At 42.0% G+C, this 111,638-nt stretch overlaps 2 protein-coding genes across 3 annotated transcripts; one reads left to right on the top strand and one right to left on the bottom strand.

Moving 5' to 3' along the window:
• Positions 1-15,134: 15,134 nt before the first annotated feature.
• Positions 15,135-22,604, bottom strand: LOC111971091 (dual specificity protein phosphatase 19). The gene is made up of 4 exons (XM_023997889.2): positions 22,246-22,604; positions 15,909-15,955; positions 15,672-15,824; positions 15,135-15,432 (listed from the first exon to the last, which is right to left on the bottom strand). The coding sequence occupies exons 1-4, from the start codon at positions 22,460-22,462 to the stop codon at positions 15,250-15,252; spliced, it is 600 nt and encodes a 199-aa protein (XP_023853657.1). The 5' UTR covers positions 22,463-22,604; the 3' UTR covers positions 15,135-15,249.
• A 71-nt stretch (positions 22,605-22,675) lies between these two features.
• On the top strand, positions 22,676-84,657 carry LOC111971089 (nck-associated protein 1). 2 transcript variants are annotated; one of them, XM_023997886.2, is made up of 32 exons: positions 22,676-22,996; positions 40,339-40,449; positions 43,216-43,308; positions 43,745-43,801; positions 43,899-44,041; positions 44,132-44,222; positions 44,444-44,581; positions 44,893-44,941; positions 45,421-45,577; positions 45,773-45,799; positions 47,687-47,743; positions 47,852-47,948; positions 48,273-48,379; positions 57,605-57,737; positions 57,863-57,944; positions 58,077-58,135; positions 69,446-69,591; positions 73,504-73,636; positions 74,277-74,396; positions 74,718-74,857; positions 74,974-75,105; positions 76,908-77,126; positions 79,001-79,131; positions 79,427-79,524; positions 79,724-79,817; positions 80,073-80,155; positions 80,515-80,595; positions 80,916-81,009; positions 81,296-81,412; positions 82,730-82,839; positions 83,472-83,561; positions 84,020-84,657. In XM_023997886.2, the coding sequence occupies exons 1-32, from the start codon at positions 22,889-22,891 to the stop codon at positions 84,134-84,136; spliced, it is 3,414 nt and encodes a 1,137-aa protein (XP_023853654.1). In that variant the 5' UTR covers positions 22,676-22,888; the 3' UTR covers positions 84,137-84,657. The 2 variants fall into 2 exon arrangements, with proteins under 2 accessions (XP_023853654.1, XP_023853656.1); XM_023997888.2 differs by lacking the exon at positions 45,773-45,799.
• The last annotated feature ends 26,981 nt before the right edge of the window (positions 84,658-111,638 follow it).

Genomic DNA, 111,638 nt, shown 5'->3' on the forward strand with positions numbered 1-111,638 from the left:
CCTCGGCCCGGGGTATACTGCACCAGCCCTACGCACGGTGTCCCCGGTTCGCCAGCACAGCCCAGTGCGGCCTGTTCCAACTCCCCGCACTTGCCAAGCTACAGGGGGGATCCAGCCAGGACGAGTTGTGCTAGCTCTGCGCTCGAGACCGCCAGTGCGCCTCCACGGTCCAGTGCATCCGGTGCCTCGGCCAAGGACAAGGCCTCCTGCATGTCTCCCCAGCCTGGTGAGTTCTGTGCCTGTGCTAAGCCCTAACCCTCCTGCATGTCTCCCCAGCCTGGTGAGTCCTGTGCCTTTACAAATTCTTTGAATAATGTGACTAATACAGGTATACACTGCGTGCACAATTATTAGGCAAGTGAGTATTCTGATCGTATCATTATTTCTATGCACATTTTCCAACTCCAAACCATATAATCTTGAATGCTTATTGGATTGTTTTCAGGTGATATGTATTTGTGTAATGAGGGAGGGTGTGGCGAAAGTGAAGAACACCTTATATCAAGGTGTGCATAATTATTAGGATTACCTCAGGTAAAATGGGCCAAAAAAGACATTTAACTGACACTGAAAACTAAAAAAAATGTAAAATGCCTATCAGACGGATGCAACACTCTTGAAATAGCTGAACTATTGAGGCGTGTCCACCGGACAATCAAACGTTTTGTTCCGAATAGTCAACTGGGGACGCAAAAAACGCACGGAGAAGAAAAGGCACAAATTAACTGCAAAAAACTTGAGAAGCATTAAACATCAAGCTACAAGGAACCTAGTATAATCCAGTGCCACCATATTCCTGATCGCAACCTACCTACCTATCATTAAGGATGAGGTAGTTGGACCGTTTCGGGTTGAAGATGGACTGAAACTTAACTCCCAAACCTACTGCCAGTTTCTGGAGATACTTTCTTCAAACAGTGGTACAGGAAGAAGTCCTCAGCATTCAAGAAGGCCATGATCTTTATGCAGGACAATGCTCCATCACATGCATCCAAGTACTCCACTRCTTGGCTACCCACCAAGGGGCTCAAAGATGCCCGAATAATGACCTGGCCCCCTTCCTCACCTGACTTAAATCCTATTGACAACTTGTGGGCCCTTCTCAAACATTAACTTTAGTGAGGGAAGACAATACACCTCTTTGAACAGCATTTGGGAGGCTGTGGTTGCTGCTTCAGCGAAAGTTGATCGTGAACAGATCAATAAACTGACCGACTCCATGGATGGAAGGCTCATGGCAGTAATTGAAAAAAGGGTGGCTATATTGGTCACTGAATAGTTTTGAGAGGCCAAAAAGTATTTTAATTGTCATTTTGTGTTACTTATTTGTTACAATTACTATTAGAATACACAAGTTAGTTGCAAGAAATTATTTTTGTAATTTAGTTGCCTAATAATTCTGCACACATATATATTCCCCTGAGAAATACAAAACTCACTTTTCCTTTGTTAAACATTCAGGTTTGAGGTTCAATAATATTTTGGATTGACTGAGAGCATTGTGTTTGTTCAACAATACAATTTATCCTGAGGAATACAATTTTCCTAATACTAGTAGTTTATACTGACATTTCTGACCACTTCCAATTTTCCACTTCTCTTCAGAAAGGAACAGGTGGGAATGATTAATAGCATTAAATGTAGAATATTTAACGAAAGTAATTGTGAGCACTTTAAGATGTTGATTGATTATATTTCATGAGAACATTTTTATAATCAGGCCGATGTAGAGTCTGCTTAACAGACTTTTTTCACATCTTTCAATTCTGTATTTCACCTCTGCTTTCCCTTACTCAAACCACGTAAGAGAGCAGCATAAGGGTCCTGGAAACCTTGGTTTACAACCGGTCTCAAAAAAATCCTCAGTCAATTAAACAAGTTGTATAAAAAGTTTCTCACAAATCCCTCTCCCCGGAATTCTGCAAATTACTAAAAGTATAAGAACAAATTTTCTCACCTACTTAAGATATCCCCCAAAAAATTCAAAGAATCCTTAAATAATATGAAGCGATCTTTGAACTTTGAAAATTAATCTACAACTATTCCAATTCAATTTATTGTTGGAAATATGACCTATAGTGATCCTGATGTTATTTCATTTGAATTTAATAACTTTTTTGTGAATGTGGGTTATTCTCTGTCAAAGAAAATTGAGGAAACTAATGGAAATCCTTTGGATTACATTAAGGGATGTTTGCCTTCTCTGCTTCAGTTTGATCCTCCTGATGTAATGGAGTTGATGGAGGTAATTGGTAACTTAAAGATATCAGCAGCAGGTCATGATGAGATTGTTGACTGTGGTGAAATCAGTGTCTTCCTCAATTACTGAGCCTCTAATGTATATCTTCACCAAATCTACGCAAACTGGTATTGTTCCTAAAGATTAGAAAATTGCCAAAAACTATCCCCCTTTAGAAATCTGAGGATCCAAGATTTTTTTGAAATTATTGCCCAATATCTGTACTACCATGTTTTTCAAAAATCCTCGAAAAATTGGTCTGTAAGAGAATGTTGAAACATTTAAATMAACACTGTGAGCACCAATATGGTTTTGTAAAAACTACTCCACTGATATGTCTCTTTTGTGACTTGTGGATAAAATCTTTACAGCCCACTTAATCACCCTCCCGGATCAGGGATCATCCTCATCAGAAAAGCTGACTAGCATAGCCCAGCCTAGCGCCACAGGGATATTCATATAATATAATTTCATGAAATCACAAGTCCAATACAGCAAATGAAAGATAAACATCTTGTGAATCCAGCCAACATTTCCGATTTTTAAAATGTTTTACAGCGAAAACACAATATATATTTATGTTAGCTCACCACAACAGCCAAACACACAACGCCATTTTTTCACCGCAAACATAGCTTTCACAAAACCCACAAATAGAGATAAAATTAATCACTAACCTTTGAACAACTTCATCAGATGACAGTCTTATAACATCATGTTATACAATACATTTATGTTTTGTTCGAAAATGTGCATATTTATAGGTATAAATCGTAGTTTTACATTGCAGCCAGTGTCACAAATAGCACCAAAACAGCCAGAATAATTACAGAGAGCAACGTGAAATAAATAAATACTCATCATAAAACATTATGAAAAATACATGTTGTACAGCAAATGAAAGATAACATCTGTGAATCCAGCCAATATTTCGATTTTTAAGTGTTTTACGCGAAAACACAACATATATTTATGTTAGCCCACCACAATATTCAAAAACACACCACCATTTTTCCACCGCAAAGGTAGCTTTCACAAAACCCACAAATAGAAATAAAATTAATCACTAACCTTTGAACAACTTCATCAGATGACAGTCTTATAACATCATGTTATACAATACATTTATGTTTGTTTCGAAAATGTGCATATTTTAGCTACAAATCCTGGTTTTACATTGTGAATACGGCGCCATAATGCACAAATTGTCCGGAGAAATTTTGGACAGTCACGTAATCTAACCAAAAAACTCATCATAAACTTTGCTAAAAAATACATGTTGTACAGCAATGAAAGATAACTGGTTCTTAATGCAACGCGCGTGTTAGATTTAAAGAATACAAAGAACAGCATGCAATATCTGAGACAGCGCCCAGCCATTCTCGCCATGTTGGAGCCAACATATCCACAAAAATACGAAATACATCATAAATATTCTCTTACCTTTGATGATCTTCCATCAGAATGTAGTGCAAGGAGTCCTAGTTCCACAATAAATCGTTGTTTTTGTTTTAGAATGTCCATTTCTTCTGTCGAATTAGCAACTTTGGCTAGCATTGTGGAGAGCACATGTCCATCAACTCTTGGCGCATGGAACGAAAAATTCCAAAAGTCACAATAAACGTTGAATAAACTGGTCAAACTCAGTTGAAAATCCATCTTTATGATGTTTTTCTCATATGTATCCAATAAGGTCCAAGACGGAGCATTTCGTCGTGTCTACCTAAGGCATTGCAGAAAATAATATGGTGCTCTCCCGTGCGCAGGAAAATACTGCCAATATGTGGACCTGTCACTCCAAAAGCTCTCATTCGGTCTCAGATCAAGCTAGACACCCCATTCAACATTCTACTGCCTGTTGACATCTAGTGGAAGGCGTATGAAGTGCATACAGATCCATAAATAAAAGGCAATTGAATAGGCAAGGCCTTACACAGAGACCCAAATCATTTCTGCCAAATGAGTTCTGTTTTACTCACAGATATAATTCAAACAGTTTTAGAAACTTCAGAGTGTTTTCTATCCAATAGTAATAATAATATGCATATCGTATGATCTAAAACAGAGTACGAGGCCGTTTAATTTGATCACGATTTTTTCCCAAAGTGAAAACAGCGCCCCCTATTAAGAAGAAGTTAACAACAATGAATACGCTCTTGGCATCTTTTTAGATTTATCCAAAGCATTTGACGCGGTTGATCATTAAATATTAMTTTCTAAATAGTTATGATAGAGAACAATTTGTTCATGCAAACGGCTGTGTATCTACCAGGACCAAGATATCCTGTAGTGTGCCACGGTTCGATAATTGGACCTTTGTTATTCCTAATCTATATCCATGACCTTGATGCTGTGTCTTCTACTGTACTTCCCATTCCCTTTGCTGATGATACCAATATGAGTTTATCATTCAATTTTTATTCACTATTTAATGAAGCCAACTCAGGTATGGCCACATTTTCTAAATGGTTCCAGATAAACAAATAATCTTTAAATGTAAAAAAAAATCTACTTTCATTGTATATATAAAAAATAAAATAAAAGTATAATAAATAAAAGAGCCAGAATCTCAATTGGTGGGAATGAAATGGAACAAGTCACATCCACTAGATTCCTCTGAGATCTAATTGATGAAAAGTTATCCTGGAAAGATCATATTCAATTTGTCTGTCGCAAAGTGATGAAACATGTTGGTATCATCAGAAAGATGAGTGGTTTGGTTAATCAGGCTTGCTTCCTAACTCTATACTATAGCTTAATTTACCCATATCTCATTTACACTAATATTGTCTGGGCCAGTACATATGCCTCTTACCTACATAAATTCCTCATCATACAAAATGCGTTTGTAAGTCTAGCCACTTCCTCAAAATTACCTGGCTCCATCTTCATCTTTGTTTCAGAAACTCAATATCTTGTCTATTTACGATATTAATGTACGCCAATTATGCACTTTCATTCTCAGATACTCATACCTCCCAGACACTTTACCTAAACCCTTCAATGGATTCTTCCAGGTTAATTCTGAAATCTATCGATATAACACAAGACACTGAGATTAAACCTTCACTCTCTCCACTGCCACACCTCAGATAGTCAATTCTCTATCAGATACAAAGTTACCATATTCTGGAATTGTTATCTTCACATTGCCAAAATCTCATCATCCCTCAATAACTTCAAGCGAAGACTGGGGGTCAGCATGATGAACCAAACTACCCAATAATCCCCTCCATGTAGCGTAACTCTCTCTCACACACACACACACACACACACACACACACACACACACACACACATAATCAAACATGTTTTTTTGTCTGGTATACTGAGTATATCTTGTACAATTATAATTAATATGCTTTCTTTAACTGATTGAACAAACTTTGTTTTGTTGTACTTATATTTGTGGTGTGGTTTTCATATACTGTAAGCTCTTTTGGGCTTCCAACCTCACCTGCACACCATTTTTACCCGTTTTTTATCTGTACTGTTTTGTCTTTCACTTCTAATCTTTGAGAATAAATAAAACCTAAAAACCTAAATGAAACCTAAATCCTAGCCTACCCATCAACTGAAGATGGAATTCCGTATCCATTCACTGATTGTTATAATATACTGCAAAATTCACCTGAGATCCATAGACTGGTCTTCATTGGCTTTCTGACTCTGCAGGGACACCTGTCACCATCTGATCTTGCTAACACATGATGAGCAGTGTTGTGTACTGACTGTGCACCATGATAGTGAAGCCTGTAGAGCTGATTATACCGTGGCAGTGTGGAAATTAGGGAATTAACTAGGGAAACTGACAGATCAATACATTGCTATACTGACTCTAATAAAATCTCACATCTATTGAAAAACATCAGAATCGTTTGGCCGCTGGTTTCATCATTTGATACAGGTCTAGTGTGATTGAGGCAAAAATAATAACTGAAGTTAGTGAGCTAGCCAGCTAACGTTAGCCAAGTATTGGCTAGCTCTTATGGTACATCAACTGGTGAAAACTAGCTAGATAACTAGTTAATTTACTAATCTTGAAACGGGACAAAAAGGCTAGACAACATTTCCATTCACACAACAGCTGCTAGATGCTGCTACCTGACAGATAGCTAGAGGCTAGAGCTGAACTGGCTATGTTAGATAAGGTACTAGCTAGCTAGTTCATTCTCTTCAGACAGAAAGAACTTCAGTCGAGAGAGGATCAAACATTAGCTAACATTACATGTCAGTTACACTACTAGCTCAGCACTGTGAATAAATAAAAACATACTGATAAGCCAAACAACAAATCAAAATCAAATTTTATTGGCCACATACAGCAGATGTAGCAGATGTTATTGTGAGTGTAGTGAAATGTGTGTGCTTCTAGTTCCGACAGTGCAGTAATATCTAAAAAGTAATCTAACAATTCCACAACAACTACCTAATGCACACAAATCTACGTAAAGGGATGGAAGAAGAATATATACATATAAATATATGGATGAGCAATGACCGAGCGGCATAGGCAAGATGCAATAGATGGCATAAAATACAGTATATACATATGGGATGAGCAATGCAAGATATGTAAATATTATTAAAGTGGCATTATTAAAGTAACCAATTTTTAAAGTGGCCAATGATTTCAAGTCTGTATGTAGGCAGCAGCCTCTCTGTGTTGGTGATGGCTGTTTAAAAGTTTAAAAGAAGCTATTTTTCAGTCTCTCGGTCCCAGCTTTGAAGTACCTGTACTGACCTCGGCTTCTGTATGGTAGCGGGTGAAAAGGCAGTGGCTTGGGTGGTTGCTATCCTTGATGATATTTTTTGCCTTCCTGTGACATCAGGTGCTGTAGGTGTCCTGGAGGGCAGGTAGTTTGCCCCCGGTGATGCGTTGTGCAGACCGCACCACCCCCTGGAGTGCCCTGTGGTTGTGGACGGTGCAGGTGTATACCAGGCGGTGATACAGCCCGACCGAATGCTCTCAATTGTGCATCKGTAAAAGCTTCTTCACCTGTGTTGGTGGGTGGACTATTTCAGTTTGTCCGTGATGGGTACCCAGAGGAATTTAAAACTTTCCACCTCCTCCACTGTTGTCCCGTCGATGTGGATGGGGGGTGCTCTCTCTGCTGTTACCTTGCCAGCTACATCAGTCAAATAAAGAGCAGACAGTTTCTGCTCTGCTTGCTTTTACAGCTCAGAGAAAAAGTGCAACACACAGAGACAGCAGCTGCAGACAGCAGCACCGTGCTGGTCCTATTATAATAGCTTTTCCTTCATACAGCCTGTCTGCAAGTTGTGTGGTGTCTGCACAGTCCTAAATCCAGCCGTCTGAAACCGCCAAACAGCCTACCCAACCGCTCTGTGGCGTCCGCATGGTCCTAAAGCACACCGAAGCAGCTATTTGTATCACAGTGCAATGATAAAACTGGGGGAGACAAAAATGCCATTTTAGAATGTGGGGGGTCATGTCCACCCGTCCCCAGTGAAAGTTGCACCCATGAGTTGCGCCAAATATACACTGAAGTTGCTTTCCAAGACATTGAATGTTCCTGATTGAACTAGTTACAGTTTTTACTCAAATCAGCTTGAAAATCTATGGCAAGACTTGAAAATGGCTGTCTAGCAGTGATCAACAACCAACTTGACAGAGTACTGCATGAAACTATCCTCTTATGCAATTCTACATGACTGGAGACAAGCAGAATCTTTTTTAACACCACAACAGAGCATGGTGACGATATGAGCACACGCTGCAGCACAATAAATATTTTGATTTCTATAAAGGCTATTGTTAAAAAATAATATAGTCTAAGTTTGGAACAGTGCTAAAGTTGTCTATCAACTGTAAAAATATAGTGCAAGAGAACCAGTTAGAACTGAAGTATCTTATCATCAATGAATTCTAGAAAAGGCCATCCATTGTTTAACACAGCAGCCACAGGTAGACCTATATGCACCTTCAAATGTATTCTATTTTATTCCATGATATTGTTCTTACAAAATATATTTGTGTTGAGTGTGATTAGGACATAGGAATATAAGAGCATCTGCTAGGCTAAATTAACAAATTAGGCATGCATAGCTCACTGCATGTTCTTCAAACTCATGTTTCTAAAAGTGAATTCAAAGGCACAGTATAGCCTAATAAGAMWTTTTTTTWWAAATGTATTATGCACTCCTTTTCCTGTGCTCCAGAATCATCTCCTTTGTCTTGATCACGTTGAGGGAGAGGTTTTTGTCCTGGAACCACACGGCCAGGTCTCTGACCCCCCTATAGGCTGTCTCGTTGTTGTCGATGATCAGGCCTACCACTGTTGCATCATCGGCAAACTTAATGATGGTGTTGGAGTCGTGCCTGGCTGTGCAGTCATGAGTGAACAGGGAGTGCAGGAGGGGACAGAGCACACAACCCTGAGGGGCCCCTGTGATGAGGATCTGTGTGGTGGATGTGCTGTTACCTACCCTTACCACCTGGGGGGCGGCCCGTCAGGAAGTCCAGGATCCAGTTGCAGAGGGAAGTGTTTAGTCCCAGGGTCCTTAGCTTAGTGATGAGCTGTGTGTAGGTCGATTCGGTGTAGGTCGATTCGATTTTAGTCCTGTGTATCTTGTGTATGCATGCATACTGTATTTGTGTGATCGGGAGAGTCTGTGCATATGTGTGCTCTCCGTCATTGTCTATTTATAGACACTTTAATTAGATTGCAGGTCAATCTGTATCGTGAATGCATGCAAGATCACAGGGTTTCTCTTCTTGTTATGGCGAGATGAGGCATAGGCCCAAGCTAGGTGAAATCCGCTCATGGATAGACCACAACATGAATCCTCCCAACTAAACTCTCACAAGAGTCCAGGGTCGTAAACATTAAGCACCAAGAAAACGGACTGGAACAGGGAGGGACTACTCACTTTTGTTTTCCGTTGCAAAGTATTTTAAAACGTTTTCTGCTGTGTGCTCTAATAAACACAACCCAGGATATAGCATCCAATAACTTTAACTTGTGACAGGCTACAGTGTAACACCATTATCTGCAAGCCAGTTAGGAAGTATACTTAAGGTTAAATGTCACGGGGCGCCCGCACCAAAAAAAATTGGAATGGTGACATTTGCGCGATCGGTTTTCTATCGCTCATTTGCACGTCACGTCAATGATATCATGTCACGTCAATGATATCATGTCATCGTGTGGGACTGTGGGTCAATTAACCTTATCGGAGTGGGCGCCCTGATTCTAGTTTGTGTGCTAGGCAGGCTACTGCCTGGGAAGGTCCCCCACTCAGAAGTATGAGGTAGGGGTAGGTTGACCTCAAGTCTCCCAACTGGAAGCCCGAGGTAGGGGGAGCGGGGGAATCTATCAAATAGTGCACCTCTAACTTTGTACAGTAGTAATGTAATTAGTAAATCAGTCACACTACGAAATGCTACCAAATAAACCACAATTCATTCATAATACTGTGAATATATATMGTTTCACAGACATATTGTTGCATTTTTTTCTGATTTGTGCAAAATATAATATAAAATAAAACCAGTCTGTACACCACCAAGATGAATTGGTTTAGTCTTGACTCTTGGTTGACAGTGTTGGGGGATGGGTAATGTATTGATGCTCGAGTGCCATATCAACATTTGTCTTTGTTACAACTTTTTGATATTTTTGAGTCTTATTTTTGGATTTATATAGCTGTAAATATTATTATTTGTGTTCCAAATGTCTGAATAAAAATTTGTGCAGAATGGAGCTTTTTATGGGAGTGGGGTTCGCCCAGGGAGCCATACAACCTAGAACTGTTAAACAGCCATCACTACTACATTAGAGGCTGCTGTATATTGGCATAGACTATAAATCACTGTGCACTTTAAGGAATGGAACACTAGTCACTTTAATAATGTTTACAAATCTGGCATTTCTCATCTCATATGTACGTATATACTGTATTGTACGTTCTTAGTCACTTAATGTTTACATATCTTGCATTACTCATCTCATATGTGTATATACTGTTTTCTACACTATTCTACTGTATCTTAGTCTCTTCCGCTCTGACATCGATCGTCCATATGTACATAGTCTTAATTCCTTCCTACTTAGATTTGTGTGTATTGGGTATATGTTGTGTAATTTGTTAGATATCACTGCACTGTCGGAGCTAGAAGCACAAGCATTTCGCTAAACCCGCAATAACATCTGCATGTGACCAATCAAATTTGATTCGATTTGAGGAGGTCAGGACCCTATTTCTTTAAAAGAATTAAGTGGATTGTACAACAAAGGGATTTATTTTTAAATGTAAAGACAAGATCTTCAGAAAGGGAGACATATGTAATTTAAATTTGATTAAAGTAAGGTGTTTTAGACATTTTGTAAATAATGTATCTAGGTAAGCAAAATATATAAAGTAAGTGGGAATATTATGTTACATTGTATTTGACGTGGAACATTTTGTCTGAAACCATGATACTGTACCTCCTTACAAAGGTGCAATATGCAGAAATCGCGTCGCCATTTCCTGGTTGCTGAAATTCTAATATAGTTTGCCTAATGTCAGTTTGTGACATAACAAGCAATGTATAATGTAGAGTATCATTGTACCATCTAAAATGYTGTGAAATATATTTTCTATAACAAAAAATATTGTWTTTTCAGCTGGTGTACAAAACCGAAAGTAAAAGAAGCAAAAACAAAACTTAAGAACGGGAAGCATAGAAATAGCACACAAAGAACAGATCTACCACTTCTTAGACTTGCTTTCAAAGAGTGACAGATCTAACTCACATTTCTATGTGAATTTGGTAGGGTTTCCCATAGTTACAGTGAGGGAAAAAAGTATTTGATCCCCTGCTGATTTTGTACGTTTTCCCACTGACAAAGAAATGATCCGTCTATAATTTTAATGGTAGGTTTATTTGAACAGTGAGAGACAGAACAAAAAAATCCAGAAAAATGCATGTCAAAAATTGTATAAMATTTATTTGCATTTTAATGAGGGAAATAAGTATTTGACCCCTCTGCAAAACATGACTTAGTACTTGGTGGCAAAACCCTTGTTGGCAATCACAGAGGTCAGACGTTTCTTGTAGTTGGCCACCAGGTTTGCACACATCTCAGGAGGAATTTTGTCCCACTCCCCTTTGCAGATCTTCTCCAAGTCATTAAGGTTTCGAGGCTGACGTTTGGCAACTCGAACCTTCAGCTCCCTCCACAGATTTTCTATGGGATTAAGGTCTGGAGACTGGCAAGGCCTCTCCAGGACCTTAATGTGCTTCTTCTTGAGCCACTCCTTTGTTGCCTTGGCTGTGTGTTTTGGGTCATTGTCATGCTGGAATACCCATCCACGACCCATTTTCAATTCCCTGGCTGAGGGAAGGAAGTTCTCACCCAAGATTTGACGGTACATGGCCSCGTCCATCGTCCMTTTGATGCTGTGAAGTTGTCCTGTCCCCTTAGCAGAAAAACACCCCCAAAGCATTACGTTTCCACCTCCAAGGTGAGATCTTGCATGGAGCCTCAGGCCTAGGGATATTGACAGTTATTTTGTTCTTCTTCCATTTGCGAATAATCGCACCAACTGTTGTCACCTTCTCACCAAGCTGCTTGGCGATGGTCTTGTAGCCCATTCCAGCCTTGTGTAGGTCTACAATCTTGTCCCTGACATCMTTGGAGAGCTCTTTGGTCTTGGCCATGGTGGAGAGTTTGGAATCTGATTGATTGATTGCTTCTGTGGACAGGTGTCTTTTATACAGGTAACAAGCTGAGATTAGGAGCACTCACTTTAAGAGTGTGCTCAGCTCGTTACCTGTATAAAAGACACCTGGGAGCCAGAAATCTTTCTGATTGAGAGGGGGTCAAATACTTATTTCCCTCATTAAAATGCAAATCAATTTATAACATTTTTGACATGCGTTTTTCGGGATTTTTTGTTGTTGTTATGCTGTCTCTCACTGTTCAAATAAACCTACCATTAAAATTATAGACTGATAATTTCTTTGTCAGTGGGCAAACGTACAAAATCAGCAGGGAATCAAATACTTTTTTCCCTCACTGTACATATTGCATCTTTAAAGAAAATGCCTAGTCCCATTTCAGGAAAAAAAACATCCTAGACTATTATTTAAATCCTAAATCAAAGGTAGCATAACTCAGAATTTCATGAATTAAATTTCACAGGCACCATGTAATAATTTCTCATCCCTCCAGAAATAGCTATAATGGGATGGGTCAATTATTCTTCATGCACTCAGGACGTGTCAACTCCCATGCTAAGAGATATCTAGATTGCATGTCTTTTGTTTGACCAAAACACGACAGCGAGGGTCCAACGCAGTGGATAGAGACCACAGCGAGTTTCCCTGTATTTGGACGGGAAAAAGCTGTCAGAGCTGTAACGCATTGCATGTTTCTGTTTGAGTCTGTTAGGTGAAAATGTGTCTACACTGAGTGTACAAAACATCCAGAACACCTTCCTAATATTGAGTAGGCTGTTTGAGAGGTTTGAATCCTAATCAACCCATCCAATTTGAGTACATCTGTTGTAGAAGTACAGTAGCTCAATGAAGCTACAGTACTCTAGCAGTAGTCAAGCTGCATTGTCAGTGCATAGGTGAAATTTGCTTTTCAGCTTCAGACAAAAGCTAATATTTAACTTTCAACATATTCCTCTTTTCACGGGAGGTGAGTTCTTTTCACGGAAGGTCTGATGACAGCACAAATCCTGCCAAGAAACATTACTGTGCATTTGAAATAGGCGTAACTATTTTTGAAATAGGCGTAAAACAACATGAGTGTCAATGGCAGCCTAAAGTGGTTGGTTTTCAAAATGGTACAGCTCTTTAACAGTTTAAGCTACAGACACAAGACCAACTGTAAAGAGATCTTACAACTACATAACTATTTTATGAACTACAGTGAACACAAATAAACCCAACATATAAAGTGTTGGTCCCATGTTTCATGAGCTGAAATAAAAGATCGCAGACAWTTTCCATAAGCACACATTTTGTGCATCAATGTGTTTACATCACTGTTAGTGAGCATTTCTCCCCTGCCAAGATAATYCATCCACCTGACAGGTGTGGCATATCAAGTGGCTGATTAAACAGCACGATCATTACACATGTGCACCTTGTGCTGGAGACAATAAAAGGTCACTCTAAAAATGCAGTTTTGTCCCACAACACAATGCCACAGATGCGTTTCAGGAATTGGCATGCTGACTGCAGGAATGTCCAGCGGAGCTGTTGCCGGAGAATTTAATGTTAATTTCACTATCATAAGCTGCTTCCAACGTCATTTCAGAGAATTTGGCAGTACTGTACATCCAACCGACCTCACAACCGCAGACCATGTGTATGGCGTCGTGTGGGCGAGCGGTTTGCAGATGTCAACGTTGTGAACAGAGTGCCCCATGGTGACGGTGGGGTTATGGTATGGTCAGGCATAAACTACGGACAACGAACACAATTAMATTTTATCGATGGCAATTTGAATGCACAAAAATACAGTGACAAGATCCTGAGGCCCATTGTGAGGCCCATTTTTTTAAGGTATCTTTGACCAACAGATCTGTATTCCCAGTCATTTGAAATACATAGATTAGGGCCTAATGAATTTCAATTGAGTGATTTCCTCATTAACTGTTACGCAGTGACATTTTTTAAATTGTTGCGTATTATACAGGGCACGTTTGACAAAGTGACCTATGTCTCAATATGTCTTGTTAAAATAAAGGTTAAATAAAAAAATAAGAACTCAGGGAAAAGCTGYAGCTGTATTGACAATTTCGATGCAAGGCAGCACTCAGATACAGTTAACTATGAAAGGTTGCTTTCTTCATAGGGGGACTCCCAAGTGACGCTGCGGTCGAAGGCACTGCATCTCAGTATCACAACCGGCCGTGATAGGGAGTCCCATAGGGCAGCACACAATTTGCCCAGCGTCGTCCTGGTTTGGCCGGGGTAGGTTGTCATTGTAAATAAGAATTTGTTCTTARCTGACTTGCCTAGTTAAATAAAAAAATTACAATAAAATTCATGGTCTCATTGAAAAAAAGTAATACTCCTGTATACTGACAGTTGACAGCATATAGAATGCAACCAATATTCTATATTAGAAGAGAATACATTTCTCAACATTTGTATTTGAATCAAGCCAGTAAACGTAAATTGTCATCATCAATGCCAATACTTCCCATTCATTTTGATGTCAGACATAGCTGACAGTCAGTCTGACAAGGTGTCTATTGTCCCTGTATAAAATCTTATGCTAGTGATGAATCCAATTTCCCCTCCGGAGATCAATAAAGTTTAGGAAGTGTATATTTGACCAGCAGCAGCAGCAGCAGCAGCAGCAGCAGCAGCAGCAGCAGCAGCAGCAGCAGCAGCAGCAGCAGCAGCAGCAGCAGCAGCAGCAAAAAAAAAAGATTAGCCATAGTGGTTCGAAATTAATTAAAGTTTGGTTTAGGAACGAGAATAAGGTTAAGGTAAGGGTTAGGAAAAGGCATTAAAGTTCACATTGGTTTAGCGTACCTTCGCCATAAATTTTCTGCTGGTCGAATATAATTCAAAATATCAGGGCAAAAACTAAAACCACAGGAAGTGCTGAGGGGAAATTTGCATACATTATATCGAAGGAGAATGCTTATCAATACACTGAATAAAAGTTTCAATGTTGTCCATCAGAGTGGTATACTTACAAAGCAGGATCAATGAGTTAGCCAGCTAACTTTGATAAACAATTCTAAACTTACATTTTTTGGGGTTGTTGAGTCAACTAGACCATTCCTATTTCAAGCTTATCTTTCAAAAAAAAAATATTTATGAAAGAATATTTAGGTAAGTTAGCTGGCTAACTTGATCCTGCTTTGTAGTATACCCCTCTGTTCCACTGGCTTCATAACAAACATATTTGCCTATGGTTTGTAATAATTTGTATTTTATTATTAGAGTGTTGCATGTTCAGGATGTTCGGCCTACATAAGACACTGCATTTATATTTCTTGTTTTGCATTTACATTGTGTTAGTTGCCTATGGTTTGTAATTCTTCAGTTGTTCATGAAATCCTTGATTGGGACGGATAGAGGGTCTTGCTTCCTTCACAACGGCAAATGCTTCATCAAACCCCAAACCTTCTCTGTACATGAGGTACCCAATTAATACTGAGGCAGCACGAGAGACTCCGGCATTGCAATGGACCAGGACAACCCCACTCTGGAGAAAAATGGGGAAAGAAATCTAAATGAACGACTTGAGAAATGTGGCAATAAGGTGTTACACAGTTATACAAAATGTTATACAGTGCATAGGTTACTATTCATAGCAAATACCCTACCCACTCCTTATTTACTTGTTTTTATTGTTACGGCAAATCTCAATTATTGTCTTACCCGGTCAGTTAACACAAAGATTCATTAATTTATACATGCACACAATAACCATTTYTATATTACCTCAGTTTTGGCTTGATCTATGAACTGTGAACATTCTTGGAGATATGAGGTGATGTCTGTTTCCGGAATATCCAGAATGGTCACTGTTTTATAACTGAATAGATCTGGGAAGTTATTTTTAACACCATAGGCGACATTCAATATATGTGAAACCTGGAAGGAAGAAGTGTTGCGTTAGGGAAATGTATATTTTTTATTGTTTAATTGAAATGCACACCACAATAGGCAAGTTTTTACCTTAAATTTCTTCAAAGTTTCTATATCTTGGGCTGCGTCTTGGGATGCTGAAAAAAAATAAAAGTCTATCATGCCTACACACTGTTGTAACAAGGCAGGCTACTATGTGTTAACTAGACAGTACAGAAAATAATAATTTAGACTGAAGTGAATGGTTCAGTGAATCACGCTTGTGTAATGAGTAACCTTGACTGAGACCTGAAGAATTGCGTTATCGACCTGAGCTTAAGCCTAAGCTTTAGCTCAGTGGGCTAATACAACCTACAGTCTTGTGGCACACAGGAGAACCCAGTCACATTCACAGCAGTTCTAAAAGTTGTCCCAAGACCCCCTTAAAACACTTCCGGATATTCTGAGGACCCCCTACATCGGAGATCCCATTTTTAAGAGTAAACAGTCTGCTCAATATTAATTTATTGTCGACACTCAATCTGGAATTGAAAACATTGTAATATTTGAAAGTATTTAAAAACACTTATCTTCCATAATGTGAGATATTTTGGACTTAGTGCAGTTATTTTCTATTTGCTAGGTCTCTTTGATTTTCCTAGGACCCCTGTTTGAGAACCACTGATATACACTAGGGTCTAGAATAAACACAATAGACACTAGGCAGGTTTCCATTGACCCAGGTTTATGTGCATATTTTCTAAAGGGCTCTCTTGATCAAAATGTCTGCTCCCATCGCTGTGAATGTCTAGAGCTCTAACTTGGCTTCCTGAACTTTTATTTCAGAAAATGTTTGTTTAAAATGTATTAATTATTTTAAATTATTGGATATAAATCAATCTCTGAGTGAATGATAATGAATCGCTTCTTGTTGGGATGCGTTTGCTGAGTAAGGATGCATATGTGGGAAACCCATTTGAGATGTCCACGGGTGAAGTATGCGCTGGGAAAAGGGGAGTCTGTCAGAGTGACCATGAGCCTCAAAAGAATCCGGACAACAGAAGTTTTGTGTTTTGAACTTCGGAGTAGAGCACCCATCAAAAGAGTCATCTCAGGGGTGACGACAGATATTAAGGTTGAACACATGGACAAAAGATGTGCTTTTCTTTCAAAAACAAGGACATTTCTAAGTGACCCCAAACTTTTGAATGGTAGTGTATATCAGATCCCTACACAGGCTCAAGGGGAACTTGGGAGGGCGGGTCTTCCGGTGCCAGTACCCCTTGCAACTCTTCAGATGTAAAATCCTTGAGTCCCAAAAACTTTTCTGCCGCATTCACAATAATGTCCAGTTCCTTAGATTTCTTTAAGACTTGTGCCGTACAGTTTATAACTGTGGCAATGAACTCCACAAAATCCCCTTTAACACACAATGTATCTTTTGACTGGCAGCAAACATTTACTACAGCCTGTGGTGTGTCCACTAACATATGTTCACTAGCATCACTTGTTTTCTCAATTATTTTAAATCGCCTCCGCATAGGAGATTCGATTGACCGCTCAAACCTTTTCCACCTCAATCTCCTTTACCCTTACAGGGAACTTCAGGAAATCGGGATCATGATCCCCACCACAAGTGCAACAACATCGTCCTTCTACACACCGTTCTTCAATATACTCTGTCCGTTTGCACACCCTTGCAACATGGCCAAATCCTTAAAAATTATTACACTGCAATGGTTTGAGGACGAAAGCTCTTACAGCATATCTTACATAACCAAGCTTCATATGCGTGGGTATTTGCTCTTTATCAAAAAACAGGACCGACAGATTTTTTTTCCCCCCATTCCCCCAGCGGGTCAGACGCCGGGCATCAACCACACCAGGACTTTTCTTCATTAAAATAACATCAAATTGATCAGAAATACAGCGTAGACATTGTTAATGTTGTAAATGACTATTGAAGCTGGAAATGGCWGATTTTTTATGTAATATCTACATAGGTGTACAGAGGCCCATTATCAGCAACCATGTGTTCCAATGGCACGTTGTGTTAGCTAATCCAAGTTTATCATTTTAAAAGGCTAATTGATCATTAGAAAACACTTTTGCAATTATGGTAACACAGCTGAAAACTGTTGTTCTGATTAAAGAAGCAATAAAACTGGTCTTCTTTAGACTAGTTGAGTATCTGGAGCATCAGCATTTGTGGGTTTGATTACAGGCTCAAAACGCCAGAAAAAAATTACTTTCTTCTGAAACTCATCAGTTTTGCGGGTACGATTTAATGAAGCTGCTAGTTGAGCACTTGTGAGGCGTCTGCTTTTCAAACTAGACACTATGTACTTGTGCTCTGCACATCTGTGGCCTGCTGGAGGTCATTTTGCAGGGCTCTGGCAGTGCTCCTCCTTGCACAAAGGCGGAGGTAGCGGTCCTGCTGCTGGGTTGTTGCCCTCCTACGGCCTCCTCCACGTCTCCTGATGTACTGGCCTGTCTCCTGGTAGCGCCTCCATGCTCTGGACACTACGCTGACAGACACAGCAAACCTTCTTGCCACAGCTCGCATTGATGTGCCATCCTGGATGAGCTGCACTACCTGAGCCACTTGTGTGGGTTGTAGACTCCGTCTCATGCTACCACTAGAGTGARAGCACCGCCAGCATTCAAAAGTGACCAAAACATCAGCCAGGAAGCATAGGAACTGAGAAGTGGTCTGTGGTCACCACCTGCAGAACCACTCCTTTATTGGGGGTGTCTTGCTAATTGCCTATAATTTCCACCTTTTGTCTATTCCATTTGCACAACAGCATGTGAAATTTATTGTCAATCAGTGTTGCTTCCTAAGTGGACAGTTTAATTTCATAGAAGTGTGATTGACTTGGAGTTACATTGTGTTGTTTAAGTGTTCCCTTTATTTTTTTGAGCAGTGTATATATACAGTTGAAGTCGGAAGTTTACATACACTTAGGTTGGAGTCATTAAAACTAGTTTTTCAACTACTCCACACATTTCTTGTTAACAAACTATAGTTTTGGCAAGTYGGTTAGGACATCTACTTTGTGCATGACACAAGTAATTTTTCCAACAATTTCACATATAATTCACTGTATCACAATTCTAGTGGGTCAGAAGTTTACAAACACTAAGTTGACTGTGCCATTAAACAGCTTGGAAAATTCCAGAAAATGATGTCATGGCTTTAGAAGCTTCTGATAGGCTAATTTGAGTCAATAGGAGGTGTACCTGTGGATGTATTTCAAGGCCTACCTTCAAACTCAGTGCCTCTTTGCTTGACATCATGGGAAAACAAAAAGAAATCAGCCAAGACCTCAGAAAAAACATTGTAGACATCCACAAGTCTGGTTCATCCTTGGGAGCAATTTCCAAACGCCTGAAGGTACGACGTTCATCTGTACAAACAATAGTACGCAAGTATAAACACCATGGGACCACGCAGCCGTCATACCGCTCAGGAAGGAGACGCATTCTGTCTCCTAGAGATGAACGTACTTTGGTGCGAAAAGTGCAAATCAATCCCAGAACAACATCAAAGATCCTTGTGAAGATGCTGGAGGAAACAGGTACAAAATAATCTATATCCACAGTAAAATCAGTCCTATATTGACATAACCTGAAAGGCCGCTCAGCAAAGAAGAAGCCACTGCTCCAAAACCGCCATAAAAAAGCCAGAGTACGGTTTGCAACTGCACATGGGGACAAAGATCGTACTTTCTGTAGAAATGTCCTCTGGTCTGATGAAACAAAAATAGAACTGTTTGGCCATAATGACAATCCTTATGTTTGGAGGAAAACGGGGAAGCCTTGCAAGACAAAGAACACCATCCCAACCGTGAAGCACGGGTGTGGCAGCATCATGTTGTGGGGGTGCTTTATGCAGGAGGGACTGGTGCACTTCACAAAATAGATGGCATCATGAGGCAGGAGAATTATGCGGATATATCGAAGCAACATCTCAAGACATCAGTCAGGAAGTTAAAGCTTGGTCGCAAATGGGTCTTCCAAATGGACAATGACCCCAAGCATACTTCCAAAGTTGTGGCAAAATGGCTTGAAGACAACAAAGTCAAGGTATTGGAGTGGCCATCACAAAGCCCAAACCTCAATCCTATAGAAATTGGTGGGCAGAACTGAAAAAGCATGTTCGAGCAAGGATGCCTACAAACCTGACTCAGTTACACCAGCTCTGTCAGGAGGAATGGGCCAAAATTCACCCAACTTATTGTGGGAAGCTTGTGAAAGGGTACCCCAAACATTTGACCCAAGTTAAACAAGTTAAAGGCAATGCTACCAAATACTAATTGAGTGTATGTAAACTTCTGACCCAGTGGGAATGTGATGACAGAAACAAAAGCTTTAGTAAATCATTCTCTCTACTATTATTCTTACATTTCACATTCTTAAAATAAAGCCATGATCCTAACTGACCTAAGACAGGGAATTCTTACTAGGATTAAATGTCAGGAATTGTGAAAAATGTATTTGGCTAAGGTGTATGTAAACTTCCGACTTCAACTGTAGTATCCTAGCAAAACTAGTGCATGATTGTGTGAATAGGGCAGTTTGCCTGACTCAGTAAATTGGATTATGGCCTACACTTCGCAGACAGGAAAGTGAATAGAATATAAGCATCACATGGCTGACACTGGGCTCTGACACAGTCCTGTCGCTATGGTTCAGAAAGACAGAGACTGGCTGGGCCAACAGCTCACTTTGCCTCATTTACACTATAGCCCTACAGCCAAACCAAGCCAAGCTGAACTGTAGGCCTGTATTGGGCTTGCCTGGTTACAAATCCACCATAGTTGCTAGAACTGTGATGGAAATGACAATATGAAATTAAAATAGAGCCAACATAGTATAGTTTGTGTAGGGATGGACGTGTAGGGATGGACACGTCCGGATAAACGTTAGTATTCGATTACTTGAGTGACTGAAAAATTATTATTTGATATCTTACTATGGTTTTGATTTTACAGATACAATACATAACATTTCCTGCGATTCAATAGAGCAATATTCATATTGTTGTAGGCACTACTCTGCCATGGCTCTTTGGCCAAAGCTTATGGGGAAATTAATGTTTTTTATCGATAAACGCCAAAAATAAGGTCTGTAGTTTAACACAGGTTTAGGAGATCTTATACGTTTTGTGCTAGGAGATACAGTATGTAACCACTCTCAAATTCATAGACATAGCTTTGAATATTCATTATATCAAAATTATAGTTTTAACCATGTTGAGGCTATAGGCCTACAGTGTTTCTTTACAATTACATTGTTTACAAATTGTTTCACAAATAGTGAAAAAGCTTATATTTTGGGTTCTGATAGGGTTTAAATGTTTAAATGTATTTGGCTAAGGTGTATGTAAACTTCAACTGTGTATATATATATATATATATATATATATATGTATATATATTTTTTTTTTACAGAAGTGGTTTGATTTAGTTACATTTTTGTTCATTTTTTGGGGGTGTTGTTTCCATGTTTGGAAATCTTGTTTCCGTCCCGCATATTAGGTTGCAGTGCATAAAAAATGTGCGATCGCCAATATATCAAAGACGAATACATAGGGCTCAGCCAGGAGTTGATGGACAGTCGGAAGAGCAAATGAAATGGTAGGAGGGCCATCCCAACTTCAAGTGGTTTCCAATTTTATGTCCTACATCACACAGGCTCAGAAAATATACTCTGTCTGTGGGAACCAAGGCTATTGCTCAATGCAAGCCATTTCGATCTATGGTGTACACAGATCAATTTATAAGTGGAAATGGCGGTTGGAACCGGGACCAGCACCCCGCAGGTCCCCTAAACAGAGAACTTTACATTTAATAGGATTATTCTAAATGACTACTGCTTTTTAAAGAAATGTTTTCAACTATAAAAATGTTTCTTTACACCCACAAGACACTTTCAAGACTTGCTTTTCTGGTTGGCTGGCATGTTTCACCATCCAATTATTTAAGATCTAAAGTAGTGCAAATTTCACCATGGCACGGACCATGGCGATACATTGGCACATGATGATTATTTGAATATGGCAAATATTAGTAAATTATTGTATTCTATCCCACCCACTACACTGTTATTCAACACTTGGGGTGGGTTGCACCAACTCTTAAACTGGGTTAAAAATCAACAATTCATCTTGTTGCACCAAACTGTAAACCTAGAATAAATTAAATCCTTCCTCTAATCTAAATTTAGTTTCACTATAAACATGGTTTAAATTAATCTATGTTGGTGCGACCCACTTTGTGTGTGACGTCATTACGTCCTGACGTTGTCTACACGAGACAGTTAAAAGGAAACGCTCGATAGAAAATAATTTTCGCATCTATTTTATATGTAAACTTTCTAAATGTCGACAACAACAAAATGTCACTGGACAATTTAATGTAAACAACTAATGATGATGCCTTACAGAGCAGTAGAAATGGCTTGATAATGCCAACATGAAGATCCAAACTGGTATCTTGAACAAATCCACAGCCTGACATCCCTGGTTCCTCAATTTCGTGCACGTTGGAGTCGTCCATTGTTTCTATATGCCGTCGCCCGAGCACAGTTGTCACAACAGTGCTTTGCTTTTTCAGTTTTGTTTTCGAAAATCCTTGAATTTCCTGTGCAAGTGAATGCATTGCATCTGTCAAATGGGTCTTTGCAAGCACAAATACTGAGAACCGCTAATCTCGCTAGCAGTATATTGTAATCCAATGAAGTGCTCGCGTTTTTATTGCAAACTAACGTCTTTCCGAACGCTAGCTATCGGGCTACCACCTGTCACAGTCATACAAATGGGAAATATGAACGGGATTGTGTCACGTGAACAGAGTCGTGTTGCAGGGAGCAGCCTCGTTCTGAGCGGGGGCAACACCTAGGTAGCGAGAAAGAAAAACAGGGAGACGGGTGGATTGTGGGTTTGTTAGCCTTGATGTTTTCCTGAAATGGACGAATTGTAACACTATAACACGATTTTTATTATAGCAAGTATTTATTCTATACCAACACTATACTGCGAAGATACAGGACACATTTTGGTTTGAGGAACACCTTGAACAAGTAAAATGTCACGGGGGGTAATGCAGCCGAGCCAGCAGAAGCTGGCAGAGAAATTTACCATCCTTAACGACAGGGGAATCGGGATGCTCACCCGGGTCTATAACATCAAAAAGGTAACTAAGATATGTCTGTTACATTCTTCTTAAGTTCATAAATGTATATATAAATGCATCCATTCTTAGGTAAGTAAATAGAAACCTGTGTTTGGTTCTAATAATACAACGTTACATGACTGGTGCAAAGCATCGGGAATGTTCAGGAATCAGTGCAAGGCCTTAATGCTAGCTAGCCTGCTTCTAATGGTAGACAGACTGCTAGCTAATCGTCCTCATCTTGTAGTAGGTCGTTAGGCAGAAAGCTCGGGTGGGTGCATAGCCAGAAACGACATTCTGTACGGTCTACTATCTAACTATCATTATAGATATTAGGTCTGATTTCAAGAATCCGTACGTCTGTTAACACACAACGTTAGCTAGCTAACTATGATCAGCCCCAAACCCTTCAATTGATAGTTTGCTGTTGAGTGTGATGATAAGTGAACGTGTTGATGACAGCAATTTAGGTAGCATGCTAGTAGTGATGGGGGCGGGGGGTATTTTAGTCGATATCATTTTGACTATCGCAATATGTTTAGAGCACTTATTTCCATGATTGATCAAAACGAGTAATCATGGCTCGCTCTTGTCCATCTGCAGCAGAGACATGGTGAGCAATATGTTTGGAACATCGAATCACAATGAAATCACAGTATCAAATCACAATACTGGGTGTGCAGCAAAGTAAAATACTGCAATGATAGACTACGGTATAAAACCCTCCATTTGGAGACTATCGCAATATGAGAGCTACTGGGTGTGCATGATTTTGATCCAATCTTTTTCAAGGTCTTGTTGAGCAGCTGACTTGTTTTTTAATATGTTGTGTTAGCGCAGGGCTTGAGCAAAAGCCTGTACACCCAGTAGCTCTCCTGGATTGTTGGCCAGCATGCACCATTACAATTACAACCAAATACTCTGTCTTTATTAAATATTTCCCTCATTCAATGATCCAGGTACCAAATGGCTAAGGTGGGCAACTTCTAAGCAAAGTAGCTAACTAAGACATGTTTGGGATGGTGTTGTGCCGAAAATCACCCCCCCTGACAAGAGTTCTTCCCCCCTTCGCGTTCTTCATTGCTGGGACTTGCTTGCTAGTTGAGATTTCTGCTCTTCACTCCGTTGTCAGTTTAGCCTACATTTCTCAAATCTTAGTAGCAGAAAGCATTTTTGTCTGCAGTTTTTGGTTTGGCTATTTGTTTCAATATGGCGCCCTGGGCAAACCTCCTCTCCCTTCCCCTCTCCTCCCCCTCTCCCTTCCCCTCTCCCCTCCCCCTTTCCTCCCCCTCTCCCTTCCCCTCTCCTCCCCCCTCCTTCCCTCTCCCCTCTCCTCCCCCTCTCCCTTCCCCTCTCCTCCCCCTCTCCTTCCCCTCTCCCCTCCCCTCTCCTTCCCCCTCTCCCTTCCCTCTCCTCCCCCCTCCCTTCCCCTCTCCTTCCCCTCTCCCCTTCCCCTCTCCTCCCCCTTCCCCTCTCCTCCCCCTTCCCCTCTCCTCCCCCTTCCCCTCTCCTCCCCTTCCCCTCTCCTCTCCTCCCCCTCCCTCCTCCTCTCCCTTCCCCTCTCCTCTCCCTTCCCTCTCCTCTCCCTTCCCCTCTCCTCTCCCTCTTCCCTTCCCCTCTCCCTCCCCTCTCCCTTCCCTCTCCCTTCCCCTCTCCCTTCCCCTCTCCTCTCCTCCCCTCTCCTCTCCTCTCATTCTCCCCTCCTATATCCGCTACTGATTTGTATTAGTCTATGAATAAATCTCTGCCAAAATTCGTAATGTCTCCCATGTCTTATTCGATTAGTATTTTTGAAAGTGTAAGGATAATAATTCAGCCGGAGTTGTTCTGAAATGTTTATTGCTTGCCAACATTTTACTCCCTCTGTGTAATAAAACGCATACATTCATTATTAATTTCGGTTGCCTATCCTGACGTGATGTTTGTTCTATAGAAAGTATTTGACTCTGATGTGTTCCACTAAGTATTTGACTCTAGTCACAAAATGAAGGAAATTAGAAGGGGGGAGAATTCAGGCAGGGGGGAGATTTTCGGCACAACACCGGGACGATACCAGTATGACAATATTTTTGAACGTTGTCAGAAGTACATTGTATAGAGGAGAATCTCAGTTTTTCCAAGAGTGTCAGAATTATTTGTTAACATCCAATTTTGAATGCTTGGAAGGCGGTTTTACAACCAGAGTATGCAGCATTGGTTTCATCAACTGTGCATCGTATCAACTTTGTCGGCCTTTTGCGGTTATAAACTTGTCCTGGTGGAAAGTGGTTTTATAAAATATTTTTATTGGGGGAGGGGTGGGGCATCACACATGACAATTATATTAATGCATGCTAATAGTTAACTAGCGAGATAACCGGCCAAACTACACTATGTTTTGAATTGAATCTAGCTAGTCTGTTGTATTATTTTACCTGCTGCTGCAATGTCTCTCTCTCTCCTCTGGCAATGGCCCACTGGCACACACCTTGACTTTTCCAGGATTTTCATTGCTCACCAAAAATKTGCTAYAACTGGGCAAATAACTCAATAACTAGCAATGAATATTGCACATGTGGCTAGGCACGTTTTGACATAAAAAAAMCCCCGCATCTCTTGACTGCAGGATTGAAAGCCCTACAATAATTTTACTCTGATGCGCTCTGCAAAGATTAGGAGGACAGTGCGCAACACAGCACATCCGGAGAACATTTTGATCCGGTTCTGATCGGAGTAGCCTAATTGTTTGACATAGATTTTAACGTTATTTTTAAGCAATTCTTTTCCCTTGTCCATGTGGACAATCTATAATCTGCTTTTTTTTTTTACTTGCCAAGCGGACAAGCGTTTAATGTCAAGCTCGATGATTCTTGAGGATATAACAAAAAAATCCCTCATGAGTTTAGTTCAACTCAACTGTTGTACTCTATCAGAACCCAAAATATAAGCTTGTTTTACTCCACTATTTGTAAACAATGTAATTGTAAAGAAACACTGTAGGCCTATAGCCTCAACATGGTTAAAACTATCATTTTGATATCATGAATGGTCAAAGCTATGTCTATGAATTTGAGAGTGGTTACATACTGTATCTCATAGCACAAAAGGAATAAGATCTCTTAAACCTGTGTTAAACTACAGACCTTATTTTTGGCGTTTATCCATAAAAAACATGAATTTCACTGTAAGCTTTGGCCAAAGAGCCATGGCGGAGTAGTGCCTACAAAAATATGCTATTACTATTGCTCTATTGAATGGCAGGAAATGTTATGTATTGTATCTGTAAAATCAAAACCAAAGTAAGATATCAAATAATAATTTGGCAGTCACTCAAGTAATCGAATACTAACGTTTATCCGGATATCCGAATGGACGTGTCCATCCCTACGCGTCCATCCCTACGCAAACTATACTATGTTGGCTCTATTTTCTTTTCATATTGTCATTTCCATCACAGTTCTAGCAACTATGGTGGATTTGTAACCAGGCAAGCCCAATACAGGCCTACAGTTCAGCTTGGCTTGGTTTGGCTGTAGGGCTTTAGTGTAAATGAGGCAAAGTGAGCTGTTGGCCCAGCCAGTCTCTGTCTTTCTGAACCATAGCGACAGGACTGTGTCAGAGCCCAGTGTCAGCCATGTGATGCTTATATTCTATTCACTTTCCTGTCTGCGAAGTGTAGGCCATAATCCAATTTACTGAGTCAGGCAAACTGCCCTATTCACACAATCATGCACTAGTTTCGCTAGGATACTACAGTTGAAGTCGGAAGTTTACATACACCTTAGCCAAATATATTTTTCACAATTCCTGACATTTAATCCTAGTAAGAATTCCCTGTCTTAGGTCAGTTAGGATCATTACTTTATTTTAAGAATGTGAAATGTAAGAATAATAGAGAGAATGATTTACTAAAGCTTTTATTTCTGTCATCACATTCCCAGGGGTCAGAAGATTACATACACTCAATTAGTATTTGGTAGTATTGCCTTTAAATTGTTTAATTTGGGTCAAATGTTTGGGGTACCCTTCCACAAGCTTCCCACGATATGTTGGGTGAATTTTGTGACTGAGTCAGGTTTGTACTTTCTCGCACATGCTTTTTTAGTTATGCCCACACATTTTCTATGGGATTGAGGTCAGGGCTTTGTGATGGCCACTCTAATACCCTGCCTTTGTTGTCCTTAAGCCATTTTGCCACAACTTTGGAAGTATGCTTGGGGTCATTGTCCATTTGGAGACCCATTTGCGACCAAGCTTTAACTTCCTGACTGATGTCTTAAGATGTTGCTTCGATTTATCCACATAATTTCCCCATCATATATCCACATCATGAAGCCATCTGTTTTTTTTGAAGTGCACCAGTTCCTCCTGCAGCAAAGCACCCCCACAACATGACGTTGCCATCCCCGTGATTCACGGTTGGGATGGTGCTCTTCGGCTTGCAAGCCTCCCCCTTTTTCCTCCAAACATAACRATGGTCATTATGGCCAAACAGTTCTATTTTTGTTTCATCAGACCAGAGGACATTTCTCCAAAAAGTACGATCTTTGTCCCCATGTGCAGTTGCAAACCGTAGTCTGGCTTTTTTATGGCGGTTTTGGAGCAGTGGCTTCTTCCTTGCTGTCGATATAGGACTCGTTTTACTGTGGATATAGATTATTTTGTACCTGTTTCCTCCAGCATCTTCACAAGGTCCTTTGCTGTTGTTCTGGGATTGATTTGCACTTTTCACACCAAAGTACGTTCATCTCTAGGAGACAGAACGCGTCTCCTTCCAGGGCGTAATGACGGCTGCGTGGTCCCATGGTGTTTATACTTGCGTACTATTGTTTGTACAAATCAATGTGGTACCTTCAGGCGTTTTTCTGAGGTCTTGGCTGATTTCTTTTGATTTTCCCATGATGTCCAGCAAAGAGGCACTGAGTTTGAAGGTAGGCCTTGAAATACATCCACAGTTACACTTCCAATTGACTCAAATGATGTCAATTAGCCTATCAGAGGCTTCTAAAGCCATGACATAATTTTTCTGGAATTATCCAAGTTGTTTAAAGGCACAGTCAAATTAGTGTATGTAAACTTCTGGCCCACTGACATTTTGATATATTGAATTATAAGTGAAATAATCTGTCTGTAAACGATTGTTGGAAAAATTGCTTGTGTCATGCACAAAGTAGATGTCCTAACCGACTTGCCAAAACTATAGTTTGTTAACAAGAAATTTGTGGAGTGGTTGAAACACTTAGGTTGGAGTCATTACAACTAGTTTATTAAAACTTCCGACTTCAACTGTAGATGTGTGTGTGGTCACAATAATTATTTTATAAAGGCTGTCAATGCTAACTGCAATATTGGTGTACTGTTTCTTTTCTCAAGACTTGAGTGTCATTAGCAGTAAAGTCTAGGCAACAAATAACATTGGATTGCTTTCTTTACATTTTTCAGCTGTGAGTTAGGTTCACATTAACCACTTTATTTTACAGAGATTGAACATGTAGATCATATTCTTTGTGTTTTAATTAGTTAAAACCTGAATTTCCCCCAAGCAGGGAAAAAGTGTCGCCTTTTTTGGCTCTCATGAGTTTGCATCCCTGATTTATGCATCTCTTGCATGCTGTTCTTTCTGCTTATCCACCCTTACAACCCTCTAATCCTCTGTGTCCTCAGGAAGCCTATAGGCTAGACGGAGAGAAGCTTACAGAGCATCCCACTTCTGGAGGCCAAGGTTCTTATAGTAGGGACAATGTAGACTACACCATAATTAAAACTTCTTAGGGATCAAATCCCTTTAGTGGGATCGATTTGACAACATCCGGTGAAATTGCGGAGCACCAAATTCAAATTAAATGACTATAAATATTTAACATTCATGAAATCACAAGTGTAATACATCAAAATAAAGCTTAACTTCTTGTTAATCCAGCCGCTATGTCAGATTTTAGAAATGCTTTATGGCGAAAGCAAACCATTCGATTATCTGAGGAGAGCACCCTGCATACAAACACATGAAAATCATATTTCAACCAGGCAGGTGCGTGACAAAAGGCAGAAATAGCGATTTAATATATGCCCTACCTTTGAAGATCTTCTTCTGTTGGCACTCCAAAATGTCCCAGGAACATCACAAGTGATCCTTTTGTACGATAATGTCCTTCTTTATGCCCCAAAAATGTCCATTTATTTGGCGCGTTTGATTCAGAAATACACCGGTTTCAACTCGCCCAACATGCCTACAAAGTATCTAAGTTACCCGTAAAATTGGTCCAAACATTTCAAACAACGTTCTTAATCCATTCTTAGGTACCCTAAAACGTAAATAATCGATCAAATTTAAGACGGATATACTGTGTTCAATACCGGATAAAAACAACGTGAAGCGCGTCCCATGTCATGCGCACCAAAAGACTTGAGTCCATCTGAGTGACACATGGAAAGAACAGGACTACTTCTTCATTTCTCAAAAGAAAAACATCAACCAATTTCTAAATACTGTTGACATCTAGTGGAAGCCATAGGAACTGCAACCAGATTTCTATTAAAAAGGGCTTCCCATAGAAAACTAATGGAAAACACATTGACCTCAAAACAATTTTTCCCTGGATGGATTGTGCTCGGGGGGGCCAAATCAGTTCTGTTATACTCACAGACATTATTCAAACGGTTTTAGAAACTACAGAGTATTTTCTATCCAAATCTACTAATAATATGCATATCCTAGCTTCAGGGCCTGAGTAGCAGGCAGTTTACTTTGGGCACGTGAAAATGGTGCCCCCTATCCCTAAGACGTTTTAATAGCATCAGTATTGAATGAATGAAAGTTGGGGACACTCACATAGGCCTAGATAAGAAGGTCCCCCTACGTGGCATAACAAAGGCCTATGTCCTTGGCCTGTAACGAACATATTAGAATGTAGTATTATCTCCAAAACCAGTTATTTTCAATTAGATATGCATGTTAGTCACTTAAGAGCCTGTGTTGATGTATACCTTTCTCTCTTTCTGTTACAATGCTTCTCCTCCAGCAAGGACAAGTTTGGAAGGTTTGCACAGCTTTTCGCGTTCCACTAAATCTCAACCTTCCTTTCCTATCGCCTTCTACCTAGTCTCATGTTTCATGACCCCTCTCTATGTTAACCACAGTGCCTTAGCACATAGTGTTGTACAGCTGCTATAAGAGGTCTGTGTTGCCAAATCGGAACGCTTTTGTTTCCCGTCTCATTGAGCTATTGCCAGAAAAATGGTCTTTAAAAGCAGAATTATAATAGAAAGGCTTTTGATTGACAGCTACTGTGTGTTACTGTGTGTTTTGAGAAACATGGTGTTTCGTGTTGTACTTTTCTCTCCCATTCTTAAATCCTTGCCCTTCAGTAGTAATCGCAATACTCGTCAGTGGCCAACAACTTGACTTTGAGCCAATCTGAGAGCACGAACCCCCACCTGGGGGAGTCAACAACAAAAAATGACAAATAAGGGCATTTTCTTCGTACATCCACGGATGAGCCAGTCACACTTCATATGCAATGTAGGCTATGGGATGGTAGCTAGCTAAGTGTAGAGTTGCAATGCACACAACTAGAGGTCGACCGATTATGATTTTTCAACGCCGATACAAATTATTGGAGGGCCAAAAAAAGCCGATACCGATTAATCATCCGGGAAAAATATATATATATATAAAATAAATAATACAAAATAAAAAAATGTATTTGTAATAATGACAATTACAACAATACTGAATGAACACTTATTTAAACTTAATATAATACATCAATAAAATCAATTTAGCCTCAAATAAATAGTGAAACATGTTCAATTTGGTTTAAATAATGCAAAAACAAAGTGTTGGAGAAGTAAATGTGCAATATGTGCCATGTCAAAAAGCTAACGTTTAAGTTCCTTGCTCAGAACATGAGAACATATGAAAGCTGGTGGTTCMTTTTTAACATGAGTCTTCAATATTCCCAGGTAGGAAGTTTTAGGTTGTAGTTGTTATAGGACTATTTCTCTCTATACGATTTGTATTTCATATACCTTTGACTATTGGATGTTGTTATAGGCACTTTAGTATTGCCAGTGTAACCGTATAGCTTCCGTCCCTCTCCAGCAGCCACCCTCGAAGCAGCGTTACCCATGCAGAGCAAGGGGAACAACCACTCCAAGTCTCAGAGCGAGTGACGTTTGAAACGCTATTAGCGCGCACCCCGCTAACTAGCTAGCCATTTCACATCGGTTACACCAGCCTAATCTCGGGAGTTGATAGCCTTGAAGCACAGTGAAGAGCTGCTGGCAAAAAGCACGAAAGTGCTGTTTGAATGAATGCTTACGAGCCTGCTGGTGCCTACCACCGCTCAGTCAGACTACTCTATCAAATCATAGACTTAATTATAACATAACACACAAATACGAGCCTTAGGTCATTAATATGGTCGAATCCGGAAACTATCATCTCGAAAACAAGACGTTTATTCTTTCAGTGAAATACGGAACCGTTCTGTATTTTATCTAATGGGTGGCATCCCTAAGTCTAAATATTCCTGTTACATTGCACAACCTTCAATGTTATGTCATAATTAGGCGGCCCAAACTGTTGCATATACMCTGACTCTGCGTGCAATGAACGCAAGAGAAGTGACACAATTTCACCTGGTTAATATTGCCTGCTAACCTGGATTTCTTTTAGCTAAATGCATGTTTAAAAATATATACTTCTGTGTATGGATTTTAAGAAATGCATTGATGTTTATGGTTAGGTACAGTCGTTCAACGATTGTGCTTTTTTCGCAAATGTGCTTTTGTTAAATCATCCCCCTGTTTGAAGTTGGCTGTCTTTGTTAGGAAGAAATAGTCTTCACAGTTCGCAACGAGTCATGTTAGCAGGCAATATTAACTATATATGCAGGTTTAAAAATATATACTTGTGTATTGATTTTAAGAAAGGCATTGATGTTTATGGTTAGGTACACATTTGAGCAACGACAGTCCTTTTTCGCGAATACGCACCGCATCGATTATATGCAACGCAGGACACGCTAGATAATTACACATTGTTGATGATCTTACTAGTTTAACTAGTGATTATGATTGATTGATTGTTTTTTTATAAGATAAGTTTAATGCTAGGTAGCAACTTACCTTGGCTTCTTACTGCATTCGCGTAACAGGCAGTCTCCTCGTGGAGTGCAATGTAATCAGGTTGTTAGAGCGTTGGACTAGTTAACCGTAAGGTTGCAAGATTGAATCCCCGAGCAGACAAGGTTAAAATCTGTCATTCTGCCCCTGAACATGGCAGTTAACCCACCGTTCCTAGGCCGTCATTGAAAATAAGAATGTGTTCTTAACTGACTTGCTTAGTTAAATAAAGGATAAATAAAGATGTACAAAATAATAATAATCTGTGTCCAAAAATACCGATTTCCGATTGTTATGAAAACTTGAAATCGGCCATTCCAATTAATCGGTCGACCTCTACACACACAACACTAAATACTTCCTCCAAGTTAGCTAACCACTGTAGCTAGTATTGGCACTATAATTCATCACAATGGTTGTTAGCTGCCAAGTTAGTGCAGTGTCCTTGGCTGGCTGGCTAGGTTGTGCTAGCTAGTTAATATGCTAACGTTAGCTAGCTAGCTAGCTAAACRTTTGGCTATGGTCTGACACTGGCAGTATGGGATTATGGAGAGTGAATTAAATTGTTTCTTTGCCATCTTGCTAGGTAATTATCTAGTTGATACTAACCAGATGGCCACAGTAAGGGCTTTCTACAAAATAGCAACATTAGCGCAGATCACTTGGGATCTAGACTGTAAGCAATACGAACGGATATGCATTGTCAAACAACGCTACTGCCACCTTCTGGCTTGGAGTATTTTAACAAGGCTGAGTTCCAAAGTCTGAGGTGTGAACACAAACGAGATTGACTGCCGACACTGTTCAGAGGTTGGCAGGCAAGCATTTGACAATCTTACCGGTGTGTTTGAGCTGTTTCTGCATCATGTTTTGTTTCTTTGTCATAATAGTTGTGAATATCGCAAAACTGGTATCGTGACAACCCTACTGTAGGCAACTCCAGGACAGCATTAGAATGCTTGACACTCCACAGAGCCACATTAACCAGTTCAACCAATTAATCCAATCACTGTTTTAAGTACACAGAGAGCTTAATTGTCTAATTGAAAGCTTTTGAATACTTTTTAAAGTTGTTGTTGGCAGTTAATTGTTGACCAATGATGACTGGCTTTATAGTGGATGAAGATACGTCACCTACAGAGGCTATTGTGTATCATTCTGTGTATTTTCATGTTGACGTGGCAAATTGTATGCAACACCATGCAAAAAACTGTGCATTGTTTTCATGCTGTACTGTTAGGTTATTCAGGCTTGATAAGGCAAGACTTGGTGAAAGTCTGACATTAATACAGTAAGGTTGTGTAAGTTACAATTAGGGTCATGTTCTTTAGGCATCAAACGGAAGAAAACAGACTAAAACAAGGAGGGACATCCTGGGTGTAAATTTTCGCTTTCTGTGGGCAAAACACTCAAAATATTTTACATTTTCTCTTGCGTGCCCTAATGAGCTTGACCCTGATGCTTTGACTGCCCACTGTTTTCATATACAAGCCTACTTCCTCCAATGATTGTGGTATAGTATTCCAGTTAGAGTCCACACACACCATAAGGTTTAGTAACTATCATTATTAACTTATGTGATGGCAACACATGCATGCACAGCATCCTGTTCACCATATGACACGTGTACCCCAAATGCATGCCTCTTTACCACCATGTTAAAGGGGAATTTGACCTAAAATCCCAAATGTCCCAAGTGATTCCATACATTGAAACTAGTTAGGTGGAGTTTTCCTTCTTCCCCCTCTCTCTCCCTGCAGTCTAGAACTGGAAAGCTGCTAAAACAGGTCACGTGATGTGTCTTTGTGCACTGCTAGCTCTGCTGTCAGTCAGAGACACATTTTGTTTTTTTGAACGCATATGGCTGAATTAGCAAAAAATATATAAGTACTCTCAAAGACTAACAATGTGTCATGTTATAGCCTGAATTTTAAAATGGATTAAATTGCACACACACAAAATGTAATTGGCCTACACACAATATCCCATAATGTCACAGTGGAATTCTGTTTTTTGAAACGTTTACAAATTATTTAAAAATGAAATGCTGAAATGTCCAAGTTTCCAACCCCTTTAAGGCAAGCCTAAATAAGTTCAGGAGTAAACATTTGCATAACAAGTTTCATGGACTCATGGCAATAATAGTGTTTAACTAACCTTATCTATATACCCCACATGCAATTATCTGTAAGGGTCCTCAGTTGAGAAGTAAATTTCAAACATAGATTCAACTACAAAGAGGTTTTCCAATACCGCACAAAAAAGGCACTTATTGGTAGATGGGTAAAATACAAAGCAGACATTGAATATCCCATTGAGCATGGTAAAGTTATGAATTACACTCTGAATGGTGTATCAATACACCCAGTACCTATGAAGATACAGGCGTCCTTCCTAACTCAGTTGCCGCAGAGGAAGGAATTCACTTTTTGTCCTGAATATAAAGTGTGTTGTATTGGATTTGCCCCAAACATATTACTGAGTACTACTCTCCATATTTTCTAGCATAGTGGTGGCTGCGTCATGTTATCGGTATGCTTGTAATCTTTAAGGACTGGGGAGTTTTTCAGGATAAAAAGTAAACGGAATGGAGCTAAACACAGGCAGAATCGTAGAGGAAAACCTGATACACCTTTCAGCAGGACAATAACCCTACAACACAAGGTCAAATCTACGCTGGAGTTCCTTACCAAGAAGACCGTAACAGTGGCAGAGTTATAGTTTTGACGTACATCTACTTGAAGATCTATGGAAAGACCTGAAAATGGTTATCTAGAAATGATCAACAACCAATTTGACACAGCTTGAAGAATATTGAAAAGATAATTGGCAAATGTTACACAATGCAGGTGTGGAAAGCTCTTTGAGACTTACACAGAAAGACTTACAGCTCTAATCACTGCCAAAAGTACTCCTACAAAGTATTGACTTGGGTGTAAATTAGATATTTCATGTGAGTACTCAACAGTCAAATGCCCATTCCTAGTCTCATACAGCATAGCTTTGAAGTGGGTCCTCTGCAGTGAGTCACTGGGTCCAGGAGTCCGGATTCCTCTCCCATCCTGCATTTTAAATACCGTCCGAGCCAAATAGCCACTGCCTTAGGGGGTCTACCCTGGTTTTCAGGAAGTGAAAGACTCCCAGGTATGTGCTGCTCTGTCACGAGAATTTTTATCCCAATTGTTAAACTCAACTATCACTCAAGCTTTAAATAATTCCCAGAGGTTGTAATGCCCTGGTTAATAAAGAATTATTCAAAGACCCAGTCTGCAATAGATCAATACTTTATTCAGAGAGTACTCTCCCGTCAAAAATGAGAACACAGTAATTTTATAACTCCCATACCCACACACACACAAACACACACCAGTAGAAACTCCACCTCCCTTTAGGTGGGCTGTATTTTTCCACAATACGAACACATCATTTCTCATCTTCTGTAAGCCTAGCCATTTCTAACAGCTACTCCCCTACCTAGATTGGGGAGGCCTCTTTCCTTTTATTGGTTTCAGAGTTATCACAAGTCGACAGTTCAGTTGGCCTTGAATGTCTCAACTATACATTTCTCACATTGCTACATAGTAACAAAGTGGTTTTTGTCTTAACTTGTCTTAAATACACATTATTGGATTATAGTCTTATAATTCTAATACATTTCACACAGTGATACAGTTTCAGAGTGGAACACTTTAGCCATTATCTTAAAACATACAAATTATTATAGCATGCTCCCAGCCTGTGATTTGTTTGTCAGGTTAGGTACTGTGACTGCAAAAATAAAGAATATCCATGCAAATGGACCACAAAAACTGGAATACAAAACATTCAAACATTGTTTTAGTTACATATACAAATATTTTAAAAACTAGTATACAACATGTTAGCAACCTATTGTATGTGCATCATGAAAGTAGGTGAATGCACCAATTTGTAAGTCGCTCTGGATAAGAGCGTCTGCTAAATGACTTAAATGTAAATGTAAATGAAAGTCTTTGTGTCTACTTCATTCTGGAGTGATATCTTCTAACCGGGTTCTTTCTCAGGTCTCTCCTCTAGTAATGTTGGCTGGAAGATTAAAGTAGGCTTGGGCAGGTGGGATGAAGGATTCTTGTAAACCACCATTGGGTGTTGTTACCATTCCAGCACCTGGTCAACCAGTTTCTCCCTGAACTGCAAAAAAATGTTTTGTTCATTTTTTAACGTTTTTTTTGGGGCCACCCACTGGTTGGACTGTTTTGGGATGAAGTGTTTCTCACCTACACAATTAATGCAGAGTGCAGCTAGACATGTTTACATGGTACACACACAGACTTATTCTTAATGATAATTGTTGTGTTTCACAAAATACCGGTAGCTTATGTTGTAACAGGAAATATGGTACTTCATATTATTCTAGACATAATGTATTCAAAATGTGATGTACATGCGTGATATATTTTATAAGACCTACTTTTCTTTATATACGTATTTTTATCAAGTTATTCAAGTAGCTTGTTCCCTGTCCACATTTTCCTTATTATATTCCAAATTAGTATTGAGAAAGGATTAACTTCCAAACATAAATCAATTGATGCCATGTTTACTAACCTATAAAACCTTTTTGTTATGGCCATTGTGCTACATATTGTTAGGATAATCATGCCCCCTATTGACAGGGGGAGGGAGTTGCAGATAAACAAGAGACCAGGAAATAATCTACACTAGGTGGTTCCTGCGGCCAGGTATTCCACACAAGGCTCTACAGTTGCCTAAAATGTTGTCATGCAAATAAGTCATGGCTAGCCAACACATTGGAAAAAGGTGTGAACATATCCAGTAGACAACATCAACTCACATGGGTGCCAGAGGTACTTGCTGTTGCTTAGTCGTTTGAAGACCGATCTATTGACGCCAGAACCTGTGAGTGAGATGGGGAAATTGACCTCCGTTATTTGTGGCACAATGGGACTTCATGATACATTTGCAATATTGGCTGTAGGAATGTTTACAATGTATTTAATGTTTTTATCGCTACTAGCCATCTCCTGCATCTGTCTATCTTTCAATGGAAAATAGTGAAACTTTGCCTTCTTCCCTAGATGTCTTATATAGTGCATACCATGTGGYGTCAAGCCGCATGGTATGCACTATATAAGACATCTAGGGAAAGGACATAAACAGTGCATTCGGAAATTATTCAGACCCCTTGAGGTTTTCCACATTTTGTTACGTTACAGCCTTATTCAAAAATGTATGAAATKATTTTCCTTTATCTATCTACTAACAAAACCTCAATGACGAAGCAAAAATTATATAAAAACATTTTTCTAAATGTTTTAAAAATGGAAATATCACATTTACATAAGTATTCTGACCCTTTACCCAGTACTTTTGTTGAAGAACCTTTGGCAGCGATTACATCCTCAAGTCTTCTTTGGGTATGAGGCTACAAGCTTGGCACACCTGTGTTTGGGGAGTTTCTCCCATTCTTCTCTGCAGATCCTATCAAGCTCTGTCAGGTTGGATGGGGAGCGTTGCTGCAAAGCTATTTTCAGGTCTCTCCAGGGATGTTCGATCTGGTTCAAGTCCAGGCTCTGGCTGGGGCACTCAAGGACATTCCGACACTTGTTCTGAAGCCACTCCTGCGTTGTCTTGGCTGTATGCTTAGGGTCAATGACTTGTTGGAAGGTGAAACCTTTGCCCTAGTCTGAAGTCCTGAGCGCTCTAATTTTCATCAAGGATCTCTCTGTACTTTTCTCTGTTCATCTTTCCCTTGATCCTGACTAGTCTCCCAGTCCCTGCCGCTGAAAAACACCCCCACAGCATGATGCTGCCACCACCATGCGTCACCGTAGGGATGGTGCCAGATTTCCTCCAGACGTGACGCTTGGCATTCAGGCCAAAGAGTTCAATCTTGGTTTCATCAGACCAGAGGATCTTGTTTCTCATGGTCTGAGAGTCCTTTAGGGGCCAATTGGCCAACTCCAAGCATGCTGTCATGCGCCTTTTACTGAGGAGTGGCTTACGTCTGGCCATTCTACCATAAAGAACTGATTCGTGGAGTGCTGCAGAAAAGGTCCTCCTTGAAGGTTCTCCCATCTCCACAGAGGAACTCTCGAGCTCTATCGAGTGACCATCGTGTTCTTCGTCACCTCCTCCCTGACCAAGGCCCTTCTTCCCCCGATTGCTGAGTGTGGCCAGGCAGCCAGCTCTAGGAAGAGTCTTGGTGACTCCAATAAAGTTGTAGAAACATCTCAAGGATGATCAATGGAAACAGGATGCACCTGAGCTCAATTTCAAGTCTCATAGCAAAAGGTCTGAATATTTATGTAAATGAGGCATTTCTGTTTTCTATTTAACACATTTGCAAAAAAATGTAAACCTGTTTTTGCTTTGTCATAATGGGGAATTGTGTGTAGATTGTTGAAGAACAACATTAATTTAATCCATTTTAGAATAAGGCTGTAACGTTTTTAAAAGAAAGTGGGAAAGGGGAAGGGGTCTGAATACTTTCTGAATGCACTGTGCGTCAGAGTTTGCCCCACGAGCGCACATGTGCAGTTGTTAACCATCTCCGCTGTTGCGGTCGGCCACATAAAACATCTGTGATTATTTTATATAAATATTTAAAGTGGAAAAGTATACATTTCCTGACTCAAAACTGATACTACTTTTGATCAAACGTGTAGATATTTGTATGACATGACCACATTCAACAACTCAGACAAACTGAACAAGTTCCACAGACATGTGACTAACAGAAATGGAATAATGTGTCCCTGAACAAAGGGGGGGTCAAAAGTAACAGTCAGTATCCGGTGTGGCCACCAGCTGCATTAAGTACTGCAGTGCATGTCTTCCCTGTAACGAACAGCGTTGAGATTGCCTGAAATGACAACAAGCTCAGTCTGACCATGACGGACCCTCCACCTCCAAATCGATCCCGCTCCAGAGTACAGGCCTCGGTGTAACGCTCAGTCCTTCGACGATAAACGCGAATCCGACCACCACCCCTGGTGAGACAAAACCGTGACTCATCAGTGAAGAGCACTTTTTGCCAGTCCTGTCTGGTCCAGCGACGGTGGGTTTGTGCCCGTAGGCGATGTTGTTGGCGGTGATGTCTGGTGAGAACCTGCCTTACAACAGGCCTACAAGCCCTCAGTCCAGCCTCTCTCAGCCTTTTGCGGACAGTCTGAGCACTGATGGAGAGATTGTGCGTTCCTGGTGTAACTTGGGCAGTTGTTGTTGCATCCTGTCCCGCAGGTGTGATATTTGGATGTACCGATCCCATGCAGGTGTTACACGTGGTCTGCCACTGTGAGGACGATCAGCTGTCCGTCCTGTCTCCCTGTCGCGCTTTCTTAGGCGTTTCACAGTACGGACATTGTAATGTTTTGCCCTGGCCACATCTGCAGTCCTCATGCCTCCTTGCAGCATGCCTAAGGCACGTTCACGCAGATGAGCAGGGACCCTGGGCATCTTTCTTATGGTAGTTTTCAGAGTCAGTAGAAAGGCCTCTTTGGTGTCCTAATTTTTCATAACTGTGACCTTAATTGCCTACCGTCTTTAAGCTGTTTGTGTCTTATCGACCGTTCCACAGGTGCATTAATTGTTTATGGTTCATTGAACAAGCATGCGAAACAGTGTTTAAACCCTTTACAATGAAGATCTGTGAAGTTATTTGGGGTTTTACGAATTTTTGTTTATGAATGTGGTAACCTATTTAGTCGTATGCCTTCAATTAAACAAAGAATGTCTACAATATGTCTTTGAATGACAACGGAGCAGAGCTAGTACTTTCCAAATAAATGTTTTTGCAGCTTTCCTGTTCTAGACTGCAGTGAGAGAGGGGGTGAAGTCTTAACTCCACCTAACTAGTTTCAATATATGGAATCACTTGGGAAATGTTTTATTTTAGGTATACTTCCCCTTTAAGAACAATCCCCTTTGTAGAGAACTGCCCAATGAAAACCTGATCATAATTTAGGACAAAAAACTGCATTTAACCTATTGATTCCAGATGGCATTTTTAAATTACAAGACCTAAACAGGAGACCTTGTGTAGAATGTTTTGTTCTCTTCCTCTCTCTCTCTGCTCACTCCATTTTTCAGCAAAAATGAAACTATTTTCACTCTGCCTGTTCATCCTATCAATCATGAACTTTATTAACAACCTTCTTAGTTGACTAACAATGCTGCTCAATGAGAATCAGCCAGTATTCAAAGATGACTGCTGTAGCATTTTTAGCTGTTTCTGTTCTCCTCCCTTTCCACTTTAGGCATGCGGGGACCCCAAAGCAAAGCCGTCATACCTGGTAGACAAAAACTTGGAGTCKGTGGTTAAGTTTATCGTACGAAAATTCCCTGCAATAGAGACACGAAACAATAATGTAAGTTCTGTTTTAAGTTTATTCAAATGACCTTATGTAGTAGGATATTGTATTAATGTTATTGATTTTGTCTGTGAGCGTTCAGAGGCAGTAACTGCCATATAGTCAGTTGGTAGAGCATGGCGCTTGTAACGTCAGGGCTGTGGGTTCGATTCCCACGGATGAACAGTATGAAAATGTATCCCCTCACTACTGTAAGTCGATCTGGATACGATAGTCTGCTTAATGATTAAATTGTAAAAAAATGTAATATGCTGAGTGTACAAAACATTAAGAACACCTTCTTGATACACTCAGGAAACTGTTGACTGTGAAACCTAGTAGCGTTGCAGTTCTTGAGACAAACTGGTGTGCGTGGCACCTACTACCATACCCCGTTCACCCTCTGAATGGCACACATTACACAATCCATGTCTCAATTGTCGCACGGCTTAAAAATCTTTTTTTAACCTGTCTCCTCACCTGGGCTCCCGAGTGGCGCAGCGGTCTAAGGCACTGCATCTCAGTGCTTGAGGTGTCACTAGATCTCAGTGCTTGAGGCGTCACTACAGACACCCTGGGTGTATCACAAGCGGCCGGGATTGGGAGTCCATAGGGCGGCGCACAATTGGCCCAGTGTCGTCCGGGTTTGGCCGGTGGGGGCCGTCATTGTAATTAAGAATTTGTTCTTAACTGACTTGCCTAGTGAAATAAAGGTGAAATAAATTTAAAAAATACATCTACACTGATTTGAAGTGGATTTAAGTGACATCAATAAGGGATCATATCTTTCACCTGGATTACCCTGGTCAGTCTGTCATGGAAAGAGCATGTGTTCATAATGTTTTGTACGCTCAGTGTATATAAAATTACTTTAGCCATGGTGTCGCCGGAAATTGTCTGTCAATATTTAAAAATGGTAACTTCTAAATGTATGATCACAGTCATACCGTATGTACATTATGTGTACTGTACATTTGTGTTGTCATATATATGCTACTTTTTACTATTTGCCTTTGCTGTGTTTGTGTGAAATGTGTAGCTTACTGCCTATTGGAATGACTTTGAGCTATTTGCTATTTGTAGTGCCATTTTGCTTTGCTTAGCTTTGCTTATTCTGCCTTTTTGTAGTGAAACAGTTTTAGTTCTCATCTAGCCTATTGCTTCTTATCCTGATAGACTATACAAAGGAATCTAAGTTTCATTTTACCCACCACATCTAGGTTAAGGCGGAAATCAGTTTAATTCTGCTTCAGCTCTTGGATTCCTTCGTATAGCCTAGTAATGCATCTTGACAACTAGGTTATCTGGTCATTAAACCATTCTATTTGAATACTCATTATTCTTAACAATTAGACTATACATTTATCGTACAAGCTAGGCCTATATGGCTGGGTTTACACAGTTAGCCCAATTCTGATATTTTTTGCAAAAGATCTGATCTGATTGGTCAAAAGTGGAGAAAAAAATATTAGAGTTGAGCTACCTGTGTAAACACCACATATCAGTGGGGAAACATGCAAACACAACTTGTTCTTGCTAATTTGTCTTAAAAATATGTGAAAGCTAAGCCCCTTTACCCTCATGCTATTCAACTCTGAGGCAACGTTATGTCAGAACTAGTTGGCCCAGCTAAAAAAAATCTAATATTGAATTGTATGGTTGAGATGTTGATTGGAGCATTATTCATGTGAAAATGTAACAACTAAGACTGTATTTCCATTTTCGCAGGAGAGAAGTTTTTTGAATTAATAAGAGACAATATTTGTATTGTATTGGTCTTCCATGAAATGGAATATAGGGCATGGGAAATCTAACTGCCTGAAATGACTTACTAACGTCAGAACACATGTCCTTATCGGTGCATTAACATTTTACTGACATACAAGACAGTCCTATAATATATGTAAGAGAATACAATTAATAATTGTATATAGCTAATGCTAGAGCTGATTTAGATAAACATAGCTAGACCAATATTTAGTCTCAATTTGGCAATAAAGCATAGCTCATGGTAATATTAGAGTCATACATACCACAACTACAAACCATACTGGATAACGTCCTCCTGAGTGGCGCAGTGGTCTAAGGCTGTGCCACTAGAGATTCTGGGTTCGAGTCCAGGCTCTGTCGCAGCTGGCCGTGACCGGGAGACCCATGGGGCGGCGCACACTAGCAACTCCTGTGGCGGGCCGGGCGCAGTGGGCGCTGACACGGTCGCCAGGTGTACGGTGTTTCCTCCGACACATTGGTGCGGCTGGCTTCCGGGTTAAGTGGGCATTGTGTCAAGAAGCAGTGTGGCTTGGTTGGGTTGTGTTTCGGAGGACGCACGGCTCTCAACCTTCGCCTCTCCCGAGTCCGTACGGGAGTTGCAGCGATGAGACAAGACTGTAATTACCAATTTGGATACCATGAAATTGGCTAATAATAAGTAAAAAAGGGTAATAATAAATACTGGATAGTCACTCAGTACCTAAGGGTTCCCTACAGTGCATTTTTGTCATGAAGTCATTAGCTAATAACATCTGGAGACTGGTGTATTTAAACGATCTAAACTTTAACACTGACAAATGGTTTACTCAAGAAGTTATAGGTTATTGGCCAAATTCAAAAGTTAGATATGAAATATAGAAAATAATAGTGCCGTAAAATGTCAACCATCAAACCAGGAGAATGACATGGTGTGTGACTGCTGGTGAAAGAAGTGAACCTTACAGATAAGTTTGACATGACTACTTTGACATGCTCCTTGAGAGACCTAACAAATTGTTTATTCTACATTTACAGCAACAGCTTGCACAGCTTCAAAAAGAAAAGTCTGAAATACTAAAGAATCTATCTCTATATTACTTCACATTTGTGGATGTCATGGAATTCAAGGTAAGGAAATACTTTTTTTTTAACTCAATGTTAAACTACTTTAATAGGTATATTCATGTAATAATAAGCATAATCTAATATGCTTTTTATATATATATTTATTTATTTTACCTTTATTTGACTAGGCAAGTCAGTTCTTATTTTCAATTTTCAAGTTCTTATTTTCAATGACGGCCTAGGAATAGTGGGTTAAGGGCCAGAACGACAGATTTTTACCTTGTCAGCTCGGGGATTCGATCTTGCAACCTTTCGGTTACAAGTCCAACGCTCATAGATGTGTATATAGCTGTGTTAATTAGGATAGATCAATGTCTGTGTAGCCATTTCTTCATTACTCTGAATAGTGGTAGGAAAATGCTGCACCTGTACAATCATATACGATTTAGCTATGTTGTACCTATACAATCCAGACATGAGTGTTTTATATTACTTTTAGGACAATGTTTCTGAATTGCTGAACACTATTGACGCTTGCCAGGTTTTCTTTGATGTTGTAAGTATACAAAAATGTTTTTTCAAATCTCCTCAGATTATACCGTTTCTATGATCCTAATCAAAGCTATCTGAAGTTTTTCTTTCTGTCTTTATAGACGGTTAACTTTGACCTCACCAAGAACTACCTTGACTTAGTTGTCACCTACACTACACTAATGATGCTACTGTCCCGTATTGAAGAGCGGAAAGCAATCATTGGACTCTACAACTATGCCCATGAAATGACCCACGGGGCCAGGTACAGSTAGAGCTATGAGCAGGATTATCCTCTGTGAAATGTATTATGTGATGTCTTTTGACTTTTTTTCCCCCTCTCCTCCGCAACCAGTGACAGGGAATACCCAAGGCTGGGCCAAATGATCGTGGACTATGAGAATCCTCTGAAAAAGATGATGGAAGAGTTTGTCCCTCATGGGAAGGTGAGACACTAGACATCTGTGAATATATTCCTCAATAACACTAATATACAAATGAAAAATAGATAGCACTGTTTTTACATACACGGCACAGATGGCACCATGTAAGAAATGTCCACAATTTGGACTAGCAATTAACTAGCAAGTGAATACCTATAGAAATGATTATGCACCCAGAAATACCTCCAATTTATCTCCTTCTCTTTCTGTTCCAATGGCGATAGTCTTTGTCAGACGCACTCATCTCGCTGCAGATGGTCTACCCCAGGAGGAACCTGTCTGCAGACCAGTGGAGGAACGCCCAGCTTCTGAGCCTGATTAGCGCCCCCAGTACCATGCTCAACCCAGCCCAGTCAGACACAGTCAGTGCCTACTGCCCAGTCACTTTCCTAAGCCCCTACTACTACTAAACTGCTACTAAACCCACTTTCACACCAATCAGTTAACACCTCTCACCCATCCAACACCTTATCTGGTTGACATGCCATGTGTTCTCCCATTTATTCTACTCATTCTGTAAATGTACTAGCCAGCTCTGCCGTTTGGACAATTGTGTTCATAGATGTTTTGGACAAGCTGTTTTTATAGTCCACATTATTAACAGGCCAATAATATATTTTCAGTTAACTTCATCTGTGAATACATCCTGACAAATCTCTGGTCTCTGTTCTAGATGCCCTGTGAATACCTCTCCTTAGACTGTATGGAGAAATGGATTGTGTGTAAGTTTACTGCTCAAGTTATTGTGTTAAGTTTTTTTCTCCAAATTGGTCAGGGAGGATTCATTTTGAGTCTGCCCTGAGATTGGCTGGTTGGGGGTTCGATCCCTGGTCAAGTCATACCGAACCATGGGACTTCATGCCTCTGCTTGGCACTCCTCAATAAGGAGATTGAATTGGGGGTAAGGCCCTGCGACAGATTAGTGTACTGTCCAGGGGGTTTACTTGTACATCAATCTGCCTCGCGCTACATTAACAGGAGTTAGGCTCTTGCCCCTAAGGCTTTACTTGTCCAAGGATTGCTTACTTAAAACTAGATCCCGGCTCCCAAATCCTGTCTTATAACAGTCACAAGAAATATTAAAATGCTTCAGGTGGGTCTGTGAAAAAAGTATAATAAGTATAATAATAAATGTTACTATATTTGCAATTGTAGAGCAGCATTCAGCAGTTTTTACAGTACTAACCCGTTTCTCCACTAGTCGGGTTCGTCCTGTGCCACGCGGTGCTGAATACTGACCCAGCAGCGCTGAGCCTGTGGAAGCTGGCCCTCCAGAGCAGCACCTGCCTCTGTCTCTTCAGGGATGAGGTCTTTCACATTCACAAGTCCTGTGAGGACCTGTTTGTCAACATCCGTGGGTAAGCCGCTCGCCAACACACCACCCTCAAACCACTCAGAATACACCGCTCTGTGTCTTTCTTATGAGGAGCTGCAGGAGTATTCATGAAGCATGTCTTGTAATTGTTTTGTTTTACATGACTGATACAAGTAGTAAATACATTTGAAACCCTTAAATTATTTTGTTTTGTTTTTTGTTCATGCTGAATTTGAAGTATCATTCCAAAGTCATCTGTACCAAGGTTATTATACATTTTCACTTTTCATTTAAGTTTAATTTTAGTTTACAGTTCTGTTTGTTAGTTTTGATAAAAAAAATTATACTAAGTTTTTTTGTAGTTTTAGGTTAAGTTTTAGTTAAATGACGTTCAGCTCATAAAGGCTTCATAAAGCCTTCATAAGCACGACATGTTTCAAAGGATCTATAATCACATATCATGCTTTATAAAGGGTTCATAAATGTGGCATAACTGACATAATCACCATTGTCAAATATGACATAACCCACAATGTAGAATATGATAAACATTTGCTTTATAAAGGGTGACAGGTTGGGTCGGTTAGAATACGCTCTAAAGTCGAATCAAATTCAAATTTAATTGGTCACATACACATATTTAGCAGATGTTATTGTGGGTGTAGCGAAATGCTCGTGAAGTCATATTACACACCAGCAAATCAATTACATTGAACATTACACAGTAGTGTAGCTTGTCCCCGAGCTGGTGGACGAACGGCAAGAACCGTTCGTCCACCAGATAGTTAGATAGTTCAAAAATAATTTTKAATAATACGGAGTGTTGCTGGACTTTTACTCCACCCATTCCATTGGCGGCCACAATGCGAATCACTATATGGAATACATAATCACCACGTGCTGAAAACCTTCTAACCAAACCACACTGCAGAGCATACACACTGAATTTAAGGGCAACTACACTCAAATAAAATGTTCTAAGATTTTTCACAGACCTCAAAAGCATTGTTGTGAATACATAAAATGAAATGTGTTTATATTTAAAAAGTGTTGCCAAACTGGGGAAAAGCCTGAAGAAATGGGAAATCCGAAACCTGGAAAAACCAAACTGAGAAAATGTACTTTGGGGAAAAAACACAAGTAAACAGACTTTCAAAGGCCTCACCAAAGTGTTTTGCTGTGTATGTGCTGTCATCCTGCAGCATGGCTTTTTGGGGAAAGTTGAGGTCAGGTCCAATATTGACTATGCACCCAAGAGGGAAAGAAGTTGGGCCATCCAAGAAATGTTTAAGAGTAATAATAAAATATATAACATTTAGCAGGCGCTTTTATCCAAAGCGACTTAGCCATGCGTGAATACATTTTTACTTATGGGGGGTCCCGGGAATCGAACCCACTGTTCTGGCGTTGCAATGCTCTACCAAGATACATGACTTGCTTATAAATGCTTTGTGAAGCCTCAATTTAATGATTCATAAGGCCTTTATTAAGCAGTATTTTTGCCACCCTTTATAAAGCACAGGTTTGTCATATTTGACAGTGGGTTACGTCACACTGTTATGCCACATTTATGAACCCTTTATAAAGCATGTAGTGTTTATGAAGCCGTTATCAGCTGCATTTAAATTGGGACCAGAATGGTCAACTAAAACGTAACATTAAAATGTGACRAAAGATGACGTTGATAGAACATTGATTCAACATGTTTTTTCCTGGTGGGTTGATCCTTGATTTTGAAATCTGCTCAACCAGTACTGGCAATGAATCTGCCAGATATGTCATCAAACTAGCACAAACGACAGGACTGTTGAATTCTAAGTCAAGTGTCAACTCACTGCTGTGTAAATCCAAACTTGCTCTTCTGAAAGCTCAGTGTGGAAAGACTGCTAGCTGCAACTTTGAACTCAGGCATTAGTTTCAAGGGCAGAGTGTATTTTCGATCATAGCGGAGTAACTAGTCCATGTAAGAACCAAGTACCTTTGCAAAGAGAGAGAGACGTAATAAATGAATTCAGACACATTTTGTTGTTGTACTGTAATTGGAGCCTTGAACGTGTGTGAGACATTTTTACAAAATGAAAGTACCTTAGTAAATGTGTACAGAAGTCTCCCTTCACCTTCCATCATTTTAACAACGTCCGTTGTTTTCCAGCTACAATAAACGTCTAAATGACATCAAAGAATGCAAAGAACAAGCACTATCGCAAGCGTAAGTATATCGTCCTCATTGTCCCCAGTAGTTTTTTTTTTATACTGCCTTGCAATAGAATGTTCATCATGCTAAATAAATAAAACATACATTTTGCATTCATTGCAGTGGATCCATGCATAGAGAAAGGCGCAAGTATCTTAGGTCTGCCCTGAAAGAGTTGGCCACAGTTCTGTCTGACCAGCCTGGACTGCTGGGCCCAAAGGTAAAAATATCCCCTTTTTAATCTGTCGATGGATATGTTGAATAAGTGTGTAATTTGCTTCTGTCACTAACAAGTCATCTTCAATAAATATAACACGTTATCTATGTTATGTGTGATAGTCTGAAGACGAAATTCAGCAAAACTTGGAGGACAGTGGAAGTTGATAAAGGCTTATTTTGATCAACTTCCACTGTCCTCCCAAGAGTTGCTGAATTTCCTCTTCACTTCAGTTTGCTCCTCAATTCATGTGTTTTGCATCTGTGTTCCCTTCCCTTTTGTGTGATAGGATGTCTGAGTCTAAAGGCCAGGTTGTTTTTCCCACAGGCTCTGTTTGTGTTCATGGCTCTCTCTTTCGCACGAGACGAGATCATCTGGCTCCTCCGCCATGCAGACAACATACAGAAGAAAAGCACAGATGACTTCATTGACAAGTAAGCTGTATTCTTAACGGTACAAACCATCTGTGGGGGATAATTGCAGATGTTTAGCTTCAAATGAATAGTGGTTTGCTTATATGAAATCCTCACCTGGGATGTATTCACTAGGAACAGCCAAAATGTGGTTAGACTAAGGTAGCGGTGGGCGATAAATCGTGCTTTGGCTATTCATTTGCAAAAGTTTTTGAGTGTAATAGGAAATGCCTGTATCACGGGTAGCACATTTTTATGTTTTTGTTATAACATCAGCATTTGTGGCATCTCACACATCTGGATCGAGTCTGTCAGCCCATAATCAACCAAAGCACACCTCAACTGTGTCACAGCACATGCACCGTGTTTCAAAAAGTGATCTACCAATCACAAACAATCCTGACCTGCCTTACCTACATGTTGTAACCGCACCCATCGAATGAAGCATCAACAGCAGCAGTGCTAAGAGGTTGGTTCCATCATCACAGACAGCAGGAAAGTTGACTAAATTGACTTGATATACTAATTTACTCAAACTATGGAAGATCCCTTGTTACTTTTGTTGGAATCGGCTAAACTTTGAGATATTACATAAATGATAGAGAAGAAGCCTTGAATAGACAGTCTGTAGAAAGCCAGAAGGCTTTGGGATGTGTTTGATGGAGGAGAGCGATGTGTTGATATAGGGAAGACGGATGGATATCTGTGGATTAGGTGGAGGGGTTGAGGTCAGGAGGTGAGGGGTGAGGTCAGTTCCCCTTAACCTCTCTAGGGTACGTGAGACGTTAGCGTCCCACGTCTTCAACAGCCAGTGAAAGTGCAGGGCGCCAAATTCAAAACAACAGAAATCCCATAATTAAAATTCCTCAAACATACATGTATTTTACACCATTTTAAAGATACACTTTAAATCCAGCCACAGTATTCGATTTCAAGAAAGCTTTACGACGAAAGCAAACCAAACGATTATGTTAGGTGAGTGCCTATTCACAGAATAACACCAGCCAAAGAGAGGATTCACAAAAAGCAGAAATATAGATATTTCTGTATAAAATTAATATAAAATTAATCACTAACCTTTGATGATCTTCATCAGATGACACTCATAGGACTTCATGTTACACAATACATGTATGTTTTGTTTGGTAAAGTTCATATTTATATCCAAACATCTGAGTTTACATTGGAGCCTTACGTTCAGAAGTCACAAAACATCCTTTGATTTTGCAGAGAGCCACATCAATTTACAGGAATACTCATAATAAACATTGCTAAAAGATACAACAGTTATGCATGGAATTTTAGATGCACTTCTCCTTAACTTCTTTGGGCTGCAAGCCCGATGTCGGTACACTTATGACAACAGCCCGTACAAGTGCAGGGTGCAAAATTCAAAAGATATTTTTTTGAAATATTTAACTTTCACACATTAACAAGTCCAATACAGCAAATGAAAGATAAACATCTTGTGAATCCAGCCAACATGTCCGATTTAAAAAAATGTTTTACAGCGAAAACACCACGTATATTTATGTTAGCTCACCACCAAATACAAAAAAGCACAGGCAGCTTGCACAAATCCGACCAAATAGAGATAGAATTAGTCACTAACCAAGAAACAACTTCATCAGATGACAGTCTTATAACATGTTATACAATAAATCTATGTTTAGTTCGAAAAATGTGCATATTTCAGGTATAAAATCAGTTTTACATTGCAGCTACCATCACAGCTACCATCAGAAATAGCACCGAAGCAGCCAGAGTAATTATAGAGACCAACGTGAAATACCTAAATACTCATCATAAAACATTTCTGAAAAATACATGGTGTACAGCAAATGAAAGACAAACATCTTGTGAATCCAGCCAATATTTCAGATTTCTTTAAGTGTTTTACAGCGAAAACACAATATAGCATTATATTAGCTTACTACAAAAGCCTACCACACAACCCCATTCATTCAACGCAACGTTAGCGATGGCGAATAAACCAGCAAAATATATTAATTTTTTCACTAACCTTCATAAACTTCATCAGATGACAGTCCTATAACATCATATTACACAATACATATATGGTTTGTTCGAAAATGTGCATATTTAGAGCTGAAATCCGTGGTTATACATTGTGAAAACTTAGCATCTTTTTCCCAGAATGTCCGGATATATTTCTGAATCACCTATTCTGACCAAATAACTATTCATAAACTTTACTAAAAAATACATGTTGTATAGGAAATGATAGATACACTAGTTCTTCATGCAATCGCCGTGTTAGAATTCTAAAAATAACTTCAGTACGACATGCAGCTTACGTTATAGCGAGAGAGCGCCCAAAATCTGGGCGCAAACTAATAGTAAACATGTTCGACAGATATATGAAATAACATCATAAATGGGTCCTACTTTTGATGATCTTCCATCAGAATGTTGTACAAGGGGTCCTTTGTCCAGAACAATCGTTGTTTGGTTTTTGAATGGCCTTTTTCCCGCTCGAATTAGCAAGCAAAACTAGCCAAGTGGCGCTAAGCTCTCCTTCGTGAACAAACGCAGAGAACGGAACACGCCAAAACTCCCGAAAAAAAATTCAATAATCTGATTAAACTATATTGAAAAAACATACTTTACGATGATATTATCACATTTATCAAATAAAATCAAAGCCGGAGATATTAGATGTCTATAGCGAATGCTTTTCAGAAGCCAATACTGATGACCTTTATGCGTCTTCCTGAACAAAGGAATTCGGGGTCATGTCATTCCAAGCTCTCTCTTTTGACCATAGAAATACCTAGAAACCGCATTTCACCTCTCACAGCCTACTGACATCTAGTGGAAGGCGTATGAAGTGCATGTATAGTCATAAATTTCAAGCAAATTGATAGGGAGGCCCTGGAACAGAGCCTCGATTTCAGATTTTTCACTTTCTGACAGGAAGTTTGCTGCAAAATGAGTTCTGTTTTACTCACAGATRTAATTCAAACGGTTTTAGAAACTTGAGAGTGTTTTCTATCCAATAGTAATAATAATATGCATATTGTACGAGCAAGAATTGAGTACGAGGCCGTTTGAAATGGGCACCTTTTATCCAAGCTACTCAATACTGCCCCTGCAGCCATAAGAAGTTAATGCAACCGCTGTGTCAGATTTCAAAAAAGCTTTACGGAAAAAGCAAACCATGCAATAATCTGAGTCGGTGCTCAGAGCCCAATCAAGACACAAATATAGCCGCCATATTATGCAGTCAACAGAAGTCAGAACTAACAATATAAACATTCACTTACCTTTGATGATCTTCATCAGAATGCACTCCCAGGAATCCCAGTTCCACAATAAATGTTTGTTTTGTTCGATAATGTCCATTTATGTCCAAATTCCTCCTTGTTGTTCTAGAGTTCAGTACACTTTCCAAACTGACGACGCGCGAGCAGGTCCTGCGTAAAGTACGGACAAAAAGTTATATTGCAGTCCGTAAAAACATGACAAACGAAGTGTTGAATCAATCTTTAGGATGTTTTTAACATAATTCTTCGATAATGTTCCATGCTCTCACGTGAACGCGCATGGTCAGAGCTTGGTAGACCTCACTCATTCCTCTCTCCTTCGGCCCCACTAAACAGTAGAGGCATCAGTCAAGGTTCTAACGACTGTTGACATCTAGTGGAAACCTTAGGAAGTGCAACATTACCAATATCACACTATCTTCAATAGGAGCTGAGTTGAAAATCGACCAATCTCAGATTTCTCACTTCCTGGTTGGATTTTTCTCAGATTTTTGCCTGCCTGATGAGTTCTGTTATACTCAGACATCATTCAAACAGTTTTAGAAACTTCAGAGTTTCTGAAGATAAAGTTTTGTTAGTATGCTATAACTGTTCTATAACTGTATGTTTTCATTATTATTAGCTTGCTAGCCAGTGAGATCGCTAATCTGCTCGTTTTGATGGGCCTTGTTCCAATACTCTAGTCTAAAATATCATCGTGATGACGTTTGGTTTGGGCCTTGTTTCAGTAGATATAAAAGTAGTGTTATGGTATTACATCAGTGCCACCTAGTGGTGGGCCATTCATAATATAACGATCTCATCTGTCAGTGGCTGGATAAGAAAGAGAAGTTATCACCTTATTGCCTTCATCAATTTAACCTTGCCAGATCAGTCATTACTGCAAAAAGGCAGATTAAACAATTTTTTTATAAAATAATTGAATTTAACAAGTGGTTCTTATGGTTGTGGAAGGCTTATAATTATCCTAGGTATCATTTTACATGCCCTGAGCTCATTCGATTATTGCTGACTGTTTGCTGTATATTGATGTTTCATTGTACAGAAAAGCTTATTTAGAGAAATGTTTTAAATATCGATATACACTACGTGATAAAGAGTATGTGGACACCACCTCGTCGAACATCACATTCCAAAGTCATGGGCATTAATATGGAGTTGGTCCCCCTTAGCTGCTACAACACCCTCCACTCATCTGGGAAGTCTTTCCACTAAATGTTGGAACATTGCCGCAATTTCCAATTTCATCGATGGGGTTGAGGTCAGGGCTCTGTGCAGGCCAATCAAGTTCTTCCACACCGACCTCGACAAACCAATTCTTTATAGTCCTCTCTTTGTGCACAGGGGCGTTGTCATGCTGAAACAGGAAAGGACCTTCCCCAAACTGTTGTCACAAAGTTGAAAGCAAAGAATCGTCTAGAATGTCATTCTATACTATACAGCTAAGATGCATTGGGGCGGTTAGCGCTCTCCTGGCATCCGCCAAACCCAGATTCATCCATTGGACTGCTAGATGGTGAAGTGTATTTCATCACTCCAGGGAATGCGTTTCCACTGCCAAGAGTGTGCAAAGCTGTCATCAAGGAAAAGGGTGGCTACTTTGAAGAATCTCAAATATAAAATATATTTAGATTTGTTAAACACTTTTTTGGTTACTACATGATTCCATATGTGTTATTTCATAGTTTTTTTCTCACTATTATTCTACAGTGTAGAAAATACAGAAAAACCCTTGAATGAGAAGGTGTGCCCAAACTTGTGACTGGTACTGTATACTGTGTATAAGTAAAACATGTATTTTTACTTTTAGGCAATATCGCCAACCCCTAGACAAGGGGTACTCACACTATTTGAGAAGGTTCGGTCACGCACATTTCCTAGGTGGCATAGGTCAGGATGTATATTGTTATTTATCGGCGTAGTAACAAACCCCCACCTCGCAACACATGTACCCCAAACTCTTCTCACCCTTCTTTTTGGACAGAGAAAATGTTGCAATTCTACACATTTTGCAATGTCTTATGTGTCTTCATAATGATACCTGAGTGACTCATAACTACTTTTTTGAGTTTGGATCCCGCTACGCGGTTGGCATCAGTTGCTGGGACCGCTGCTATCTGTCCAGTGATCCTACCGACCGGATCTGAGGAGCTGTTTGGCCTAGCTGCTAACTAGCTGCCTATCAAGCTAGCATGGTTTTCTTGCTAAATGTGTTGCAGGCTGCTTGAACACAGCCTGCAACGCATTTAGCCATTGTGGCTGGGACTGCAGATTGTCCCTGGCTTGTGGCTGTCTAGACCCTGCTGTTTGTTGTTATTGTCTTCAATATTCTCTGCGACCTGCCCTGTGTCAAACTACGAAGAGTAACAGTTTAACCTACATTCTTACCATGACAAAGACCAAAGCCAGCTGGAGTACCGTTAAATAAACAAATAGAGCTCTACAAGCAGTTGATACAACAAGAAGAAAATGGCTTCAAGTGTTTTGTCCAAATACTGGTGGAGTCAACTAATAAAATAATTGACGATCTGACGAGAGATCCATGACCTGAAGAACAGTTTGCAGTTCTCCACGGGTCAGCAAGATGACCGCAATCTTTAAGTCATTGAAAGAGGACATCAGTTATGGATGTGAATGACGGAGAAATCAGATTATCTGAAGGGACAATCAAGGTGGAACAACATGGTTGTGGACGGAATTGCAGAATCTCCACATGAGACCTGGACGGAGTCTAAGGATAAAGTGGGGGAAATGATCTCAGAGAAACTGAAGATGGACCACAGGAAGACTGAGGTGGAGCGCGCCCACAGGACTGGAAAACCCACCACCGGCTCAGGTGACAGACCCAGGCCAATAGTAGTCAAGTTCCTGAGGTTCAAGGACAAGGTAGCTGTTCTGGAAAGAACCAAGAACTTGAGGGGAATGTATATCTTCCTCAACGAGGCCTATCCTGAAGCTGTGCGCCAGAAGAGAAAATAACTTATCCCAGCCATGAAAGCTGCCAGAGCTCGTGGGGATATTGCTTGCATCCGCCATGACAGGCTCATTGTCCACCCTTCCTCTCAAAAGCCTGGAAGGGATGCGAGAGCCAAGCTTATTGGTTCGTAGTTTCAACCCCACAGCGCACACACTTACACACCAACTGATTAATGGATAACTTGCTAACATCAGATAACATTAATATATTACTCATTTCCAAGACTCACTTGGATACTTAATTTGATAATACCGCAGTAGCAATACAAGGATATAACATCTATAGAAGAGACAGGTGCTTATGGGGCAGGTGTTGCTGTATATATTCAGAGCCATATCCCTGCAATGCATAGAAGAAGATCTTATGTCAAGTGTTATTGAAGTATTGTGGTTGCAGGTTCACCTGGCACATCTAAAACCTTTTCTCTTTGGGTGTTGCTATAGACCAATTGCTAACAGTCAGTATCTAAATAATATGTGTGAAATGCTTGTTATTGTATCTGATGTAAACAGTCTACTCTCTTGGGGACCTGAATATTGAAAATCACCAGATGACTGGAAATGATCACTATACTATACACACACATACACATGGATTTTTTATTGTAGATATGTGGTTGTGGAGCATGGTCCTGAGGGCACACACTTAGTGTGTTGTGAATTGTGTATTGTTTTAAAAAATGTATAACTGCCTCAATTTTGACGGGCCCCAGGAATAGCTAATCCATAATAAACACAAAAACTGCAAGTTAGAATTTTGTAAAGTTAGTTTGGTGGATTCGTTTTTGATCAATAATGACAAACCGCCTGACATTGACAACTTAAATGGAAAACTACTCAGGATTGTAATTGACTCTAGCCACTCCTATATGTCATATCTTTATTCTGAGCCTAGAGGAACGTCTTTGTCTTCAGGCCTGGAGGAAAGCCTAATTCTTCCGCTACCCAAGAGTGGTAAAGCGGCCTTTTACTGGTTTTAACAGCAGACCTATCAGCTTGCTGCCATCTCTTAGCAAATTGTTGGAAAAAATTGTGTTTGACCAAAGATAATGCTACTTCTCTGTAAACAAATTAACATCAGTCTTTCAGCATGCACTCAACATGTATTGCACTGACACAAATGACTGATGATTGGTTGAAAGAAATTGATAATCAGAAGATTGTGGAAGCTGTCCTGTTAGATTTCAGTGCAGCCTTTGATATTATTGATCATATCCTGTTGAGAACTTATGTGTTATGGCTTTTCAACCTCAGCTCTGAATCCACGATATGGCAATCTATCTAATACAACTCAGAGGGTTTTCTTTAATGGAAGCTTCTCTAATGTCAAACATGTAAAGTGTGGTGTACCCCAGGGCAGCTCTCAAGTCCCTCTACTCTTTTCTAGTTTTACCAATGACTTGCCACTGGCATTAAACAAAGCATGTTTGTCCATGTATGCTGATGATTCAACCATATACGCATCAGCAACCACAGCTAATGAAGTCCCTGAATCACTTAACAAAGAGTTGCAGTCTGTTTTGGAATGGGCGGCCAGTGATAAACTGATCCTAAACATTTCTAAAACAAAGAGGATTGTATTTGATACAAATCATTCCCTAAGTTCTAGACTTCAGCTGAATCTGGTAATGAATGGTGTGACTGTTGAACAAGTTGAGACTAAATTACGTGTTACCTTAGATTGTAAACTGTCATGGTCTTAACATATAGATTCAGTGGTTGTAAAGATGGGGAGAGGTCTGTTAGTGAAGAGATGCTCTACTTTTTTGACACCACACTCCACAAAGCAAGTCTTGCAGGCTCTAGTTTGATCTGATCTTGATTATTGCGATCCCGAGTGGCACAGGGGTCTAAGGCACTGCATCGCAGTGCTAGAAGCATCACTACAGACCCGGTTCAATCCCGGGCTGTATCACAACCGGCCGTGATCGGGAGTCCCATAGGGCAACGCACAATTGGCCCAGGTCATCATTGTAAATAAGAATTTGTTCTTAACTGACTTGACTAGTTAAATAAAAAATAAAAACACATTTGGTCAAGTGCTGCAAAGAAAGACATAGTTAAGCTGCAGCTGGCCCAGAACAGAGCGACACGTCTTTTGCGACTCATTTGTAATCAGAGGGCTAATATTAATACTATGCATGACAGTCTCTCTTGGCTAAGAGTTGAGGAAAGACTGACTGCGTCACTTCTTGTTTTTATAGTAAACATTGTGTTGGAACTTCCAAATTGTTTGCATAGTCAACTTGCACACAGCACTGACACACACACTTATCCCACCAGACATGCCACCAGGGGTCTTTTCACAGTCCCCAGGTCCAGAACAATTCTAAATCAACACTTCACGGCACAACGCCTCTCCCACATGTGACCTACTTGTTGTGTGTATGTACTGACATGTATGTGTGACTGATCGACGCATACACACACATTTAAAAACATTAACATGTAGTGTGTAAATAAAAAATGATTTTGTCTAATGTATTTTTCGTTATATGTCGGACCCCAGTAAGACTAGCTGTCACCATTGGCGTCGGCTAATGGCGATCCTAATAAATAAAAAGCAAATTGGGGCACCTTGGGGTCGAGGGTCCTGGGCACGTAATCTGGCCATAATAACTACAAGATTTAGATGGCTGGTTAGCCTTACTTACCTACCTAACTAACATGGGCTAGTAGGTGATCAACTGAACATTTCTGACCGGTTATAAATAGCTCTCCAAGGTCTGTCAGTGACTAACGTAACGAGGAAAACTGCTCATGCAATACCACATTTTGAAATTGCACCTTGTGCCTTCTACAATTACAACTCTCAACAGCAGTAAGATAAAAGCTGACTGATTTCCTGAAGTTGAAATACTGTTGAGTATGGCTTGGCTGCCTTAGACTAACCTGAACTCGTTCCATAAGAAACACTTGTTTTGCTACAGTGTTCACCAATCAATACACCCCTGACTTCTCCTTTTCTCTTGTTGCTTCTCAGGCATGTTGCAGAGCTCATCTTCTACATGGAGGAGCTCCGGGCACACATCAGGAAGTACGGTCCCGTAATGCAACGGTACTATGTGCAGTACTTGTCCGGCTTTGACGCTGTGATTCTCAACGAGCTTGTGCAGGTGGGCCCCCCCCCCCCCCCCCATACACACATTAACATGTGCACGCTGACACACGCATACATGTTTTTTGCGTTCAACAACATTTTGCAACAACAAGACAGTGACACGTAGATCTCCCCTTCCAGAACCTCTCCGTCTGCCCTGAGGACGAGTCCATCATCATGTCCTCCTTTGTGAACACCATGACCTCCCTCAGCGTGAAGCAAGGTATTCAGCCCTGACACTTACGATACTCGCCTGCCTGCCACTACCTCCTTCCCAAGTGTTGCTTTATGTATAGACGCTGTGGTGGGTGCGGATGTTGACATCAGGATATGAGTGTCTCTGCTTGTGTTGCAGTGGAGGACGGAGACGTGTTTGATTTCCGGGGCATGAGGCTTGACTGGTTCCGTCTACAGGTAAGCCACTGCCAGCCCAGGACTGGTTATGGTAGCCATATCAAAAACAGTCCTCATATTACAAAGCTCAATAACTCTATGCTACCCTAGTTATACCCTTATGGGCCAGTTTTTTTGACCCAGATTGGAATCTCCTTTGGAAGTGCTTTTTAGACTAGTATTAGGTTTAATAGCTGTCCCTATGAATATTATATTTAATCTAAATAAATAATAGTCTATTTGTAAACAATCTGCTACATGCCGTATTCGATAGGGGGGTACAGCTAGCGATTTGGCCGCTATTTAGCGAGTGAAATGTTTTGAGAGCAACATAAATTGAACAAAACAGTTACGTTTTGGCATTGTGTCCTGGTTTACTATATGCTAGTTTGCAGCATTTACAGCACATAAACGGTGGTGTTTACCCCCTTAATTCTTTACAGTATAAGACTGGGGTAGGGGGGATTGCTGAACTGACATGGAATTGTTATAAGCTGGTCATACTATGGATCATTTAGCTATTTGGTTTAGAACTTTAGGACCCCTTTGGTACCGTATATTCTTTTATACCTAGTCACAAGTTTGGACACCTACTCATTCAAGGGTTTTTCATTATTTGTACTATTTTCTACATTGTAGAATAATAGTGAAGACATCAAAACTATGAAATAACACACATGGAATCAGGTAGTAAACTAAAAATATTTTATATTTGAGATTCTTCAAAGTAGCCACCCTTTGCCATAATGACAGCGTTGCACACTCTTGGCATTCTCTCAACCAGCTTCATGAGGTAGTCACCTGGAATGCATTTCAATTACCAGGTGTGCCTTGTTAAAAGTTCATTTGTGGAATTTATTTCCTTAATGCGTTTGAGCCAATCAGTTTTGTTGTGACAAGGTAGGGGCGGTATACAGAAGATGTCCCTATTTTGTAAAATACCAAATAGCACAAATAAGCAAAGAGAAATGACAGTCCATCATTACTTTAAAACCTCTACGGGATCGGTGTGTCCCCACCCACGGGACGGTTGAGCTAATGTGATGGGATGCTAATTATCCATCATTTATGACATTCCTGGGAGTGTGTAAACTTACATTTTTTATTACCATATCATTTTTGGATGTTCTCTATATTTATGTACTTGAAAATGTATCAATTGACCAATTCGGCACATTTGGGCAGTCTTGATACAACATTTTGAACAGTAATGCAATGGTTCATTAGATCAGTCTAACGCGTTGCACATACACTGCTGCCATCTAGTGGGCAAAATATAAATAATCTTTCTCTTGTATTTCAAAGATGACGGAACAAAACAAAGAATTTGAAATCGCATGTTTTTTTCTTTGTATTATCTTCTACTAGATCTAATGTGTTATTCTCCTACATTAATTTCACATTTCTGCAAACTTCAAAGTGTTTCCTTTCAAATGGTATCAAGAATATGCATATCCTTGCTTCAGGTTCAAACCATCATTGGCTATGATGTAACTGGCTCTTATGAGGAAGGCGACAGGAAAGGAAGACCCAGAGTTACCTCTGCTGCAGATGTTAAGTTCATTAGAGTTACCAGCCTCAAAAATTGCAGCCCAAATACATTGGTGCCGGAAGAAATGGCAGCAGTTTTACAGGCGCCCAACCAATTGTGCTATTATGTGTTGTTGATTTCCGCGTTATTTGTAACTTATATTGTACATCATGTTTCTGCAACTGTATCTTACGGCACAAAAATGCTTCTGGATATCAGTACAGCGATCATTCACCTCGGATTAGACAAAGAATTTTTCTCCAACAAGCAAGACGCACAGGACATTCTCCAAACACCCGACAGGGCCAACATCCCCATTATTTGCAAGAGGAAGAAATGCAAGCACAGAGGACACAGAGCGGGATGCCTTGTGAGAACCCGCAGAAAGGCGAGTGGGAAAGCTGCCGTTAATGTCAATATTACTCGCCAACGTGCAATCATTGGACAATACATTAGACGAGGTACGATCACGAATATCCTACCAACGTGACATCAAAAACTGGAATATCCTATGTTTCACAGAATCGTGGCTGAATGACCACATGGATATTCAGCTAGCGGGATATACGCTGCACCGGCAAGATAGAAGAGCACACTCCGGTAAGACAAGGGGGGGTGGTCTGTGCATATTTATAAACAGCTGATTTGGCATGAGATCCTCAAAAGGTTCTACTGCTGCAACATCGAGAGCATCCTGACCGGTTGCATCACTGCCTGGTACGGCAATTGCTCGGCCTCCGAACGCAAGGCACTACAGAGGGTAGTGCGTACGGCCCAGCACATCACTGGGGCTAAGCTGCCTGCCGTCCAGGACCTCTACACCAGGCGGTGTCAGAGGAAGGCCCTAAATATTGTCAAAGACCCCAGCCATAGACTGTTCTTTCTACTACTGCATGGCAAGCGGTACCGGAGTGCCAAGTCTAGGACAAAAAGGCTTCTCAACAGTTTTTACCCCCAAGCCATAAGACTCCTAAACAGGTAATCAAATGGCTACTCTGACTATTTAAATTGTGTTCCCCCCAACCCCTCTTACGCAGCTCCTACTCTCTGTTTATCATATATGCATAGTCACTTTAACTATACATTCATGTACATACTACCTCAATTGGCCCGACCAACCAGTGCTCCCGCACATTGGCTAACCGGGCTATTTGCATTGTGTCCCGCCACCCGCCAACCCCTCTTTACAATACTGCTACTCTCTGTTCATCATATATGCATAGTCACTTTAACCATATCTACATGTACATACTACCTCAATTAGCCTGACTAACCAGTATCTGTATGTAGCCTCACTACTTTTATAGCCTCGCTACTGTATATAGCCTTGCTACTGTTTTTCACTGTCTTTCTACTGTTGTTTTTATTTCTTTACTTACCTATTGTTCACCTAAACTKTTTTGCACTATTGGTTAGAGCCTGTAAGTAAGCATTTCACTGTAAGGTCTACACCTGTTGTATTCGGCGCACGTGACAAACTTTGATTTGATTTGAAATAAATGCTTCACAGATTTCAGACGCATCTCAACTGTTGAGTGGAGACTGCGTGATTTAGGCCTGCATAGTCGAATTGCTGCAAAGAAACCACTACTTAAGGACACCAATAAGAAGAAGAGACTTGTTTGGGCAAAAAATGGACAGACTGGTGGAAATCTGTCCGTGTCTTTGTGAGAAGCAGCGTAGGTGAACTGATGATCTCATGTGTGGTTCCCACCGTGAAGCATGGAGGAGGTGTGGGGGTGCCTTGCTGGTGACACTGTCTGTGATTTTAATTAAAATTCAAGGGACATTTAAACAGCATGGCTACCACAGCATTCTGCAGCAATACGCCATCCCATCTAGTTTGCGCTTAGTGGGATTATTGTTTGTTTTTCAACAGGAAAACACAGAGGAAAACACACCTCCAGGCCCAACACACCTCCAGGCTGTGTAAGGGCTATTTGACCGAGAAGGAGAGTGATGGAGTGCTGTATCAGATGACCTGGCCTGGGATGAGTTGGACTGCAGAGTGAAGGAAAAGCAGCCAACAAGTGCTCCGCATATATTGGAACTCCTTCAAGACTGTTGGAAAAGCATGCCTCATGAAGCTGGTTGAGAGAATGCCAAGAGTGTGCAAAGCTGTAATCAAGGCAAAGGGTGGCTACTTTGAAAAATCTCATATGAAATGTATTTTGATTTGTTTAACACTTTGGTTACTACATGATTCCATATGTGTTATTTCATAGTTTTGATGTCTTCACTATTATTCTACAATTTAGAAAATAGTCAAAATTATGAAAAACCCTAGAATGAGTAGGTGTTAACAAACTTTTGACTGGTACTGTATATAAAAAAAATATTTGATAAAATGTTGATTTTGACCTTTTCTACTAAATCCCAAAGAAATGCATTGAATAACACATTCATAAATGGCATAAAGGGCAGTTAAAAAAACAAGAAACATGGTTTTGAAGTGTCTGTTCTAAATTTAGGAGCTATAAAAATCTCAGGAAATGTACTGTTAATTTGGAAAGTATTCAGTCCCCTTGACATTTTCCACATTTTGTTACGTTAGAGCCTTATTCTAAAATGTATTACATTAACTGTCTCTCTTTAATCTACAGACAATACCCCATAATGACAAAGCGAAAACGAGACTCGAAATTGAGCTGAGGTGCATTTCCATTGATCATCCTTCAGATTTTTCTACAACTTGATTGGAGTCCACCTTTGGTAAATTCAGTCTATGGACGTGATTTGGAAAGGCACACACCTGTCTATATAAGGTCACACAGTTGACAGTGCATGTGAGAGCAGAAACCAAGCCATGATGTCGAAGGAATTGTCCGTAGAGCGCCGAGACAGGATTGTGTTGAGGCACAGAGCTGGTGAAGGGTACCGACAAATTTCTACAGCATTGAAGGTCCCCAAGAACACAGTGGCCTCCATTCTTAAATGGAATAAATGTGTAACCACCAGGACAACCCAGCCAAGCTAAGCAATTGGTGGAGAAGGGCCTTGGTCAGGGAGGTGACCATGAACCTGATGGTCACTCTGACAGAGCTCCAGAGTTACTCTGTGGAGATGGTTGTCCTTCTGGAAGGTTCTCCCATCTCTGCAGCACTCCACCAATCAGACCTTTTATGGTAGTGTGGCCAGATGGAAGCCACTCCTCAGTAAAAGGCAAATGAAAGCCTACTTGGAGTTTGCCAAAAGGCCCCTAAAGGACTCTGACCATGAGAAACAAGATTCTCTAGTCTGATGAAACCAAGATTGAACTCTTTGGCCTGAATGCAAAGCGTCACGTCTGAAAGATAAACAGAGCAAAATACAGAGATCCTTTTTGAAAACCTACTCCAGAGCACTCACGACCTGATTATTGTGTGTAGATTGATGAGGGTGAAAAATTATTTAATCCGTTTTATAATAAGGCTGTAACGTAACAAAATATGGAAAAGGTGTAGGGGTCTGAATACTTTCTGAATGCACTATTTGCAGTATATATATATTTTTTTTTACACACATTTAACCCCTTTTTTTTATAGGCACAAAACTACCTTCATCCTTCCATTAGAGTCCTGTGACACTCTGGGGGTCGAAGAGCAAAATGGAGAACACCATTGTGTTCATGAGATTCTCCCCTTTCCATAGATTGGTCATAATGTACTGAGCAAAAATATTAACGGCACATGCAATTTCAAAGATTTTACTGAGTTTCATTAGGCCCTCACATGACTGGGCAAGAGTGCAGCCATGGGTGGGCCTTGGAGGGCATAGACCCACCCACTTGGCAGCCAGGCCCACCCACTTGGCAGCCAGGCCCACCCACTGCGGAGCCAGGCCCAGCCAATCAGAATGAGTTTTTCCCCCCCACAATAGGGCTTTATTACAGACAGAAATACTCCACCCACCCTGGGTCCTGGGCTGGCATGGTTACACATGGTCTGTGGTTGTGAGATCGGTTGGACGTACTGCTAAATTCTCTAAAACAAWGTTTATGGCAGCTTATGAATATTAAATTGTCTGGCAACGGCTCTACTGGACATTCCTGCAGTCAGCATGCCAATTGCACGCCCCCTCAGAACTTGAGACATCTGTGGCATTGTGTTGTGTGACACAACTGCACATTTTAAACTGGGCTTTTATTGTCCCCAGCACAAGGTGCACCCGGGTAATGAGCATGCTGTTTAATCAGCTTCTTCATATGCCACACCTGTCAGGTAGATAGATTATCTTGTCTAAGGATAAATGCTTACTAACATGGATGTAAACAAATTCGTGCACAACATTTGGGAGAAATAAGCTCTGTTGTGCGAATGGAAAATTTCTGGGATTTTTTTTCTCCAGCTTATTAAACATGGGACCAAGAAGCGGAAGTGTGACACTGGCAGATGCTGTGAATTGAGACTCATCCAATGCAAGAAACTGATATCCCTMTTTTTTTCGTTAATAAAAAATAAAAGATTTAACCTTTATTTAACCTGTCTGGCTCCGGGGTCCCGCCCACGTATATTTATGTTAGCCCCCCACCAAATACAAAAAAGGACAGACATTTTTCACAGCACAGGTAGCATGCACAAAACCAACATAACTAACCAAGATCCAACTTCATCAGATGACAGTCCTATAACATGTTACACAATAAATCTATGTTTTGTTTGAAAAATGTGCATATTTGAGGTATAAATCAGTTTTACATTGCAGCTACCGTCAAAAATAGCACCGAAGCAGCCAGAGTAATTATAGAGACCAACGTGAAATACCTAAATACTCGTCATAAAACATTTCTGAAAAATCGATGGTGTACAGCAAATTAAAGACTAACATCTTGTGAATCCAGCCAATATTTCCGATTTTTTAAAAGTGTTTTACAGCGAAAACACAATATAGCATTATATTAGCTTACTATAATAGCCTACCACACTACCGCATTCATTCATCAAGGCACGTTAGCGATAGCAATAGGCACGTTAGCGATAGCGAATAAACCAGCAAAAGATATTAATTTTCACTAACCTTCATAAACCTTCATCAGATGACAGTCCTATAACATCAGGTTATACATACACTTATGTTTTGTTCGAAAATTTGCATATTTAGAGCTGAAATCAGTGGTTATACATTGTGCTAACGTAGCATCTTTTTCCCAGAATGTGCGGATATTTTTCTAAAACTCACCTATTCTGACCAAATAACTATTCATAAACATGACTAAGAAATACATGTTGTATAGGAAATTATAGATACACTAGTTCTTAATGCAATCGCCGTGTTAGAATTCTAAAAATAACTTCATTACGACATCCAGCTTATGTTATAGCGAGAGCTATACTTCCGGCGCCGAAAAGAGATGGCCGCCTCGCCTCGCGTTCCTTGGAAAATATGCAGTATTTTGTTTTTTTACGTGTTATTTCTTACATCGGTACCCCAGGTAATCTTAGGTTTCATTACATACAGTCGGGAGGAACTACTGAATATACGATTAACGTCAACTCATCATCGTTCCTACCAGGAATATGACTTTCCCGAAACGGATCCAGTGTTTTGCCTTCCACCCAATACAATGGATCTGATCCCAGCCGCGACCCTGTGCGACGCCGAAAAAGGGGAAAACGAGGCGGTCTCGTGGTCAGGCTTCGGAGACGGCACATCGCGCTCCACTCCCTAGCATACTACTCGCCAATGTCCAGTCTCTTGACAATAAGGTTGATGAAATCCGAGCACGGGTAGCATTCCAGAGAGACATCAGGGATTGCAACGTGCTCTGCTTCACGGAAACATGGCTAACTCAAGGGACGCTAACGGAGTCGGTGCAGCCAGCTGGTTTCTTCATGCATCGCGCCGACAGAAACAAACATCTTTCGGTAAGAAGAGGCGGGGGGGGTATGCCTTATGATTAACGAGAAGTGGTGTGATCATCATAACAACACACAGGAACTCAAGTCATACTGTTCACCTGATCTAGAACTCCTCACAATCAAATGTCGACCGCATTATCTACCAAGGGAATTCTCTTCTATCATAATCACAGCCGTATATATTCCCCCCAAGCAGACACATCGATGGCCCTGAACGAACTTTATCTGACTCTTTGTAAACTGGAAACCACACACCCTGAGGCTGCATTCATCGTAGCTGGGGATTTTAACAAGGCTAATCTAAAAACAAAACTCCCTAAATTCTATCAGCATATCGATTGTGCTACCAGGGCTGGAAAAACACTAGACCATTGTTATACTAATTTCCGCGACGCTTATAAGGCCCTCCCCCGCCCCCCTTTCGGAAAAGCTGACCACGACTGCATTTTGTTGATTCCAGCCTACAAACAGAAACTCAAACAACAAGCTCCCGCGCTCAGGTCTGTTCAACGCTGGTCCGACCAATCTGAATCCACGCTTCAAGACTGCTTCGATCACGCGGATTGGAATATGTTCCGCATCGCGTCCAACAACAATATTGACGAATATGCTGATTCGGTGAGCGAGTTCATTAGGAAGTGATTGACGATGTCGTACCCACAGCAACGATAAAAACATTCCCAAACCAGAAACCGTGGATTGACGGCAGCATTCGCGTGAAATGAAAGCGCGAACCACTGCTTTTAACCAGGGCAAGGTGACCGGAAGCATGACCGAATACAAACAGTGTAGCTATTCTCTCCGCAAGGCAATCAACAAGGCTAAGTCTCAGTACAGAGACAAAATCGAGTCGCAATTCAACAGCTCAGACACAAGAGGTATTGGGCAGGGTCTACAGTCAATCACGGATTACAAAAAAAAACCAGCCCCGTCGCGGACCAGGATGTCTTGCTCCCAGACAGGCTAAACAACTTTTTTGCCGCTTTGAGGACAATACAGTGCCACTGACACGGCCCCCTACCAAAACCTGCGGGCTCTCCTTCACTGCAGCCGAGGTGAGTAAAACATTTAAACGTGTTAACCCTCGCAAGGCTGCAGGCCCAGACGGCATTCCCAGCCGCGTCCTCAGAGCATGCGCAGACCAGCTGGCTGGTGTGTTTACGGACATATTCAATCAATCCTTATCCCAGTCTGCTGTTCCCACATGCTTCAAGAGGGCCACCATTGTTCCTGTTCCCAAGAAAGCTAAGGTAACTGAGCTAAACGACTACCGCCCCGTAGCACTCACTTCCGTCATCATGAAGTGCTTTGAGAGACTAGTCAAGGACCATATCACCTCCACCCTACCGGACACCCTAGACCCACTCCAATTTGCTTACCGACCCAATAGGTCCACAGACGACGCAATCGCAACCACACTGCACACTGCCCTAACCCATCTGGACAAGAGGAATACCCATGTGAGAATGCTGTTCATCGATTACAGCTCAGCATTTAACACCATAGTACCCTCCAAACTCGTCATCAAGCTCGAGACCCTGGGTCTCGACCCCGCCCTGTGCAACGGGTCCTGGACTTCCTGACGGGCCGCCCCCAGGTGTGAGGGTAGGTAACAACATCTCCACCCCGCTGATCCTCAACACTGGGCCCCACAAGGGTGCGTTCTGAGCCCTCTCCTGTACTCCCTGTTCACCCACGACTGCTGGCCATGCACGCCTCCAACTCAATCATCAAGTTTGCGGATGACACTACAGTGGTAGGCTTGATTACCAACAACGACGAGACGGCCTACAGGGAGGAGGTGAGGGCCCTCGGAGTGTGGTGTCAGGAAAATAACCTCACACTCAACGTCAACAAAACAAAGGAGATGATTGTGGACTTCAGGAAAACAGCAGAGGGAGCACCCCTATCCACATCGACGGGTCAGTAGTGGAGAAGGTGGAAAGTTTAAGTTCCTCGGTACACATCACAGACAAACTGAATTGGTCCACCCACACAGACAGCGTTGTGAAGAAGCGCAGCAGCGCCTCTTCAACCTCAGGAGGCTGAAGAAATTCGGCTTGTCACCAAAAGCACTCACAAACTTCTACAGATGCACAATCGAGAGCATCCTGTCGGGCTGTATCACCGCCTGGTACGGCAACTGCTCCGCCCACAACCGTAAGCGCTCCAGAGGTAGTGAGGTCTGCAGAACGCATCACCAGGGGCAAACTACCTGCCCTCCAGGACACCTACACCACCCGATGTCACAGGAGGCCATAAAGATCATCAAGGACAACAACCACCCAAGCCACTGCCTGTTCACCCCGCTATCATCCAGAAGGCGAGGTCAGTACAGGTGCATCAAAGCAGGGACCGAGAGACTGAAAAACAGCTTCTATCTCAAGGCCATCAGACTGTTAAACAGCCACCACTAACATTTAGCGGCCGCTGCCAACATACTGACTCAACTCAGCCACTTTAAAAATGGGAATTGATGGAAATTATGTAAAATGTACACACTAGCCACCATTTAACAATGCCACTTAATACAATGTTTACATACCCCACATTACCCATCTCATATGTATATACTTGTACTCTATATCATCTACTGCATCTTGCCATCTTTATGTAATACATGTACCACTAGCCACTTAAACTATGCCACTTTATGTTACATACCTACAGTACTCACTCATATGTATATACCGTACTCTATACCATCTACTGCATCTGCCATGCGTTCTGTACCACCACTCATTCATATATCTTTATGTACATATTCTTTATCCCTTTACACTTGTGTGTGTGTGTAAGGTAGTAGTTGTGGAATTGTTAGGTTAGATTACTGTTGGTTATTACTGCATTGTCGGAACTAGAAGCACAAGCATTTCGCTACACTCGCATTAACATCTGCTAACCATGTGTATGTGACTAATAAAATTTGATTTGATTTGAGCGTGCCCCAAATCTGGGCGCTACCTAATAGTACACATGTTCGACAGATATATGAAATAGGATCATAAAATGGGTCCTACGTTTGACGATCTTCCATCAGAATGTTGTACAAGGGGTCCTTTGTCGTGAACAATCGTTGTTTGGTTTTAGAACGTCCTCTTCTCCAGTCAATTAGCACAGAAAGCTAGCAAAGTAGCGCAAAGCTCTCCTTCCTGAATAAAGGCACACAACGCAACACGCCTAACGTCCCGAAAAAATTTCAATAATCTAATAAAACTATATTGAAAAAACATACTTTACGATGATATTGTCACATTTATCAAATAAAATCAAAGCCGGAGATATTAGTGGTCTATAATGACAGCTTTCCAGAAGGCAATCCCMGGCTCCTTMTCRCGCTTTCCAGAAAACAGGAAATGGGTGACACGTCATGCCAAGAGCTTTTATTCCACCTCAGACCAAGATAAACACTCCATTTCTTCTCTCACTGCCTATTGACATCTAGTGGAAGGTGTATGACGTGCATGTATACTTATACGTATCAAGCCCATTTATAGGCAGGCCCTAGAACAGAGCATCGTTTTCAGATTTTCCACTTCCTGATCAGGAAGTTTGCTGCATAATGAGTTCTGTTTTACTCACAGATATAATTCAAACGGTTTTAGAAACTAGAGAGTTTTCTATCCAATAGTAATAATAATATGAATATTGTACGAGCAAGAATTGAGTACGAGGCCGTTTAACTAGGCAAGTCAGTTAAGAACAAATTCTTATTTGGCCTACCCCAGCCAAACCCGGACGAAGCTGAGCCAATTGTGCGCCACCCTATGGGACTCCCAATCACAGCCGGATGTGATATGTAACTTAGATTGACGTGTCAATCGACTCTAGGGGGTTAAACACCAGTTGTAAGAGAGACTTGTAATATGATACTAGCTGAAATGGAGAATGGTTTTGATTTGAAATTCAAGGTGTTTTGATTGATGTGATGAAACGGTTGTCTGTCTCTCTCGCTCTCTCCAGGCCTACACTAGTGTGTCAAAAGCCTCTCTGGGCATCGCTGACCACCGTGAACTGGGCAAGATGATGAACACCATCACATTCCACACCAAGATGGTGGACTCCCTGGTGGAGATGTTGGCGGAAACCTCAGACATCTCCATCTTCTGGTAATACATAACCCAACAGACAGAAAATATATACATATTTCATTTTGTTCATACAGGGTAGGTCAGCATTGATACCAGGGTATCATATACAAGGGAGCTGTGTAAGCATGTACATACACAATACAATGTAATACAATACAATGACAATATCTGTACAAAAAGATTAATCAAAACAAACAAGTCTCACATATCACCGTCCTTAAATTTGATCTAATCTGTCCAATGCAGACCAGCAATGGCCTCAAGGCTATTCCATGAGCTGGGGGTATAAAAACAAAGTATTTTTCACCCTCTCAGTGGAGACCCCGTGGGACCTCCAGAACCAGCCAGTCCAAGAGCGGGTCTGAAAATTAGCTGGATCTCCAATTATTGCGTGATGTGGGGGAGTCTCTGAAAAAAAAACGCTTCATATTAAAAAGGATACAATACTGGACCCTTCTGGTAGTCAGAGACTCCCAGCCAACAAAACTATACAAAATGCAGTGATGTGTACTGAAATTGTCCCCAGTAATAAAACGCAGTGCTGAATTTAAAGATTTTAAAACCGAGACTGCAGCGTGAATGTAGATTATATCACCATAATCAAGTACTGGGAGAAGATGCTTGAACAACCTTCTTCCTACTTTTAAAATTGAGGCAGGATGTATTTCATTAAGATTTTTTTTATTTTTATAGATCTGCTTTTCAATGTGTGTTTAAAAAAAWAATAATAGCTCGTCGTCAGTCCAGGTACTTATAATGGGGAACTTGCTCAATTTGGGTTCCCTTCAATGTGCAAATACGCAGGTCCTCGGGGTCAATATTACGAGACCCAGAGAACAACATAAACCTGGTTTTATTAGGATTAAGCACTAGTTTAAGATCAGTAAGCAATTTTTATTGAGTCAATAATGTTGAAAGTCATGAATGGCCTGCTGTACTATCTGCTTATAGAGATGATTGTTACAGGTTTTAAGATAAATAATATTTGTCTATATAAATAGTGAAAAGAACGGAGGCCAAAATTGACCCCTGCGGCACTCCTTTCTTAATATTGAGGAAACTACATTTGATAAGCACACATTTTGTCCTGTTATAGATGTAAGATTGTATAAAACTGTACCATTGGGTATATGCCTCAAGCGAGGACATGGAATATAATAAGCGTTAGTGAGGGTTCTTGCTCGAGTAAGCCTAACAGCTCTTAGTACTGAGCAAATGTTGGTGATAGCAGTCTGGATCCTTTTTCATTAGGGTGAAATAGATCTACAATGGTTTCTTAGCCAAACATGTAGAGACCACTTACGGCTGAATTTCTCGCAGTTCCAACGCGCAGAAGGAATAGGACCAGAGATTATGGGTTGTTTACCCGAATCCTGTATGGTCTCAATAAGCTGTTTTGAAAATGGATTTGAGCTTTTCTGCTTTCACTCACTTGACATGAATTTTGATGGTTGGGAACAGTTCTTGTAAATCCATCATGCGCACCCCCAGGTAATAAAGAGTACTTGCATCTGGGACGGCCTCATGAAAAAACATGGAGGTTTCAGCAATGATGCTAGATCCGGGGTCTCCAACCCTGTTCCTGGAGAGCTTACCCTCCTGTAGGTTTTTGCTCCAACCCCAGAGTGAAAACCTATAGGACGGTAACACTCCAAGGAACAGGTTTGCAGAGCCCTGTGCTTCATGTAGGACGATTCCTTCCAGCTGGAGCAGGTGAATCTCCTGCTGCTCCCCCATTTAAAAAATCGCTGGAGTTTGGGGCCGAGGGTGGGGGGCCTTGGACTCACATTGGGTGTTCTCAAAGCCCTCAGCAGACTGGGAGACGTGGACCACTCATTACTTACACTGGGGACACCATTAGCATACGCATAGCCTCCAGCCAATGACGGGTCAGCATTCTAACAGTCTAATAAATACATGTCATATATGCAATCGGAAGAGTAATAATTTGGTTGTGTTTATGAAGGTGTTAAGGTAACATTAGAATATAATAGCATTTATTAGTTTGTTACTGTAGGCTATAAGTAAAAACAAAATGAAAACCATAAAACAGAAATCATTATAATTTTGTTTTGGCAGGTCTATTATTAAAGTCTGTTACTAGTCTTTGCCTAGTAGCCTGAGCAATGCTGCTGCACGAGTACTCATCAAATTAAATGTTATTTGTCACATGTGCCGAATACAACAGGCGTTGGTAGACCTTACAGTGAAATGCTTACCTACAAGCCCTTAAAACCTCTTAAGGATCTGACCCTTTTTTTCAATCTTCGCCTAAAATGACATATCCAACTCTAACTGCCTGTAGCTCAGGACCTGAAGAAAGGATATGCATATTCTTGATATCATTTGAAAGGAAAAACTTTGAAGTTTGTGGAAATGTGAAATTAATATAACACATTAGATCTGGTAAAAGATTATTAAGAAAAAAAATTCAGTTTAAATAGAAAAATATTCCACCTTTGAAATGCAAGAGGCCATTATTAACAAATGATATGGTAATACAAAATATAAGTTTACACACTTTCAGGAATGTCATACATGATGGATAATTAGCTTCCCTACAGAAAAGACACTAACCTTCACACATCTAGATGGGGGGTGCAGCAAACACAGCAGGGATTCCAACTGTAGAACCCAGTTCCTACATTTGAATATAAAAATTGATTTTATCAAACAAAACTGTTACATTTTATCTCTGGGACCCTCAGGATGACAAATCAGAGCAAGATTACTGAATGTAAGTACATTATTTACCTTCAGAGGTCACCAAACCAGTGACCGTGAAAAGTTTTTTGTTGTTGTGCACTCTCCTCAAACAGCATGGTATTTTTTTGCTGTAATACCTACTGTAAATTGGACAGTGCAGTTAGATTAATAAGAATGTAAGCTTTCTCCCATATAAGACATGTCTATGCCCTGGGAAATGTCCTTGTTACTTACAACGTCATGCTAATCACATTAGCGCATGTTAGCTCATCCGTCCCGTGGATGACCGATCCCGTATAACCAACAATGCAGTTTTTAATAAGAATTATTAAAGAACAAATAATTAAAGAGCAGTGGTAAGAGTAGCAGTAAAATAACAACAGCGAGCAGCAACATTATGTATAAAATAAGTTACAAACAATGCGAAAAAACAAACAAAATAGCATGGTTGGTTAAGGGCCCATAAAACGGCAGCCATCCCCTCTGGTGCGATTATCATGTGCTGAACACACGGCACAGCACTGTTATTCTTTTAAAAAGTGATATTTGGAGAGCTATTTGACAAAGCTAAGCATCTTAGAAACTGCAGAATATGCTCAATCTAATATATCAAATGTTCTACCTGCATGTGACTGAAGGAGGACTTGATAAAGTGGTGCTCCTGTGCCTGCCTCGTTCAATTAATTCCAAGCTGCGCCCATCTCTTCATGTACAATTTACAACTGATAGTATTGTCAGTCATCAGATTATTGTCAATTTAATCTTGTCTTTAGGCTAACTTATGTGTGAAATTAGTTTCGGTATTGTTTAGGTGTAGTTCGCTTCCTCTCACTTGTCACCTCGGATAGTCAACGATATGTTTTGCATTATTCTAAAGGCCTACTGCAACACGTAGCATGTTTTAATTTACCTTACAATAAATGCAATTAGTAATAGAGTTATAGTAAGTAATACAGTCCAGTAAGGGCTTATTTTTTACCAAAAAAACAATGAATGACATCAAGGCGCTCGGTCAAATAATTTGCCATAAACATGAGCGCTAACGATAAAAAATGGGCATAACACAAATGTAAAAAATAATTGCATAAATAAATATTTGTGAAAATATATGTTAATGACAAGATATGAAAACAAGATTAATTCATTTATTGTTTTGGATATGATTGCTCTAGATGGATGTTGAGTTTGTCTTTCTTGGTGTCCTCGTCTCATTGGTGGTGATAGCTTCTACAGCCGAGCATTTGAGAAGATGTTTCAGCAGTGTTTGGAACTGCCCTCACAGTCGCGCCACTCTATCTCATTCCCCCTGCTGTGCACACACTTCATGAGCTGCACCCACGAGCTCTGTCCCGAAGAGGTAAGGCCCCACAACCAATGGTTGAAAGAAACCCTTATGAAGCGTAACATCACATCCATATCTACAATTTGTTTTGTAAGGTTAGGTGTGCAAAATTCAGGAAACATATTTAAAGTTCCTTGGTTTTCCAGAAGTCCTGGTTGCAGGATTCCCGTTTGGAGTGTTCCCTCCCTGCATTTTCCCTTCTGACTCTGGGAATCCTCCAACTGGGATTTTTTTTTWAACCGGGGAACTTTGGGAAAGTTTCTGGRTTTTTGCAACCCAACTTGAGATTCTCATAAAACACTAAGGGCAGCATTTTTCATTGTGCAAAGTGCAAAACTTACTATAACATGTCATTATAATCATCTCAGTGTGATATAATTTGAAACTTTTCTTCAACAATTTGCAATGTGCATAACAAAGTGATTGTATTGATCAGTTTACTACTCAAGTAAAAAAAAGAAGAGAAAAAAAGAGGCCTGCTTATAAAGCACATTGTTCAAGAAACGTTTCAAGTTAAATCACTGCGAGATTGAGGTTTATTGTCAGTTTTGCACTTTGAATAATTATTTTGCACTACGGAAGTGTTGCCCTAAGATTCCCATCTCACACTGTTCCTGAGTGGTTAACTACCTGCCCCTTCCCTGCGTTCTCCCAGCGGCATCACATTGGCGACCGCAGTCTGTCGCTCTGCAACATGTTCCTGGACGAGATGGCCAAGCAGGCGCGCAACCTCATCACCGACATCTGCACAGAGCAGTGCATGCTCAGTGACCAGGTGAGGGGTCATCGGCATGGAGAACCATGTCCTTGTGGAACAGGGTATATAAGGATGCGTTTGTCACTTTAGCCGTATCTTTTTTCCATAGTGACTTCAGTACAGTGAATGCATATATTTTTAGTATGTGATCCAGAGTAGGAGTGCTGATTCTAGGATCAGTTTTGCCTTTTATAATGAATGGACAGGGGCCATATTGATGTAAGGCCTTATTGACGATATATGACAGTTTCATGGAGTCCTATGTTAACTTCTTATCAAAGTATAGATACAATTATTGCACGTGGATTTTCATTCAGATTAGATTTGATCTCTTTGCAGCTGCTCCCTAAACACTGTGCGAAAACCATCAGTCAGGCAGTGAACAAGAAGTCCAAAAAGCTGACTGGGAAGAAAGGCGAGCCGGAGCGAGAGAAGCCGGGTGTTGAGAGCATGAGGAAGAACAGGCTCCTGGTCACCAAGTGAGTTGTTCCTTGCGTGTGTGTGCGCTGTGTGTGCGTGTGTGTGTGTGTGTGTGTGTGTGATGGTGTATGTTAGTAGTTGCTGATGTTCATTTCTATCTTGTTGTGTCTTCCAGCCTGGACAAGCTGCACACGGCGCTGTCAGAGCTGTGCTTCTCCATTAACTACGTGCCCAACATTGTGGTGTGGGAACACACCTTTACCCCCCGCGAATACCTCACCTCCCACCTGGAGATCCGCTTCACCAAGTGAGTCCGCCCACCTACACATAGAATGGCTCCCAAATGGTGCGCTTTTCCCTATTTAGTGCTCTACTTTTGACCAGGGCCCTAAGTGCCCGATATAGGGTATAGGCTTTCATTTGGGACACAGTATATTTCAACAGCAGTGTTTCCTATCCCTCTGGTCTTCAAGTATTTATGCTGTGTTAGGATATCATACGATACAATAAATACTATGGATATGATACGATATATACAGTTGAAGTCGGAAGTTTACATACACTTAGGTTGGCGTCGTTAAAACTCGTTTTTCAACCACTCCACAAATTTCTTGTTAACAAACTATAGTTTTGGCAATTCGTTAGGACATTTACTTTATGCATGACACAAGTCATTTTTCCAACAATTGTTTACAGACAGATTATTTCACTTATAATTCACAATCACAATTCCAGTGGGTCAGAAGTTTACATACACTAAGTTGACTGTGCCTTTGAATAGCTTGGAACATTCCAGAAAAGTATGTCATGGCTTTAGAAGCTTCTGTTAGGCTAATTGACATCATTTGAGTCAATTGGAGGTGTACCTGTGGATGTATTTCAAGGCCTACCTTCAAACTCAGTGCCTCTTTGCTTGACATCATGGGAAAATCAAAAGAAATCAGCCAAGACCTCAGAAAATAAATTGTAGACTCCACAAGTCTGGTTCATCCTTGGGAGCAATTTCCAAATGCCTGAAGGTACCACATTCATCTGTACAAACAATAATACGCAAGTATAAACACCATGGGGCCTCCCGGGTGGCGCAGTGGTCTACGGCACTGCATCGCAGTGTGCCACCAGAGATTCTGGGTTCGAGCCCAGGCTCTGTCGCAGCCGGCCACGACCGGGAGGTCCATGGGGCGACGCACAATTGGCCCAGCGTCATCCGGGTTAGGGAGGGTTTGGCCGGCAGGGATATCATTTTCTCATCGCACACTAGCAACTCCTGTGCCAGGCCGGGTGAAGTGCACGCTGACCAGGTCGCCAGGTGTATGGTGTTTCCTCCGACACATTGGTGCGGCTGGCTTCCGGGTTGGATGTGCGTTGTGTCAAGAAGCATTGGGTTGTGTTTTGGAGGACGCATGGCTCTCGACCTTCGCCTCTCCCGAGTCCGTACGGGAGTTGTAGCGATGAGACAAGACTAACTACTACCAATTGGCTACCACGAAATTGGGGAGGGGGAAAAAATTAAAAGAAAAAAATGTAACATTTAAAAAAAAACTTAAAGTATAAACACCGTGGGACCACGCAGCCGTCATACCGCTCAGGAAGGAGACGCGTTCTGTCTCCTAGAGATGAACGTGCTTTGGTGCGAAAAGTGCAAATCAATTACAGAACAACAGCACAGGACCTTGTGAAGATGCTGGAGGAAACGGGTACAATAGTATCTATATCCACAGTAAAATGAGTCCTATATCAACATAACCTGAAAGGCCTCTCAGCAAAGAAGAAGCCACTGATCCATAAAAAAACTGACTATGGGTTGCAACTGCGCATGGGGACAAGATCGTACTTTTGGGAGAAATGTCCTCTGGTCTGATGAAACAAAAATAGAACTGTTTGGGCATTATGACCATCGTTATGTTTGGAGTAAAAAGAGGGAGGCTTGCAAGCCAAAGAACACCATCCCAACCGTGAAGCACAGGGGTGGCAGAATCGTGTATTTGGCTGAGGTGTATGTAAACTTCTGACTTCAACTGTATGATACATTATTGGATTGAAACAATGTGATCGAAAGATACAATCTATAGATCGATCCAAGACTCATGATGCTCCCTCTTCTCTCAGGTCCATTGTGGGGATGACCATGTACAACCAGGCCACGCAAGAGATCGCCAAGCCCTCCGAGCTGCTCACCAGCGTGCGTTCCTACATGACAGTGCTGCAGTCCATCGAGAACTATGTGCAGATTGACATCACGCGGGTGTTCAACAATGTGCTGCTGCAGCAGACCCAGCACCTGGACAGCCATGGGGAGCCCACCATCACCAGCCTCTACACCAACTGGTGAGTCCCACCCAACCAACACACCAGTCCTCAGTTCACATACGTTGGCTTGCGAAAGTATTCACCCCCTTGGCATTTTTCCTATTTTGTTGCCTTACAACCTGGAATGCAAATGTATTGGGGGGGGGGGGGGGGTTGTTGTATAATTTGATTTACACAACATGCCTACCACTTTGAAGATGCAAAATATTTTTTATTGTGAAACAAACAAGAACTTGAGCATGCATAACTATTCATCCCCCCGAAGGTGATACTTTGCAGATCCACCGTTTGCAGCAATTACAGCTGCAATTCTCTTGGGGTATGTCTCTATAAGCTTGGCACATCTAGCCACTGTGATATTTGTCCATTCTTCAAGGCAAAACTGCTCCATCTCCTTCAAGTTAGATGGGTTCGGCTGGTGTACAGCAAAGTCATAACGCAGATTTTCAATTGGATTGAGGTCTGGGCTTTGACTAGGCCATTCCAAGACATTTAAATGTTTTCCGTTAAACCACTCGAGTGTTGCTTCAGTAGTATGCTTAGGGTCATTGTCCTGCTGGAAGCTGAACCTCTATCCCAGTCTCAAATCTCTGGAAGACTGAAGCAGGTTTCCCTCAAGAATTTCCCTGTATTTAGCACCCTTTAGCACCATTCAATTCTGACCAGTTTCCCAGTCCCTGCTGATGAAAAACATCCTCACAGCATGATGCTGCCACCATCATGCTTCACTGTGGAGATGGGGTTTTTGGGGTGATGAGAGGTGTTAGGTTTGCGCTAGACATAGCGTTTTCCTTGATGGGCAAAAAGCTACATTTTAGCCTCATCTGACCAGAGTACCTTCTTCCATATGTTTGGGGAGTCTCCCACATGCCTTTTGGCAAACACTAAATGTGTTTTCTTATTTTTTTCTTAAAGCAATGTATTTTTCCATAAAGCCCAGCTCTGTGGAGTGTATGGAGTGTATCTCCGCTGTGGATCTTTGCAGCTCCTTAAAGGTTATCTTTGGGGTCTTTGTTGCCTCTATGATTAATGCCCTCCTTGCCTGGTCCGTGACTGTTTGTGGACGGCACTCTTTTGGCAGGGTTGCTGTGGTGCCAATCTTGCCAGTTTTTAATAATGGATTTAATGGTGCTCTGTGGGATGTTAATAATGGATTTAATGGTGCTCTGTGGGATGTTCAAAGTTTCAGATATTTTTTTATAACCCAGCCCTGAATTGTACTTCTCCATAACTTTGTCCCTGACCTATTTGGAGAGCTCCTTGGTCTTCGTGATGCCGCTTGCTTGGTGGTGCCTCTTGCTCAGTGGTGTTGCAGATTCTGGGGCCTTTCAGAACAGATATATATGTACTGCGATCATGTGACCGATCATGTGACACTTAGATTGCACACAGGTGGACTTTATTTAACTAATTATGTGACTTCTGAAGGTAATTGTTTGCACCAGATCTTATTTAAGGGCTTCAAAGCAAAGGGGTGAATACATTTGCACGCACCCCTTTTCCGTTTAGAATTTTTGGGGATTTTTTGAAACATGTAATGTTTTTTGGCTTCACCAATTTTGACTATTTTGTGTATGTCCATTACATGAAATCCAAATAAAATCAATTTAAATTACAGGTTGTAATGCAACAAAATAGGAAAAACACCAAGAGGGATTAATACTTTCGCAAGGCACTGTATTATGTCACCTAGGTGATTCCTCACAAAACCAGGACAAAAAAATGTCCATTTGGGCTGTATGTATTAAGCGTCTCAGAGTAGCAGTGCTTATTTAGGATCACAATGAATAAGGTAACATGGACTGGGGGACCTGATCCTAGATCAGCACTCTTGATAGATATCCATTCTATCGTGTCACCCAGTGAGATTGAGTCTGCTTGTGTGTCCATAGGTATCTGGAGACCTTGCTCCGGCAGGTAAGCAACGGCCACATTGCCTACTTCCCGGCCATGAAGGCCTTTGTCAACCTGCCTACGGAGAACGAGCTCACCTTTAATGCTGAGGAGTACTCAGATATATCCGGTGAGACCATCAGAATAATTTATTTGACATAATAGAGGCTTGCAGTACTTTGAGTAGGAATTTGTAGCCTGTCCTGAATAGGATAATGTGACGAGATGGGTATAGTGTATGCTGAGGCTGCTGTATAGTGAATATAGTTTTGTGAATATTCCGCCACTCTGGGACAAGTAATTTTTTGGGGAAAGCATTGCCTTTATCGGGTTAAATATGTGTACATTTTAATCATGGCCACCTACATACTTAAATCCCAAAAGCAATCCCAAAAACATCCCCCTGCTCTCTGTCTTTCCCACAGAGATGAGGTCACTGTCAGAGCTGCTGGGACCCTATGGCATGAAGTTCCTCAGCGAGAGCCTCATGTGGCACATATCCTCCCAGGTGGCAGAACTCAAGGTGTGGTCACTGACTGAACCAGAGGCGTTTGTTTTTATTTTCCTTCAGAGCTTTTTGTACTGATGTGGATGCCCCTGGGCTCTCTATCTCTGTTGAATCTCATTAATAGTACCTCTCTCTTTCCTTTATTTTGTTCTTTCTGTTTTTTTTGTCTGGCACCGTCTTTCTCGCTCTTCCCCCTTCCTTCTCACTTCCATAGAAACTGGTGGTGGACAACATGGAGGTTCTGAACCAGATGAGGACCAGCTTTGATAAGCCAGAGCAGATGGCTGCCCTCTTTAAGAAGCTCTCATGTACGTCTCTCTCTTGCCTTGCCCATGTCTTACTCTTGTAGCCCCAAAACAGCCCCAACACACTGTGTTTGTCAGTGTGCTTGTTGCCATATTAAACACATCCTGTATATGGTAATGACTCAAGATGTGCTCGCTAAATGGTTTTCCATCAGATCAGCACTGAGCATTGAACTCTCTTTAGTTATATGTTTTTCATTTTGAAACACTTTTACAGGAGGTTAAAGCCTTGTTTGTGTCCTTGTCYGTGTTCTGTAGCTGTTGACAGCGTCCTGAAGAGGATGACCATCATTGGAGTCATCTTGTCATTCCGATCACTGGCCCAGGAAGCACTCCGCGACGTAAGTCCAGTCACAACACTTATCCTGGCCAATACTGTATCACTGTCACTAACTAGGCTTCTGTATCATCACTGAAGTCCTCTGCTGTATATCTGGGTACAAATAAGATCAAGTCAAAATTGCCAGTAATGTAGCTTGGGTGGTATAGCAGTTAGTGCCACCGCCTACAGCACTTCTATACCAGTGTCGACATGGGTTTGAAAACACACTCTCGTCCTATTATTCCCGACTTTCTCTGTCCAATAAAATGTATACAAATATATAAGATGTGAAAGAAAGATGCCAGTAACTAGATTTAACATGACAACATGCCGGCACTCAAATGTGACCCATTTTTCTGTCCCCTCACCCGTCGTCAGGTGCTGTCCTTCCACATTCCTTTCCTGGTGAGCTCCGTCGAGGATTTCAAGGACCACATTCCCAGAGAGACTGACATGAAGGTAGGAGGCAACGTGTGTATATAGAACCTTTCTCAGTGGGTTACAATGGAGACAACAGTCTAGATCAGTCTTTCCCAAACCTCTCTTGAGTACCCCCTATACAGTTTGACTTATTAGATGTTTTCCAGTATGAGCACACCTGATTCAATTGGTTAACCAATCACCAAGTCCTGCATTAGTTGAATCAGGTGTGCTAGTTCTGGAATACATAAAATAGGTGGAACTGGTGTCCCCTGTGCTGGAGGATAGATTTTGGAAACTTTTAAAGATGATGATCTGTTGTTTTTCTGGCTGAGTCTATGATTTCCTCTTCCTGTCAGGTGGCCATGAATGTGTATGAGCTGTCGTCTGCAGCAGGCCTGCCCTGTGAGATAGACCCAGCCTTAGTGGTGGCCCTTTCTTCACAGAAATCAGGTGAGCGCCACAACTAGGCCCCTGCAAAAGGGCTGACAGTGTTTGCCAATRGAGATCAACACATTTGAGGAAGATGTTCATTTCATGTGTATGTTCACAGTGTGCAGGTTTCTTATGTGTATCTTCAATTCATTACAAAAGGAAAGCCTGGCCGTACTGAATACTGCTATCTGGAAAAACATAAACATGATTATGGTGTAGTTGGCAGAGCTTTGACATTGTTTTCTAAGAGCTACTGTTTGATTGTCGTCCAGTTATTAACTGTACATAATACCACTGTTTCCAGAAAACATAAGCCCAGAGGAGGAGTATAAGATCGCCTGTCTGCTCATGGTCTTCGTTGCCGTTTCCATGCCAACTCTGGCCAGCAACGTCATGTCTCAATATAGCCCTGCAATCGAAGGTATTTTAATAATTTCTATTTGTCAATGGCTGTTTGGGTAATAGTGGCCATATCTGATTAACCATAGAACCCACCAGGCGCAGATATAGATCTGTCTGAGTACTTTTTAGAACACACGTCTGGGTATTCGGACAGGCCCTATAGGACAGGCCGTATATCCTTAATAGTATGTAGGGATGCACGATTTATCGGTGAACATATCAGAATTGGCCGATATTAGCTAAACATGCCAACAACGGTATCGGCCCGATGTSTAGTTTAACACCGATGTTAAAAACTGATGTCAAAACTGCCGTGCATACCTATATAACGTAGGTACATGACGTAATGACGCCACATAAAATTCTGCCCTACACATGCAACACAGCATTCCTAACCTAGGCCAAAATGTCTGCTGTGTGGATCGAGCAGTCAACAAGTCGAGCAGTCATTTGAAAGAGTAAGAACATTTCAGCGAGAGAACTCAAAGGCAAAATCCATTAAAGGCAATTGCACAGCCCAGTGGGACTCCCAATCACAGCCGGATGTGATACAGCCTGGATTCGAACCAGGGACTAGTGACACCTCTTGCACTGAGATGCAGTGCCTTAGACCGCTGTGTGTGTGTGTGTGTGTGTGTGTACTATTTAACTGTACTAGAATGCTTAAAAGGCCACTAAAAATGTAAATATCGGTATCAGATTTTTTGGCAAAGAAAATATTGGATATCGGTATCGTGCAAAAATGTCATACCGGTGCATCACTAGTAGTATGGTTAGTACACAGTGGCCATGTCCGAATACCCTTTCTAAAAAGTAAGTACTCTGATCGGGTATGCGAAAATATAATACTTTTTAGTAGGTCTATGTGAAATATGGAACATTTGGTATGCTTTATATGCCAGTATGGTATGCTCATTTCAGCTTTTCAATTTTTTTCTATTGGACAAGAGAAATGTCTTTTCAGACCCACGTGTGTTCGAAAACAGCTGATCATAAGATAAGGAGACATGCACTTCCAAAATAAATGAATGGCGGGGGGGAACAGGCGCGATGGCACATTATGTGATTCTTTCTCAGTATGAATGAGCCTAGTATATTGATATGTGTTGCTTACTGCATATTTTTTATTGAAACGGTATGTTCCATAGTTGTACGTATTATGATTAGTACACTGTATGTCGTTTTAGTAAGTAGTAACCAATAACTATTTGGCTAATACTTTCTTTTGATTTTGTATATAACTATAGAGTGATTGAGGTAGCCAAGGTAAACAGTCGAGCAATTGTTGTTGGACTGTGATAACTGAGAAGTAAATGTTTTCTTCAATCATTCTAAGGACACTGCAACAATATTCACTGTCTGGCGAAAGCTGTCAACCAGATAGCTGCTGCCTTGTTCACCATTCACAAGGGAAGCATTGAAGATCGTCTCAAAGAATTTCTGGCTGTAAGTGCAACATGTCGCTCTTATGCCTATCGACCATATGCAATGAATTGTCAACATTGATATATTATATGCATATTTTCCTTTCCCTCCCTGTGATTTATCACATTGGATTGGTGCATCCATTTTTGTACTTTTACATTCATTATATTTAGCCATTGATTCTTGGATATAACTTTATAAATAAATACCTCTTGAGTTTAGTTCAACTTTCTTACCCCATCTAAACCCAAAATGTGAGCTTGTTTTACTTCATTGTTTGTAAGCAAAGTAATTGTAAACAAACACTGTATAGCTTCAGAACATAGTTAAAACTATAATGTTGACCTCATGGAGGGCCAGTTCATGTATCATGGCTCTGTCTATGAATTTGAGAGTGACTACATTTCTCTAGCCCCATCCGTCAGCTGTTGGTCAAAAAAGAGGCAAGGTGACCGCTTTGTTGTTTGAATCCCAGATTCACTTTAACATTACAAATGGATTTGTCAGAACTTTTTTTTCTTCCCACTACTGAGCAGTTTCTGAAATGCATTATCTTTGAAAACTTCAAACGTATTTTTGAAATTGATGAGCAACTTTAAAATCAATCAGTGTTGCTGCAGACCTTTAATCCTCTGCTGTTTTGGTATTTACAGCTGGCGTCTTCCAGCTTGCTGAAGATCGGCCAGGAGACTGACAAAATGACGACACGAAACAGGGAGTCTGTGTACCTGCTGCTGGACATGGTGAGTATTTGTGCTGATTCAATATATTTGGGATGGCACAATACGGTATGGCACATCACCCAAGGAGATTTCCAAATACTGCAACTATTGATTTATTTAGCTACTTTTATTATGTGATGTTCGTGGGAAGTAGACAATTATTTTGAACAGCAAATTGCATAAATAATGTCCCATCCCATCTATGAATGTCACCCATTATCATTATGCATATGTATGATAAATAAAAGTTCACACCCACACATTTTCTCTGAGAATCTTTTTTATGCATACTGTATTTGTTTTATTCATATTTTCTTTTTGAGATAGAAAGTCATAAATGAGTGGGGAAGACGGATAGAGAAATACACAAGGTGCAGGTGTGCGTTAAACCCATGCTGTACGGGGCAATGTTTAGTCTGGAGTCGGAAGTGCTAMAACTAGGTTTCGGCACAAAATACATGTATTTGGTTTGGTTTCAGATTGTCCAAGAGTCTCCATTCCTCACCATGGACCTCCTGGAGTCATGCTTCCCCTACGTGTTACTGAGAAACGCGTACCACGCCGTCTACAAGCAGAGCATCAGCTCCTCTGCATAAGTCTCCTCTTCAGAACATAAGTCCCTCACATGGGACATCAAGTGGACCACAGGAGCCTTGCTAACATAAACTGCCATGTGCTCATTTCACTTGGTCTTAAAACTACACTATGAAATTGTGGGATACATTTTTTTCTCCTCGTGAAATTGCATTAATGACCTGTCGTTTCCTAAAAGAGTCATACAGTAGTAACCTATGAGTTTTGCTTGATAAAAAAAAATATAGATGATTTACACTACTAAATTCAATTTTTTTATGAGAAGCTTCAGTTTTTCAACATGATAAAAAGGAGTAATGGAAAAATAACAATCTCTGATGTTTGGGGGCTGAATTTTAAATATCTTTATTATTAATAATGCAAACATGTTGCCTGTTTATTGACCGGAGCTTTAATGATGAACAGTGATTTTATTTAGGTGGTTGTTCTAGATTTTTATGGGTTATTCTGTGTTTTTTTACAGTTTGGTTTTTATATTTGCCAAATTATTGACACATGCGTCTAATTTGGTTTGATACTCAACATTGTTGCCGGTAGCTATATAATAAGACGAACAGATGGTGTTTGTACAAAGCATAGTATAATTTTTTTACTAACTCATGATGCCTCAGTGTCATTAACTCACCATTGTACCTGCCCTTATGGTATGATTAAAATTATTGCATATTTATGGAATGTTTATAAATTGTTCTACCTTAACCACTTTATGTTATACATTTTTGAAAATTACACTAACTTCCATAACATAAATAAACAATAGGTTATATCATACTGCTCTGTTAGTCCAAATATAGCAGCATTCAGTTGACGGACCATTGTACCAGAGTGAGTTCCATCCCAACTGTGACAAACTCTCAACCTTTTGTGCACATCGCTCACCACTCAAAGTCAACTGTGCAAACTGACTCCATGAGCAACAGTTGTCTTTCATTTAGTTTTACTAACTTCAAGTTGTCGGGGAGGAGGCTCATCGATGGCCACTCGGATGCTTATCTACCCAGCTAGTTTCACGTCTGACAGACCAGAGGGATATACCACAAAGCAGGATCAACGAGTTAGCCAGCTAAAATTGATAAACAACCTGAAATAACTATTGATTTTCTGGTTCATAGGTGTTTTTGGTTGATGAGTCAGTTAGACCATGTTATGCTTATCTTCTTAAAATATTACATAGCTATTTCAGAATATTCTTGTTAGCTGGCTAGCTGGCTAAGTCATTGATCTTAATTTCTAGGACACCCCTCAGACATGTACTAAGAAAGGGAACATCTGATTCATACCCCCAGCTTCAGAAAATGTGCAGTCAGAGCAGTGCCACCAACCAAGTCAGTCTGAACACCATTGAAAGAGAAACAAGGCCAAATGGTCTTTTGAGTCTTTTGACTTCGGAGGGGGGGAATAGTTTTTCCTTCATTATCTGTGAATATTTGTATGTCTTTTTGGATGGATCCCCATTAGCTACTGCCACTCTTCCTGGGGTCCAGGAAAATGAAGGCAGTTATACATTTTTTTAAATATTACAATACATTTACAACAGATTTCACAACATCTTAAGTGTGTGCTCTCTGGCCCCTACTCTGTGTACGTGTGTGTATAATGCATATGTTATCGTGTGTATGCATGTGTCTGTGCCTCTGTTTGTGTTGCTTCACAGTCCCCGCTCTCCCATAAGGTGTATTTGTATCTGTTTTTTAAGTCTAATTTTACTACTTGCATCAGTTACTTGATGTGKAATAGCATTCCATGTAGTCATGGCTCTATGTAGTACTGTACGCCTCCCATAGTCTGTTCTGGTCTTGGGGACTGTGAAGAGACGTCTTGTGGGGTATGCATGGGTGTCCGAGCTGTCTGCCAGTAGTTCAAACAGACAGCTCGGTGCATTCAACATGTCAATACTTCTCACAAATACAAGTAGTGATGAAGTCAATCTCTCCTCCACTTTGAGCCAAGAGAGATTGACATGCATATTATTAATGTTAGCTCTGTGTACTTGCGAGGGCAAGCCGTGCTGCCCTGTTCTGAGCTAATTGCAATTTTCCTTTGTGGCACCTGACCACACGACTGAACACTAGTCCAGGTGCGACAAAACTAGGGCCTGTAGGACCTGCCTTGTTTATAGTGCTGTTAAGAATACGAAGCAACACTTTATTATGGACAGACTTCTCCCCACCTTAGCTACTGTTGTATGAATATGTTATGACCATGACAGTTTGCAGTCCAAGGTTACTCCAAGCAGTTCAGTCTCCTCAACTTGCTCAGTTACGACATTATTCATTGCAAAATTTTGTTGAGGTTTAGTGAATTATTTGTCCCAAATACAATGCGTTTCGTTTTTTTTATATTTAGGACTCTTATTCCTTGCGACCCATTCTGAAACTAACTGCAGCTCTTTAAGTGTTGCAGTCATTTCAGTCCCTGTAGTAGCTAATGTGTATAGTGTTGAGTCATCCGCATACATAGATACACCGACTTTACTCAAAGTCACTGGCATGTCGTTAGTGAAAAAAATWAAAAGCAAGGGTCGTTAGTAATGATTGAAAGAAGTAAGGGGCCTAGACAGCTGCCCTGGGGAATTCCTGATTTGACCTGGATTTTGTTGAACACCCACAATATAGCAGGGGGTGTAGATCCATAACACAAGTTTTTCCAGCAATAAACTATGATCGATAATGTCAACCACACTGAATAACAACACAGCCCCCACAATCTTTTTAATTGTCAATTTCTCTGTCATTTGTGTAAGTTTGTTGAATGCCCTTCCTTATAAGTGTGCTGAAAGTCTGTTGTGAATTTGTTTACTTTAAAATAGCATTGTGTCTGGTCAAATGTTTTTCCAAAGGTTTGTAACAGGCTGATTGGTTGGCTATTTGAGCCAGTAAAGGGGCTTTACTATCCTTAGGTAGGGGAATAACTTTTGCTTCCCTCCAGGCCTGAGGGCACACACTTTCTAGTATGCTTAAATTAAAGATATGGCAAATAAACTCAGCAACAACAAAAAACGTCCTCTCACTGTCAACTGCGTTTATTTTCAGCAAACTTATGTGTAAATATTTGTATGACATAAGATTCAACAACTGAGACACAAACTGAACAAGTTCCACAGACATGTGACTAACATAAATTGAATAATGTGTCCCTCAACAAAGGGGGGGGGGGGTCAAAATCAAAAGTAACAGTCAGTATCTGGTGTGGCCACCAGCTGCATTTAGTACTGCAGTGCATCTCCTCCTTATGGACTGCACCAGATTTGCCAGTTCTTGCTGTGATATGTTAACCCACTCTTCCACCAAGGCACCTGCAAATTTCCAGACATTTCTGGGGGGGATGGCCCTAGCCCTCACCCTCCGATCCAACAGGTCCCAGACGTGCTCAATGGGATTGAGATCCAGTCTCTTCGCTGGCCATGGCAACACTGACATTCCTGTCTTGCAGGAAATCACGCACAGAACGAGCAGTATGGCTGGTGGCATTGTCATGCTGGAGGGTCATGTCAGGATGAGCCTGCAGGAAGGGTACCACATGAGGGTGGAGGATGTCTTCCCTGTAACGCACAGCATTGAGATCGCCTGCAATGACAACAAGCACAGTCCGATGATGCTGTGACATACCGCCCCAGACCACGACGGACCCTCCAAATCGATGCCGCTCCAGAGTACAGGCCTCGGCGTAACGCTCATTCCTTCGACGATAAACGTGAATCCGACCATCACTCCTGGTGAGACAAAACTGTGACTCGTCAGTGAAGAGCACTTTTTGCCAGTCCTGTCTAGTCCAGCGACGGTGGGTTTGTGCCTATAGGTGACGTTGTTGCCGGTGATGTCGGTGGCCTAAGTTTTCATAACTGACATTAATTGCCTAAGCTGTTTGTGTCTTATCGACCGTTCCACAGGTGCATGTTCATTGAAAAAGCATGGGAAACGGTGTTTAAACCCTTTACAGCCAGAAGAGGACTGGCCACCCCTCATAGCCTGGTTCCTCTCTAGGTTTCTTCTTAGGTTTTGGCCTTTCTAGGGAGTTTTTCCTAGCCACCGTGCTTCTACACCTGCATTACTAGCTGTTTGGGGTTTTAGGCTGGGTGTCTGTACAGCACTTCGAGATATTAGCTGATGTACGAAGGGCTATATAAAAATAAAATTGATTGATTGATTGATTTACAATGAAGATCTGTGAAGTTATTTTGGATTTTTACGAATTATCTTTGAAAGACGGGGTCCTGAAAAAATAATATCTTTTTTTYCTCGTGAGTTTAGGAGTGGCAATATCATCCGCTATTATTCTCAGTAATTTTCCATCTTCTTTAAAGTAGTTGGCAATATCAGTGGGTTTTGTCATGAATGAGCCATCTGATTTAATGAATGATGGAGCAGAGTTGGTCCTTTTGCCCAAAATGTAATTTAAGGTGCTCCAAAGCTTTTTACTATGCTTCTTTATTTCGTAGTGTGGTTTCTTATTTTTATTTAGTTTAGTCACATGATTTCTCAATTTGCAGTACGTTTGCCAATCTGTTGTGCAGCCAGACCTATTTGCCATTTATTTAGCCTCATCCCTCTCAAATATACATTTTTTAAATTCCCCATCAATCCACTGGGATTTAACAGTTTGTACAGTCATTTTCTTAATGGGTGCATAAATGTGTCAGTGCAGCGCCTGGTTGCTTCTCATTGCACACCACGGTTCAACAAATATTCTTCACATCAACAACATAGGAAACACTACAAAACTTATTGTATGACCTCTTATACACTATATTAGGCCCAGCCTTTGGAACTTTGGTTTTATGGCTACTATATTGTGATCACTACATCTGATGGATTTGGATACTGCTTTCAAACAAATTTCTGCAGCATCAGTAAAGATGTGATCAATACATGTTGATGATTTCTACGAGCCAGAATTGACCTAATTTGGGGATTGACCTATTGTTTTTCATTTCTTGGCCACAAGATGGCCCCCTCATCATTCCTTTGTACAGTCATGTGCACACTGGTAACATTTACCACCACATACACTACATCACCAAAAGTATGTGGACACCTGCTGGTCGAACATCTCATTTTAAAATCATGGACACTAGTATGGAGTTGCTAGTGAGGTCGGGCACTGATGTTGAGCGATTAGACCTGGCTTGCAGTCGGCATTCCAATTCATCTCAAAGGTGTTCAATGGGGTTAAGATCAGGGCTCTGTGCAGGCCAGTCAAGTTCTTCCACACTGATCTTGACAAATGGGGGTGAAACAGGAAAGAGCCTTCCCCAAACTGTTGCCACAAAGTTGRAAGCACAGAATAGTCTAGAATGTCATTGTATGCTGTAATGTTAAGATTTCACTGGAACTAACGGTCTAGCCCGAACCATTATTTCTCCTCCACCAAACTTTACAGTTGACACTATGGATTCGGGCAGGTAGCGTTCTCCTGGCATCCGACAAACCCAGATTCGTCTGTCGGACTGCCAGACGTCAGCACAAGAACAGAGAATGCGTTTCCGCTGCTCCAGAGTCCAATGAGCTTTACACCACTCCAGCCGACACTTGGCATTGCGCATGGTGATCTTAGGCTTGTGTGCAGCTGCTCGGCCATGGAAACCCATTTTATGAAGCTCCCGACTAACAGTTATTGTGCTGACTTTGCTTCCGGAGGCAGTTTGGAACTCGGTAGTGAGTGTTGCAACTGAGGACAGATGATTTTTACGTGCTCTGTCGTTCGCTACATACTTTAGTCTGAGATAGGATTGTCTCTAAACGATCAGAGTATCATTTTTGAATCGCTGTTTTACCCACGTGTTCTGGCTCTTCCCCAACCCATCGGCTTCTCGACCAATCAGGCGGTCCCGAATGTGTTCGCATTCGGTGAAGGGTTGGGGAGGTACCATGGATACTTTTGAGGAGATGGGAAACTCCATTGGAATCGTATTATCGCATATTATGTACATTGTCCATTTCGTCAATTGGGCGCGCTGTGCATTCTGGACGATTCTGGGACAAGGAAAGCTCTCCTTCAAGGAGTGAATGGGAGTTAATTGGGCGGAGAAGAAACTATGTCTGTGGGCGCGGGGTAGCGTTTGGCCGGAGCAAGGAGTCTGGGTAGCCAGGCACCTAAATTGGGCATGCCTACGAGGCCATTGAAGGAATCTAGGGCTTACTGTATATAATTGAACACAACTTTGATTGTGTTCAATGAAAAGTATAGACCTTTAAAATGTTATATGCAGCGTTGAATGCAACATTATCGGCAAGTGACTTGATGCCTACTGTCCCAAAGCGATTTAAAGTTTGGGGCAAAGTGACCATGTCAGGCTAATTTTATCAAACGTTTTACCATTGTAACATTTGATGTACAGTCATATTCTCTTTGGTTGTCTGAAGTGTGCTATAGAGTTCACAGCTGGCGATGCCTCATCACGATTGGATATTCCCAATGATGTATATAAACCCTGGATTGCTGATGCTATGTTTTGGCCATTGAAAGGCTTTGAAGTCACCGGTCGGCCATATTGGCACTCCCCAGAAGAAGCAGTCCTCCATAGGATTGAAAGGAATTCGACAGTATTTCAATTATGTGTTTCAGTATTTCAATTCCACCTCACATCTCACACTCAACGTCAACAAAACAAAGGAGATGATTGTGGACTTCAGGAAACAGCAGAGCGAGCACCCCCCTATCCACATCGACGGGACAGTAGTGGAGAAGGTGGAAAGTTTTAAGTTCCTCGGTGTACACATCACGGACAAACTGAATTGGTCCACCCACACAGACAGCATTGTGAAGAAGGCGCAGAAGCTGAAAAACTGCTTCACTAACATAGAGAGGCTGCTGTCAACATACAGATTCAAATTTCTGGCCACTTTAATAAATGGACTTAATAAAGGTATCACTAGTCACCTTAAATAACAGCACTTTAATAATGTTTACATATCCTACATTACTCATCTCATATGTACAGTGGGGAGAACAAGTATTTGATACACCGCCGATTTTGCAGGTTTTCCTACTTACAAAGCATGTAGAGGTCTGTCATTTTTATCATAGGTACACTTCAACTGTGAGAGACGGAATCTAAAACAAAAATCCAGAAATCACATTGTTATGATTTTTAAGTAATATTTGCATTTTATTGCATGACATAAGTATTTGATCACCTACCAACCAGTAAGAATTCCGGCCTCTCACAGACCTGTTAGTTTTTCTTTAAGAAGCCCTCCTGTTCTCCACATTCCTGTATTAACTGCACCTGTTTGAACTCATTACCTGTATAAAAGACACCTGTCCACACACTCAATCAAACAGACTCCAACCTCTCCACAATGGCCAAGACCAGAGAGCTGTGTAGGACATCAGGGATACAATTGTAGACCTGCACAAGGCTGGATGGGCTACAGGACAATAGGCAAGCAGTTGGTGAGAAGGCAACAACTGTTGCGCCAATTATTTAGAAAATGGAAGAAGTTCAAGATGACCGTCAATCACCCTCGGCTGGGGCTCCATGCAAGATCTCACCTCGTGGGGCATCAATGATCATGAGGAAGGTGAGGGATCAGCCCAGAACTACACGGCAGGACCTGGCAATGATGCTGAGAGACTGGGACCACAGTCTCAAAAGAAACCATTAGTAACACACTACGCGTCATGGATTAAAATCCTGCAGCGCACGCAAGGTCCCCTGCTCAAGCCACGCATGTCCAGGTCCGTCTGAAGTTTGCCAATGACATCTGGATGATCCAGAGGAGGAATGGGAGAAGGTTATGTGGTTTGATGAGACAAAAATAGAGCTTTTTGGTCTCAAACTCCACTCGCCGTGTGTGGCGGAAGAAGAAGGATGAGTACAACCCCAAGAACACCATCCCAAACCGTGAAGCATGGAGGTGGAAACATCATTCTTTGGGGATGCTTTTCTGCAAAGGGGACAGGACGACTGCCGTATTGAGGGGAGGATGGATGGGGCCATGTATCGCGAGATCTTGGCCAACAACCTCCTTCCCTCAGTAAGAGCATTGAAGATGGGTCGTGGCTGGGTCTTCCAGATTGACAAGACCCGAAAACACACAGCCAGGGCAACTAAGGAGTGGCTCCGTAAGAAGCATCTCAAGGTCCTGGAGTGGCCTAGCCAGTCTCCAGACTGAACCCAATAGAAAATTTTGGAGGGAGCTGAAAGTCCATATTGCCCAGCGACAGCCCCGAAACCTGAAGGATCTGGAGAAGGTCTGTATGGAGGAGTGGGCCAAAATCCCTGCTCAGTGTGTGCAAACCTGGTAAGAACTACAGGAAACGTATGATCTCTGAATTTGCAAAAAAAAGGTTTCTGTACCAAATATTAAGTTCTGCTTCTCTGATGTATCAAATACTTATGTCATGCAATAAAATGAAATTAATTACTTAAAAATCATACAATGTGATTTCTGGATTTTTGTTTAGATCCGTCTCTCACAGTTGAAGTGTACCTATGATAAAAATGACAGACCTCTACATGCTTTGTAAGTAGGAAAACCTGCAAAATCGGCAGTGTTCAAATACTTGTTCTCCCCACTTTATATACGTTCTATGACCCATCTACTGCATCTTGCCTATGGCCTATCATTAGTCACTTTAAATAACGGCACTTAATCATGTTTACATATCCTACATCAACCATCTCATATGATATACTGCTCTATACCATCTACTGCATCTTGCCTATGCCGCACGGCCATCGCTCACCATATATTTCTATGTACATATTCTTATCATACCTACATAAGGGTAGTTGTTGTAATTTGTTAAATACTTGTTAATATTCTGCATTATCCGGAACTTAGAAGCACAAGCAATTCGCTACACTGCATTAACATCTGCTAAGCCATGTGTATGTGACCAATAAGAATGTTATTTGATTTGAACTATCCGCGCCCATATCCACAAACGACATCTCAGAAAAGTCCTGAGAATCACTGTTATAAACCTGTGTCTTTCAAGCCAAAAGGTCTGAAAGGTAATCCGCCCCACCCCCCCCCCCCGTGATGCTATTGTTGCAGACCGCTACTACCTCTCTGGAGAGCCTTGCGGTTTTAGGTCGAGGCGGCGTGCAAATTGCGGATTAGGGCCGCGGTGATACAGCCCATCAGATCGCTACTCGGGCACTTGCTGCATCTGTAAAGTTTGTCTTGAGCGGTTTTAGCGTGGACAGACCAAATTTCTTACAAGCCCTCCTGAGGTTATACAAAGCGCCTGTGCATGTGTCTGGTGGGCTGGACCATTCCAGTTTGTCAGTGATGTGTCACGTTCCGAGGGACGACTTAACTTTCACCTTCTCCACTACTGTCCCATCAATGTGGATGGGGGGGGGGGTGCTCGCTCTGCTGTTTCCTGAAGTCCATGACCATCTCCTTTGTTTAGTTGACGTTGAGTGAGAGGTTATTTTCCTGACACCAGACTCCGAGGGCCCTCACCTCCTACCTGTAGGCCGTCTCGTCGTTGTTGGTAATCAAGCCTACCACTGTAGTGTCATCTGCAAACTTGATGATTGAGTTGGAAGCGTGCATGGCCACGCAGTCATGGGTGAACAGGGCGTACAGGAGAGGGCTGAGAACACACCCTTGTGAAGTCTCAGTGTTGAGGGTCAGCGGGGTGGAGACGTTGTTTCCTACCTTCACCATCTGGGGGTGGCCCGTCAAAGTCCAGGAACCAGATGCATAGGGCAAGGTCCAGACCTAGGGTCTCGAGCTTAATTTGGAGGGGACTACAGAGTGGTTCCTCCTTTTAAAAGTTGTGAGCTTGCACCACGGGACTCAGAGATACCCAGCGTCATGGTTGCATTGCTCCAGACCTCCACAAGGGGGAGTTAGAGCACTCATTATGCATTTGGGTCCCAAGGTTTTTATATGACCAATCATATTAAGTGGTTCCAATTACGAATTTTGACGCGAGCCACACGTCCCTGGGTGAAGATGGCTGACAAAACATTACGGCGGAACCAAATGTAAGTTGTTATAACATAACGAGTCAAACAAAAAATGTGCAATTGAGAGGAATATGTTAGTTAACTTCATGACAAAAAGTCTCTACATTAACTTGCTATATAGCGATTTTAGTAAATGATCTGACTAGCTAACATTAGCCAGCTAGCTTGTGTTAGGAGAATTAATTTGTAATTTGTGTTTAATGTTTTAGGGAGTCTTTAGAAAACCAGCAAACCAGGCTGTCGTCTTGTGAAACAGTGGATGTAAAGAATCTAGCTAGCTAAAGCACTTACTGCAAATTGAATGTACAATTGTGTAAGCTTGCCATGCAATGCAGCTGAAGTAAAATAGCTAACTATATACTTGCTTATTGTGTAGTGGAGGATAAAAATAACTGTATGCCTATGGATGTGTAGCAAGCTACAGTATGTAGCCGATCTGTGTATGGACCCTAAAACGTTAGGTTCTGAACTGATATTCATACCAATCTATGAACCTCAGCTATCAGAGTTGTTGTATCAACTTCAAGTCTGAATGGCATTAATGAAGCCTATGGATTTAGTAGGATATAATAACTTTATTGTGCCAAGGATGCAAGTCCTATATACATGTACTGTAGTTCCTATATACATGTACTGTAGATATCATGCGTGGTAATGCATGATATCCCCACATTGTAGTCTGTACATTGAATATATTCACTGATCATGTACTCTGTGTAACTGGTGTGAGAGGCTAGCTAGGTAGCGGGGTGCGCGCTAATAGCATTTCAATCGGTGACGTCACTCTCTCTGAGACCTTGAAGTAGTTGTTCCCCTTGCTCTGCAAGGGCCGCGGCTTTTGTGGAGCGATGCTTTGAGGGTGCCTGTTGTCGATGTGTGCAGAGGGTCCCTGTTTCCATCCCAGGTAGGGGCGAGGAGAGGGACGGAAGCTATACTGTTACATGTGGATAGAGTAAAATATAATAACTGTATTGTGCCAAGGATGCAAGTCCTATATACACACGTACTGTAGTTATTACCACACATGAGATTCCCACATTGTAGCATGTACATTGAATATTCACTGATCATGTACTCTTCCTTGACAAATAAAGGTGTGGTTCAGGTATGAATCTCTGAGAGTCTTTTTCAGTCATATCAAACTCCATTATTTGAATGATGCTGTGTCTGCATGTATGTATTACAATTATACAATTCAACAGTGTTTACTGCTCCTGGGACATCAATGATTACACATTGTAACTATGCAATAGACTAGAAACATGATTGATTTGTAATTCATATATATGGTTTTGCCTACACCTAGTGACCTGCTTTTTAAATGATATGAACAGAAAATATTCCATTTTATTTATAATGGCAAGCCACACAAAATTAAAAGGGCCTATTTATATAACGAATATGAATTCGGATGGCAGAAATTATTAACTATTAAAGCATTAGACTTCTCACTAAAGGCATCAGTCAGACAAAAAATATACTTAAATCCAAACTGATTCTCTAGTAAGTAGGCCAAGAATGGCCTTTTTCCCTTTCAAGAATGGCCTTTTTCCCTTCATTCAGATTACACCTGCTCACTTTTGGTTGTTTGATGAAGAAATCATTGACAGTGACTAGGGTGGGTTATCTAGGTGATTAATTATCTATGTTGGCCTGGTATGGTTCTCAATCAGAGGCAGCTGTTTATCGATGTCTCTGATTGGGGATCATATTTAGGCAGCCATTTCCCATTGTGCTTTGTGGAATCTTGTCTAGGTATAGTTGCCTGCGAGCACTACTTTGAGCTTCACGTTTAGTTTTTTCCTTTGAGTTTCTCTTCCAAATTAAAAAGGATGGAAACATACCACGCTGCATCTTGGTCCACTCCTTCGTGACAATCATCTCCAAAATATTGCGATTTAATTGTTTTTTTTTTAAAGCCTTAGAAAGTTAGTTGCAATTTCAGTTTAATCTGCCTGAAAAGACAGAACAAATAATACAACAAATATTGTGGTTAAACTCAAATATACTAATTGATTAAAAAAATGTATTTTTTGAAGATATGTTTTAAAAAGGAAACATTTTTGTGAATGATATCATAAATAGGACTGGTGGAGTAATGTCACACATGCAGCTAACACAGACATATGGAAACGTCTGCTCTACCCAAAATTTCAACCAACTAATTGCAGCATTACCACAAAAATGGAAGAGGCAAGTAGAAGGGGTAAAAGTAAGGAACTTGTATGTCGGCCCTGTATTAAAGAACATAAATGGTTGAAGAAAAGTGTGATAAATAATAAAGTATACCAGTTTCATTTAAGGACCAAAAACTGACAGCTGTGCCATTATAAATTTCTAAATAGTTGGCAAGAGATTTTCGATGTACCCATTCCATGGCACATGGTTTATGAATTGATAAAGAAAACAATGCCGGATTCAAAATTTTGAATTCTTCAATTTAAATTACTATACAAAATTCTTGCAGTCAATAGAATGTTATATATATGGGGGATACAATCTTCCCAGCTCTGCAGATTTTGCTGTGAGGAGGCAGGGTCATTAGATCATTTACTTTGGTATTGTCCATATGTATCTTGTTTATGGTCACAGGTCCAGGAATGGCTGAAGAATTGCAACATTTGCCTAGAACTAACGCTGCACATAGCAATACTGGGTGATTTGAAAAGCCAGAGTCAATCAATCAACAATATAATATCAATAATATTATTTTAAATGTACAATCTGTGGAAGCTATGAGAATAGAAAGGTTCATTACTTTTGTGAAACATCACAGCACAGTTGAAAAATATATGGCAAATAGAAATACAAAATGGATGGTGTTAAGAGATGGGAGGGGTTGAATGGAGCTGAAGGGTGGGACTAATAACAAGATTGTAGCGTGGTGCATACTGGCGGCAGAGAAGTCTGGCGCAGGAGAGCGAAAACTGATTTACAACGGTGTCGTTTAATACACATAAAAACCACCGTAGACAGAATAATATAATAATGGGTCAAACAAAACCCGGTAACCCCCAGCATAACGTGCACAAGCACTACAAGAAAACAATTACGGACAAGGACATGGGGGGGAACAGAGTGTTAAATACACATGTAATTGATGGAATTGGAACCAGGTGTGATGGAAGACAAGACAAAACCAATGGAAAATGGATCGGCGAAGGCTAGAGGTCGGTGACATCGAAGTCCGCCCGAACTAGGAGAGGGACCAACTTTGGTGGAAGTCGTGACAGAGTTCTGGGCCATCTCTGCCCAGGGCACAAATGCTGCCCACTCCCCCGGCCGGTCCTGTCAATAAGACCTCAGAAACCTACCCACATTCTGGTTAACTCTCTCCACCTGCCCGTTACTCGAGGGGAAAATCTGAGGTAAGGCTGACCGAGAACCCCAGACGTTCAATGAACGCCCTCCAGACCCTCGACGTGAACTGGGGACCCCGATCAGACACTATATCCTCAGGCACCCCGTAGTGCTGAAAGACGTGTGTAAACGGGGCCTCCACAGTCTGTAGGGCCGTAGGGAAACCGGGCAAAGGGAGGGACGACAGGACTTAGAAAAACGATCCACAACGACCAGGATCGTGGTGTTACCCTGTGAAGGAGGAAGATCGGTCAGGAAGTCCACTGACAGGTGCGACCACGGCTGTTGTGGAACGGGTAAGGGCTGTACCTCTGGGCAGGTGCCTAGGAGCCTTACACTGGGCGCACGCCGAGCAGGAGGAAACATAAACCCTTACACCCTTGGCCAAAGTGGGCCACCAGTACTTCCCACCAAGACAGCGCACCGTCCGACCGATCCCAGGATGACCAGAGGAGGGTGACGTGTGGGCCCAATAGATCAGCCGGTCGCGGACAGCAGACGTAACGTACAGACGCCCAGCTAGATACTGGAGGGGAGCGGGCTCTGCACATAACCCCTGCTCAACGTCCACGTCCAGCTCCCACACCACCGGCACCACCAGGCAAGAGGCGGGGAGTATGGGAGTGGGATACATGGGCCGTTCCTCTCTGTCATACAGCCGGGACAATGCGTTAACGTTCTGGGAGCCTGGTCTGAAGGAACGGGTGTAAACACAAAAAGGGTGAAAAACATGGCCCACCTTGCCTGGCGAGTGTTCAGTCTCCTCGCCGCCCGGATGTACTCCAGATTGCGGTGGTCAGTCCAGATGAGAAAAGGGTGTCTAGCCCCCTCAAGCCAATGTCTCCACGCCTTCAAGGCCTTTACGACAGCCAACAGCTCCCGGTCCCCCACATCATAGTTTCACTCCGCTGAGCTTCTTCAAGAAGAAGGCACAGGGGCAGAGCTTCGGTGGCGTACCCGAGCGCTGAGAAAGCATAGCTCCACCTCCACTATGAACGCCAAAGAGGGATCCGGATGGGCCAACACGGGAGCCCGAGGTAAACAGAGCCCTCAGGTGACTAAAAAGCCCTGTCCGCCTCAGCTGACCACTGCAAGCGCACCGGGCCCCGCTTCAGCAGCGAGGTAATGGGAGCCGCTACCTGACCAAAACCCTGGATAAACCTCCGGTAGTAGTTGGAAAACCCTAAGAACCGCTGCACCTCCTTTACCGTGGTGGGAGTCGGCCAATTACGCACGGCTGCAATACGGAGCCAAATCGGCATATTCAGGGGGAATGCGCACGGTGGAGACCTGGTCTGGACGTTCCACCATAGTAGCACCAACGGAAACCTGAGCACTCTTGCGAGAGAGAGCCCTCTGTGGCCAAGAAACAGTGGGGTTATGACAAGCTAACCAGGGTAGGCCCAGCACCACGAGAAACGCAGGAGAGTCAATAAGGAAGAGACTAATTCTCTCCGTATGACCCCCCCTGCGTCACCATGCCTAAAAGCGCGGTGACCTCCCTAATTAACCCTGACCCTAATGGTCGACTATCTAAGTCGTTAACAGGGAAGGGCACATCCACGGGAACGATGGGGATCCCTAAACTATGGGCTAAAGCACTATCAATAAAATTCCCAGCCGCGCCTGAATCGACTAGCGCCTTATGCTGGGAATGCGGGGAAAACTCAGGGAACGTGACGAACACAAACATCTGTGCAACAGAAGACTCTGGGTGAGAATGGTGCCGGCTCACCTGGGGTGACGCCAGAGCGCCCTGCCTGCTGCCTCGACTCCCAGAGGAACCAACCCGGCACCGACCGGCAGGGCCACAGATGGTGCACGAGCGGGAACCCCCTCCGGTCTCCCTGCGCAACGCCCCTCACCGCTCCATGGGTATCGGAGAGGGGGTACGGGAGGATGAAACTACCAGACCCCGATCTGAACGTCCGCGAGTAGCCAACAGGTTGTCCAGCCGGATGGACAGGTCCACCAGCTGGTCCACGTGTCTCTGCAAGCCAGCTCATGACGGACGTCCTTGCGCAGACTGCAGCGGTAATGGTCGATCAGGGCCCTGTTGTTCCATCCTGCGCCGGCAGCCAGGGTCCTAAACTCCAGGGCGAACTCCTGGGCGCTCCTCATCTTCTACCTCAGATGGTAGTGGCGCTCACCCGCCGCTCTACACTCGGGCGGGTGGTCGAAGACTGCCCGGAATTGGCGGGTGAATTGGCGGGTGTTCTTATTACAATTACTTATTACAATTACTCCTCAATTACTCCTCAAACTGGTCCAACGTTGCATCTCCCTGTCTCCCACGGCGTTGGCCCACTCTAGGGCTCTCCCGGTGAGGCACGAGATGAGGGCGGACACCCTCTCCGGCCCAATGGAGCCAGGTGAACGGTGGCCAGATAGAGGTGTAATTGTAATAAGAACCCCTGGCAGTTTGCAGCCCCTCCCCCCCCCTCCCCCGTCGTACTCCTGGGGCAAGGAGAGACGGATCCCACTGGGTTCAGGCGGGAAAGGGGTGCTCGAGAGACCCCGGTTGTGCTGGTGGAGGCGCTGGAAGAACTCCCTGTCTCTCCCAGCGGTCCATTGTCCAAACATTGCGATCCATGGCGGTACCAAGATGGTGAAGTAGTACTGCATGCTCCTGGACGCGCTCCTCCACCTCAATTTGCCGGGGTACCTTCTCCTGCTGAATCCATAGTGCCGGTCGGTGATTCTGTAATGGGTGCGTGCTGGTGGCAGGGATGTCAGGCGCAGGAGAACAAACTTGGTATAAACGGAGTCGTTTAATAAGTGCTCACAAAACAACGAGTGTGAGGTTAACGAAATACACAACATGTAATTGATGATATTGGAACCAGGTGTGATGTAAGACAAGACAAAACCAATGAAAAATGGATCAGCGATGGCTAGAAGGTCAGTGACGTCGACCGCCAAACACGGCCCGAACAAGGAGAGGGACCGACTTCGGCGGAAGTCGTGACACCTTTTTTCTGGAAAACTGTTTAACTATATTTCACAGTTGCAACATGCTGAAAATGGTCTCATAGTGTTCCTATCTACTAAATCAAATCAAATTGTATTTGTCACACACATGGTTAGCAGATGTTAATGCGAGTGTAGCGAAATGCTTGTGCTTCTAGTTCCGTCAATGCAGTAATAACCAACAAGTAATCTAACCTAACAATTCCACAACTACTACCTTATACACACAAGGTTCATTAGGAAGTGCATTGACGATGTCGTACCCCACAGCAATGATAAAAAAAATCCCAAACCAGAAACCGTGGATTGACGGCAGCATTTCGCGTGAAACTGAAAGCGCGAACCACTGCGTTTTAACCAGGGCAAGGTGACCGGAAACATGACCGAATACAAACAGTGTAGCTATTCTCTCCCCGCAAGGCAAATCAACCAGGCTAAGACCCAGTACAGAGACAAAATAGAGTCGCAATTCAACAGCTCAGACACAAGAGGTATGTGGCAGGGTCTACAGTCAATCACGGATTACAAAAAGAAAACCAGCCCCGTCGCGGACCAGGATGTCTTGCTCCCAGACAGGCTAAATAACTTTTTTGCTCGCTTTGAGGACAATACAGTGCCACTGACACGGCCCGCTACCAAAACCTGCGGGCTTCTCCTTCACTGCAGCCGAGTGAGTAAAACATTTAAACGTGTTAACCCTCGCAAGGCTGCAGGCCCCAGACGGCATTCCCAGCCGTGTCCTCAGAGCATGCGCAGACCAGCTGGCTGGTGTGTTTACGGACATATTCAATCAATCCTTATCCCAGTCTGCTGTTCCCACATGCTTCAAGAGGCCACCATTGTTCCTGTTCCCAAGAAAGCTAAGGTAACTGAGCCTAAACGACTACCGCCCCGTAGCACTCACTTCCGTCATCATGAAGTGCTTTGAGAGACTAGTCAAGGACCATATCACCTCCACCCTACCGGACACCCTAGACCCACTCCAATTTGCTTACCGACCCAATAGGTCCACAGACGACGCAATCGCCTGTTTAACAGTCTGATGGCCTTGAGATAGAAGCTGTTTTTCAGTCTCTCGGTCCCTGCTTTGATGCACCTGTACTGACCTCGCCTTCTGGATGATAGCGGGGTGAACAGGCAGTGGCTTGGGTGGTTGTTGTCCTTGATGATCTTTATGGCCTTCCTGTGACATCGGGTGGTGTAGGTGTCCTGGAGGGCAGGTAGTTTGCCCCCGGTGATGCGTTCTGCAGACCTCACTACCCTCTGGAGATTGTGCATCTGTAAAGTTTGTGAGTGCTTTTGGTGACAAGCCGAATTTCTTCAGCCTCCTGAGGCTGCTGCGCCTTCTTCACAACGCTGTCTGTGTGGGTGGAACCAATTCAGTTTGTCCGTGATGTGTACACAGAGGAACTTAAAACTTTCCACCTTCTCCACTACTGACCCGTCGATGTGGATAGGGGGGTGCTCCCTCTGCTGTTTCCTGAAGTCCACAATCATCTCCTTTGTTTGTTGACGTTGAGTGTGAGGTTATTTTCCTGACACCACACTCCGAGGGCCCTCACCTCCTCCCTGTAGGCCGTTTCGTCGTTGTTGGTAATCAAGCCTACCACTGTAGTGTCAGCCGCAAACTTGATGATTGAGTTGGAGACGTGCATGGCCACGCAGTCGTGGGTGAACAGGGAGTACAGGAGAGGGCTCAGAACGCACCCTTGTGGGGCCCCAGTGTTGAGGATCAGCGGGTGGAGATGTTGTTACCTACCCTCACCACCTGGGGACGGCCCGTCAGGAAGTCCAGGACCCAGTTGCACAGGGCGGGGTCGAGACCCAGGGTCTCCGAGCTTGATGACGAGTTTGGAGGGTACTATGGTGTTAAATGCTGAGCTGTAGTCGATGAACAGCATTCTCACATAGGTATTCCTCTTGTCCAGATGGGTTAGGGTAGTGTGGCAGTGTGGTTGCCACCACTAACATTTAGCGGCCGCTGCCAACATACTGACTCAACTCCAGCCACTTTAAAAATGGAATTGATGGAAATTATGTAAAAATGTACCACTAGCCACTTTAAACAATGCCACTTAATATAATGTTTACATACCCTACATTACCCATCTCATATGTATATACTGTACTGTATATCATCTACTGCATCTTGCCATCTTTATGTAATACATGTATCACTAGCCACTTTAAACTATGCCACTTTATGTTTACATACCCTACAGTACTCATCTCATATGTAATACTGTACTCTATACAATCTACTGCATCTTGCCTATGCCGTTCTGTACCATCACTCATTCATATATCTTTATGTACATATTCTTTATCCCTTTACACTTGTGTGTATAAGGTAGTAGTTGTGGAATTGTTAGGTTAGATTACTTGTTGGTTATTACTGCATGACGGAACTAGAAGCACAAGCATTTCGCTACACTCGCATTAACATCTGCTAACCATGTGTGTGACAAATACAATTTGATTTGATTTAGTAGATAGGAACACTATGAGACCATTTTCAGCATGTTGCAACTGTGAAATATAGTTAAACAGTTTTCCAGAAAAAAGGTGTCACGACTTCCGCCGAAGTCGGTCCCTCTCCTTGTTCGGGCCGTGTTTGGCGGTCGACGTCACTGACCTTCTAGCCATCGCTGATCCATTTTTCATTGGTTTTGTCTTGTCTTACATCCACCCTGGTTCCAATATCATCAATTACATGTTGTGTATTTCGTTAACCTCACACTCGTTGTTTTGTGAGCACTTATTAAACGACTCCGTTTTATACCAAGTTTGTTCTCCTGCCCTGACATCCCTGCCACCGCACGCACCCCCATTACAAATCACCGACCGGCACTATGGATTCAGCAGGAGAAGGTACCCCGGCAAATTGAGGTGGAGGAGCGGCGTCCAGGAGCCATGGCCAGTCACTACTTCACCATCTGCGTACCGTCGCATGCGATCGCAATGTTTGGAACAATGGACCGGCTGGGAGAGACAGGGAGTTTTCCAGCGCCTCCACGCAGCACAACCGGGGTCTCATCGCGAGCACCCCTTTCCCGCTGAAACCCAGTGGGATCCAGTCTTCTCCTTGGCCCCAGACAGGGAGTACCGGCACACAGGGCGTGGTCTTAGGGGCGTTGGCCGGAGGGGGGCTCCGGGGTGCGATTGCTCTAACTGGTGGGCACGGCGCGCGAGACAATAATTTCTTGGACTTCTTCCAGGTCTCAGCTATCAAACACTCTTATCTGGCCACGTTTCACCTGGCCTTCCATTGGGCCGGAGAGGGTGTCCGCCCTCATCTCGTTTGCCTCACCGGGAGAGCCCTAGAGTTGGGCCAACGCCTGGGAGACAGGAGATTGCAACGTTTGGGACCAGTCTTGCTGAGGATTAAATTGAGGAAAGTAAAATTGTAATAAGTGAATGTGTAATAGAACACCCGCGCAATTCACCGCCAATTCCGGCCAGTCTTCGACACCCGCAACGAGTGTAAAGAGCGGCGGATGAGCGCCAACTACCAATCTGAAGGTAGAAGATGAAGAGCGCCCAGGAGTTCGCCCTGGAGTTTAGGACCCTGGCTGCCGGCGCAGGATGGACAACAGGCGCCCTGATCGCCATTTACCGCTGCAGTCTGCGCAAGGACGTCCGTCATGAGCTGCTTGCAGAGGACAACGTGGAAACCAGCTGGATGAGACCTGTCCATCCGGCTGGACAACCTGTGGGCTACTCGCGGACGTTCAGCAATCGGGGTCTGGTAGTTTCATCCTCCCGTACCCCCTCTCCGAACCCATTGGAGCGCGTTAGGGGGTTCGCAGGGAGACGCGGAGGGGGTTCCCGCTTCGTGCACCATCTGTGGCACTGCCGCTCCGGTGCCGCGGTTGGTTCCTCTGCGGAGTGCGAGGCAGCAAGGCAGGGCGCTCTGGCGTCACCCCAGGTGAGCCGGGCACCATTCTCACCAGAGTCTTCGTGTTTGCACAGAGTTTGTGTTGTCACAGTCCCTGAGTTTTCCCCGCATTCCCAGCAAAATAAGGCGCAGTCGATTCAGGCTGCGGCGGGGTTGAATTTTATTGATAGTGCTTTAGCCCATAGTTTAGGGATCCCCATCGTTCTCCGTGGCATGTTCCCTTCCCGTTAAACGACTTTAGATAGTCGACCATTAGGGTTCCAGGGTTAATTAGGGAGGTCACCGCGCTTTTGGCCATGGTGACGCCAGGGGGGGTTCAATACGGAGAAGAAATTAGTCTCTTTCCTTATTGACTCTCCTGCGTTTCTCTGTTGGTGCTGGGCCTACCCTGGTTTAGCTTTGTCATAACCCCACTGTTGTTCTGGCCACAGAGGGCTCCTCTCTCGCAAGAGTGCTCAGGTTTCCGTTGTGGCTACTATGCGTGGGAACGTCCAGACCAGGTTCCTCCACCGTGCGCATCCCCTGAATATGCCGATTTGGGCTCCGTTATGCAGCCGTGCGTAGATTGGCCGACTCCCCACCACGGTAAAGGAGCGTTGCAAGCGGGTTCTTAGGGTCTTTCCAACTGAAACTACCGGAAGGGTTTATCCAGGCGTTTTGGGTCCCAGGTAGCGGCTCCCATTACCTCGCTGCTGAAGCGGGGCCCGGTGCGCTTGAGTGTCAGCTGAGGCGGACAGGGGCTTTTTAGTCACCTGAGGGCTCGGTTTACCGTCGGGCTCCCCCCAGTGTTGGCCCATCCGGATCCCCTCTTGGCGTTTCATAGTGGAGTGTGGAGCTATGCTTCTCAAGCGCTCGGGTACGCCACCGAAGCTTCTGCCCCTGGGGCTTCTTCTTGAAGAAGCTCAGCGGAGTGAAACTATGATTGTGGGGACCGGGAGCTGTTGGCTGTCGTAAAGGCCTTGAAGGCGTGGAGACAATTGGCTGAGGGGCCTAGACACCCTTCTTTCTCATCTGGAACTGACCACCGCAAATCTGGCAGTACATCCGGGCGGCGCAGGAAGACTGAAACACTCGCCGGACAAGGTGGCCATGATTTTCACCCTTTTTGTGTTACAACCCGTTCCCTTCAGACCAGGCTCCAGAAGCGTTAACGCATTGTCCCGGCTGTAATGACAGAGAGGAACGCCATTGTATCCCACTCCCATACCCCCGCTCTTGGCCTGGTGGCTGCCGGTGGTGTGGGAGCTGGACGTGGACGTTGAGTAGGGGTTTTATGTGCAGAAAGCCGCATTCCCTCCAGTATTTAGCCTGGGCGTCTGTACGTTACTCTGATGTCCGCGACCGGCTGATCTATTGGCCCACACGTCACCCTCCTCTTGGGTCATCCTGGGATCGGTCGGACGGTGCGCTGTCCTTTGGTGGGAAGTACTGGTGGCCCACTTTGGCAAGGGTTGTAAGGGTTTATGTTTCTCCTGCTCGCGGCGCCCAGTGTAAGGCTCCTAGGCACCGCCCAGAGGTACAGCCCTTAACCCGTTCCACAACAGCCGTGGTCGCACTGTCAGTGCGACTTCCCTGACCGATCCTTCCATCTTCACAGCCAGGATAACACCACCGATCCTGGTCGTTGGGGATCGTTTTTCTAAAGTCCTGTCGTCCCTCCCTTTCCCTGGTTTCCCTACTGCGCCCTACAGACTGTGGAGGCCCCGTTTACACACGTCTTTCAAGCACTACGGGGTGCCTGTAGGGGATATATAGTGTCGATCGGGTCCCCAGTTCACGTCGAGAGGTCGGAGGGCGTTCATTGAACGTCTGGGTTCTCGGTCAGCCTTACTCCAGATTTTCCCCTCGAGTAACGGGCAGGTGGAGAGAGTTAACCAGAATGTGGGTAAGGTTTTCTGGGTCTTTATTGGAAGGACGGCCGGGGGGAGTGGCAGCCATTTGTGCCCTGGGCAGAGATGGGCCCAGAACTCTGTCACGGACTTCCACCAAAAGGTTGTCCCTCTCCTAGTTCGGCGCGACTTCGATGTCACCGACCTCTAGCCTTGCCGATCCCATTTCCATTGGTTTTGCTTGTCCTTCCATCACATCCTGGGTTCCACATTCCACAATTACATGTGTATTTAACACTCTGTTCCCCCCCCATGTCCTGGTCCGTAATTGTTCTGTAGTGCTTTGCACGTTATGCTGGGGGTTACCGGGGGTTTTGTTTGACCCATTATCTATATTATTCTGTCTACGGTGGTTTTTATGTGTATTAAACGACACCTTGCTAAATCAGTTTTTTCGCTCTCCTGCGCCAGACTTCTCTGCCGCAGTATGCACCACCTACAATCTTGTATTAGCCCACCCTTCAGCTCCATTCAAACCCCTCCCAATCCTCTTAACACCATCCATTTGTATTTCTATTTGCCATATATTTTTTCAAACTGTGCTGTGATGTTTCACAAAAGTAATGAACCTTTCTATTCTCATAGCTTGCCACTAGATTTGGACATTTAAAATAATATTATTGATATTATATTTGTTGATTGATTGAACTCTGGCTTTTCAAATCACCAGTATTTGCCTATGTGCACAGTTAGTCTAGGCCAAATGTGCAATTCTTTCAGCATTCCTGGACCTGTTTGAACCATAAACAAGAATACATTGGACAATCCAAGTAAATTGATCTAATTGACCCTGCCTCCTCACAGCAAAACATCTGCAGAGCTGGGAAGATTGGATCCCCCATATATATAAATTCTATTAGACTGCAAGAATTTTGCTATAGTAATTTAAATGAAGAATTCAAAAATTTTGAATCCGCATGGTTTTTCTTTATCAAATTCAATAAACCATGTTGCCATGGAAATCGGGTACATCGAAAATCTTCTTGCCAACTATTTAGAAAATTTATAATGGCCACCGCTGTCCAGTTTTTGCGTCCTTAATGGAAACGTGGCTATCACTTATATTTAATCACACTTTTCTTCAACCATTTATGTTCTTTAATACAGGGCCGACAATAACAAGTTCCTTACTTTTACCCTTCTACTTGCCTCCTTCCATTTTTGTGGTAAATGCTGGCAAATTAGTTGGTTGAAATTTTGGTAGAAGCAGACGTCTTCCATATGTCTGTGTTACTGCATGTGGTAACATTACTCCACCAAGTCCTATTTTATGATATCATTCCACAAAAATGTTTCCTTTTTAACAATCTTCAAAAAATACATTTTTTTTAATCAATTAGTAATCTTGAGTTTACCACAATATTGTGTTGTATTATTTGTTCTGTCTTTTCAGGCAGATTAACTGAAATGGCAACTAACTTTCTAAGGCTTTAAAAAAAAAAAACTATTACAATCCAAATATTTTGGAGATGATTGTCACGAAGGAGTGGAACCAAGATGCAGCGTGGTATGTTTTCCATCCTTTTTAATTTGGAAAGGAAACTCAAGCGAAAAAAACTAAAAGTGAAGCTCAAAGTAGTGCTCCGGCAGGCAATATATACTAGACAAAATTCCACAAAGCACAATGGGGAAATGGCTGCCTAAATATATGCCCATCACGAGAACATCGATAACAGCTGCTCTGATTGAGAACCATACCAGGCCACGATAGATAATTAATCACCTAGATAACCCACCTATCACTGGTCAATGATTCTTATCAACAACCAAAAGTGAGCAGGTGTAATCTGAATAGAAGGCAAAAAGGCCATTCTTGAAAGGGAAAAAAGGCCATTCTTGGCCTACTTACTAGAGGAATCAGTTGGATTTAAGTTATTTTTTTCTGACTGATGCCTTTAGTGAGAAGTCTAATGCTTAATTAGTTAATAATTTGCTTGCCATCTCCGAATCAATATTCAGTTATATAAATAGGCCCTTTAATTTTGTTGGGCTTGCCATTTATACAATAAAATGGGAAATATTTTCTGTTCATATCATTTAAAAAAGCAGTCACTAGGTGTAGGCAAAACCATATATAATGATTACAAATCAATCATGTTTCAGTCTATTGCATAGTTTACAATGTGTAATCATGGATGTCCCAGGAGCAGTAAAACCTGTTGAATTGTATAATTAATACAGTACATGCAGACACAGCATCATTCAATAATGGAGTTTGATATGACTGAAAAAAGACTCTAGAGATTCGCAACCTGAACCACAACCTTTATTGTCAAGGAAGAGTACATGATCAGTGAATATTCATTGTAACATGCTACAATGTGGGAATCTCATGGTGGTAAAACTACAGTACGGCTGGTGATATATAGGACTTGCAATCCTTGGCACAATACAGTTATTATAATTTTACTCTATCCACATGTAACAAGTAATAGCTCCGTCCCCTCCCTCAGCCCTACCTGGGATGGAAACAGGGACCCTCTGCACAACATCGACAACAGGCACCCCTCAAAGCATCGCCTCCACAAAAAGCCGCGGCCCTTGCAGAAGCAAAGGGGAACAACTACTTCAAGGTCTCAGAGAGGAGTGACGTCACCGATTGAAATTATTAGCAGCGCACCCCGCTACCTAGCTAGCCTCCCTCACACCAGTTACACAGAGTACATGACAAGTGAATATATCTCAATGTACGACTACAATGTGGGGATATCTGCATTACCACGCATGATATCTACAGTACATGTATATAGGAACTACAAGTACATGTATATAGGACTTGCATCCTTGGCAGCAAATAAAAGTTATTATAATCGCTACAAATCCATACGGCTTTTATGCCATTCAGACTTGAAAGTTGATAACAACAACTTCTGATAGCTGAAGGTTCATAGATTGGTATGAATATCAGTTCAGAACCTAACGTTTTAGGGTCCATACACCAGATCGGCTACATACTGTAGCTGCTACCACATCCATAGGGCTACAGTTATTTTATCCTCCACTACAACAATAAGCAAGTAATATAGGTTTAGCTATTTTACTTCAGCTGCATGGCATGGCAAGTCTTAACACAATTGTACATTCCAATTTGCAGTAAAGCTGCTTTAGCTAGCTAGATTCTTTAAATCCACTGTTTACAGACGACACTGGTTTGCTGGATTTTCTAAAGACTCCCTAAAGACATTAAAACACAAAATTACAGAATTATTCCTCCTAACACAAGCTAGCCTGCTAATTTAGCTCAGTCAGATCATTTATCTAAAATCGCTATATAGCAAGTTTAATGTACGAGACTTTTTGTTCATGAAGTTAACTAACATTTCCTCCTCAATTGCACATTTTTTTGTTTTGAACCTCGTTATGTTATACAACTTACATTTGGTTCCGCCGTAATGTTTTGTCAGCCATTTCACCCAGTGGACCGGTGTGGGCTCGCGTCAAAATTCGTAATTGGCAACATTTAAATATGATTTTGGGTCATATAAAAACCTTGGGACCCCAAAATGCATAATGAGTGCTCTCACTCCCCCTTGTGGGAAGGTCTGGAGCATGCCAACCCATGACGCTGGGGTATCTCCTGAGTCCCGTGGTGCAAGCTCCAACTTTTTAAAGGAGGACACCACTCTGTAGTCTCCCTCCAAATTAAGCTCGAGACCCTAGGTTCTGGACCTTGCCTATGCATTGTTTCTGGAACTTTGACGGGCCCACCCCCAGATGGTGAAGGTAGGAACAACGTCTCCACAGCCGCTGACCCTCAACACTGAGACTTCACAAGTGTGTTCTCAGCCCCTCTCCTGTAGCCCGTTCACACCATGAACTGCGTGTCCATGCACGCTTCCAACTCAATCCATCAAGTTTTGCAGATGACACTACAGTGGTAGGCTTGATTACCAACAACGGACGAGAACGGCCTACAGGTAGGAGGTGAGGGCCCTCGGAGTCTGGTGTCAGAAAAATAACCTCTCCTCAACGTCAACTAAACAAAGGAGATGGTCATGGACTTCAGAAACAGGCAAAGAGCGGAGCACCCTCCCCCCCCATCCACAATTGACTGGACAGTAGTGGGAGAAGGTTGAAAGTTTAAGTTCCTCGGGTACACATCACTGGACAAACTGAAAATGGTCCACCCACAGCAGACAGCGCAACAGCGCCTCTTTAAACTCAGGAGGCTTGAAGCAAATTTGGTCTGTACACCTAAAAGCCCTCACAAACCTTTACAGATGCACAAATCGAGAGCATCTGAAATGGGCTTAAATTCACCGCCTGGTCGCAGCAATTGCATCCGCCCTCAACGCAAGGCCTCTCCAGAGGGTAAGTGCGGTCTGCACAATGCATCACGGGGGGGGGTGGGGGGGCGGAGGGACTACCTTTCAGACTTTTGGGTCCTGAAACGGTTTTAATCATGATTCCTGACCTTTTCTGAGATGCTTGGTGGGATATGGGCCCTGGACTACAAGTTCAAATCAAATTAAGACATTTTTATTGGTCACATACACATGGTTAGCAGATGTTTAATTGCCGAGTGTGTAGCGAAATGCCTTGTGCTTCTAGTTCCGATAATGCAGTAATATCTAAACAAGTAACTTTAACAAATTCACAACAATACCTTAGTACGGGTATGAATAAGAATAATGTACAAATAGAAATATATGGTGAGGATGGCCCGTGCGGCATAGGCAATGATGCAGTAGTGGTATAGAGCAGTATATCATTATGAGACTGGTTGATGTAGGATAATGTAAACATTTATTAAGTGGGCCGTTAATTTAAAGTGATAATGATTAGGCATAGGCAAGATGCATAGATGTATAGAACAGTATATTCAGTGGGGAGAACAAGTATTTGACACACCTGCCGATTTTGCAGGTTTTTCTACTTACAAAGCATGTAGAGGTCTGGTCAATTTTTATCATAGGTAACTCAACTGTGAGAGACGGAATCTAAAACAAATATCCAGAAAATCACATTGTATGATTTTTAAGTAATTAATTTTTTGCATTTTATTGCATGACATAAGTTTTGATAACATCAGAAAAGCAGAACTTAATATTTGTACAGAAACCCTTTTTTTGCAATTACAGAGATCATCACGTTTCCTGTAGTTCTTGACCAAGGTTTGGCACACACTGCAGCAGGGATTTTTGGGCCCAACTCCTCCCATACAGACCTTCTCCAGACCTTCAGGTTTCGGGGCTGTCGCTGGGCAATATGGACTTTTCAGCTCCCCTCCAAAATATTTTCCTATTGGGTTTTCAAGGTCTGTGAGACCTGGCTGGCCCACTCCAGGACCTTGAGATGCTTCCTTAAGCGGAGCCACTCCTTAGTTGCCCTGGCTTGTGTGTTTCGGGTGTGTCAATGGCCTGGAAGACCAGCCACGACCCAATCTTCAATGCTCTTACTGAGGGAAAGGAGGTTGTTGTGGCCCAAGATCTCGCGATACATGGCCCTCCATCCTG

Source organism: Salvelinus sp. IW2-2015, linkage group LG12 (assembly GCF_002910315.2).
Source record: "Salvelinus sp. IW2-2015 linkage group LG12, ASM291031v2, whole genome shotgun sequence".
NCBI classification, from domain to species: Eukaryota; Metazoa; Chordata; class Actinopteri; order Salmoniformes; family Salmonidae; genus Salvelinus; species Salvelinus sp. IW2-2015.

Bases quoted from the DNA above. Each gene is read 5' to 3' on its own strand.
- LOC111971091 (XM_023997889.2), bottom strand. From the start codon at position 22,462: ATGCATTCACTTGCACAGGAAATTCAAGGATTTTCGAAAACAAAACTG. The intron at 15,956-22,245 runs GTAAGGCATCAT...ATTTTTTTTCAG, and splicing joins CAAGCCATTTCTACTGCTCT to CATCCCAAGACGCAGCCCAA. The intron at 15,825-15,908 runs GTAAAAACTTGC...TCTTCCTTCCAG, and splicing joins AAACTTTGAAGAAATTTAAG to GTTTCACATATATTGAATGT.